The sequence below is a fragment of the Cryptomeria japonica genome, chromosome 1 (genome assembly GCF_030272615.1).
Source record: "Cryptomeria japonica chromosome 1, Sugi_1.0, whole genome shotgun sequence".
Classification (NCBI taxonomy): domain Eukaryota; kingdom Viridiplantae; phylum Streptophyta; class Pinopsida; order Cupressales; family Cupressaceae; genus Cryptomeria; species Cryptomeria japonica.
In genome coordinates, this window is record NC_081405.1 from 66,037,355 (window position 1) to 66,181,533 (window position 144,179).

Sequence of the window (144,179 nt, forward strand, 5' to 3'; positions counted from 1 at the left end):
ACTGATGTAGTAAATGGTGTGTTCCTTCCCTTGATCATCTATCTGTGCCAATAATGCCCCCAATGCTACGACAGTAGTGCATATATACAAAATAAGGGGTTTCCCAGGAGTAGGAGGCATCAATACCAGAGGTGATGCTAGATATTCTTTTAGTTTCTCAAAGGCCTTTTGGCATAAGCAGTCCCATTTGAATTTTGTGTCCTTACGCAGGAGGTGTGCAAATGGATGGCACTTATCTGCTAGTTGTGAAATGAAACATCGGATAGACTGGAGTTTTCCCTAGAGAGTGCATAGTTGTCTGAGAGTTTTTGGTGGAGGCATTTCCATAATAGCTTTTACCTTTACGGGATCAACCTCGATGTCTCTACGGGAAATAATGAATCCCAGTATTTTTCCTGATGTGACGCCAAACACACTTTTTGGGATTTAGGCGCATCTTGTATTTTTTGAATCTTTCGAAGATCTATTTTAGAATGGGGATGTGTTCTTGTCTTGTCTTGGATTTTCCTAGCAGATCATCCACGTAGTCCTCCATAATTTTGTGCAAGAGGTCATGAAAAATTGTTTTCATTGCCCATTGATACGTAGCTCCAACATTTTTAAGGCCAAAAGGCATGACCCGATAACAGAAGGTACCCCATGGTGTTGTAAATGCAGTTTTATGCTGATCCCCATCTGCTATCCTGATTTGGTTGTATCCAGAAAACCCATCCATTAGTGATAACATTTCATGTCTTGCTATAAGGTCCACAATCATGTCTATATTGGGGAGCGGGAAATCATCTTTAGGACAAGCTGTATTTAGATCTCAAAAATCTGTGCAGATGCGGATGCCCCCAGCATGTTTGCCGACAGGTACAATGTTGGAGACCCATTCAGCATAATCTATTGGTTTGATAAATTCTGCATCTAACAACTTTTGGAGTTCCGCCTTGACCAGGAGTGCAATATGTGGGTGCATTTTGTGCAATTTTTGTTTTACAGGTTTTGTATCTGGGCGAATGGAAAGATTGTGAACCACCAAGGCAGGGTCCAACCCTGGCATATTGGAATAGGACCATGCAAAATTGATTTTTACCTCTGTCAGGAAGTTTATGAAGTCTTGTTTCTCGATTTTTGTGAGGGATTTGGCAATGAGCACATTTTTCAGAATGACCTCAGTGCCCATGCTGATGTTGTCTGTTTCTTCTATCAACAAATTTGATTTGTCCTGTGGAAGGTAACCAATGGTAGGGAGGTCAAATCCCTCATCATCAAGTGCCTTTTCCAGGTTTTCACTTTCAAATATGCCCTTTGTTTTTATTTCTTGTTCATCCAAAGGCGCCTTAGGGAGGTTTTCACCTAGGGAATCATATCTTTTTCTTTTATTATCTTTTTCGTGGCTAAGGGCATTGACTTGACTACCAAAGTATCCCTTTTTGTGTAGTTAAATACCCTCGATTCTGCTACAATCTTCCATATTTTGCACTGTTAGGAGAGAAACGAGAGCATTATCATTGGCACAGATATCTAAAGTGGGTTTGTCTCATTGGCCCCAATCAATGAGTTCAGGATGGACAAGATGTAGCTCATGTGAAGTGGGAGGGGTTACGGGGGTGATGTTATTGATGTAAGCATCCAAGAAGATATCTTTCTCATATTCATAAGGCATTTCGTGGAATTCCTCTTCGTTAGCGCTTTTGATATCCGAAGGACTAGAAGGGGCACCAGCAATAGTAATCTTAGGCACCGGGGTGTACCCCAAGCCTTTGTTGTATCTGTAGGAGATAGGATTTATGGGTGTTTTTCTTCCTTTGTCCTCTGGTCCCAGGTCGTGTCCTTTGTAACCCATTTTTTCAACTATGGCAGATGCTTTTGGGTACATTTCTTTGAATATTCTTATTGGATCTTCATCTTCTTCCCAATATAGTCATGAAGAGATATCTGCTTCGAGGATCTCATTATCAAGTGGGGCCCATTGCTGGAAGGTAGTGTTTTGGTATTGCATGACTGGTTTTGGGTCCTTTTTTTATCTCTTTTGGTTTTCCAAATGACTTAGGAGAGAGAGAGAGAGGTTGCCTATTGATAAGACGTCCTCCAATTTGTATTCTCCACAGCCATTGTCCAAGATCTTGATTTGATTATCTGGTTGGGATGATGTAGAGGCAACATTTGATGTGATAGATGGAGGCGTTGGCGAGGGTCTATTTAGAGGGCAATGATATGGATGCTTCCCCTCTAATAGTTTACAATATTGAAAAGGTTGGGGATCACCTTTGATAGTGATCACTCTTCCATTATAGGGGAATTTGATGCATTGGTGATAGGTGGAGGGTACGGCCTGCAAGGAATGAATCCATGGCCTCCTGAGGAGAATGTTGTAGGGGAGATCAAGATCTAGTACTTGGTAAGGGGTTTCAATTGTAATGGGGCCTACTTGAAGAGGTAAGGTGATCATGCCCTTTGAAATTCTTTCTGCATCATCATATGCCTTTATTGTGATCCTTCCTGATGTGTCTATCAGATCCTTAGAAAGTTCCAATTGTTTTATTAATTTGTATGTACACAGATTAAGCCCGGATCCACCATCTATCAGAATACATTTGACCTTGTGCTTGTGGATGAGAGCTTTGATGTGCAAAGGTTTGTTATGGTCTTCATCTGTGGGAGCATCTTTGGAGTTAAATACAATGTGTTGTTGGGTAGAAAGGTTTCCAATGGGCGCTTGGAATTGGGTGGCATTGATGTTATCTAGAACGTGTGATTGGAGAAGGGCTTGTTCCAAAATTTCTTTATGGACCGGGGAGGTCTTGAGAAGTTCCAAAATGGAGATCTACGTGGGTGTCTTCCCAAGCTGATCAAGGAGGTCATATCGATAGGTGGAAGACATGGGTGGGGGGTTTGGTGGGGGAGGAACTCCTTGGATGGTGACTCTTCCTTGGCGTGTAGTTGCATTGCAGTCATTCTGGAAATGGGAGGTGGAAGGCATGGCGCATTGAATGACTATCCGAGCAGGATTTGGTCTGCTTTGGGAAGAAGGATGATTAACTCCTTGGATGGTTATGACATTGACATGATTGTCTGCAGGTTCAATGCGACCTACTAAAAAATCAAAACCAGTTATGTGATTAGCATAGTCATAACCCATTGCATTAGATGATGAGCCTTTTCCTTTATCATGATTCGAGAAGGGTTTCTGGTACATTTTGAGTTTGTCATTGTTATTACCAAGTTTTGCATTTGCTACTTCAATCTCACCTCTATCAATGAGATCTTGTATGTAGATCTTCAGTTTCATACACTTTCATGTATCATGTCCATTGATACGATGGTATTCACAATACTCATTTTCATTATACCATCTCAGTTTAGGTTGATTGGGGTCAAATGGGTGAGTGATTGGAAAAACCACTACACCTGCTTGGACAAGTTTTTGAAACACCACTTCAATAGGCTTAGCTAGAGGAGTGAAATCTCTTGGAGTCCTATTATTCGATCAAGGTGGTTGTCCCTAGATTGAGACATTGTTGTGAGGTTTTTTGGATTGATTTGTATTGTCTTGATTATTGAATTGATGATTATTGGTGGTGGATTTTGGGGGAGTGGCCATGGTTTGGACCTGCTTTGCATCAGTTATACCATCATTGACCACATTTTTGTTTTTGGACTAGAATTTTGGCTTGTCGTTATAATAAGAGGAAGAACTTTGTGTTGATTTCTGGTAATGTTTCAAGGTTCCTTCCTCCAACAAGACACGTTCAAGGGCGAGGCCCTTATCTGTCAATTTTTGGAAGGATTTGATACATTGAGATATTAAAGGTCTTGAAAGTTTAGACACCAATTTCTTTTGGAATAATTCAATTTGATGTTGTTCTAGCATGTCCCACTGAAATTTCTTAATAAGATGTCGCCATCTTTGTAGGAAATTGGTGAAGGTTTCTCTGGGCCTTTGTTTTGTATTACATAGGTCCATCATAGAAACATCATTACCCATGTTGTATGCATAGTGGGCCACAAATTTTTCTGCCAAGTCTGGAAAAGAGACAATAGAACCTCATGGTAGAGATGAAAACCATGCCAGGGCATCTCCTGTGAGACTCTTGGGAAAGAGTCTGTGAAGATAAAGGTCACTATAGGAGACTTCTTGGCATAAGATGTGGAATTCTCAGACATGATCGTGGGGGTCTCCTTTGCCTTCATACTTGGTGAATTTAGGGATCTCAAATCCTGAGGGATATGGTGCAACTGATATAGACGGATCGTAAGGACAAGGGCAAAACTCTTCAAATGAGTAAGTTTTTCTTTTGTTAATCCTTTGTTTCATGTCCTTGATGATATTTTTCATGTCTTGAATTTCCTTGATGAGGTCTTGTTGTGGGCTTTGATAATGGTGAAGTGTATTTGCCCCAAGAATTGGATGAGCCAAAGGAGGTGCACCACCACCAATATATTGATATGATGAGGAGGTGGGAATGTGGGATGTGATGACTGATGTCACTGAGGTTTGAGGGACAGTTGGTTGCGGTCTGCCAACTATTGTGATGGGATTGAATATGGCCCGGATAAAATTTGCGACATTGTTGGGAGGAAGGGAAGTTTGTGGAATAGAAATTTGTGGTTGAATAGAAGGAGGTGGTATAGAAGTTTGTTGGAGAATGGATGAGATTAGATTTGATAGTGGTATGGATGGTAAGGAGGAAGAAGGTGGGATGGAGACCACGGTGGGAGGTACCGCGGGTGGCATTGATTGAGCCTGGATGATTGATGGGGCTGCAATTGATTGAGTTTGAATAGTAGGTGCAAAACTTTATGTGGGAGTGAGGTTTCCTTGTGGTTGTTGGGTAAGAGCGGATCTATTAAATTCAGGTGGAAGTTGAGCTCTATGTTCAAGGAGAGTTTTCAGAAGTGCAATAGGATTGTGTTTAATAAACTTTTCCATCATTTCTTGGTTATAAGAATCCGCTAGGAAAGTTTGCACTTCCGAACAAAGTTCATCTTGGTTAACCATGTCAAGATTTTGACTTTGATCTTGATCGCTAGGTTGCCTACTTTGTGTATGATCTTGCATGGGATCTTCATATAGGACACCAATGTCTAGCATGCCATATTGTTGTTTAGCCATCTTTTTCTTTTGGGATTGAGTTGCAACCATACACGATATTTGTGATGAAAAGACTTAGGAAAAATGTGATGAAAGGATTTAAGAAATTTGTGATGAAAGGATTTAAGAAATTTGAGGATGAAAGGACTTAAGAAATTTGTGATGAAAGGATTTAAGAATTTTGAGGATGAAAAGACTTAAGAAATTTGTGATGAAAAGATTTGAGAAATTTCAGGATGAAAAGACTTGAGAAATTTGTGATGAAAGGATTTAAGAAATTTGTGATGAAAGGATTTGAGAAAATTTCAGGATGAAAAGACTTGAGAAATTTGTGATGAAAGGATTTAAGAAATTTGTGATGAAAGGATTTGAGAAATTTGTGATGAAAGGATTTGAGAAATTTCAAGATGAAAGGACTTGAGAAATTTGTGATGAAAGGACTTGAGAAATTTGTGATGAAAGGATTTAAGAAAATTGAGGATGAAAGGATTTAAGAAATTTGAGGATGATTGATGAAAAATGTATGGTAGTGATGGTTTAGAAGAAACTTGATAGCTAGATTGTTTTTGACATGAATACGACTTAATGGAGGATCGATTTGAATGGCAAGTTGTATGAAGGGATATGACCACCTTGATCTAGATGATAGTTGGTGTTTCAAAGGATAAACTTGAATGTTGATGGAGATGACGGACTCTTAGCTTCTCTTTTAGACTTATGAAATATGGGATGGACAAAGTTTTGACACAATTTTGGACTTTGTGTGGGTAATGACTTGGACAATTGTTTGTGTCTTGACAAGTGTTTTTGCAAAGTGTTTGGGGATAGTGATGTGTTTTTAGTCTACTCTTGGCAAGTATGTATCAAAAAAAGCAAACACAGTGATCAAATGCATAGTATATCAAAGACACTCATGCTCATATACAACATTCTTAAAGTTGGCAAGGACAATAGTCATTGAATCCCAATTGGTTTCCCATCTATGCTTACCTAGAGCAGACACTTAGATGCTTGACCCCACTGGCTCCCTTCCATGGCACTCACTTCTTGGGGTAGCCAAGTGTCAATTCCCATGAAAACTTCTCATGGTGAACTTTGTGTCTCTACTAAGGGCCGTAAAAATATGGGCCGCTTCAGAGGTCCGACCTCCTGCACCAATGACTAGAAGGTTTTTGGCCACTATGAACAAGGTGTTTAGTAAGTCTTCCCGTTAGGAACTACCCTTCGAAGTTGCGCAAGCGCAATTGAGGCCTATAGCCCAACGAAGCACCAAGAACTTAGTAGTCACACAAGCATGACTAAGATCTCTAGGATCCTACTAAGCACCCAATGTGAGAGTGAACTCTCATATAGCCCCAACTATTAACCCTTTCGTAGTCAATGGCCTATTTATTATAGTGAGTTAGGAACCCCAAGTCCGGGTGTACTCACTTGGGTCATTCCCCTCTTACCTTCTCAAAGAGCAAGTTGGGAGGGTAGGCCCGCTAGAGGTAAACACACAATCAAACAAGAAAAGGTTGGAGGGTCTGGATTTCTGATCGTCTAGTAAGACGAGAGCATACTTTCCTACCTTTACGCTTTTCTTAAAGACACATAAGACAATGGTTCATTCCATTTTAATTAATATCTAGGTGCCTACATTAAATAAATGCACAATATTTGGTTGAATCAGCTAGGCAACCTACAAAACCACTTGATTAGTAGTTTGAAAAATGGAGTCTTAAAAAAGCGTCCTGCAAAACAACTTGATTAGTAGTATGGAAAAACAGTCTTCAACAAGCATCCTACAAAAAACAACAAAATGACAAAAATATTAAATTTTTTTTATATTTTGGAAATGAATAGAAAAACATAAATAAAAACTTTTTTACTAATAATAAATGTGGATTTGAAGAAAGCTTTGATGGGTAAATGGGGTTTGACTAGGTTTTTGCCACTTTCCAAGAGATAGGCAAGCAAAAAATGGGGATTTTGGAGGAGAGATGAAGGAATGAGAAAATTTGTCCAAGAGGGACAAAGAAGCAAACGTTGGAGATGGATAATATGAGAAAAATTTAGAGGTGATTGGATAAAAGGGGAAGGAGTTATGAAAAACCCTAAAAATAGAGAAATATGGGATTTTGGGCTTCAAAAAGTGGATTTTTGGGATAAGGCCTCCAAGGAAGGAAATGTGGAAAATGGCAATGCGGAGAATCTGGTGAAGTTTGGAGGAAATAGAAACCCTAGATTTAACAGAGTAGAAACCTTAGATTTAACAGAGCGGACACCCTAGATTTAACAGAGCAGACAAAAACCCTAGATTTAACAGAGCAGAAACCTTAGATGTAATAGAGCAGAAAGAAAGCCTAGATTTAACAGAGCAGATAGAAACCCTAGATTTAACAAAGTAGAAACCCTAAATTTAACATAATAAAAAAAATGTCAAAGGTCCAGATTTTTGATTGTCTAGATAGACGAGCATAATCTCCTACTTTCACACTTTCCTACAGTCAGACATATTATCTTTAAGCAGAGCAGATAACAGGAAATGAAAAAAAAAAGAAATGCAGACTACAGTTAGCACCTAAAAATTTCAGACAGATTAACAGAGTAGATAGTAGCACTAAACAGATAGAAAAATGTCAAAGGTCCAGATTTCTGATTGTCTAGATAAACAAGAGCATACTCTCCTATTTTCACACTTTCTTGTGGTCAGAGCATACAGTTGCACTAAACAGAATAGAAAAGTGAAAGGGCTGGATTAATGATTGTCTATATAGACAAGAGCATACTCTACTACTTTCACATAGATTATAATTAAATAGAGTAGATAACAAAGCAAATAACAGATTGGATAACAGGAATTCAAATTCTCACAAAAATGCTTGCGCTAATCGCAGAGCTATCATTCTGAAACTGAAATAGAAACAAAAAAAGAACATAAACAAAAACGCAACAGAAACAGAAAAGAAGTTGTTGCACTGAAATATAGAGCCGCTATTGTGAAACCTGCAAAAATGATTTTTTTTTTTTTTGCAGTCGAGCTATTCTGGAACTTGCAAAAAAGATTTTTTTTTTTTCTACAGTCGCGCTATTCTGGAACCTGCGTCTCACAACTCATAAAAAACTAAAAAAAAAAAACATTAGTTCTTAGGGATGTGGGTCCCATCGGGCATGCCAAAATGAAGAGGGGAAAATAGATTTGAAGGTCAAATGATCAAAACATAATGAAATAAACATGCAGAATGCTAAAATATCATTAAAAGACCATTTCACCTTGCTATTTTACCTTCTCCTTCGGATTGAGTTTGATGAAGTGAAGGCGCCCCTTGATAATGCTCCACTTGGTGTGCTCCTTTGATTGCTTGATGTGGATGGCTCTCCAATGTTGTGCATAAATGGAATGAATTTGAAAAATGATAAGGATGAAATGATCAAGTTGCCAAGATGATTTCCTGGGCTCAAAAGGGCAGCATAAGCTTACTAGATTTCAAGATGTCTAGAATGAAGGGATGAAGCCCTATTTTAAAGGAAGAGGAGAGGAAAACAGATGGCTAAGATGGATTCGAGATGAAGGGCTAAGATTTACTTGTGAGCTCACACAAGCTCCAAGAGAGGGTGTGGAGACCAAGAAATATGCCTTAAAGGCATTTCGTATCTCCACACTCCACAAGATGTATTGGAGGAATTAAAAATTCTTCAAAAAAAGGATATCATGGGGATTGAAGGAATAAAAAAAAGAGTTAAAAATTCCTTAGGAGAGGGGATGCCTAGAGGAATGTGTGATTTCAAAAATCTTACATTCACCTAGGAAAAGAACATTTAAAGCTAGTGGGTGGATGAAAAGGACAAAGAGTTGACTTTGTGGCTAATCATGATGATTAACCATTAACGACTCATTAGGAGGGGGATTAGAGAAAATGTTAGGTGGGATTAATATTTGTAGGAGAATTTGACTAGGAGAGAGAATGAGTGGAGGGAATAAAAATTTAGAAGAATAATGTTAAGTGAGTTTAGGGAGTTTCTAGAAGAATGAATTAAGAAGATGATTTTTAGGAATCATGTAGGTTTACTAATTAATTGAAATTAATTAGCTAAGAGGAAGATTTGTGAGGATTTGATTTTTTTTAGAAGAATAAAGAAAGGGATTGATTTATTAAATAAATCAATCATATGCTATAGTGACAATATTAATTATATTTAATTAATATTGAAAGAAATTTGAATTAACATAATTAATTAATTAATTATGCGAGGAATTCAAAATAATTAAAATAATTATTTTTAAGTGTCTACACCAGTGACTGCACCAAGTGGTATCAGAGCGATATTTTGTTCTGGAGACTGCGTTGTCTTGAAGATTTTGTCGTAGGGTGGCGGATTGTGGACTTGGCCTACAACTGCAAAGGACTGGCATGAAGATGACACAAAGAGGAAATAGGGATCGTGGAGCACGTGGGAATGCAGACCCTTCTATGATGGAAATGTTGAGAGGAATTGCAGCCCGATTGGAAACCATTGAGACAGCCTAGAGAAGAGGCTGACATATTGAAGATGTGAGCTAAGATGAGGAAGAATTATCTCCAACAGAACAAGTAGAAAATCCACCAGCGATCGATCCGGATGAAGAGAAGTTCTTGAGGGTTTGAGTAGGGTGAACACTAAACCACATTTTACCCCACTGAAGTATGATGGAAAGTTGGATTCAGATGAATTGATGAATTGGATCTCGGAGATGGAGAAGTGTTTTGATTTTGAGAACACCATAGAAGAAAGGAAGGTGAAATATGTCTGTACTCAGTTGAAAGGTCATGCATCTCTTTGGTGGGAACATTTGCAGGTTGATAGATAGAGAAGAGGTAAACAGAAGATAAAATCATGGGAGTGGATGGTTGCTAAGTTAAAATCAAAATTTATGTCTGTTGATTACCAAGTAAATATGTTCTGAAAGTTACAGAACTTGAAGCAGAAAGAATCTAGTGTGAAGGAGTATATCGAAGCATTCTACAAATTGAATATCAGATCTAGACATGTCGATGATGAGATTGAATAGGTTGCAAGATATTTGAATGGATAGCAGATGTCTATAAAAGATCAACTCAGTTTGATCAAGTTGCAGAGTGTTGAAGAAGCTTACCAATATGCCCTGAAAGCAAAAGAGAAGTTGAACAAAAGATATGAGCAAAGACAGAGAGGTAGAGGTGGAAGGTTTTTCAGAGGAATATTTCAAGGAGGAAGAGGATATTCCAGAGAAAGAGGAACCTGTATAGATCAAAAAAAAGACAAGGAAGTAAGGAAAGAAGGTAATTCATACCAGAAGGATGACATAAATTTCTACTGGAGAAGAGAACCTGATGGCTAGTGGAATGAAAGTTTTGGAAAAGATGATAGAAGACAAGATAAGAGAGTGTTGAGAGGGACTTTCTATAAGTGTGGATGAGAAGGACATCATTCTTTTGAATGTAAGAGGATAGAGGATACTGGAAGAACAACCTTGGTAGAAGAAAGGCCCACCAGATCAGCTAAAAAATTGGAAGATGGAGAAGTGTTGATGATGAGAAGATATTTTTGTCATACTAGAGAGGACTAAGAGCCCTTGTAGAGGATAAATTTGTTCAAGGCCAGACATAGGGTATTTGGTAATTGTTGTAAATTAGTTATTGATAGTGGCAGTTCGAATAATGTTGTTTTAGTAGAGATGGTGAATAAATTGAGTTTGGAAATATTGAAACACCCTAAGCCTTATCAGATAGCTTGGATTCAGGATGATCATAAGTTGTTAGTAAGTGAGAAATGCTTGGTGAAATTAAAAAATTGGGAACTATCATGACAAAGTTTTATGCGATAATGCCTATGGATATTTGTCATATTTTGTTGGGTAGACCTTTGTAGTTTGATAGACAGGTAGTACATGATGGGAGAAAGAACATATACACTATTCTAGCAAATGGGATGATACAAACCTTGTTACCCTTGGAGGAGCCTTTGAAGAGTGAAGTTTGTATGAATGATATAATCTGTTTGGTGAATGGAAGGAAAATCCTAGATGGAATGAGACATGAGGATGTGTGTTTTTCCTTAGTTCCTAAGAAGACTAAGAACCCAAAATATGAAGAAGAAGAACCGAAGGAGATAAAGGAGTTGCTGACAGAATACAGAGACATCATTTCAAATAATATACTTGATGGATTACCACCTGTAAAGAGTATCAGTCATTGCATGGACCTGATTCTCGGAGCTAGTTTTCCTAACAAGCTAGACACCGGATGACACCAGCAGAGAATGAAGAGTTGAATAGACAAGTACAAGAATTGTTGAAGAAAGGTTTGATCAGAGAAATTTTGAGTCCTTGTGCAGTATGAATAGTTGTAGCACCTAAGAAGAATGGAGAATGAAGGATGTGTACCAATTTCAGAGCAATAAACAAGATCACAGTGAAATACCAGTTTCCTTTACCTAGGATGGATGACATAATGGATTGTTGGAGTGGAGCCAAATACTACACAAAGATAGAATTGACGAGTAGATATCATCAGATTAGAATCAAAGAAGGAGATGAGTGGAAGATAGCATTCAAGACAATTGAAGGATTGTATGAATAGTTGGTGATGCCTTTTGGACTAACTAATGCACCATGTACTTTCATGAGATTGATGAATGAGGTATTGAAGAAATTCTTGGGTAAGTTTGTTATTGTATATTTGGATGATATTATGATTTTTCAATAAGAAAAAAGAGGAGCATTTGTTGCATTTAAGATAAGTTTTGCAAAGGTTGGGAGAAGAGATGTTGTTGATAAACCTTAAGAAATGTAGTTTCATGAAAGAAGAGTTGGTCTATTTAGGATTTGTGATATCTGCAGATGGATTGAAGATGGACCCTAAGAAGGTAAGAGCAATTGTTGAATGGCCTATATCGGAAATAATTGGAGAGGTAAGATCATTTCATGGATTGGGGCGTTTCTACTGAAAGTTTATCAAAAGTTTTAATTTAGTTTGTAGCCCTATGACTGAGACAATGAGAGGAGATAGGAAAGAATTCAAGTGGACAATCGGAGAAAATAAGAGTTTTGAATTGTTGAAGCATAAAGTAACTGAGCATCCTATGTTAGCTTAACTAGATTTCAATAAAGTATTTCAAGTGGACTATGATGCAAGCGGGCATGCAATTGGAGCAGTATTGTGTCAGGAAGGGAGAACAATAGCTGATTTCAGTGAAAAGTTGAATGATGCCAGGAGGAGATATTCAGTGTATGATCAAAAGTTTTATGCCATAGTTCAATCCTTGAAGAAGTAGAAACATTACCTATTTCCTAAGGAGTTTTTGTTGTATACTGACCATCAATCCTTGCATTATTTGAATAGTCAAATTAAGTTGAATCAAAAACATATGAGATGGGTAGAAGTTTTGCAGAGTTAAACCTTTGTGTTGAAGCATAGGAGTGGAAAGTCAAACAAAGTTGGTGATGCATTAAGTAGAAGGAGGAATTTTCTGACAAAGATGAGAGTGATGGTATTAGGTTTTGAGCAGTTAGAGACCTTGTATGATGATGACCCAGATTTTGCAAAACCTTGGAAAGCATGTAGAGAACCAGTTATGGTAGATAGAAGAAAATGGTTGGATTATTTTATTTAGGATGAGATGTTATTTAGAGGAGTTTAGTTGTGTATACCTAAGATTTCTATGAGGGAGAACCTGATAACAGAGAAGCATAGTAGAGGATCAGTCATGACACTTTATCATTTACAAACCAGTAGCATTGGTGAGTGAACATTACTTTTGGCCTCATATTCATAACGATGTTAGGAAATTTGTGCAAAGGTGTAGAGTTTGTCAAGTTACAAAAGGTAGTAGTCAGAATGTGGGATTGCATAAGCCTTTGACAGTATCAGAGAGACAATGGGAAGACATAAGCATGGATTTAATACTTGGATTGCCTAAGACACAGAGAAGGAATGATTCTATATTTGTGGTGGTGGATAGATTCTCAAAGATGGCTCATTTCATACCTTGTAAGAAGACATCAGATGCAGGGCATGTAGCTAACTTGTTTTTCAAGGAAGTAGTGAGATTGCATGGATTACCTAAGATCATAGTTTTAGATAGAGACACTAAGTTTGTTGGTTATTTTTTTAGAACACTTTGGAAGAAGATGGAGATAGATTTATAGTTCAGTTCTACTTTTTACCCATAGACTGATGGAAAAACAAAACTAGTAAATAGGAGGTTGGGAAATTTGTTGATATTCTTAATTGGAGATAAAACCAGAAGTTGGGATTTGATTCTTGCACAAGAAGAGTTTGCTTACAATAATTTAGTGAATAGGAGTACCAGAAAAATACCTTTTGAGATTGTTACCAAAGCACACCCTAGAGGTATATCAGAATTGAGAGATATCAGTAATGAAGATAAGCAGAGTGGAGAGGCAGAAGAATTTGCAGATCATGTGAAGGTCTTGCATATTTAGGTTAAGCAACATTTGGAGGATATGAACAACAAGTATAAGCCAAAGGAAGATGAGAAGAGAAGACAAGGAATTGAATTTGGTGATGAAGTGATGATATATCTAAGAAAAGAAAGATTTCCAGTTGGAACCTATAAAAATTTGTAGATGAGGAAGTTTGGACCTTGCAAGATCTTGAGGAAATTCAGTTCTGGAAATGCATATGAAGTGGAGCTACTGGATAGTTTGAGTATTTCACCTATATTCAACATGGCAGACCTACATCAGTATCATGAATCAAAATTCAATTAAGATTGTATTGTAAACTTGGAGAAACAGTTTCCCTAGAAGGAACCCAATCAGATTGAACACATTTTGGACAGTAGGATTGGGTATAGTACCCAAAGCAGTCTGTACAAAGAGTATCTTGTGAAGTGAAAGGACAGACCAGTTGAAGATTCATCTTGGATTTCTCAGGAAGAGGTGGACTGCCTTATTTTTCCTTTGGCCCCAACAAAGTTAGGGACTCACTTTTTCAACAACTTTGTATGTCTAATGCAGGAGCATTCCCAGTTCTTGGCAATCTTGCATCAACCAAAAACATTTATTTTTAGTTTATTTTTTGTTTTGCAGTTTCAACATTTATTTCTATATTTTCTTGTATTGGCTCATTGGATCTTGCGAAGTTGGATATTTCTTAAGCACATGATCATCTTCCTTATTCCTAAACCACGAAGTATTTGGATCATTTTTTAGCAAGTTATCGATTCCCGATTCTGAGACAATTTTCTAGCTTTGGACATCGGAGCTGCCTGGACCTATTTTGATATTGGTGAATCTTGTGGATCATTTCCATAGCTTGCGGAGCCCCATTTTAGTGATTCCAATGTTCCTTGGCATGTGGTCGACCTGTAAGGAAACTTGTAGCTATCTTTATGACAATTTCCACATAACCCATTAAATATTTCAACCAAATCAACACATAGAATCCATATGCAAAGAAAAGAAAACATGCCCATGAAAATGTGACACAAGATATACCCTCAGAAAACCCTCACGAGGAAAAAACTTAGCCTCCAAAAGTATCGTCCACCATGTATTATCATCAATGCATCCATTATAATATAAATGTGGAAAGCCTTCAAAACCCTAGCCATAACAAGCCATCAACAAGAACTCCATGTGAACAAGCATGAATCCACACATCTCATACCATAATTCCTTCTTCACAAATGCTAACGTGGCTAACTGACCAACCCAAACAACTACCCTTGTGGTTGCTTGTATAAATACAAGCTCCCACAAAACCACCAAGTGGTATTACATCAAAAACCATGTGCCTAAAACCACGTGACAATAAAATATAATATTTTTCCTACCTACCCTTCAACCACATTTAATATTAGGTACTTCATCACAATTATATTATCCAATATTAAATAAATACAATATTATAATACTAATGTGTCAATACAACTCATTAAGTGGTTACAAGAATATTCCAAGGGAATATCTAGATGTTGCACGTCCATCTAGGTGCTCCTAGGTGCAACAATATAATATGATATTATAATATAATTCAATGTCCACCTCACAAAATAATAAAATAATACAACAATAAAATATTATTATGCAAGGTGTAAAACATTCCCCAACATTATCCCACTTGTTGTATACATTACATAAGGGCCAAGAAGTAATATGTCACACGAACAAGAGACTGATCTCTCCACACACATATACCATCATGGAATCCAAATACTCCATGTGCTCCATCAAGATCCCTACAAAAAGAAACAAAGTGACCACAATCTCATACATGAATTCTCCCACCCTTCACCATGGCACTATCACTGGACATGAAAAGGCAATCCAAAGAGAAAGCCACACAATTTGTTGTGACAAATAATAAGTCCTACACCAACTGATATCTGAACACAAACACTAATCCAAAGATATTTATGATAACTCAATGATGAACAGATAGTACCAAACTGGTACTGAGAGGGGGGGGTGAATCAGTATAGACAAAAACACAATCCTAAAATAGGTTTGTCAACATACACTATGTACAGGCAAACATAGTACAACCGGCAAAACCTAGAATAACTGAGACAAGCATAAACTGGTTGACACTTATCTTCTCACATGATATAATACTTCATTTCTATTTCACCCTAGTGCATGAACAAGTAATCCACCATCAAAGATATATATATAAACAACTAGGTCAACATGATTCACCGCTTGACGGGAAAACAACATAGCATCACATAAAAAAGACATCACATATGACACACATATTTTTCACGTGGAAACCCAAATGGGAAAAACCACGATGGGGATGAATACCCACAAGCTTGTTTTTGAACTCTTTAGAAGTCCGCTCTATTAGGAGCCTTGTCTGGTTAAAGATTGATACAATAGGTTCTATTAGGAACCGATCCTGTTAGGGATCACCTAGTTAAGGGATGGCTAAAATACTCGGTTAACGGTTAAACCCTGTTAAAGGTTACCTTGTTAGAGGATTTCAATAACTCAATGGTTTTGAGTCACCCTATTAAAGGATTTATAGCAAGCCCGTTAAAGCTACCCTATTAAGGGATTTCCCAACTATTGAATTGGTTAGAGATCAACAGGTATTACAATGATCTGGTAACAGCACTCAATGTTAATGCAGATCCACTTTAGCTCCTCTTCACCTTCTGCACTTACACTTTGCAGGTACCACTTCTCTCTTCTGGTTTGGCAAGAATCATGTATCTCTTTTCTTGGATACACACACACAACTTTTGCCAACAAACTCAGAAAGAAACCCAACATCAACCTTATAGGAAATAGATAGGTCAGTAGCATAAACCCTAAACCCTAAACCTATTAGGTTAAGCAATTCAAATGATTCAATCCTGACCGTTGAGCACATTGCATTAAATGCAACAGTCTTGAACCAATCTAAAGGCGTTCTCCATCATTTATTTTCCATCGATTTCATGGTGGCTGATAACCCATCACACGTTATCACCATTTATAGACTTTGCACATTCCCGAGGTAGATAGGGACAATATCCTTCATGCAAGATCCTTCACGCGCACAAAGCTGACATGGCAACATGATCTATTCTTCGTTACAATGGTAACTCATCACACAAAGTCACTGATTGAGTCACACAGGCTTGAGACACTTCAATCAGAAACCCTAAAGTTGAGACTACCAACCGGTAGTCATACAAAGCTTCCATGTACCAGTTCCCATAACCACATGCTGGTTCACCTTAAAGAAACACACCGCTTCACTTTGGCACAAATGGTAGTTCATAGTGTTATATCGGTTCTCACATATACCGGTTCTCTCCTCTTCAACATATTGACATCAATGACAATATACAATGTCATCATGTCCTCATACTGGTTCACATAATGCCAATAGTCTCCCCCTTTGGCATTGATGGCAATATACAAAGATATCTCTCCACTTCACATCTTCTCCCCCAACTTCTGTAGATATCTTCTTTGTTTCTCTTCTTCTCCCCCTTTGACAACAATGCCAAAGTGGAGGCACAAGCTTCCCTGTTCCATTATGCAGGTCCCCCTGAGGAGTAGCATCCTTCAATACATCAATCCAAAAAGAATTTGACTATGCAATACCTGACTGATGTGGAGCATATACCTTTATTTTACCTCCTAAAGGGGCAACACCCCTAATTTACCTCTTAAGTACATAAATGTAGCTTTTGGAAGAGGCTTGGTGAATATGTCTGCTAACTGCTCCTTATTGGAAACATGTTCCAATGCAATCTCTTTGTTCTGAACCTTTTCTCTCAAGAAATGATATTTAAGCTCAAAGTGCTTGGTTCTAGAATATAAAACTGGATTCTTGGAGTTGTTAACTGCACTAGTATTGTCACAAAATATACTTATTGGTTCAGATATAGGAACTTTGAAGCCATTTAATATATGCTTCATCCAAATTGTCTGAGTGCAGTTCATGAAAGCTGCAACATACTCTGCTTCTGCTGTATACTAAGAGATACAACTTTGATTCTTACTCATCCATGAGACCAGTCTACCATTGAGAAAGAATGCACCACCGGTCATCTATATTACTTGCCCAATCAACATCTATGAATACTTTCAAGTTGAAATCCTTGCTATATGGATACCACAATCCATAATCAATAGTTCCCTTCAGATACCTAAGAATCCGCTTGACTACAACCAAGTGGGATTCTCTTGGGTTTTTCTAAACCTTATAGTAATGCCAACTGCATGTGCAATATCTGGTCTACTATGCACTACATAATGCAACTTACCAATCATTGATCGGTATTCCTTCTCATCAACCAATGCTGAGTCATCCTCTTTGGATAGTTTACAACCGGTCACCATCGGTGTACCAACCGGTTTGCTATCTTCCATGCCAAAGGTCTTCAACACCTCTTTGACATACTTGGACTAAGTGATAAAAATTCCATCTTTTATCTGTTGGATCTGTAGTCCAATGAAGAACTTAATCTCCCCTATGAGTGACATCTCAAACTCTTTCTTCATCTCATCTGCAAACTTATGACTCATCTTATCATCTCCACCAAAGATAATGTCATCAAAAAATACCTCACAAATCAGGATCTGATCTCCTTCAGACTTCAAGTAGATATTGCTATCTTCGCTTGTTCTCTCAAATCCAATCTTCACAAGATGGGAGTGTAGGCATTCATACCATGCTCTAGGTGCCTGCTTTAGACCATATAAGGCTTTATGTAGCCTACACACCATGTCACTGTCTTCAAACAGGGCAAACCCATCTGGTTGCTCTATATACACTTGCTCTTCAAGTACACCATTTAGGAATGCAGATTTTACATCCATTTGATATACTTTGAATCCTTTAAAAGCTACATATGCAAGAAGCATATGAACTCCTTCCAATCTGGCTACAGGAGCAAAGGTTTCTCCATAGTCTTCTCCTTCTTCCTGGGCATACCCTTTGCATACTAGTTTGGCTTTGTTTCTAATCATTGTGCCATCCTCATCCAACTTATTTATGAAAACCCATTTGGTACCAATGACATTTTTATGCTTCGGTCTCGGTACCAAAGACCATGTACCATTTTTCTCTATCTGGTCAAGTTCCTCTTCCATTACCTTGATCCAGTCTTCATCTTTATGTGCCTCTTTGAATGATTTAGCCTCAAATTTAGAGATCATACATGAGTTTTCTCTGACCTTTCTTCTTGTAAGAATTCCTGCATCCTTATCTCCTATGATCTGCTTAGGATCATGATTCAGATTGACATACCGAGGAATGGTCTTGATAGATTCCTCTTTCTTTTCTTCTTCATCCTCATCTCCATCAGTATCAGCATCTACATCTACTGATATAGGAACACTATTACTAGTACTTGGTTGACTGACAACAAGTTCCCAAAAGGTTACAACCAGTTCATTTATTGCTTGCTCACTACCGGTTTCCTTAGTTTTCTCAGAGGTTTCATCAACTCTTACATTGATGATTTCCATAATTCTCTGAGTCCTATTATTGAAACACTCGAGAGCTTTGCTCTTGGTGGAATACCCTAGGAATATTCCCTCATCACATTTCACATCAAATTTGCTCTGGTGTTTGCTCCTCTTGATGTAACATTTGCTACCAAACACTCTAAAGTAGCTAACCACAGGTGTCTTACCTATCCAATACTCATAAGGAGTTTTATCCTTACCTTTCTTAATGATTACCCAGTTCATTGTGTAGACTGCAATGCACACCGCTTCTCTCCAAAAGGTGTTACTTACCTTTCCTTGAATCAACATAGTTCTAGCCACTTCAACCATAGTTCGGTTACTCCTCTCTGCTAGGCCACTCTACTGTGGAGTCCAGGGGGCAGACAGTTGCCTCTTGATGCTATTTTCTTCACAGTACTTGTTGAATTCATTGGAAGTGAATTCCCCTCCTTGATTAGTTCCCAGGCACTTGATCCTTTTACTACTTTCCCTCTCCACTAATGCTCCAAAAGCTTTGAACTTTACAAAAGCTTCAAACTTATCTTTCAAGAATGTGACCCACATCATTCTTGAGCAGTCATCATTAAGAATCATGAAGTACCCATCACCGTGCACACTCCTAGTTTTCATAGGACCACACAAATCAGTATGCACAAGATCAAGCAAATTGTCAACAATGAAAGGTTTACCTTTAAAGGTTGAGGAAGACATTTTCCCCAATTGACACTCTCTACACAAGGTATTATCTGGTTTGCTTAGCACCAACAACCCTCTAACTTCCTTGATCTTACTAGCCTTCACAATGTTATCAAATTTTACATGGCAGAGTCTCCTGCCATATCCAGCTATCATAAAATTTAGCCATAAGACATGTAATTATATTTGCATTCAACTGACATAGGTTACCTTTGGTCTACATGCCAGTGGCCACCAATTCACCATTCTTTCTTTTGATTCTGCACACTCCATTCTTGAATTCCAGAGTGAGACCACTGTCATTCAGCTGGGCAACACTCAGAAGGTTGTGTGTGAGACCATCAACCCAATACACATTGCCAACACTCCTCTTTCCATTCAAAGAGATGGACCCTCTTTCTTTGACCATACATGGTGCATCATTACCAAAGCGAACCACACCACCATCATACTCTTCCAATGATAGAAACTTGCTCTGGTCACCAGTCATATGATGAGAACAACCACTGTCAATAATCCACTCATTGGAATTATCAAAGTGGGAGACAAGAGCCTTCTTTTCTGACACATCTTCCTTGATAGAAACAAACACAATATCTTCATTTTCTTCATCCTCTGATTCCTCATCTGTGACACCTTCATCAACTGCCACAAAACACTTTCTCTAGTTTCCTCCTTTGAATTTCTTGAACCTTTCCGGTTTGTCCTTGTTGTTGCCATTAGGATAGTTTACAGCAATATGTCCTATCTGGTTACAAGAAAATCATTTCAAAGGGAGCTTACCTCTGTATTTGCTGGTTCCTTTAGGAAGTTTCTTGGCAAGAAGATCTTCAAATGCCATTAGAATCTCCTCATCATCCATTTCTCTACTCTGTCTTGGTTCACCACTAGTGCTAGCTTCTTTTCCTTTTCTGGATGGTATAGCAGAAGCTTTAAAGGCTGATTCAGTCTTTTGAACACTGTCATCAAAACTATTTAGCTCATAGGCTATCAAATTTGCAATGATGGAGTCTAGGGATACCTTAGTCTTGTCTATTGATCTCAACTCCTGAATAGCAGCAACCCTTATTGCATAGACCGATAATAAGGATCTCAGGACTTTTCTTACCATAGTGGAATCTTCCATTTTACCACCTGCACTCTTGATATCTCCAACAATAGTTTTGATTCTTATTCCATACTATTGAATGGTCTCACCTTCAACCATCCGCATGTCTTCAAACTTCCCTCTAAGGCTTTCTTCCTTAGCTTGTTTTACATGCTCATCACCACCATAGATATTTTCAAGAGTATCCCATACCTCTTTGGGATTTACCTTATCTTGGACATCAATAAACTCAATGTCAAATAAACTACTAATTAGGGCTTCCATGACTTGGCCATTCTCCCGCATCTCTCTCTTTTGGTCATCGGTGAGAGTACTGGTAGGGGCAACATAGGCATTCTCAACATAGCTCTAGTGTTGAGCACCCATTCTTCTGATGTATATCTTCATTCTGTCTTTCCATATACTGAAATTTTCTCTGCTGAACTTTGGACCTTCCCTCTTCATCATTAGATTGGGATCTTTACCTCAAGCGGTTAAGCTTATAACATAGAGGACCTGGAGGATGCTCTGATACCAATTGATAATTCAATGATGAATGGATAGTACCAAATTGGTACTGAGAGGGGGGGTGAATCAGTACAGACAAAAACACAATCCTAAAACCGGTTTGTCAACAGACACTATGCATAGGCAGATAGACAGTAACTCTGGTCTTAAACAGAGTACAATCGGGAAAACCTAGAATAACTGAGACAAGCATAAATTGGTTGACACTTATCTTCTCACACGATCTAATACTTCATTTCCATTTCACCCTAGTGCATGAACATGTAATCTACCATCAAAGATATATATAAACAGCTAGGTCAACATAATTCATTGCTTGACAGAAAACAACATAGCATCACATGAAAAAGACATCACATATGAATACCCAACTAGGAAAAACCACGATGGGGATGAATACCCACAAGATTGTTTTTGAACTCTTTAGAAGTCCACTCTGTTAGGAGCCTTGTCCGGTTAAAGACTGATACAACAGGTTCTGTTAGGAACTGATCCTGTTAGGGATCACCTGGTTAAGGGTTAAACCCTGTTAAAGGTTACCTTGTTAGAGGATTTCAAGAACTCAATGTTTTTGAGTCACCCTGTTAAAGGATTTATAGCAGGCCAGTTAGAGCTACCCTGTTAAGGGATTTCCCAACTGTTGAAGTGGTTAGAGATCAACAGGTATTACAATGATCTGGTAACAACACTTAATGCCAATGTAGATCCACTTTAGCTCCTCTTCACCTTCTTCACTTACACTCTACAGGTATCACTTCTCTCTTTTGGTTTGGCAAGAATCACGTATCTCTTTTCTTGGATACACACACACAACTTTTGCCAACAAACTCAGAAAGAAACCCAACATTGACCTTATAGGAAACAGATAGGTTGATAGCATAAACCCTAAAAACTAAACGTGTTAGGTTAAGAATTTCAAATGATTCAATCCTGACTGTTGAGTACATTGCATTAAATGCAACAGTCTTGAACCAATCTCAAGATGTTCTCCATCATTCGTTTTCCACCAATTTCATGGCGGCTGATAACCCATCACACGTTATCACCATTTACAGACTTTGCACATTCCCAAGGTAGATAGGGACAATCTCCTTCATGCAAGATCCTTCATGCACACAAGGCTGACATGGCAACATGATCTGTTCTTCATTACAATGCTAACTCATCAGACAAAGTCACTGGTTGAGTCACACAGGCTTGAGACAGTTCAACCAGAAACCCTGAAATTGAGACTACCAACCAGTAGTCATACAAAGCTTCCATGTGCCAGTTCCCATAAACACATGTCGGTTCACCTTAAACAAACACACCGCTTCACTTTGGCACAAATGCTGGTTCACAGTGTTATACCGGTTCTCTCCTCTTCAGCATATTGACATCAATGACAACATACAATGTCATCATGTCCTCATACCAGTTCACATAATACCAATAATTGAATGCAAAGGTGGCTATTTACATAGCTAAAATAACACCCACGGAATGTGCTAACACATCAACTATACATGCCTCCAAGGCATACAAACCAAGTGAATAATATCTCATCAACATATGCAACTTGTAACATGCAACCATAAGTCCCAAGTGAAATACTTACTACATATGCACACCAAGAAACTTCCACTACATAGGTAATGTCAATATCAGAAATTAATCCACTAACATCATATCATAGAAGTGTAACCATGTAGTATCAAGAACATCCACACCAATATAAACATCATGTAAACCGATAACCTGCAAGTACCACTCTCACACCATGTCTCCAACATTTTCCCATGGTCTCCACACCAACAAAATAAAGAGATAAAGAAACCTCTATGCCATCTCCCACATGACAACACATGAACAGAAAACCACTGAACACATAGCTCCAAACAATATCCAACCAATGTAATGTGAATACGAACATCCAAGAAGATAACCGTAACAAAGAGAGAAACAATGCAAATCAAAACCTATAGCATGTCCTTCTACACACACCTCTAAATGATATCTATGTCAGGTATGATCTCCTCCATAAAACCCCACATGAAAAATCATAACAACACCCAAACACCATTCAGTCCCTTGGAGCAAAGAAACATATATAGCAAAGAAACATATATAACATGTAGTCAACATGGATGCAAGCCTCTCATAACAAAGAATATCAAACTAAATATCCATTCCCAATCCCAATGGAATATGCCCAATAAACCATCTCCCAAACTAATATCAATGACTATTACCATCATAATAATAACCCAAATGCACAAGGAGATAACCAATGTCATACATCTCTCAAATGAGCCTTCTAGAACTAAACATCTCCATAGCTCAAGATCCATATCTATGAAAGATAAACATAAACATTATGCACCTGAAAGGAAACAATGGGTGATACCTCTCAAGTAGTAAACCGTCGAGTAGACCAAGAGTGGGGAATGAGAATGACCATCCAAGATATCCAAATCATCATGACTCATTTAAGAACAATCTCCTCTCAAGTCTATAACAGGTGAATGCTCCTCTGTCTTCCTACTGAAACCATCAACCATCCCAACACATGTCTCTAATCACAAGAGTATATCAGCATCACCTATGTCTCCATATATCCATGAGCACTCATAACCAATCAATCCATGCCAAACTCCAAATGCAATATAGCATCACCATGAAGTAATCAAGCAAATGATCATGTACCCAATACAAAGAGAACTACCAAGATCAATGCCAAAGCTCCAACCGCAGAATTAGGAACATACACATGGCAACATGATCTAACCATCTCCTCCAAAGAGATAACATGCTTCATATGAACATATCAAATAACAATATCATTCCAAAACTCTAAGATAGCCATCAAGAATATACCATGACATAATATCATCCATCCTATCAAGCAATGATAACATGTTAAATGAAAGCATAAACCACACCTCAAAAATGGACTCCTTGAGCCCTCACGATGTAAACATCCTCAAATATCATGAAGATCACAATCTCCTACAAGTGTACCCACAAATGTGAAAGACCTTTTTGCAGCAACATGATCTAACACATTCTCCAAACATCTGCACATTAAGAAGATCATCCACCATCCAATGGTCAATACACATCGTTGCTACAAGCTCCCACTAAATCATGATACCAAGCTCTCCATAGCATTGTGATAACCATCTCCTAAATTAAGATCATCCAAGTCTACACACATACAATTGAAATCTCAACAATATCAAGTAAACCATGAACTCCATCTCAAGAACATACAAAACTACCAACAAACAATCAGGATCAAATCCTACACCGCCACATCATACTGTCAAAATCTCCCACTAAAAGTGTATACAAGCTATCCATGACATCATGATAAAACCATCCTATAACATGAGAATCAACCAAAGCCATCTAGCAATTAAAGAACTCAGAGTATGCATTATGAGCTCCCAAAAGTCAAAGTAACCATGATCCTCAACACAAGAAGATACACTGCCATAATCAATTAGGAATCCAAATCAAAATATCATCAATCAAAACACTTGCAAATCCAATCATGTGATGCCAAGGTCCCTAAACAAAAGGAACAACCATGAGATCATGATCACACCCATGAAACAAGCATCTAACTCTTAATGTATCCAACCTGTCAGCATCACATAGTCAACACCATAGGTCCTCCACCATAGTTGTACCCAGTAACAACATCTCTCCTCCTCAACATGACAACAAAATCAGCAAACCATGTGACTAAACCAAGCCACCAAATCTAAATATGCATAAACAATGAAAGATCTATGGGCATAGACAACCCATATCCAAGCCATAGGTGCAATCCTGTAAGTAAAGATAGCTCACAAAACTGGACAACTTGTAGACCAACCAATACAACATACATTGCCAAATCAAATTGATATCCATGTCATGATAAGAGAAATATGAGATAGAACACTGAGTATACAATGACATCAAATCAAAATCTCCAATATGTAACATGACATAAACTCATAATGCCACCATAGTCAAAAGAAACCAATAAACAGCTCACATCAAAATATCAGCAAATAAATAATATCAACCCTACTCCAAATCTGAACCAAAGTGTAGTTCTCTTCAAAAGCTTTCTGTCGACTATTCAAAGTCCAAAATCTGACTCTGTATGCTCAAGTTATGACCTTTCAAAGCAATAAAGGTACCTGCCACTTCCAACTGGCATTTCACTATCCAAACCACAAAATCTGGATAAACTAATCATATCGTGATGAAGTGCACTGAACCACCTTTCTAACGACTATAAGAAGTTGAAAAATGACACCATATGCTCGAGTTATGCTTCGTAGAAGAAAATCGCCAATTAGGCTACATTTGCAAGCATGGACTCCAAAATAATTCACCAATATTCCATAAAAAATATTTTCCAATTTTCTCAATATGCCAATAAATGATTTTCAAATTTTTAATAATAGTCCCCAAGTGGGACCCACTGACTGGGCCCACCATCATATAACTAACATATAAAATTATACATGGCATATAAATAATTTAATTGGCAGACAATTTTTAATTTCAATGTTTTTATTTATAAAACTTTAAAAAACAATTTTTAATTTTTAATTTTTGAATAGGGGAGGAAATTTTTTATTGGTCCACATGGGGGGGACGAACTTGCACCCCACGGGTGGTCCCCATGGAGTTTACTCTGCTCAGGGATTTTCCCACAAGACGGGGGCCCCACAGGGCCTACCAGCTCTATCGGTTGGGGCCGACTGTGTGGTACCATTGTTGGTACCACCTGACAAGTCCTACATCACAACAGGTCTACGAAGTAGGGGATTGGGGATGTGGTGACCCTGCCCCCTGTCAAACAAAAAAAAAAAATTCATTTTTTCACTTACGTCTTTTCCACAATTTTTTTTTTTTGATTTTCAATAAATTTTTCAAAAAAGGCTGATAGGTTTAATCAGTAGGTAAATAATTTTTTATTTCTAATGACATCATTGTGCAGGCGGTATGGCCATACTGTCTAATTTTTTTTCAAACTCAGGCCAACATCATCAAACATAGGCATATTTTATATCAAAATTCGTCTCCCAGCCTCCCTGATCACAACCACGAGGTCCGTTTTGTCCTATGGGGTCAAATCTGAAACTCCTCCCCCAAAACCTCCAAAATACAAAATCATGGAAACCCATTTTGAAACAAATTTTTATAACAGAAGATTTACAACAAATGACCACAAATATGCAACCCACAACCTGCAACAAACCCTCATATCTTATCATTTCTTTAATTCTTACATGCATTCATGAATTCCAGCTAGGGTTATAAATACCATTAAACCAATATCTCTGATACCACTTGTAAGGAAACTTGTAGCCATCTTTATGACAATTTCAACATAACCCATTAAAGATTTCAACTAAATCAACACATAGAAGCCATATACAAAGAATAGACAACATACCCATGAAAATGTGACACAAGATATCCCCTAGGAAAAACCTATCCTCCAGAAGCATCATCCACCATGTATTATCAGCAATGCATCCATTCCAACACAAATATGGAAAGCCTTTGAAAACCCAGCCATAACAAGCCATCAACAAGCACTCCATGTGAACAAGCATGAATCCACACATCCCATGCCATGCTTCCTTCTTCATAAATAATAACCTAGCTAACTGACCAACCCAAACAACTACCCTTGTGGTTGCTTTTATAAACACAAGCTCACACAAAACCACCAAGTGGTATTACATCAAAAACCATGTGCCCAAAATTATGTGACAATAAAATGTAATATTTTTCCTACCTACCCTTAACCCACATTTAATATTAGGTACTTCATCACAATTACATTCCCCAATATTAATAAATATAATATAATAATACCAATGTGTCAATACAACTCATCAAGTGGTTACAAGAATATTCCTAGGGAATCTCTACATGTTGCACATCCATCTAGGTGCTCCTAGGTGCAATAATACAATATGATATTAAAATATAAATCTATGTCCACCTCACACAATAATAAAATAATATAACAATAAAACATTATTATGCAAGGTGTAAAACACCATTTTCCCAGCATGACCTTCCCTTTGATCCGCACATCATCATTTGGATTTTTCGAAGGAATCTCTTTGGCGGAGGTCTACTTGTTGGTTTTATGTGTTTAATCTTGTTCTTCGGCATTTGATCCCTTTTGGGATGATCTAATCTCCTTGGATCATATAAATCACTTTTATTGAGAATTAGAATTCAATCAGAAGAACATAGAAGACATATCTTAAGATTTAGAGGTCTGGAGTTGACCGATTCTGTAATTTGAGCATGTATGTAGCAGGCTAATGAGTCGAATCTTGTAACCCAAATGTTACCAGTTGTTTGTAATAAGTTTTTCATGATCTAATTCATTTATTTATACATTGCCTCCATCATATCCTCTTGTTTCCATTATGTTTACTCTTTCTGCCTGGTCCGCATTGATCTCTTTGAGGTCCCTCCTAACCGGTGATTGCACCAATTCAGGAAGCATTGTCTGAGGGAGGAAATATCTATAAGTCATATTTGAAGCTATCCAAGTTTACTCATGACATTAAGAGAAATATTAAAGAGCATGTGGATCAGCTTGATCAATTATCTTAGTCATTTGATCCCCTAACAATCTCCTTGAGTGATCATGAAGAACAAGTAGTATCTTTGGTTGAGAATATTAGGAATCTGAATAGTGAAAAGGTAAAGATAGTTGATAAAGTTTGTGAAATAAGGAGCCTTATCACTCCTGAGATGGATATTATTCTCGGTGGATTGGAAGATTCTCAAGCTACCATAAACTCCTTTGAGCCATCCGATCTCAGATTAGTAGAAGCACTTGCATACATTCTCAGTGGGCTCATAACTATTATGGAGAGTCTTAAGAAAAGCTAGCATAGTCACCTAAATTCCTTTGATAATTCTTATGTTGACATCTTCATTTTTTTGTGAGTATAAAAGGAATGTGTGTACATAGCATTTTTGGGTTTTGGTTTCTGACACTCTACCTTTATTGTTGATGTCAAAGGGGGTGAGTAGATGAGTCAAAAATATTTATCTTAGGGGGAGTTTTCACTATTTGGAATCCGGCAGAGAAATTTTTGGTTAAGTGTGTATATTTTGGTCTTGGTCCGACACTTAGTTATTTTTCACTAAGTGTTGCCATCATTTCCAAAGTGGGAGATTGTTGGAAAGAGACACTGGAGGTATGTTGTGATGTTGTCATTGATGACAACTCATATCAGTTATGGTATCCCTACTTCATGTTTTCATCATTCTGGTAGATTGAGTGAAAATTGTTTGAGATCGGTGAGGTTTGGTTACCAGAACAGGATATCTGATAGTGAACACTTTTGGTCAGAGAATTATCTTGGTTGTATATGTGGATTTTGAAGAGAGTTTGTTGTCATGTAATATGCCTAATTCTTATATTGTAGCCTCCGATGAATAGTTACGTACTAGTTAGAAGATCCGGTAATCATGTGTTTGGTATAAAAAGTGTATAACAGTTGTAGCATGTGGCAATTTTATTTTGCGGATTAATTTTGGCGATTGTTTGCATATTCGATATTGATGAGTTGTCATATGGGAAGCGTGTGGACATTTTTTTTGTGTCCACATATACTTTAAAGGTGGATTTGAGCTGACTCATTTACACATTTCATATTTTGTGGCATGTTATTGAAGCCAACATGAAATGGTTCTTAATCTATGATGTGGATATATAAGATTGATTGTAATGGGTATTTTTATATATTGTGGTAGTGTGTGAAGTGTGCATGAGTGATTGTGTACAGTTCCTCATCCCCAGGTGTTAGAATTGTGCTCGAGATTGAAGCAGAATATCAGAATGGAGCAGTATTGCAGAATTGAGTGAGATTCAGTATTTTGTTCTTAACCAAAACTATTCATAGGCATTTGTTGATGTTACTTCATAGTTCAAACTTCATTGTATCTCTTACAAACATTTTGTAAGGTAGTGAGCATTCTGGGGTTGTAGCCCTTATTTGCAATCTGAGCAGTGAGATCTAGGAAGTGTGCTTGAATGAATGTTAATTCCCCTTTGTAATAGTTTTATACTTCTAACAAAGTATACTAATATCGTGGGTTTGAGTCCCACCGTGGTTTTTCCCTTACCCAAGTTTCCACATATAAATATTGGTGTTATGGTGATGTTGTTCCTTGCTTTGAGTTACATTTTATTTCTCTTAATTTGCATTAAGTTGTTTTTAGATTTGGTTAACTAAGTTGAAATATAAGAACACTGAGTTACCCCCATCTCAGTGTTCTTTGGATCCTTGATTCCAACAATTTGTATGAGAGCCCTGTTCCTAGGAAAGAAGTCTACCAGCTTGAGGTGGATCGTGCAAGTGAATCAATGGATTCTAGTAGACTTAGAGAACAACTACTTGTTGCACTTGATGATCTATATCAGTCCAAAGCTAAGGTCAAATGATTGAAGAAAAATCTGGAAGATATGAAGAAATTTATTGAATCACTGAAAGATCAGTTGAACAAGTCAAGAGACAAAATAAAGGAGCTTGTTGATTAGCTTCAGGAGAAATAAAGTTAAAGCATTGATGAAGAAGTTCTAAGAAAGAAGACTAAAGAATGTGAGAAACTTTCTAGAGCTAATGCAATTGAGAAGAATGAGATGGAAGCTATTGTGATGAAACTGGCAAAGGAGATTGAAGAAAGGAATAATAAAGAAGAAAATCTTACTCAATCCCTGAAAGATAAAACTAAATAATGTTACGGACTTGAGAATGAGAATGGACAGTTGATAAGTGACCTTAAAAATGCTAGAGAACATGTGAAAGATCTTGGAAATTAGGTCCTACTTCTTAAATTTGATCTTGATGCTACAAATGAGTATAAGGAGGAGTTCGAAATTAGCTCAGCCCGACTTAATGAGATGATTTCTAGTCAGAAGAATCCTAATGACACTCAAGGTCTTTGTTTTGAGAAAGGAGAAAGTTCAAAATCAGCTCAGTAGAAGAACAGTTCAAAAAGACCTCCGGTAAGGCAACGTAATTCTCATAAATTCAATGGTAATTGCTTTGTTTACAATAAATTTGGTCATATGGCTAGTCAGTGCAAAAATAGGATGATTAATATTGCTTCATCTTTTATCGGTCGATGTTTCAAATGCAATAAACATGGCCATAAGATAAATATATGCAAAATTGTGATGAATAATTTTCAAAATAGAAGAAATTACAGATACTATGCATGTGGTATGTTTGGAAATGATGCTAATCAATGCAAATTAAGAAGAAATTAGATGAATGTTAGACCTATGCAAAGGAAATGTTGTTTTCTACTTGCAACAAATTTGGTCACATTGCAAAGTATTGTAGAAGCAGAAATGTGCATAGGAGAGGTCCATAAGACAAGAACAAGAATGTGAAGCCAAATGAGAAGGGTAAAGAAAAAGTTGAAGAGATCAGAGACCAAATGAAAAAGACTTGGGTAAAAAAGAGCAGTGATGATGAAGGAAGTGGGTTCGCACCTGATTCTGGTGCTAGAAATACTTCCGGTAACTAAGCATAGGTAGCAAGCCTTAGGGGGATATTTTCATGAAAAATATTTCAAACTCCCTATTAGAGATCTGTACTTGGTTTTGACAAGTTGTAGATGCTTGCTTGTTGATTTTTTGAAAGAGATTGATGATCTGGAGAAGATTTCCTAAAGAGTTGTCAATACGCAGAGTATTTGGAAGAGCTAGGGTTAAGTGCATTTATTATACCTAAAAGTTAGGTATGCGGTGGATAAAAGGCGAATAAACCTTTCATTACTCACTTTTCATTCAAAGTGAAAGAACAATAGAGAGGAGAAAAGTAAAATTTCTAGAGATCTAGAGTGAATTGAGGATTCATCATTCGATTTTGCATACGGTTGAAAGGTATTTACGGTAAACATTTGTCTCAACTTGAAACTTGAAATTCTGATATGGTATCCACTTGTATTATTTCCCCATTGGTAGTTGATGCCATTGAAAGGGATAGGACAAACTTTAAAAAGAATTCCTATTAATCTATGGTAGATGATCTCAATGGTGCTTTTTCATCTATCCCATTTGGAGTATTTCACGTGGAAGATATTAGGGTTTACATCCATTGTAATACTGAAGAGCTCGAAAGCACCCAAATGTTGAATTTGTACACAAAGCATATGATTGATGGAATGGGAATCTTGAAACCTGAATTCAAATCAATCAAGGAGAAGGGTTTCATGTAGTTTGTTCATTTTCTAGTGTTTGATGAGCTAGAGTGGGTTAGATACATTTTGAGAAGAATACATGATGAATTCATGTGGCTTGATAAACCTTACAAGATTACTTAGAGTGTAATTAAGGTGGTAACCTGCTTATGCTTAGTCAGTGAAGTACCTACCTTAAGAAATGTAAAGAATTAGATGGTAACTGAGGCAACCTGTTCAGAATTTGATAGAAGATGAATGACAATTCATGATATTGTTGAGTATGATGTCCGGTTCACATCAATGCTAATGGGTTACAAGTTATATCAGACCAACAGAGACAATACAGTATCTGGTACAACAATATATGCTGCCTATCAGATATTGAAGGAAGATAGGCAGTATGGTTTGTGTGAAGTACTCTGAAGAGATTTATTGAGCAATTTGAAGAAAATCAAGCGACAAGAAGGAATTGTTCAAATTTGGTACTTTAATTATCTATCTATACTTCTACTTCATGAATGAGATTATGGGAGTAGAAAAGGTTCAATAGGCTAGTGGCAGTGCAGATAAAAGAAACACTTTATGGTCTTGGAGATGCTATAGTCTGGATTAGAATTCTTTGGGGATACTTCAAAACCTTTCAAAGCGTGATGCAAAGAAGAGAAAGGATTCCTAAAGAGATAGTTGAGAATTATAAAGATACTATCTATTTTATGGTGCACACTGATCAATGTTTTATGGAATCTATTGAGCCAAGGACTTCATGGATAATGCCTATGGGGTATGAAGTCAAGGGGCATTTACTTGAGGCACACTCTCAAAATTTATTGATAAAAATGGTCGACAAGTCCGAGGAGAGGTTCGACACATATAAGGAAAAAAGCTTAGACTTGCATTGTAAGTTCAAGAAGCCTGAGATACAAAGAAAAGTCAGAAAAGAGGTTGAGCAGCTTGTCGAGAATATGGGAATCACCAAGGAGGTAGTCCGAAGAGAAAGAGAAAAGAACATTCTAAAAGAAGAAGACATGGTTAGGCCAAAGAAGGCCAAACCAGAAGCCTCTGTTCCCAAGCCTAAGCAGTCAAAGGGTTCTGCTCCCTCATCCAATGGTCAGAAACTTGTCAATTCACCCAAGCCCCAAGCTAAATCATCCAGTGAAGTGAAGAGGAAACAAGGACAAGCTAGAGTTCTTATTTCTAATGATGAAGAGGAAATAGAGTCAGATGATGCGGTGAAAGAAAAAAAGAAGATTGTCAAAGCAGCTAAAGTTGTCAAAGGCAAATCATCCAGTAAAGAGCAGTCCCACAAGAAGACCCAGTCATATGAGATTGTTATGACTATAAGAAAGGTTAAGGAAACCATTGTCAAGGAAGGTAACCTAAAACCTATTTCCAAATATTATGAGTTATTGGATGATGTTGGGAAGAGATCTATAAAGAAGACAACTATTGAATACTTGAATAAATATAATAGGCCTCTTATTGAAATAATGTCAGAAATTCGTTGGAGCTTATATGACATTATGGACATGAGGAAAGAAACTGCTAGGATAGAGGAAGAGAGAATAAGAGAATATATATTAGTTCAACTTTGTCCTATGATAGAAAAAGCAAAAATTGACAGGATTCTTGAAGAAAATGAGAAAAAATTCAGAAGCAAGAAGAGAGTGAATAAGATAATGATTGGTAGAAATGAAGGAGTTGGAAGAGAAACTAAACAAATTTTAAGAGCAATTTTGTCAAATAATAACTATGAGATGGTTCCGAAGAAATCATAAGAAGATGTTGAGAAGTTCGTTCTGAAAGGTCAGGATAAACCAATTCTAGAAGAAGATGAAGATGAAGGAGATAAGATTAATGTTGATGTTGGTGATGTAGATAAGGTTGATTCAGAGGAGTCTGAAGTTAAGGTTGCTACTGAGGCAAGAGACACTGAGGATCCAATAAAGGGGAAGGAGATCTATGTAGAGGATCCAGAATTTTCTCAAGGCCCCATTAGCCTAGCTTCTTTGTCCCCTATTAAGGTTCTCAAATTAGTTGTGCTTTCTCAAGCTAAAGCCAGTGAAGACGGAGAAAAATATTGCACAAATAGTGAGTTGGTCATTTTGACATCAGGTGTATTGGAGAAACTCATGCCTTCATTTTAGAAGGACTTATCAGACACTCCATCTGGTAATCTAAAAAGCTTCATCAACTCTGTGGACAACCACTTTCAATCATTTGGAAAACCTACTAAAGAGAAGGTCTACAATGAATTCCATGCCAAAAGGTTCTAGACACTGTAAAACATGATCGTGGATGATAGAATCACTTTGGATGATGGCATAAAAAGTGTTTAGAAAGCATTGTCTGAGTAAGAAAATATCTATAAGTCATTTTTGAAGCTATCCAATATTACTCGGGATATCGAGAGAAAGATTAAAGAGAATGTGGATCAGCTTGATCAGTTATCTCAGTCATTTGATCCCCTGTTAGTCTCCTTGAGTGGTCATGAAGCACAAGTAGTATCTTTTCTTGAGAATATTAGGAGTTTTAATTGTGAAAAGCTAAAGATAGTTGATAAATTTTGTGAACTCGGGAGCCTTATTACTCCTCAGATGGATATTATGCTTAGCGGATTGGAAGATACTCAAGCTACCATAAACTCCTTTGAGCCATCACATGTTAGATTAGTAGAGGAACTTGCATACTTTATGAGCGGGCTCATGACTATTATGGAGAGTCTGTTGGCATTTTGAGTTGCCATTTTGCATAGAGATTGCATTAATGATATGTTGTCATTGACGTCAATTGAACCGGTAATGGTATTCATGTTATTGCTGATATTGTTGTTTTTGATATTGGCTAGTAACCGGTAAGAAAAGCTTTGTGGAAGATGTTGTAAAATGGTATGTAAGGTTTGTAAGTTGAACCAGTAAACTGGTGTAAAGGGTTAAACCTTTCTATACAATATAACCGGTAAACCCTATCAGGTGTTAAACCCTAACCGATCAAGTTTGTTGGTTTATTAACTGATGAGCAGTAATGATGGAGACACGTGTGATCATTGTATGAGGATAAGTCCAAATTTTTTGGCATGTTTGTTTTGTCTAGGGAAAGAGCAAAGTGGATTGCATCTAATGCACATCGCATGATGAGTTACAAAGTTCGATGAAGCAGTGATCATGGAGCGGTTGGAATTTTCTTGAAGAATGTGAAGAGATTGTCATGATTTCTAATGGTCAAGATTGTACCGACTTGTTTGTAATATCAATGATGAGAATTAGGTTTTTGTTGTGTTACCGACCTAATTGATTTGTATTTAAGATCGATGAAGTTTTTTGTAAAGGTTGTTGGACAGACTAATAGAAACCTATTGAGTGTGTAGTTGCCTAACTAGTAAATCGATCTATACTCTGAGTAAAGGAAGATTGAAGCTTAGAAGAATCTGATCAAGAAAATGTAGTGCTACTCAGACAGATCAAGAAAACCTGTTGTTTTCTAACAATTACAACAAAAGTGAAATCCCTTAACCGGGTAAGCTCTAACAAGCTTGGTTACTCATTAAATCCTCTAATAAGGTGGTCCATTAGCTTGGATTCTTAAATCCTCCAGTGAGGTTACTCCTAACAGGGTATTGTGCTTTGCATCAAGGCATATTTGTAAATCCCTTAACCAGGTGATTCCTAACTAGAATTAGTTTTTAATAGGACTTATTGTAAAGCTTTAATAGGCTTGGCTCCTAACAAGGAAAACTTCAGAAGAGTCTAGATAGCTATCCTTGTGAGTCTCATCTCACCATGGTTTTTACCTATTTGGGTTTTCCACGTATAAACATTTGTGTCAAGTGGTGAATGTTTTTTGTGGTTATGATCTTATTTGTTGATTTGGTTAACTTCTGATAAGGCATAATAACTAGAAGCATTGAGAGATGAGTATGTTGAGTTATGATTAAGGATTGTTGATGTGTACAAGATTAAAGTTGTTTACTATTAGGTTGTCATAACAGTTAAACTGGTTGATGTCAAGTATTCTTATGAATATTGATCTTGACTGAGATATGTTTACTTTGTGTGATTGAATTTAGTTTGGGAACTTTGCATCATCTTTTTAATATACTGATTCACCCTCTTAGTATTCTACTGGATACTTATTCTTTCATCATACCATCAGAGTCTCAAGAAAAGTTGGGACAATCACCTAAATTCCTTGAAGAATTCTTATGTTGACATCTTCATTTTTTTGTGAGTATAAAAGGATTGTGTGTACATAGCATATTTGGTTTCTAGTTTCCGGCACTCTACCTTTGCCATTGATGTCAAAGGGGGAGAGTAGATGAGTGAAAAATGTTTATCTTAGGGGGGTTTTTGACTTTTTGGAATCCGATAGAGAAATATTTGGTTGCAGTGTGTATATTTTGGTCTTGGTTCGACACTCAGTCATTTTTCACTAAGTGTTGCCATCATTGCCAAAGGGGGAGATTATTGGCAAGGGACATTGGAGCTATGTTATTATGTTGTCATTGATGGCAACTCATATTAGTTCTAATATCCACACTTCATGTTTTCATCATTTCGGCAGATTGAGTGAAGATTGTTTGAGTTCTATGAGGTCTGGTTACCAGAGTAGGATATCCAGTAGTGAACACTTTTGGTCACCGAATTATATTGGTCGTATATTTTGCTATGCAAAATTTGGAGAAGGCTTGTGCTCAGGTAATATGCCTAATTCTTAGATTGTAGCCTCCGATGATGAGTTTCATGCTAGTTAGAAGATCTTGTAATCATGTGTTTGGTATAAACAGTGTATAACAGTCGTAGTGTGTGGTGATTCACTTTTGTAGATCTTGCAACTTGATTTTGGCAATTGTTTGCATATTTGAGGTTGATGAGCTGTCATGTGGGAAGCGTGTGGACATTTTTTTTGTGTCCTCATATGCTTTAAAGGGGGATTTGAGCTGACTCATTTACACATTTTATCTTTTATGGTGCATTATTGAAGCCGACATAAAATGGTTCTTAATTTGTGATGTGGATATATAGGATTGACTGTAATGGGTATTTTTATCTATGGTGGTATTGTGAAATGTTTTTATTAAATTTTTTGCACAATTCCTCATGCGTAGGTGTTAGAATTGTGCTTCAGATTGAAGCAGAATATCATAATAGAGCAGTGTTGCATAATTAAGTGAGATTCAGTATTTTGTGCTTAACAAGAAATATTCATAGGTATTTTTTGATTCTACTTCATAGTTCAAACTTCATTGTAATCTCTTACAAACATTTTGTAAGGTAGTGAGCCTTTCGAGGTTGTATCCCTTATTTGTAATCTGAGCAATGAGCTCTAGCCAGTGTGCTTGAATGCATGTGCATTGGCATTTTTAATATTTTTAGACTTCTAACAGAGTATACTAATATTGTGGGTTTGAATCCCATTGTTGTTTTTCCCTTAGTTTGGTTTCCACGTAAAAATCTTGGTGTTATGGTGTTGTTGTTCCTAGCTTTGTATTTCTGCATTTTATTTTTCTTAATTTCTACATTAAGTGGTTTTTAGATCTGGATAACTAAGTTGAAATTGCAGAACACTGATTCCCTCCCCCCTCTCACTGTTTCTTGGATCCTTGATTCCAAAAGCAGTAGTTTCCTTAAGAAAATATTTCAAAACATCAAGATTAAAAAATTTGTGAAAGGCACAAATGCATTGAATGAGATGTTAAGTTGTCAAAAAAGTCACACGGATTAGTTAGGTTTAGGATTTGAAAAAGGAAAAAGCTTTTGTGTTCAAGATGAGTCTAAACATGAAATAGTTTTTTTCAACAACAGATGGAAAGAGTTTCAATTTTAGACAGGCTCCAAGAAAGAAGATAGACCTGAATTATCATTCTACTACACCTGAAATAGAAAACAACCATACTGATAGAAGACAACACAAAGGCACCAACAGAATTGGAAAAAGAAACAACTGGTTCACAAGGTCTTCATCTACCAGAAAACACTATTCAATGAGGTATAACTATGTTCAGTTTGATGGTTATTTCTATGTTTGTCATAAATATGGTCATAGAGCTAGAGATTGTAGGTTGTCAAATCAAAACTACAATATTGTTTGCCATAACCACAATAAGATTGGGTACATGAAAAGAGACTATTGGAATTTTGATGGTTTATCAAAAAGTTATTATCCTGCTGGTCATCATGTTATATGTTTTAAATATAATGATATTAGACATAAAGTACAACAGTGCAAGTATAACAAAAGAACATGTACTTTGAATAAGAAAAGGAAGGCTTCTATGAAGATTTGGAAAAAGAAAGAGCCCTTGAAGATATGGAGAAGAAAATAAAGTCAAGAAGAAGAAAAAACTAATCTTGTGCATATCACTCAAGAGACATCACACAATGCTTGAAAGATCAACATGTGGTTTGGGGGAGCAGGTTAGCATTTTACCCTTTAGTCCCTAGAGAAAACAAGGAAGTTGAGAAAGACTATGCATAATTGATGGTCTTATGTGATGTTCCAATCGGTATCTTCATTCCACATTTGATAATACACTGTTGCTTAGCTCTCATTGATGCTCAGACAAAAGACAAGTTACCTTTGTAGTCTATCAAGAGGAGTCATTAAGTAACCAAACATGACTTGAATAAGATCAACTTTGAAAACTCTAGAAGTTATTCAAACAGGAGAAGACAAGAGAAATACCATGAAAGATAGTGATGCTTGTATGAGAGAGTTTCATGAGCTACAAGAATAATAGGCAATGGTCAAGTGTATTTGGTTGATTGACATATCAGTTTCTCCATGTACTTGTGTTTAGTAACCATGCTTATTTTGATTGGCTCTACTTGGCACACACTTACTCATCTCAGTTATTGTCCCTTCTTGACCTGTTCATCGATGTATAGAAGATTTGTCTTTGCTAGTCATTTAATAGTTTAGTGCTATGACTCAGGGGGAGGTTTTATGTTTAAACCACATCTCGGGCATATGATATTATGAATGGTTATTCTGTGTATTAGTATATATGATGACATTGCATAATGATTTCTCCATACACTTGGTTAATAATTATGTATATGAACAGTTGTTGAAACATAGGCAGTGATATACTTTGGTTCTTAAAGTTGCTTAAATTCGGAAGGCTTCTTTGTTCACCAGTCAGTTGTTTCTCTTTATGATGTACAATAGGGTCATATTCTCTGATGACTAGTGAATCACATATTGTCACGATTTTTATATGATGCAACATACAATAGTTGTCCTTCTTGAGTCTATCAAGGTTATTATCATATAACAGGGTTACATTTTTTTTATTATGTATTACAAGGTTTCTTGATAGATAAGACTTTATATATTGGCTGCTATTTTGACTAAGCCATTAACAAAAGCAACTTTTAAGTTCTTGAGAGATAGAGTCTACTCAGTCAGTTCAATTTTGTGGTGATTTTGATGGCATTTGATAATAATGCTTGATGATTTGATGTTCAGTGATTTTATTGAACTTTTATTGGTGACGGTGATTATAACTTTGGATAGGAATTCTCACTCACAGTAATACTATCAACCAAATATCACTTCATATGGTATTTTCTAAAATGATCTTTACATGCTTATATAATACATGTTTGATTTTTTTGTGGAAATATGCACTTGTCATATTATTGTTATCAGTTTTTGTTGACTATAAGGTCTTGATATATTATCCACCTTTGTATACATAAGAATTGATAACCTATCAATCTTGCATTGATATATTATCAATATCTTATTAATACAAGAAATATAGTATATTTGTGATCTATGACTATTCCTAATGAGTTAATATGACTTATTGCAAGGAAAGGTTTTGACAATGTTTTACAATTGATAGATATAGTTTTACATGCTTATCATGCTAGCTGCAACCAAGAACAAAAACTGAGAAGGGGGGGGGGATGAATCAGTTTTCACCAGATTAAACAATTTTAAAAAATAACAATAAAACCACAACACATAACACCAAGATTTTGACATGGAATACCCAGCTAAGGGAAAAGCCGCGATGGGAACCTACCCATAATAAGATGATACTCTGCAGTAGTATGTGTAAATATTACAATGGAGAATGCACATACATTCAGGAACATTACCTGGAACTTACTACTCAAAATAAGAAGACCCAGAAAACTACAACCCTTAGGGAAGGCTCACTACCTTACAATAATATTCAGACTACAATCTAGATTACATGAACTACAAGTATAACATCTCCTTATGCCTGATGATAGTTCCAGTTAAGCACATTTGTCTACCCTACAGCAATCTCTGCTCAATACACCACACTACAAGATAAATTTTCTTATGCATCACATACACCACTCTCTAATAATGTAGACATAACCCAATTAACTAAATTACATGACTATACCACCTATTTATGCAAATCATCAACCTTGACTACAAGGTCGACTAAACCCTCAACTCTCAATTACAAAATTACATCATACAATACATATGTGAACCACCAGACCAATATAATGATATACATGACATTACATGGACCTAAACCAAATTGCCAAACATGCATCACCACCAGGAATCTTGCAAAGATCAATCACAACACGCTACACCATCAAGAATATCGCATAACACAAAGAAAATTATGAGATCATCAAAATCACCAAGAATGCGCACAAGAATCAATGCAGACCACCAAGACAAATAGGATATGATCAAGAAATACCAACAAGAACATTAGAACCATCTACAATAGTTGTACCAACACCACTTATGCAAATCTTCATTGAGCAACATGTTAACTCTCAAGAACACCCAACAACAACAATTCGGACTAGAAAGATAACTTGCAGAGCACCAAATCACAAACCATCTAAACTGAAGATACACATGAACATTCAAAACATTCTCCCAAATCCATAGCCAAAGATATGATCATGCCAGAGCACACCAGAGAAAATACCAAACTTTGCCAACCACTGCATAGAAATACTGAACTACAAACCAGATCAAATAATATGATCAAGCAATCTCCTAGATCGCTGAAACCAATTATAAATAAAGTATTCCACCATCCCAAATAGATAAACCAACTATATCAGCTCAATGCAATCACCAGAACACCAAACTAATGAATAAATGATGAACAATTAGTACCAAACCGGTACTGAGAGGGGGGGTGAATCAGTACAGACAAAAACACTTTTCCTGAACTGGTTTGACTGCAAACACTACACTTTGACTGGCAAGCACTAACACTGGTCTAAACCAGATTACTACCGGTAAAACATAGTGAGAATGTGAAAGACATAAACCGGTAACCCTTAGCTTTCCATACACTCTAATACCTCATTTCCACTTCACCCTTATGCTTAAACAAGTAATCTATCATCAAAAATATAATGACTGCTAGTTCAACATATTTTACCAGTTTGACATAAAACATTAAACCATCACATGAAAGGCATCACACATAACACAATTATTTTTCATGTGGAAACCCAACTAGGAAAAACCATAGTGGGGATGAATACCCACAAGCTATTCTTGAACTCTTTTGAAGTCTACTCTGTTAGGAGCCTAGTCTGGTTATAGAATTTTACAATAGGTTCTGCTAGGAACCGATCCTGCTAGGGATCACCTGGTTAAGGGATGGCTAAATACCCCGTTAAAGGTTAGAACCCTGTTAAAGGTTAGCTCACAAGAGGATTTGAAGAACTCATTGAATTGATTCACCCTATTAAAGCTACCCGGTTAAGGTATTTTCCAACTGCTAAAATGGTTAGAAGTCAACAGGTAATATACTGATCTGATAACAACACTCAATGCCAAGGCAAATCCACTTTAGCTCCTTTTCTTCTGCAATCACACTTTGTAGGTATCACACACTTCTTTGGTCTGGCAAGAATCATGTATCACTCACTGGGACACACACATAACATTTGCCAACTGTTGGCATATGCACACTCCAATGAGATATTGTAGGTGATTGAAGGTTTTGTCCTTGATGGCAACCATACAATCCTATGACACCGGCAAGATCAGACTCTACACTAGCACTCACATCACTGGCACCAATAGTGAAAGGAAGCATATTGGCACAGAGGCTGACATGATTTTTATTGTTTATATATTTTGTTTATTATTGTAAAATCTTTGTAAGCAGACTTGGCAAGTTGTAAAATGACTCTTATATAAGAGAGATCATTGTAGAACATTTTGATATAGAAGGAGATTATATTTTAGGCGAAATAAGGCAGACCTATAATGCAAATTATAGGTTAAGGGTTTATGTAAGAAGCAAAGCAGAAACCAGTACTGGATCTAGCATTATAGATGCTATCTTGAAGTAGTACAAGACACTAGATTTATATAATCCATTTTTGTAAGTCAATGAGACTTCCTATTTTGTATTTGAGCAGTGAGCTCTAGGCAGTTGGCCTTCCTGCATGTGCAGGCCCCTCTTGTAGCAGTAATATTCTCTTATTGGCCAGTAAGTGAATATTGTGGGTCACAAATCCCATCGAGGTTTTTCCCACATTGGGTTTCCTCGTTAAATCCTTGTGTTATGGTGTGTTTTTCATGTGGTTGTTTTTATCTCTATTTATTGCATTACTTTCGTCTTACTGGTACACAGTATTAATATGCTCTACATGTTTTAAGTTAAGAAAATTCTATAACCGGTTAGATACTGATTCACCCCTGCCTCTCAGTATCTGTGGGAATCCTAACAATTGGTATCAGATCCTGGTTCTCTATTTTTAGAAGCCTAACAGCTTGAGGAAGATCTTGACACTAGTAGAGATGGAAAATCTGATGAAGCAACTAGAAGGAGCTCTCTCAAACTATGATGCAGAAAAATTGAAAAATATCAAACTTGAAGATGATCTAAAGGCTGCTCAAGATATCATTCAAGCACTTCAAGAGAATCTTACTATTTCAAGAAACAAGAGAAGAGAACTTTGTGAAAAGATGCAAAATGAGAATGATGAAAAAGAAACTCTTAATGATATGATAGAAAGAAAAATGAAGAAGATTTGACCAGAAGACTAAGTGATGCTACAAATGAGAACACAAGACTTAGCTATGAAAATGATTTGTTGAAGATAGATCTGATGCACACTCAGAATTACTCAAATGAATTGATGAGGCAAAAAGAAGTCTTAGAAAGAGAACTAGATACTGCAAATCAACATAAAGAAAAAATCACGAAAAGCTCAGAGGAACTTGGTAACTTGCTGAAGAATCATAAACCTAAAGGTGACACTTCTGGAATTGACTTTGAAGTTGGTGAAAGCTCCAGTACTGCAAACACATAGGATCATAGTAAACTGGTAAGACAACCTACTGCTTATAAATTCAATGACAAATGCTTTAACTATAATAAGTATGGTCATAGAGAAAATGAATGTAGATCTAGAAACTATCAGAATACCAATTCACCCACCGGTCAATGTTCAAAATGCAATAAAGTTGGTCATAACTTTGAGAATTGCAAAATGAATGTGAGATGTTATGTTTGTGGAAGATTTGGACACTTATCTAATCAATGCAAAACAAAAACTGGCATAGGTTATGGAAAGGCTATTTAGAAAAATAATGTGACTTGTTATGCATGTAACAAAATTGGGCATATTGCTAAATTCTGTAGAAGCAAGTCCTCACCGATAGACAACAAAGGTCCTAGTTTGAAAGGTAAAGAAAAAGTTGAAGAGGTTAAGCAAGAATTCCCAAAACAATGGATCAGGAAATCAGAACTGAATGTGGATAGGAATACTCCTCCACCGGAAGAACCAAGCAACAATCCACCAGTAGGACAGAGTAGCACTCCACTGGCAAAAGTCTCTTCATCAAATTGAATAAATTTCTTTGAGGGTTTGCCAATCAATGAGACATATGCTATTATTCCCTCGGTTGATGGTAAGAAGATTGAAATTACTTCTATACCAGCAGATATGTTAAGTAATTACTTAACCGACGAGCATTAAATGTGGTAGCTGGTAGATTGACATTATAAATTAATGTTTTTGGCTCCATTTCACTTCACCGAGCATTCAAACATTCGAAGAGCACGAAATTTCCAGAGCTAAGGCATTTCAAGCAAAGAGGCAAAGCATTTCAGCGATCAACCCTTCCAAAGGTAGAAAAAGGTATTTATAATCATGGCATCCTCTTCTATACCTGAATTCATAACAAACCCTACTGTGATGCCCTAGGCCTGTATTTCAGCTAGTTCCCGAGATAGCTAAAAAGGATGACAATGTAGGTGCTTTTTCCTAAATTCCCAAAGGAGTTGTTTATGCAGAAGACCCTAGAATTTATATCCATTGCCATATAGAAGAATTAGGATATGAATAAATAAAGAACATGCACAAATCTGTTATCTATGATGATTCTGGTAAAGTAAAACCTAAACACCAAATTATTGAAACCCTAGGATTCATAGAAATCCTCTGCATTTTGGAATTCCCCAAGGAAGTGATAAGGATAGTATTGAGTAGGGTACATGGTGAATTTTTCTGGCTAGATTCAATTCATAAAATTACCAAGGAAGCTATGAAAGCTGTAACAGGGTTACCTTCCACTTGTAGCAGACCAGACAAAACAAAGAAGGTCTCAAATGACCTGGTAATGAACCTAAATGGTGCAACATCCGACAGAAGGTCTCTAAGGGTTAATGATGTGACTGATATAAATGTGAAATTTGTTAGCATGATTTTAGGTTACAAAGCAACACATGCAAACCAACTTAACTCAGTTCCCAGTTTATGCATAAAAAGTTCACATGATATGGTAAAAGAAAATGTGAAAATTGATGTATGTGAATGGCTAAAGGATGAATTGATTGACAACTTAGGGAAAATCAAGAAGGATAAGAAAGGAGCTTTTAGATTTGGTAATTTACTTGTATGCTTAATGCTTCACATAACCAAATAGGTGCCTGGTATAGGTATCAAGAACCTTGGATTTGACATATCGGTAGGTAAACAATTATCAGAATTATTCAACAACATGGGTGAAAACAAGGAAAATAATATCAATGAGTATTTTCAAGCACTAAAGGCCAGAATGAACAAAAGAATCAAACTGTCACAGGAAATTGTTAACAAATATAAGGATGATATGTGTTTTTTGATTAAAAAGGATGAGATTTGGATGGAAGCAGTTGTCCCAAGAACAATTTGGGTTACTAAGATGGGTTATGAGACTGATGACCACATCATTGAAACATATGCTAAAGCACTTCTGGAAGCACCAAATGAACCTAAGGAAGAAATATTTGGTAGTGCTGAGACCATTGAAAGCCAAATTCAATCTAGGAAGAGAGTAAAGAAAGTAGAAGCAACAGTGAGGAGAGGTTCAAGGTAGGCTAAGACTATAAAAGAAGATGTACTGAAACAAACCGATATCACTGAAGATGAGTTACAGGCATAACAACCAAAAACTCACCTTTCACCAATAGAAACTTCTTCAGAGAGTGACATGCTAGCTGAATTTAAAAGAGTTGTAAGGAAAAGACAACCTTCACTGGTATCCACACCCTCACCTAGAAGAACTAGACAAAAACAATAGGCAGTGAGGTCTCCGGTAAAGAAGACAACCCCAAAGAAAAAGCTAACACCTAAGAAGAAAAGGACTCAACAGAATATTTCTCTGTTTGACAAACTATTGGATGAAATCACAGAAGAAGGAAAACTCAAGAACATAGAAAAACTATATGATACGCTATCAGTAGATGAGAAAGAGCAAGTTGAAAATAGTGTCATTTTACACCTGGATATCTATAAGAAGTTTTTGATGGAATTTGTAGATGAACTACCAGATGAATTATTCAAGAGACTAGAAGCAAGAAGACAATCTATTGTAGAACTTGACAAGAAAATCAAAATTGAAAAATTACTTGCTGTCTACCCAGTCAACTCTCCAAAAGAAATAGATAATCTAATTGTAAAAGCTAACCAGTCAGTATTCTCTACTACACACCGGCATATTGCACTAATGGCAGGAAGAGTAAAAGAGGTAACCGAAGAAATAGAAAATGGATGGGATATATTCCTTATGGAGAAGGAAAAGTAGGAAGAGTATAGGAACCCCAAGCGTATCAAAGTCTATCAAAAGGACAAAGACAAGGGTAAAGGAAAGGTTGGTGGACCTCCCAGTATCAAAGTAAAAGATAACTTATCCCCACCGCCTCTGATTACTACACTGGTAACAACAACAGAAGACCAACCGGCAGATGACAATATGAATGTATCACAAAAGGATACTAATCCTAAACCTGAGGTACTATACACAGTGGATGTTGATACTCAAAAGGTCAACATTGTGATAGACAAGGACACAACTAGTAAGACTGACATGGCTAGTGAGCCACCAACAGCTGACAAAATTGATAACACTGAAGGAAAAGTGAAAGATGATAGCACAGGGAAACAACCACAGACTGGAACAGATCAACAAATAGAGAGACAAGCAGAGAAATAGGCTCTAGAATAGGAATAGGTTCATGTGGAAATAGTGCCACCAGCAATAGGAGAGAAACAAAAACCCTTGCTTAAGGAAATGGAAACATAGACTGACCTACCAGAGGTCACTACAAGAATGGTTACTTCCTCCACCAATGGAATTCAGAATGTTGGTTCATCCTCAGCAAATTACAAATCAACCAATGTAACTGAAGTTCTTTTAGATTCCTTGAAGAAAATAACTGATTGTAGTTCACAAGCTTATAAAGCTATAGATGACACAATCCCAATTTTGAGGATGATAGCTCCTAAATGCAACATAGATAATAAGGATTCCTTGACTCAGCTCAACACTTTTTCAAAGTATATTACTGGCAACAAAGTGACTATTGAACAGATAAAGGAATAGGCATTCAAAGATAGGTTGGAAATTGAAAAATAGAAATTATTTGAGGATCAAATAAAGAAGTGTTCTAGGGAATTTGACACACTTCTACCATAACTCTGTAACATAATGAAGGAATGCAGAACTCTATACAAAGATACTTGCAAGACAAACTTTTTGATAGTGGACATAGATAAGAAGATGAGCAAAGTACAAGAAGAAATTAATAAACTTGCTGACAATTTTGTTAATTAACCTAATACATTATCAGTTTTTTAGAAAAAGATAACAAGCTTTGAGGAGGAGTTACTGAAGCTAGAGAGAGTAAAGGAAAGAATAATAAACAAGGCTAAAAATCTGAGACTAAGACTAAGGCCAAGAGTAGACTATCTAGCACCTTGAGGAAGGAAATATTTGAGGCATTAGTTTAAGGACAGAAAACACCGGCAGAGCATATGCAGCAACTCACCGGTACACTTGAAAGAATAGAGGCAGCAATAAAAGACAGTAAGAAATTTATGGAAAGCATAAATTTGGTTTTGGCGGATCTCTTTCAAATTGTAACCACCCAATTACTAGGTTGAGGCATAAAACTACAACTCTATTGACACCTTGACAACCTTTATCATTAATGCCAAAGGGGGAGTAGTAGTATGAGAAAATAATCAGAAAAAGACTTATCTGCTCAGAGGGAGCTCACATATTTTTGGTAATATTTTTGGTACACAATTTTTGGATTACAAGTTTTGGAATTTTCTCATGAGTGTTGCCATCAATGCCAAAGGGGGAGATTGTTGGCATATGCACACTCCAATGAGACATTGTAGGTGATTGAAGGTTTCGTCATTGATGGTAACCTTACAATCCTATGACACTGGCAAGGCATTCCACCGGCACTAGCAAGATCAAACTCTACACCGACACTCACATCATCGACACTGGCAGTGAAAGGAAGCATACCGACACAAAGGCCGACACAATTTTTATTGTTTATATATTTTGTTTATTATTGTAAAATCTTTGTAAGCCGACTTGGCAAGTTGTAAAATGACTCTTATATAAGAGAGATCATTGTAGAACATTTTGATATAGAAGGAGATTATATTTTAGGCAAAATAAGGCAGACCTATTATGCGAATTATAGGTTGAGGGTTTATGTAAGAAGTAGAGCAGAAACCGGTACTAGATCTAGCATTATAGATGCTATCTTGAAGCAGTACAAGACACTGGATTTATATAATCCATTTTTGTAAGTCAGTAAGACTTCCTATTTTGTATTTGAGTAGTGAGCTCTAGGCAGTTGGCCTTCCTGCATGTGCATGCCCCTCTTGTAGCAGTAATATTCTCTTATTGGCTAGTAAGTGAATATTGTCGGTCACAAATCCCGCCGAGGTTTTTCCCACACCGGGTTTCCTCGTTAAATCCTTGTGCTATGTGTTAGGTCCCGGAGACAACTCAGAGGGGGGGATGAATCAGTTGTCTAATAAATTCAAACAAAAAACAACTCAACCAACTTAATGCTTAATACCGGTAAACTAGTTAAGTATGTCGGTAGACAATGTTAATAGTTAATTGCTATACCGGTAAAGATTAATGCATGAAACATAAGCACAAAGTCATCCACAACACATAACACCAATATTTGCACGTGGAAACCCTATAAGGGAAAAAACCACGGTGGGAAACCTTACCCACAATCAAATGATACTACTGCAGATAGTAAGTGTACATAAATGGGGTCTGCACATGCATAAAGGCCAACAACCTAGAGCTCACTGCTCAATCACAAAATAGGAGTCACACTGACTACAGTTGGATGGTTAAATCCAATAAGAATGTACTCTACAAAATAACATCTTCATATGTTGGATTCAGTACCGATGTAATGCTGATATGCTTCCACAAAAACCTAGCTTCACCTTCAAATGATGTCTTCGTGTATAGCTCTGCTTAATCTCGCATACACCTTCACTTAATTCTTTTTTGCATTCCACATTCGATCTTACATTTATGCCATAACCTAAGACCAATTTTAGTAGGTCAGCTTTACAAGATATTACAATAAAAACATTTTACAAACAATATGTTTCTTTCTCTGAGTACACAGCTCTCATCTCATCCAATGCAATAACCGATTAAACTTGTCAGCTTAATTCATTTACAACAATAATAAATCATCTCCATAGCATGCCATGCTGATTTGGAAAAGATAAACCTGCCAGTGTAACCCTAGGTAACCCTGGACCTATTTGTCGGTAAAAGAAAATATGCAAATATGATTATACCAATGATTAATTCTTCAAAACAAAGTGTCCACATGATGTCTTCGACATTACCAAGTGTTTTCCATATCATTCCAAGTGTCGGTGAACCATATACGAGTAACTGTGCAATAGTTACTTGCTTGTCGGTGAATGTTGCTAGATCTCCAGAGTGCTAGTGTTTTAGTAGGTGTTGACATCAATGCAAAAACCATACCAAAATACCAACAATCTCCCCCTTTGGCATTGATGGCAACACAAGATGGAAAAACCATCAAAGTGCCAAAACAAAAATGTTAAAAACCAAAAACCAACAATCTCTCCAGAATACAGAGAGTAATAGTCTCTTTCAAACAACAATCTCCCCCCCTGGGAGCAACATGTGTTATCCAAATTTCTCTTCAAAGATAATGTGTTTTTCCATAGATATCTCTCCCCCTTTGACATCAAATGCCAAAGTTATAATAATAAAACCAAGTTCATATACAAAATACCAATCAATTCAATATACCAACTACTCCCCCTGAGAAGTAGCTTCCTCATCAAAGACCAGAGTAAAAGATTTGTCTTTTAATTCTGCCGGTTGATGACAATCATCAACTGTCTAAGTCTCTACCGGTGGTGGTATGACTCCAAGATGATCTCTGAGATATTCAAAAGTCTCCTTAGGCAAAGGTTTTGTGAAAATATCTGCAAGCTATTCTTTAGTATTCACATAAACTAGTTTTATCTCTTTTTCTTCAACTTTTTCCCTTAGAAAATTCAGTTTGATAGATACATGTTTTGTTTTAGAATGTAATACTGGATTCTTAGATATATCAATTGTTGCAGTGTTATCACAATATATAATAATAGGTTCCTTGCATTTTACCTTTATGTCTTTCAACATTTGCTTAAGCCATAGTACCTATGTATAGTTAGTTGCTGCTACAAGATATTCTGATTCTGTTCTTGATAAAGATGTACAACTCTGTTTTTTACCTAACCAAGAAACTAATCTCTTTCCAAGAAAGAATGCTCTATCGGTGGTGCTTTTTCTATCATCCACATCTCCTACCCAATTTGCATCTGTGTATGCACATAGATCAAAATTTTCATCTCTAGGATACCATAATCCAAGATTTGTAGTGCCTTGTAAGTACCAAAAAATCCTTTTTACTGCTGATTCATGATTTTCTCTAGGATTACTTTGAAATCTAGAAACAATACATACTGCATTCATAATATCAGGCTTGGTTTGTGTCAAATACAGTAAACCTCCTATCATAGATTTGTATCTAGTTGGATTAATAGGTGTAGATTCATCCCTTTGAGATAATTTGTCATTTGTAGTCATAGGTGTGCTTACCGGTTTAGAGTTCTCCATCCCAAATTTCTTTAGTAACTCTTTCAAGTACTTGGATTGACTCAAAAATATACCTTTGTCAATCTATGAAATCTGCAATCCTAAAAAGAATTTTATTTCTCCAATCATAGACATTTCAAATTCTTGCTTCATTTTAATAGAAAATTCTTTACATAATCCATCTTCTCCTCCAAATATTATATCATCAACAAATACTTCTATAATCTAGATATCATCATTAGTTATTTTGTAATATAAATTGTTGTCTGCATTTCCTTTAGCAAAACCAATCTTTAAAAGATACTTATCCAACCTTCCATACCAAGCTCTTGGGGCTTGTTTCAATCTATACAGAGCTTTTCTTAACTTGCAAACCATATCATTGTCATCGGTCAAAGAAAATCCACCAGGTTGTTCAATATAGACTTCCTCTTCAAGATCTCCATTCAAGAATGGACATTTAATATCCATTTGATAAACTTTGTAGTTCTTGTGAGCTGCAAAAGCCAAGAATAATCTGACTACCTTAATTCTAGCTACCGGTGCAAAGGTTTCATTGTAATCAACTCCTTCTTTCTTAGAATATCCCTTACACACTAGTCTTGCTTTATTTCTAACAACCTTACCATCTTCATTAAATTTGTTTCTAAATACCCATTTGGTTCCAATTACATTTTTATCTTTAGGTCGGGGAACTAATGTCCAACTATTATTTTTCTCAATTTGTTCTAATTAACAAATGCCTCATTAACAAATGATGGTTCAATTTGAGAAATAAGACATACCTCTTCATTTCCCAATCTTCCTCTTGTCATAACTCCTTTAAATTTGCTTCCAATTATCTGATTTTCAGAATGATTCAATTTTACATACCGGGGTGTCTTAGTTTGCTACTGTTCTTCAATTACTGTGGAATCCTCTGATGGTACCGGGGTAACTGGATCTTCATTTTGTACTGGTGGATTTAGTGTAGGTTCATTTGTCACAATTTAAGTTGTCGGTTCAAAGTCTATATACCTTGAAGTTCCTCTGAATTGTTCATCAATCTTTACATTTGTACTCTCAACAATTTTTTGCAATCTCTTATTAAAACATCTATATGCCTTTCTCTTAGATGAATAACCAAGAAATATTCCTTCATCACTTCTAAGATCAAATTTTCCAATATACTCGTCTCTTCTAATATAACATTTACTTCCAAAAATTTTGAAATACTTAAGAGTAGGAGTATTACCAAACCATAGTTCATGAGGGGTCTTACCAGTTTCACCTTTGATGTGAAATTTGTTGAATGTATAGATAGTTGTGCTGACTAATTCTCTCCAATATACATGTGGTATAATTGCTTTAGATAACATACTTCTTGCTGCATCCAAGATAGTTCTATTTTTCCTTTCAACAACTCCATTCTGTTGTGGTGTCTGAGGTGCTGATAGCTGTCTTCTGATTCCATTCACTTCACAGAATGTATTAAAGTCCTTAGATGTGAATTCTCCTCCTTGATTTGATCTTAAACATTTGATTTTCTTACCGGTTTCATTTTCAACCATTTCTTTGAATAGTTTGAACTTTCCATGTGCTTCTGATTTTTCTCTGAGAAAAGTAACCCAACACATTCTAGAATAATCATCAATAATTAGCATGAAATATCTATCACCTTGTAAGCTTTTAGTTCTAGCTGGACCACATAAATTAGTGTGAATCAAATCAAGAGAATTATTAGATTTTTCTGGAATACTTTTGAAATGAGCTCTAACTTGTTTTCCAAATCGACATTCCTTACATATTGTATTCTGAGGTTTCACAATTCTAGGTAGATCTCTAACTGCCTTAGAAGTACTAATCTTTACCATGCAATCAAAGTTTACATGACAGAGTCTCTTATGCCATAACCAACTTTCATCTATATGTGCAATCAAGCATGCCTTTTCACTCTTATTCAAATGAAAGATATTCACTCTAGTCTGATTACCGATTGCAATTTCTAAACCAGTTCTATTCATGATTTTGCATTTTCCATTTTTAAATTGTAACTGAAATCCTTTCTCAACTAATTGAGAAACACTTAAAAGATTATGCTTTAATCCTTCAACATAGTAGACATTGTCAGTGTTATGCTTACCATCAAGAGATATTGTACCCTTACCTTTGATTGAACAAGCTTTGTCATCTCCAAATCTTACTAAACCTCCATTGTATTCTTGAAAGTTTGAGAATTTACCTTGGTCTCCTATCATATGATGTGAGCATCCTGAGTCAATGATCCATTCATTCTTTACTTCAACTTTAGCTGCTAGGGCTTGTTCTACCAGTTGAGAAGTAGGTGCTAGTTGATCTTCTATTATAGAAACAAAAACCCATCCATTGTCTGCTAGATCCTCATCAGAATCATCAGTCACACCTTCATCAACAATGTAACAAGATTTGTCTTTGTTCTTCTTAAATCTGTATCTCTGATATTCAGGATTAGGCTTGTATGTTCTTCTAGCTTCTTCTCTTAGTCTAGCATGTCTATCAGGGCATCTAGAAGCCATATGACCAATCTTATTGTAGTTAAAACATTTAAAGGGTGCTTTACCTTCATACTTACTTCCAACTGGACCTTTAGGCATTTTCCTTGCAAATAGTGCTTCAAGTTCTTCAAGTTCTTCATTCTCCTTCCTAGTTTCTTCAAGTTCTCTTGCATAAAAGGCTTTCCAATCTAATTTGTCAAATGATGGAGCAGATGATGTTGATGCTTTAAAGGCCAAATCTATCTTTATAGTACAACAAGACCAAATTCCTCAATTTCAAAAGCTGAAAGTTTTCCAATCAATGTATCCCTAGTTACTGATGTATTAGGCATTGTTCTCAACTCATTTATAGTAGTAACCTTCATTTTATATGCCGGTGGCAAACCTCTTAAGATTTTTGAAACAATTTCATCCTCACTCAATGTTCCTCCGCAACGTTTAATACCCAAAACAATTTCATTTACTCTTTCCATAAAAAAAGAAATCCTTTCATCTTCTTCCATTTTCAAATGTTCATACCTAACATGGAAGCTTTCAAGTTTTGCAATCTTGACTATGGAATCTCCTTCATTCAGTGTTTCCAAATGATCCCAAATAGCTTTAGCAGTAGACCTATCTGATAATCCCATGATTTGTTGATTTGAAAAAGCGCTCAGAAGTGCTTCTCTTGCTTTGCAATCAGTCTCCTCATCTTTAGCTAAGGTAGTTGGAGCAGTCTGACCAGCTACAGAAGCAGTATAACAATTCTTTGTAACTTCCCAGATGTCTTTACCAATGCAATTCAGATGTGTCTCCATTCTGATCTTCCATATCCCATAGTTGGTTCCATCAAGTTTAGGATTGTCCTTCCTGAAATAATTAATAGTCATTGGATCTCCTCAAGTTGTTAAACTTCTGCAAAAGAGGACTAAGCTCTGATACCAATTGTTAGGTCCTGGAGACAACTGAGAGGGGGGGGGGGTGAATTGGTTGTCTAATAAATTCAAACCAAAAACAACTCAACCAACTTAATGCTTAATACCAGTAAACTAGTTAAGTATGCTGGTAGACAGTGTTAACAGTTAATTACTATACCAGTAAAGATTAATCCATGAAACATAAACACAAAGTCATCCACAACACATAACACTAATATTTGTACGTGGAAACCCTGTAAGGGGAAAAACCATGGTGGGAAACCTTACCCACAATTAGATGATACTACTGCAGATAGTAAGTGTACATAAATGGGGTCTGCACATGCAGAAAGGCCAACAACCTAGAGCTCACTGCTCAATCACAAAATGGGAGTCACACTAACTACAGTTGGATGGTTAAATCCAATAAGAATGTACTGTACAAAATAACATCTTCATATGTTAGATTCAGTACTGGTGTAATGCTGATATGCTTCCACAAAAACCTAGCTTCACCTTCAAATGATGTCTTCGTGTATAGCTTTGCTTAATCTCGCATATACCTTCACTTAATTCTTCTTTGCATTCGACATTCGATCTTACAAATAAGATCTTACATTTATACCATAACCTAAGACCAATTTTAGTAGGTCAGCTCTACAAGATATTACAATAAAAACATTTTACAAACAATATAATATCTATTGCAATAACTGATTAAACATGTCGGCTTAATGCATTTACAACAATAATAAATCATCTCCATAGCATGCCATGCTGATCTAGAAAAGATAAACCTATCGGTGTAACCCTAGGTAATCCTGGACCTATTTGCCGGTAAAAGAAAATATGTAAATATGTTTATACCAATGATTAATTCTTCAAAACAAAGTGTCTTCCATATCATTCCAAGTGTCGGTGATCATTATATCCTACTGGTGAACCATATACCAGTAACTGTGCAATAGTTACTTGCTTGCCGGTGAGTGTTGCTGGATCTCCAGAGTGCTAGTGTTTTAGTAGGTGTTGACATCGATGACAAAACCATACCAAAATACCAACATTATGGTGTGTTTTTCATGTGGTTGTTTTTATCTCTATTTATTGCATTACTTTCTGCTTACCGATATACAGTATTAATATACTCTACATGTTTTAAGTTAAGAAAATTCTATAACCGGTTAGATACTGATTCACCCCCCCCCTCTCAGTATCTGTGGGAATCCTAACACCAACAACTTCAAGATGAAAAAAATCATCGACCTTATAGAAAACAGATAGGTCGGTAGCATAAACCCTAAACCCTAAACATTTAGATTTTACAATCTAGTCGGTTCAATCCTGACCATTAATCACACTACATCAAATACAACAGTCTTGAACATATCTCAAGACATTCTCCAATGTCATTCTTTGCCACTTCAGGAAGCTGATAACTCATCACACGCTCTCCACCGTTTACAAAGACTTAGCACATTCCCGAGGTAGATAGGATCAATCTCCACGCAAGATCCTCAAGGAAATCCTTCATGCGCACAAGGCTGACATGGCAACACTTATCTGGTCTTCATTATGATGCTAACTCATCACAAGATGTCATTGGTTGAATTGCACAATCTTGGAATGCATCAACTGGAAACCCTGAAGCTAAGACTACCAACCGGTAGTCATGCCAAATGAAACCCCGATACAAAACTTCCATTTACCGGTTCACCTTGAACAAACATACCGCTTCACTTTTTCACAAATACCAATTTACATCATCATAGCGGTTCTCTTGCCAGTTTTCTTACTACAACATACCAGTTCATACTTCAGAATATTGACATCAATGACAACATACAACATCATTTCATCATGCTCTGCACATATGCCAACAATCTCCCCCTTTGGCATTGATGGCATTATACAAAGATATCTTTCTGCTTCTGCTTCACATCTTCTCCCCACTATGGTAGATATCTTTTCCGCTTCACATCTTCTCCCCCTTTGACAACAATGCCAAAGTGGAGGCATACACATCTATGTTCCACTATGTTGCTCCCCCTAAGGAGTAGCATCCTTCAACACACCAATCCTGAAAAAGATATGTCAATGTAAGATCTGACTCATGTGGAGCACACACCTTTAGTTCACCTCTTGAAGGGGCAGCACCCCTAATTCACCTCTCAAATAGGTAAATGTAGCCTTCGATAGAGGCTTGGTGAATATGTCTGCTAACTGCTCCTTACTAAAAACATGTTCCAGTACAACCTCTTTGTTCTGAACCTTCTCCCTCAAGAAATGATACTTGAGCTCGAAATGCTTGGTTCTAGCATGTAAAACCGGATTCTTGGAGATGTTAATTGCACTTGTGTTGTCACAAAATATACTTACCGATTCAAATAGAGGAACTTTGAAGCCATTTAATACATGCTTCATCCAAATTGTCTAGGTGTAGTTCATAAATGCTACAACATACTCTGCTTCTTACTCATCCATGAGACTAGTCTACCACCAAGAAATAATGCACCACCGGTTGTGCTCTTCTAGTCATCCACATTACCAACCCAATCAACATCTGTAAACACTTTCTAGTTGAAATCGGTACTATATGGATACCATAATCCATAGTCAATATATCCCTTCATACATCTCAAAATCCACTTGACTTCCACCAAGTGGGATTCTCTTGGGCTTTTCTGGAACCATTCAGTAATGCCCACTGCATGTGCAATGTCTGGTCTGCTATGTACTACATAGTGCAATTTACCAATCATTGATCGATATTCCTTCTAATTTACCAATGCTGAGTCATCCTCCTTTGATAGTTTACAACCGGTCACCATCGGTGTACCAACCGGCTTGATGTCTTCCATGCCAAAGTTCTTCAACACCTCTTTGACATACTTGGACTGAGTGATAAAGATTCCATCTTTCATTTGTTGAATCTGTAGTCCAATGAAGAACTTAATCTCCCCTATAAGTGACATCTCAAATTCCTTTTTCATCTCATCTGCAAAATCATGACTCATCTTGTCATCTCCTCCAAAAATTATGTCATCAACAAATACCTCACAGATTAGAATCTGATCTCCTTTTGACTTCAGATAGATATTGCTATCTTCACTTGTTCTCTCAAATCCAATCTTCACAAGATGGGAGTGCAAGCATTCATACCATGCTCTAGGTGCCTGCTTTAGTCCATACAAGGCTTTATGTAGCCTACACACCATGTCACCATCTTCTGATAGGGAAAACCCATCTGGTTGCTCTATATACACCTCCTCTTCTAGTATTCCATTTAGGAATGCAAATTTTACATCCATTTGGTATACTTTGAATCCCTTGAAGGATGCATATGCAAGAAGCATACGAACTCCTTTCAAACTGGCTACTAGAGAAATGGTTTCTCCATAGTATTCTCCTTCTTCTTGAGCATATCCTTTGCACACCAGTCTGGCTTTGTTTCTTACCACTATACCATCTTCATTCAGCTTATTTCTGAAAACCCATTTGGTGCCTATGACATTTTTATGCTCAGGTCTGGGTACTAAAGACCATGTACCATTCTTTTCTATCTGGTCAAGTTCCTCTTCCATTTCCTTGATCCATTCTTCATCTTTATGTGTCTCTTTGAATGTTTTAGGCTCAAATTTAGAGATCATGCAAGAGTTTTCTCAGACCTTTCTTCTTATAAGAATTCCTGCATCCTTATCTCCTATGATCTACTTTGGATTATGATTTAGCTTTACATACCTAGGAATGATCTTAGTCGTTTCCTCTTGCTTTACTTCTTCATTCTCATCTTCATCAGCATCAACATCTACCGGTGTAGGAGCACTGTTACTGGTGCTAGACTATTTTGCAATCGGTTCCCAGAAGGTTACTACCAGTTCCTCTCCTACTTGATCACTGTCGGTTTCCTCAGGCTTCTCAGAGGTTTCATCAACTCTAACATTGATACTTTCAACAATTCTCTACATCTTATTGTTGAAACACTTAAGAGCTTTACTCTTGGTGGAATATCTTAAGAATATTCCTTCATCACATTTTGCATGAAACTTGCTCTGATGTTCACTCCTCTTGATATAACATTTTCTACCAAACACTCTAAAGTAGCTTACCACAGAGGTTTTACCAATCCTATACTCATAAGGTGTTTTATCCTTACCCTTCTTGATGAGTACCCGGTTCATAGTGTAGACTGCAATGCTCAATGCTTCTCTCCAAAAAGTGTGAGAAACTTTTCTTTGGATCAGCATTGTTCTGGCTGCTTCAACTATAGTCTGGTTGTTTCTCTCTACTAGGCCATTCTATTGTGGAGTCTAGGGGCAGACAGTTGCCTCTTGATGTCATTCTCTTCACAGTACTTGTTGAATTCACCAGAAGTGAATTATCCTCCTTGATCAGTTCTAGGCACATAATCCTCTTACCGCTTTCTTTTTCAACCACTGCTCTGAAGGCTTTGAACTTTCCAAAGGCTTCAGACTTGTCCTTCAAGAATGTGACCCACATCATTCTTGAGCAATCATCAGTAAGAATCATAAAATGCGTATCTCCCTGGACACTCCTAGTTTTCATAGGATCACACAAATCAATATGCACAAGATCAAGTAAATTGTCTGCAATGAAAGATTTACCTTTGAAGGTTGAGGAAGATATTTTCCCCAGTTGACACTCTCTGCACAAAGGATTCTCTGGTTTGCTCAGCATAGGCAATCCTCTAACTACCTTGATCTTACTGGCCTTCACAATATTCTCAAATTTTACATGGCAGAGTCTCCTATGCCATATCCAGCTATCATCAAACTTAGCCATTAGACATGTACTGATGTTTGCATTTAGCTTAAATAGGTTACCTTTGGTCTACATACTGGTGGTCATCAGTTCACCACTCTTACCTTTTATTTTACACACTCCATCTTTGAATTCCATAGTGAGTCCATTATCATTCAGCTGAACAACACTCAAAAGGTTGTGTCTGAGACCTTCTACCCAATACACATTATCAGCACTGCTTTTTCCATTTAGAGAGATGGACCCTCTGCCTTTTACCATACATGGTGCATCATTACCAAATCAAACCACACCACCATCATACTCTTCCAGAGATAGAAACTTACTCTGGTCACCAGTCATATGGTGAGAACAACCACTGTCAATGATCCACTCATTGGAATTATCAAAGTAGGAGACAAGAGCCTTCTTGTCTGACACATCTTCCTTACCTACTACAAACACAATGTCTTCACTTTCTTCATCTTCTAATTCCTCATCAGTGACACCTTCATCAACTGCTACAAAATAGTTTCTCCTGTTTCATCCTTTGAACTTCTTGAACTTCTCTGGTTTGTCCTTGTTATCACCATTAGGACAATTTACAACGTGTCCTATCCTATTGCAAGAAAAGCATTTCAAAGGGAGCTTACCTCTGTATTTACCAGTTCCCTGAGGAAGTCTCTTGGCAAGAAGAGCTTCAAATTCCATCAGTATCTCCTCATCATCCATTTCTCTACTTTGTCTTGTTGTTCACCACTCGTACTAGCTTCTTTGCCCTTTGTAGATGGTGCAGTAGATGCTCTAAAGGCTGATTTAGACTTCTGAATACTTCCATCATAATTATTTAGCTCATAAGCTATCAACTTAGCAATGATGGAGTATAGGGGTACCTTTGTCTTGTCTATAGACCTCAACTCCTAAATAGAAGCAACCCTTATTGCATATACCGGTAATACGGATCTCAAGACTTTGCTAACGATAGTGGAATCATCTATTATACCACCTGGACTCTTGATGTCTCCAACAACAGTTTTGATTCTTATTCCATATTGTTGAATGGTCTCTCCTTCAACCATTGGCATGTCTTCAAACTTTCCCCTAAGGCTCACTTCCTTAGCTTGTTTCCATGCTCATCACCACCATAGATATTCTCAAGACCATCCCATACTTCTTTGGGATTGTCTTTATCCTAAACATCAATAAACTCAATGTCAAATAGACTGCTAATTAGGGCTTCCATGACTTGCCCATTCTCCTGAATCTCTCTCTTTTGATCATCGATGACAATACTAGTAGGGATAACATAAACATTCTCAACATAGCTCCGGTGTTGAGCACCCATGCTTTTGATGTATATCTTCATTCTATCCTTCCATATTTTAAAGTTGTCTCCGTTGAACTTTGGACCTTCCCTCTTCATCATTAGAGTAGGATCTTTTCCTCAAGCGGTTAATCTTACAACACAGAGGACCTGGAGGATGCTCTGATACCAATTGATGAATAAATTATGAATACTTAGTACCAAACCGGTACTGAGAGGGGGTGTAAATCAGTACAAGCAAAAACACTTTTCCTAAACTAGTTTGACTGCAAACACTGCACTTTGACTAGCAAGCACTAACACCAGTCTAAACCAGATTACTACCGGTAAAACACAATGAGAATGTGAAAGACATAAATCGGTAACCCTTAGCTTTCCATACACTCTAATACCTCATTTCCACTTCACCCTTATGCATAAACAAGTAATCTATCATCAAAAATATAATGACTGCTAGTTCAACATATTTTACCAGTTTGACATAAAACACTAAACCATCACATGAAAGGCATCACACATGACACACTTATTTTTCACGTGTAAACCCAACTAGAAAAAACCACGGTGGGGATGAATACCCACAAGTTGTTGTTAAAATCTTTTGAAGTCTGCTCTGTTAGGAGCCTAGTCCGGTTAGAAACTCTTACAATAGGTTCTGCTAGGAATTGATCCTATTAGGGATCACCCGGTTAAGGGTTAGAACCCTGTTAAAGGTTACCACGCAAGAGGATTTGAAGAACTCATTGAATTGAGTCACCTTGTTAAAGGATCTACACAAAATCCTGTTCAAGCTACCCGGTTAAGGGATTTCCCAACTGCTAAAATGGTTAGAAGTCAACAAGTAATACACTAATCTGATAATAGCACTCAATTCCAAGGTAGATCCACTTTAGCTCCTTTTCTTCTGCAATCACACTTTGTAGGTATCAACACACTTCTCCAGTCTGGTAAGAATCAAGTATCACTCACTAGGATACACACATAACATTTGCCAACAACTTCAAGATGAAAAACATCATCGACCTTATAGAAAATAGATAGGTTAGTAGCATAAACCCTAAACCCTAAACATTTAGGTTTTACAATCCAGTCAGTTCAATCCTGACCGTTAATCACATTGCATCGAATACAACAGTCTTGAACAGATCTGAAGACATTCTCCAATGTTCATTCTTTGCCGCTTCATGAAGTTGATAACTCATCATGCACACTCCACCATTTATAGAGACTTCACACATTCCCAAGGTAGATAGGATCAATCTCCATGCAAGATCCTCAAGGAAATCCTTCATGCACACAAGGCTGATGTGGCAACACTCATCTGGTCTTCATTACAATGCTAACTCATCACAAGATATCATTGGTTGAATCGCACAATCTTGAAATGCATCAACTGGAAACCTTGAAGCTGAGACTACCAACTAGTAGTCATGCCAAATGAAACCCCGATACAAATCTTCCATTTACCGGTTCTCATTCCAACATACTGGTTCACCTTGAACAAACATACCGCTTCACTTTTTCACAAATACCGGTTTACATCATCATACCGATTCTCTTGCCAATTTGCTTACTATAACATATCAGTTCATACTTCAGCATATGACATCAATGACAATGTACAATATCATCATGTCATCATGCTCTGCACATATGCCAACACAAACAACTCTCTGCAATGCTGTAATATGTTGACATAAATGACAACAACATATCCTAGCAGCAACAATATCCAACAATCTCCCCCTTTGGCATTGATGGCAACATATGAATGTGAAAAATAATCAATGCAAACACCAGCAAACTGCAAAAAACTCCCCCTAATATCTTGCACACAAAGCTCCAAAGATAAAGTAGTTTTTCATATGACTCTCTCCCCCTTTGACAACAATGCCAAAGACAGAATAAAAAATATGCACTCTCTCTCCCAAAACTCATCTTCTAAGAAGGACAATATCCTCCTTAGGATAGACCCACAACTAAAAATATGAACCACACATTGACTCTCTAGCTGAGTAGAAGCACCAACTCATCAACCCAGAGAGAGAGATAAGGCTCTAAAATCCACCAGATTGATGCAACTCCATGCATCTAGTTCCCAAAAGGAGGGACAGAGACCCCTAACTTGTCTCTTAAATAGACAAATGTATCTACAGGCAAAATCTTAGTAAAAATATCTACAATTTGATCCATTGTAGATACATATTCCAATCTGACTTATTCATCACTGACCTTTTTGAAGAAGTCATCGGTGAGGAGGGACCTCAAAGAGATCAATCTGGACTAGCCTGGAAGAGTAAACACAATAGAAACTCAAGATATGATGGAGGCAATGAAGAATAGATTGGTTAATTGCATGAAATTTGACTACATCCAACTGGTTACAATCGAGTTACAACATACTGACTCTCAGACCTGGTAGAATAGGTCACACTGGAACCTTGAATCGAAAGATATATCTTCTATGTACAGTCTAGCTATCTGATTCTCTGATTGATTGCATTCTAAAACATAATTAAAAATATATATATTGATCCAGATAATCTAGTCGGCCCAAAAGGGATCAAAACCCGAAGAACAAGACCTAACATGAAAATAACAAGGTCAGCCTCCGCCAAGAGATTCCAAAGGATGAAATGTAGATCGCGAGAAAAGGTTAGCCACACGCCAAGGAACTTTGAGATCAACATCCAAGGCTTCACAAGCTTCATAATGGGTTCTGGTAGGTCACCAAAATAGGTCTCATGCAACCGACAACAAAGGAACAACTGGTAACAAGAAATTGTCATGGAAACTAGTAGCGATATCTTGTCAGAAAGTGATCCAAATGCGATGCGGTCTGAAAGCAAGAAAGATGATCAAGTCTTCAAGTAGAATCCAACTCCACAGGATCCGGTGAGCCAAAACTAGGATACACAGAAAGGAAAACTAAAACTACAAACAGAAAGCACAACAGAAATGAAAATGTTTTTGGTTGATGCAAGATTGTTGTGAACTGGGGATGCTCCTGCATCAATTCTCCCTCAAGAAATGATACTTTATAGACACATGCTTAGTTTTATAATGCAACACCATATTATTTGAAATATTGATATCACTTGAATTGTCACAATATATAACAATAGGCTCATCATAAATCACCCTAAAATCTTTCAACATCTACTTCATCTAAACTACTTGAGTATAGTTACTAGCAACAACAATGTATTCAACTTCAATAGTAGATAAAGATACAACATCTTATTTCTTATTGGACCATGAAATCAACTTCTTTTGCAAAAAGAATGCTCCACCAGTAGTTCTCTTCCAGTCATGAATATCACCAGCCCAATTAGCATTAGTGTAAGAACACAATAGGAAATCATCATTCTTCAGATACCATAGGCCATAGTCAACAATCCCCTTCAAGTATCTAAAAATCCTCTTCATAGAAGTGACATGAGTTTCTTTAGGATCTGCTTGAAATCTAACATAAAAGAAAACATCATGCATAATATTTGGTCTAGTCTGAGTTGAGTACAATAGTCCACCAAACATAGATCTATACAAAGTTTAATTGACTTTATGAGATTCATTATTTTTAGACAACTTGCATCCAGTCACCATAGGAGTTCAAATAGGCTTAGAATCACCTAATCCAAACTTCTTCAACAATTTCTTCACATACTTAGATTGAGAAATGAAAATACCTTTACCGGTCTGAGTAATTTGTAGTCCTAAATTTTTTTTATCTCACCTATCATAGACATCTCAAATTCTTTTTGGATATCATCAGCAAACTTCATACTCAAATCATCATCTCCTTAAAAAATGATATCATCAGCAAAGACTTCAACAATCAAAATGTTATCTTTCTCAAATTTGAAATACAAATTACTATCAATAATACCTTTATAGAATCCCAACTTCAATAAATCCTTATCCAATCTATCATACTAGGCTCTAGGGGCTTGCTTCAATCCATACAAATCTTTCCTCAATTTCCATACCATGTCTCGTTCACTAGATAGAGAAAATCCACCTGGTTGCTCAATGTAGTTTTCCTCCTCAAGATCACCATTCAAAAAGTTATCTGATATACCTTAAACAACATATGAAAGCAAAAATCTAATAGCTTCAACTCTATCTATAGGAGCAAAAGTTTATTCATAGTCAATACCTTTCATTTGAGAGCATCCTTTACATATCAATCTTGTTTTGTTTATTATAACTTCACCAACTTCATTCGGTTTATTCTGGAACACCCATTTAGTGCCAATCACATTCTTATCTTTAGGCCTCAGAACAAGCTCCCAAGTGTTATTATTTTCAATTTGGTTTAGCTCTTCTTCCATTGCTATTATCTAATTTTCATCCTTACATGCTTCTGCAACATCCTTAGGCTCAATCTTTAAAATCAAACATATCTCTTCAGTAAAAATCCTTCTCCTAGTCATCACACCTTTATTCTTGTCACCAATAATCTGATTTTTTGAATGATTGAACTTCACATACCTCAGTGTCTTCTGATTGTTCTAATTTTTAGGTTCTTGCACTTCTTCACTGACAGCAACAATATCTAGATTAATTATCTCCACCAGATCAATATGCTTCAAGATCTATGTCTGAACAGGCTTAGGAACAACCTATTCATCATCAAGATCATATTCGCATGCTTGGATATGCTTTCCAAGATATTCATCCACCTTCACATTTGCACTTTCAACCATCTTATTCAATTTCTTATTGTAGCATCGGTAGGCCTTTCTCTTAGTAGAATATCTTAAGAAGATTCCTTCATCACATCTTGCATCAAACCTACCTATATCCTCATCTCTCTTGATATAACATTTACTTCCAAAGATTCTGAAATATCTAACTATAGGAACATGACCAAACCATAGCTCATAAGGAGTCTTACCGGAATCACCTTTAATATGCACCTAGTTGAATGTGTAAACAACAGTGCTAAAAAATTCTCTCCAAATGTTCTGTGCAACAAATCCCTCAATCAGCATGGTCCTTGCAACATCTAAGATAGTTATGTTCTTCCTTTCAACAACTCCATTCTGCTGAGGGGTTCTAGGAGTAGATAATTGTCTTCTAATTCCATTCCTCTCACAGAATGTATCAAAATCTCTTGATGTAAATTCTCCTCCTCTATCAAATTTCAGGCATTTCAACTTCAATCTTGTCTTAGTCTCCACTCTGGCTTTGAATATCATGAATTTCTCCAACACTTTTGATTTCTCTCTTAGAAAGGTCACCCACATCATCCTTGAATAGTCATCAATCAACAACATGAAATATCTCTCTCCCTGTATGCTTCTCACTCTAGTAGGACCACATAAGTTAGTATGAACTAGATCTAGCAATCCATTAAATGAATACAACTTACTCTTAAATGAATTTTTTGTTTGATTTGCAATCTATAATTCCTTACATACTGGATTAGCAGCCCTCACAATCTTAGGCATATCTCTAACAGCTTGAGTAGAACTGATAAAATGATGAAACTATAATGATCCAATCAACTACTAAGATGGGGGGGTGGTGAATCAGTAGATAGAAAACAAACTAAACTTTCACCAAACTTAATCCCAACTCAGAAACAACTTGCTAAACTAACTGGTTTCGTCACTATATCAAAAACTGCAACTACACTGTCAAACTTTACTGGTTGACCAAAACATCAATGATACAATGCAACAAATCTGAAACTCATCTACCATTTAACCAAAACATTAAACCACTTAACTAACATAAAAAATATCTCATTTCAGATCACTTTTGCTCACCTAAACATATCTAAGTGGATTTACAAGTTATTCAAATTAACCATATCAAAACATATCCACAAAATCATTCACCACTTGACACAATAATTTTTCAAATGGAAACCCAAGTGGGAAAAACCACAGTGGGGATGAATACCCACAAGTATTTTGAACCCTTTTGAAGTTTGCCATATTAACAGCCAAGCCTTGTTAGAAGCTTATACAATAATGTCTTGTTAATAACAGATCTGGTTAGGGACCACCCAGTTAAGGGATTGACTACAATACCCTGTTAGGAGTAACCTCGGTGGAGGATTTCAAATCCAAGCTAATCGATCACCTGGTTAAAGGATTTAAACAACACCAAGCTTGTTAAAGCTTACCTAGTTAAGGGATTTAACTATTGTAATGGTTAGAGAACAACAGGTTCTTTGCTGATCTGGTAATAGAATTTCTCTGCTTAATCAAATCCATTTATGCTCCTATCTGCCTTCACAACATTTTGTAGACACTCCTTCTGGTTCGGCAACAGTCACACTACCACACTTAACCAAATTTGCCAACACAATTACAAACAACTCATCGACCTTAAATACAAATACAGTATGTCAGTAACACATCACAAAACCTACAAATCTCATAGAGATTACAAACATATCGATTCAATCATAACTGTTAGATTACATAGCAATCAACTACACATTGTTCTAGACAACTTCAACTGCTCCTGGATCACCGCACATTGGTTCTTGTAGCTCATCACACGTTTTCCACTTCATGCTATGCATTTTATCATTCCCAAGATAAACGGTTACCTTCACGTGCCAAAACCACTTTGAACCTCATCACGCACATCATGCTTACATGGCATCTTCATCTCCGATCGTCTTTCGGTCATAGATCATCACAATAGATTTTCCAAGCTCCATTGGTTAGGGTTCTACATATCAACTGGTTATGATTATCGATTGATCACTCAACTTCAATAATAATACTAATACCGGTTTCCTTTATTGCTTTGCTACTAGTTGCATTATTGCATCACTACCGGTTGCAATACAACTCCAATACCGATTTCTATTGATATCAATGACAACACTATACTTCATGAATGCAATCTCCATGCAATGCCAATAATCTCCCCCTTTGGCATTGATGGAAATAAAAATATCAATACCCTTTGATTGTGATGATTGAGAGTAAAGTATATACATAGGTATAAGAATCCTAGTTTGCATTTTTCCATATACTCTCCTTTAACGGTATCTCCATGTCTTCATCTCATAACTAGCTATCAATCATATACAATTCATCTTCCCCTTTGACAACAATGCCAAAGTGAAGGGTAACCATTCCATGCTTCACTTATCTACAACAAGTTGCTCCCCCTATGGAGTAGCTCTACTCTACACCAATCCTGCTTCAAGATTTTCAATAAGCTTTGGGACTGATGTCTTCCACATCTTCTTAATTGACTTCATGTAGGGGTGCAACCCCTAACTTACCTCTAAGATACTCAAATGTAGACTTAGGTAGAAGTTTAGTAATGATATCTGCTAGTTGTTCCTTAGTAGATATATGCTCCAATGGCACATATTTACTTTGCACTTTCTCTCTCAGGAAATGATACTTCAGCTCAATATGCTAAGTCTTAGCATGCAACATCGGGTTCTTAGAAATGTTTATCATATAGGTGTTATAATAAAAAATCGTTACCGGTTCTGATAGCTTCAACTTGAAACCTTCCAAAATGTGTTTCATCCAGATTGCTTGGGTACAATTCATATATTTTGTAACATATTCAGCTTTTACTATTGATTGAGAGATACAACTCTGTTTCCTGTTGCTCCAAGACACTAGTCTTCCTCCAAGAAAGAATGCTCTTTCGGTTGTACTCTTCCTATCATCAACATTGTCTACCCAGTCTGCATCTGTATAGAATTTTAAATCAAAGTCTCCTACATATAGATACCATAATCCATAATCAATTGTGCCTTTCAGATACCTAACAATTCTTTTAGTTGCTACCATGTGTGCCTCCTTCAGGCTCTTCTGAAATATGGCGACCAATCCTACTGCATGAGCAATGTTTGGTCTATTGTGGACAACATAATGTATTTTACCTATCATTGACATGTACTCCTTCTCATCCACTGAAGCAGAATCATCCTCCTTAGACAATTTATAGCCTGTAACTATTGGTGTTCTAACTGGCTTACAATATCCCATTCCAAAAGTCTTCAATACATTTTTTACATATTTGGACTGTGTGATAAAAATACCTTCCTTCATCTATTGGATTTGCAAACCTATGAATTTTTCTATCTAACCTACCAGTGACATCTCAAAATCATTCTTCATCTCATTAGCAAAATCATGACACATCATCATTTCCTCCAAAAATGATACTGTCCATAAATACCTCACTAGTATCTTATCTCCTTCTGACTTGAGATATATGTTATTCTCTTCACTGGTTCTCTGAAAACCTATCTTCACCAAGTGAGAGTGCAATATTTCATACCATGCTCTAGGTGCTTACTTCAATCCATATAATGCCTTATGTAATTTGCACACCATGTCCTTTTCAACAGTTAAAGCATAACCATCTGGTTGTTCAATGTAGACTTCCTCTTCCAATATTCCATTTAGAAATGTTAACTTCACATCCACCTGATATACTTTGAATGCTCTGTATGCTACAAATGCAAGTAGAGTCCTTACTCCTTCCAATCTTGCAATTGGTGCAAATGTTTCACCATAGTCTTCACCTTCTTCTTGTGCATATCCTTTGCATGTTAGTCTGGCTTTATTTCTGACCACTACTCCATCTTCATTTAGTTTATTTCTGAATACCCATTTTGTACCTATTACATTCATGTTCTTTGATTTGGATACCAATGACCAGGTATTGTTCCTCTCTATCTAGTCAAGTTTTTCTTCCATTGCTTTGATCTAGTCTTCATCTGCAAATGCTTCTTTTGTAGTTCTAGGCTCAATGGTGGAAATCATTATTGGTATTATGGATGTGTTGCATTAGTTTTGTCATTCATGTCAACACTTATCCTTCTGGAGATCTTTGGTTATGTTGAGTTGGCACATTGTGTTCACCGAAAAGTTCAGTGACTTATGCACAGTCACCAGTATATTGTTCACCGGCAAGTTATATGGTTCACTGGCACTAATGATGACTTGTTATCATCTAGAGATCACTTGTTTATGTTGAAGACATGGTTTGGATACTTTGTTTTGGTTTGTTGGTTATTGGTCTTATCGGGTTGACATATTTGTTGTTATCAACAAATTGGTCTAAGTTATGGACCGACATGCATTATCTATTCCAGATCAGCATGACATGTTATGGAGATGACTTATTGATTGGATATTATTGTAAATGTATTGAGTTGACATGATGCATCACATCTTGATTCATTTTTAATTGATTTAATTGCAATATTCTTAGTGAGCCGACCTACACATTTGGTCTTAGGTTTTGGTATATATGTAAGATCTCATTTGTGAGATAATGTAATAAGGAATATAATGGTATTGTAACATGGTATGTGCGAATACTAAAGATCATAAGAGCAGACCATAGAAAAGGTTCAAGGATGGTTTGAAGGTAATTATTAGAGATTAACTGGTACTGAATCCAACATTGAAGATGCTACTTTGAGTAGTACATTATCATTGGATTTAACCATCCAATTGTAGTCAGTGTGACTCCTATTTTGTGATTGAGCAATGAACTCTAGGCAGTTGGCCTTTCAGCATGTGCAGACCCCATTTGTATACATACTATCTGCTGTAGTATCATCTGATTGTGGGTAAGGTTTTCAACCATGGTTTTTCCCTTTACCTGGTTTCCACGTATAAATATTTGTATTATGTTTTGCGGATGTTGTTTCTCTTTCTATTTCATGCATTAAGTTTCACTGGTATTGATATTAACTGTTAATCTGTTAACCAGCATTAAGTTTGGTTTACCAGTATTAAGTATCAAGTTTGATTAAGATATAATTGGGTGGAAATTCATTGACAACTGATTCACCCCCCCACCCCCCCTCTCAGTTGCCTTCCGGGTCCTAAAAATTGGTATTAGAGCTAAGTCCTCTTTTTGCAGAAGCCTAACAGCTTAAGGAGATCCTATGGCATCTAACATTTTCAGGAAGGATAGTCTAAAACTTGATGGAACTAATTATGGTATATGGAAGATTAGAATGGAGACACATCTAAATTCCATTGGAAGAGACATATGGGAAGTTACAAAGAATGCCTATGTTGGTCCTACTCCGAATCAACCTAATCCACCAACCTTGGGTAAAGATCAAGAGAATGATTACAAAGCAAGAGAAGCACTTTTGAGCGCATTATCAGATCAGAAAATCATGGGATTATCAGACTGATCTACTGCTAAAGCTATTTGGAATAAATTTGGAAACACTAAATGAAGGAGATACCACTATCAAAATTGCAAAACTGGAATGCTTCTGGGTCAGGTATGAAAATTTGAAAATAGAAGAAGATGAAGGAATTTATGCTTTTATGGAAAGAGTTAATGAAATTTTTTTAGGTATACAATGTTGTGGAGGATCCTTAAGTGAAGATGAGATTGTTTCTAAAGTTTTAAGAGATTTGCCAACAACATACAAAATGTATTAATGAGCTGATAACAATGCCTAATACATCAGTATCTAGAGATACTTTGGTTGGAAAACTTTCAGCATTTGAGCTTGAGGAATTTGGTCATGTTACTGCAATTAAGACAAATTTAGCTTTCAAAGCATCATCATCTGTAGCATCATCATCATCATCATCTGAGAAATCTGATTGGAAATCACTTTATGCAAAAGAACTTGAAGATATCAGGAGGGAAAATGAAGAACTGGAAGAACTTGAAGCACTATTTGCAAGGAAAATGTCTAAAGGTCCAGTTGGAAGTAAGTATGAAGGTAAAGCACCATTTTAATGTTTTAACTACAATAAAGTTGGTCATATAGCATCTAGATGTCCTGACAGACATGCAAGATTGAGAGAGGAAGCTAGAAGAACATATAAGCCTAACCTCGAATATCAGAGATACAAATGTAAGAAGAACAAAGATAAATCATGTTACTATGTTGATGAAGGAGTTACTAATGATTCTAATGAAGAACCGAAAAATAATGGATGGGATTTTGTTGCAATAAAAGAAGATCAATCGACACCTAATGTTCCACCGATAGAGCAAGCCCTGGCAGCTAACATTGAGGAAAAAGATGAATGGATCTTTGATTCTAGATGTTCACATCATATGACTGGTGATAAAAGTAAATTCTTATCTTTTCAAGAATATAATGGAGGTCTAATAATATTTGGCAATGATAAAGCTTGTTTTATCAAAGGAAAAGGCACTATATCTTTGGATGGTAAGCACAATACTGACAATGTTTACTATGTCGAAGGCTTGAAGCATAATCTTTTGAGCATTGGTCAATTAGTTGAAAAGGGATTTCAATTACAATTCAAGAATGGTAAATGCAAAATCATGAACAGAACTAGCTTGGAGATTGCAACTGGTAATCAGACTAGAGGTAATATCTTTCATTTAAATAACAATGATAAGACATGCTTGATTTCACATATTGATGAAAGTTGGTTATGGCATAAGAGACTCTGTCATGTGAATTTTGATTGCATTGTAAAGATCAATTCAACTAAGGTAGTAATTGATTTACCTAAGATTGTGAAACCTCATAATCCGATATGTAAGGAATGTCAAATGGGAAAGCAAGTTAGAACAACTTTTAAGAGTATTTCTGAGAAATCCACTAATGTCCTTGATTTAATTCATATTGGTTTGTGTGGTCCGGAAAGAATAAGAAGTCTATAGGGAGATAGATATTTATGATAATTATTGATGATTATTATAGAATGTGTTGGGTTAATTTTCTCAAGGAGAAATCTAAAGCTTTTGGAAAATTCAAGTTATACAAGGCAATGGTAGAGAATGAAATCGGTAAGAAAATCAAATGTTTGAGATTTGATCAAGGAGGAAAATTTACATCTAAGGAATTTAATGCATTCTATGAAGTGAATGGAATCAAAAGACAACCATCAGCACCTCAGACACCTCAACAAAATGGAGTTGTGGAAAGGAAGAACAAAATTATTCTAGAAGAAGCTAGAAGCATGATATTGGAAGCAAATCTACCTCATGTGTATTGGAGAGAAGCAATGAATATAGTGGATTATAATTTCAATAGAGTTCACATCAAAGGTGAAACCAGTAAGACCCCTCATGAACTATGGTTTTGTAATACTCCTACTCTTAAATACTTCAGAATATTTGGAAGAAAATGTTATATTAGGAGAAATGAGTATGTTGGTAAATTTGATACTAGAAGTGATGAAGGAATATTTCTTGGTTATTCATCTAAGCGCAAGTCATATAAATGTTTTAATAAAAGATTGCAGAAGATCATTGAAAGTGCAAATGTGAAGACAGATGAATAATTTAGAGGAAATTCAAGGTTTGTAGATTTTGAACCAATAGTTGAAATAATCATAAATGAACCAATATAGAGTGTACCGGTACAGATTGTGGATCTAGTCACACTGACATCATCAGGGAATTCCGCAGTGACTGAAGAACAACAGCAAGTGAATAAACCCAGGTATGTAAGACTAAATCACTCATAAAATCAAATAATTGGGAATAAGTATTAAGGTGTTATGACAAGAGGAAGACTAGAAAATGAAGAGGTATGTTTAATTTCTCAAATTGAACTGACATCTATTATTGAGGCATATGAAGATAAATTTTGGATAAAAGCTATGGAAGATGAATTGGAACAAATTGAAAAGAACAATACATGGACATTGGTTCCCCAGCCTAAAGATAAAAATGTAATTAGAAATAAATGGGTATTTAGAAATAAACTTAATGAAGATGGTAAGGTAATCGAGAATAAAGCAAGATTAGTGTGTAAAGGATATTCACAGAAAGAGGGATTTGATTATAATGAAACCTTTGCACCGGTAGCTAGAATTGAGGTAGTCAGATTATTTCTTGCATTTGCAGCTCATAAGAACTATAAAGTATATTAGATGGATGTAAAATGTGCATTTCTGAATGGTGACCTTGAAGAGGAAGTTTACATTGAACAGCCTGATGGATTTTATTTGACAAATGATAAAGATATGGCTTGCAGATTAAGGAAAGCTTTATATGGATTGAAGCAAGCTCCTAGAGCTTGGTATGCTAGATTGGACAAATGTCTTTTGAAGCTTGGTTACACTAAAGGTAATGCTGAAAACAATTTATATTTTGAAGTGACTAATGATGACATCTTGGTTATTGAATTTTTTGTTAATGATATCATTTTCGGAGGAGAAGATGGATTGTGTAAGGATTTTGCTAACAAGATGCAACAAGAATTTGAAATGTCTATGATTGGGGAGATAAAATTCCTTTTAGGATTGCATATTTCACAAATTGAAAAAGGTATATTCATATGTCAAGCAAAGTACTTGAAGGAACTACTGAAGAAATTTGGTATGGAAAACTCTAAACTGGTAAGTACTCCTATGACTACAACTGACAAATTGACATTGAAGGATGATTCAACTCCTTTTAACCCGACAAGGTACAAATCTATGATTGGAGGTTTACTGTATTTGACACAAACAAGACCTGATATTATGAATGTAGTATGTATTGTTTCAAGATTTTAGAGTAATCCTAAAGAAAATCTTGAATCAACAGTAAAAAGGATTTTCCAGTATCTACAAGGCACAACAAATCTTGGTTTATGGTATCCTAAAGATGAAAATTTTGATTTATGTGCATACACTGATGCAAATTGGGCAAGAGATTTAGATGATAGAAAGAGCATCACTGGTGGCTCATTCTTTCTTCGTAGAAGATTGATTTCATGGTTGAGCAAGAAATAGAGTTGTACATCATTATCAATAGTAGAATCAGAATATGTTGCAACAACAACTAATTGTACACAGGTATTATGGATTAAGAAAATGTTGAAGGACATAAAGTTAAATCCAAAGAACCTATAATCATTTATTGTGATAATTCAGTAGCAATTGATATATCAAAGAATCCAGTATTTCACTCTAAGACTAAACATGTTTCTATCAAATACAAATTTCTGAAAGAGAATCTTGAAGAAAAAGAAGTAAGATTTGTTTATATGAATACTAAAGAGCAGATTGTAGATATATTTACAAAGCCAATGCCTAAGGAAACCTTTGAATATCTCAGAGAGCAGCTTGGGGTAATACCCTCATCGACAAAGACTTAGATGATTGGAGATTGGCATCAAACCGACAGAACCTAACAGAGAAATTCTTTTTCCGGCTTTGATGGATGAGAGCTACTTCTTAGGAGGAGTAGTTGGTATCATTTGGTTGTATGTTCTGGTATTTTTATTGATTTGGCATTTGATGTCAAAGGGGGAGAGATATATATGGAAAAACATTATTCCTAGGGAGAGATATTATTCATTAGGGGAGAGATATTTACTCTCTGTAATTTTGGTTTTAATTTCTGGTAATTGATCTCTTTTGGAGATTGTTGCTTTTTGGTTTTTGGCATTTCTGCTTTGGCACTTAGATGTTTTTCCATCTAGTGTTGCCATCAATGCCAAAGGGGGAGATTGTTGGTATTATGGATTTGTTGCATTAGTTTTGTCATTCATGTCAACACTTATCCTTCTGGAGATCTTTGGTTATGTTGAACTGACACATTGTGTTCACCGGCAAGTTCAGTGACTTATGCACAGTCATTGGTATATTGTTCACCGGTAGGTTATATGGTTCACTGGCACTGATGATGACTTGTTATCATCTAGAGATCACTTGGTTATGTCAGAGACATGGTTTGGATACTTTGTTTTGGTTTTTTGGTTATTGGTCTAATCGGGTTGACATATTTGTTGTTACTGGCAAATTGGTCTAAGTTATGGACCGGCATCATTATCTATTCCAGATCAGCATGACATGTTATGGAGATTATTGAGCCGACATGATGCATCACATCTTGATTCATTTGTAATTGTTTTAATTGTAATATTCGTAGTGGGCCGACCTACACATTTGGTCTCAGGTTTTGGTATATATGTAAGATCTCATTTGTGAGATAATGTAATAAGGAATGTAATGGTATATGGTATATGGTATTATAACATGGTATGTGCGAATATTGAAGATCATATGAGCAGACCATAGAGAAGGTTCAAGAAAGGTTTGAAGGTGATTATCAGAGCTTAACTAGTACTGAATACAGCATCGAAGATGCTACTTTGAGCAGTACATTATCATTGGATTTAACCATTCAACTGTAGTCAGTGTGACTCCTATTTTGTGATTGAGTAGTGAGCTCTAGGCGGTTGGCCTTTCTGCATGTGCATACCCCATTTGTATACACATACTATCTATAGTAGTATCATCTGATTGTGGGTAAGGTTTCCCACCAAGGTTTTTCCCTTTACCAGGTTTCCACGTACAAATCTCTATGTTATGTGTTGTGGATGTTGTTTCTCTTTCTATTTCATGCATTAAGTTTCATCAGTATTGATATTAAATGTTAATTTGTTAACCAGCATTAATTTTGGTTTACCGGTATTAAGTATCAAGTTTGATTAGGTTATAATTGGGTTGAAATTCATTAACAAATGATTCAACCCCCCCCCCCCCCACTTACTTGCCGTCCCGGTCCTAACAATAATACATGAGTTCTCTCTAAGCCTTATTCTTGTTAGCACACCTACATTCATGTCTCTAGTAATTTGATCAGGGCTATGTTTGAGTCTAACATACCTTGGAATGGCATGATCTTGATTTCCATGTTCTTGTTCTTCTGCTACACCTCCCTCTACCAGTTGAACTAGGGCTTCTCTGATCTATTCTCCAACTTCTGGCTTCATAGGTTCTAGTTCCAAAAACAATGTGTAAGGTTCTTCTTCCTCCTTCTCCTCACTGGTTTCTCCTGATTTCTCAGGAAACTCATCAACTTGAACATTAACACTTTCAATGATCTTCTTGGTCTGGTTGTCATAACACTTGTAAGCTTTGCTCTTGGTGGGGTAACCAAGAAATATGCCTTCATCACTCTTGGCATCAAACTTACCAACATAATCACCTATTTTGATAAAGCATTTTATACCAAAAATCTTAAAGTAACTAACATTAGGTGATCTACCATACCTGACTCATAGGGAGTTTTATCCTTACCTCTTTTAACAAGTATATGGTTCATTGTGTAAATAGTTGTGCTAACAGATTCTCTCTAGAATATCTTAGCTACACCTCCTTGAATTACCATAGTCCTTACAGCTTCAACAGCTAACCAGTTGTTCCTTTTTGCAATACCATTCTACTGTGGTGTTTTAGGTACACAAAGTTGCCTCTTAATTCCATTTTCTTCACAGTATCTAGTGAATTCCTCTGAAGTAAATTCACCACCTTGATCAGTTCTTAAGCACTTTATCTTCTTTCCACTTTCATTTTCAACTGAGGCTTTGAATGCCTTAAACTTTCTACATGCTTATGTCTTGTCTTTCAAGAATGTGACCCACATCATCCTTGAGAAATCAGCAGTAAAAATCATGAAATATCGATAACCCTGAATACTCCTAGTCCTCATTAGTCCACAAAAGTTGGTATGAACCAAATCTAGCAAATGTTCAACTGAGAAAGATTTTCTCTTGAAGTTAGAGGATGTCATTTTCCCTAACTGACATTCCTTGCACAAAGTATTCACCGGTTTGTCCAATTATGGTAAACCTCTTACAGATTTGGACTTACTGACTCTTACAATTTTATCAAAATTTACATAACAGAATCTTTGATGCCAAAGCCAACTATCTTCTACTTTTACAATTAAACAATTGTTGACTTTAGAGCTCAAATGAAACAAGTTACCTCTGATCTACTTTCTGGTTGCAATCAGTTCATCTTTGCTTCCATAAATCTTGCAGACTCCATTCTTGAATTCTAGTGGGTAACCTTTGTCATTGAGTTGAGAAATACTCAAAAGATTGTGTTTCAGTCCTTCAACCAAGTAGACATTATCTGCATGCTCTTACCATTCAAAGAGATGGATCCTTTTCATTTCACCATGCAGGGTGAGCCATTCCCAAATCTCACAACATCTCCATTAAACTCTCTCAAAGTAAGAAAGTTACTCCAGTCACCGGTCATGTGGTGTGAACAACCATTGTCTAGATAATCCAATCATCTGAACTATCCCTGCGAGAGACTAATGCCTTCTAATTTGGTGTCTCTTTCTTTAATAGCAACAAAGACAATGTCCTCATTTTCATCTTCCTTAGATTCCTCATTTGTAATTCCACCATCCACTGCAATGAGAAAATCTCTTTTACCTTTTCCTTTATAATTCTTATAATTCTCATGTTTTTGCTCATTATCTCCATTAGGACAGTTAGAAACAATATGTCCAATCTGGTTACATGCAAAAATACTTCAAAGGTAATTTACCTTTGTACTTACCGGTACCTTTGGGTAAATGCTTGGCCAACAATGCTTCAAGCTCAATCAGACTCTCTTCATCATCTACCTCTCTGCTGGATCTGGACTCATGATTGTGGCTTACTTCTCTGCTTTTCCTTACCGGTGGAGTTGAAACTGAGGCTCTAAATGCATATTCGGATCTCTGAATACTTCCATCAAAACCATCTGATTCAAATGCAGTTAATTTACCAATGATGGAGTCAAGAGTTACCTTTGTTTATCAATAGACTTGAGTTCATGAATGGCTGCAACTCGGATAACGTAGACCGATAGAAGGGTTCTCAACACCTTGCTAACCACTAAGGTATCCTCCACTATACCTCCAGCACTTTTGATCTCTTCGACAATCTCCTTGATCCTCTGACCATACTGTTGAATTTTTCCTCCTTCAACCATCTGCATATCATCAAATTTACCTCTCAGACTCTCTTCTTTGGAAATATTAACATGCTCATCACTGCTATAGATATCTTCTAGTTTCTTACACACTTCATATGTAGTCTCCAATCCATGAACATCAACATACTCTGAATCGGACAAGGAACTGATAATGGCCTCCAATGCTTGATTGTTCTCCTGTTGCTCCTTCTTTTGATCATCTGACAGAATCCCACTACGCAATTTATATTTAGTAACAACATGTTATCTATATTGACTTCCTAATGTTTTGATATAGATGTTCATCCTATCAGTCCATATTTTGTAGTTTTCCCTATTGAACTTCGGACCTTCTTTCTTCATCATGTTCTCCTAGATCTTTTCCTCAAGCTGTTAGGCTTAAACACAAGAGGACCTAAAATGCTCTGATACCAATTGATAATATGATGAAACTATAATGATCCGATCAACTACTAAGAGGGGGGTGAATTAGTAGATAGAAAAAAAAACTAAACTTTCACCAAACTTAATCCAAACTCAGAAATAACATGCCAAACTAACCGGTCTAGTCACTATATCAAAAACTGCAACTGCACTGTCAAACTTTACTGGTTGACCAAAATATCAATGATACAATGCAACAAATCTGAAACTCACATACCATCTAACCAAAAAATTAAACCGCTTTACTAACATCAGAAATAGCTCATTTCAGATCACTTCCAGTCATCTAAACATATCTAAGTGGATTTACTAGTTATTCAAATTAACCATATCAAAACATGTCCACAAAATCATTCACCACTTGACACAATGATTTTTCATGTGGAAACCCAAATGGGAAAAACCACAGTGGGGATGAATACCCACAAGTATTTTGAACCCTTCTTAATTTCACCCTATTAGGAGCGAAGCCTTGTTAGAAGCTTATACAATAATATCCTGTTAAGAACAGATCTGGTTAAGGACCACCTGATTAAGGGATTGACTACAATACCCTGTTAAAGGCAATACCTTGTTAGAAGTAACCTCGATGGAGGATTTCAAATTCAAGCTAATGGATCACCTTGTTAGTGGATTTAAACAACACCAAGCATGTTAAAGCTTATCTGGTTAAGGAATGTAATTGTTGTAATGGTTAAAGAACAAAAAGTTCTTTGCTGATCTAGTAATAGCACTTCTCTTCTTAATCAAATCCTTTTATGCTCATATCTGCCTTCATAACATTCTACAGACACTCTTTCTAGTTTGGCAACACAATTACAAACAACTCATCGACACTAAATACAAATACAATAGGTCAGTAACACATCACAAAACCTATAAATGTCTTAGAGATTACAAACATATCGGTTCAATCATAACCATTAGATTACATAGAAATCAACTACACATTATTCTAGACAACTTCAACCGCTCCTGGATCACCGCACATTGGATTCTATAGCTCATCACACATTTTCCACTTCATGCTATGCATTTTCTCATTTCCAAGAAAAATAGTTACCTTCACATGCCAAAACCACTTTGAACCTCATCACATGCATCATGCTTATGTGGCATCTTCATCTCCGATCATCGTTCGGTCTAGATCATCACAACCGATTCTCCAAGCTCCATCGGTTAGGGTTCTCCATATCAACTAGTTAGGGTTACTGGTTGATCACGCTGCTTCAATAATAATACCAATACCAATTTCCTTTACTGCTTTACTACCACTTGCATTATTGCATCACTACCGATTGCAATACAACTCCATTATCGGTTGCTATTGACATCAATGGCAACACTATACTTCATCAATGCAATCTTCATGCAATTCCAACAAGAACTTATCCTTACCATGTAATCAAAGTTAACATGACATATTCTCCTATGGCATAACCAAATTTCATCAATCTAGGCAATCAAGAAACTCTTTTCACCAGTATTCAAGTGAAAGATATTACCTTTAGTTCTAGTACCTGATGTAATCTCTATAACAGAGGCATTGAGGATGTTACATTTATCATTCCTAAATTGCAAATCATATCCCGTGTCAACCATGTATCCAACACTAAAAATATTATGCTTCAAACCTTCAACATACAAGACATCATTAGTATTATTATTACCATTGAAATATATAGAACCTCTACCATGAACCACACAAGCTTTGTCATCTCCAAATATCACTATACCGCCATCATACCTTTCCATACTTACAAATTTACTTTTATCACCCGTCATGTGATGTGAACAACTACTGTCAATCACCCATTCATCTTTCTCTTTAATCTTAGCATCTAAAGCTTTCTCCTCAACAATGCATCTTGTAGGATTCACTGATACCAGATCATCTTCCTTGATATCAAGAAAAACAAACTCATCTTCTAAATTCCCATTCTCTAATTCCTCATCTATCATACCTTCACCAACAACATAGTAGCATCTCTTCTTATTTCTATACTTCTAGTAGGGCTTATAGGGATAATCATACTTATCATGCTTCTCATATATATCATTCTTCCCAGATCTATCATGCCTTTCAAATTTATCATGCTTATCATATCTAGACACCCTCTCAGGGCACCTAGAAGAAAAATGTCATATCTTATTACAAGAGAAACATTTCAATGGTAACTTTCCATCATATTTACCGGATCCTTTAGGCAATCTCCGAGCAATAAGGGCTTCAAGATCATCCAATTCTCTTTCTTGCTCTTCCATCTCACTCTTCTCTCTTTCAAATCTGAATACCCAATAAGAACTTTCTCCTGGATCATACTTTTGCTTCCCAGATATAGAGGCTCTGAATGCAATTTCAGATTTACCATGTGATTCTCCAAATTTTCTCAACTCAAATGCAGTAAGCTTTCCAACAAACATGTCTCTAGTCATATTAGTTACACTTCGGATCTCATCAATAGCAGCTACTTTGAGTTTGTAAGCAGGAGGTAATAATCACACCTTAGCAACAATTGCATCTTCTTAAAGGGCTCCACTGGCACATCTGATATTCATGACAAGATCATTCACCTTAGCCATAAAGGTTGATATATTTTCATCTTCTGCCATCATCAATTCTTCATACTTCCCTTTCAAGCTCTACAACTTAGCAACTTTAACTTGCTCATCTTCTTTATATAAGGTCTCCAGCTTCTTCCAAATCTCATGTGCAGTCTGCAAACCCATCACATTAGTCATCTCTAAATCAATCAAGGCACTTAGAAATGCTTCCTTAGCTCTTATAATATGTTCAACATAGTTGATCTTAGCAGTAGTAATCGGTCCATTCTAAGGAACATTATAAACATTATTTGTGATCTTCCAATACTCTTCTCCAAGAAATTTCAAGTGAACTTCCATCTAATCCTTCCAAACAATGTAATTGCTTCCATCAAATCTAGGACTCTCCTTCTTGAACACATTGTAGAAGACAAGATATCATGAAGAGGGGGGTGAATCAATGATTATAAATAATTTTAAATAGTGTGTGCAACCAGTAGAATAATGAAACACTAACAAGCAATCACACACAAGAGCACATCACGTAACACTGAATATAAGAGGAAAACCCAATGTAGGAAAAACCTTGGTGATAAATGTTGCTAGAGATCTATTGTTCCGATCCAACCTCATAATGAAATAACAATTTTACAATGTTTAGGGCACCAACCAAAGGAGCACCAACCCCTAACAGTATATGGGCACCTACCCAAAGGAGCACCAACCTGATAATATGATGAAACAATAAGGAGCCGGTCAACTACTACGAGGGGGGGTGAATCAGTAGATAGAAAACAAACTAAACTTTCACCAAACTTAATCCCAACTCAAAACAACTTACTAAACTAACTGGTTTAGTCACTACATCAAAAACTATAAGTACACTGTCAACCTTTACCAGTTGACCAAAACATCAATGATACAATGTAATAGATCTAAAACTCAAATACCATTGAACCAAAACATTAAACCACTTAACTAACATCAATAATAGATCATTTTAGATCACTTCTGATTATCTAAACATATCTAAGTGGCTCTATCAGTTAATAATATCAACCATATCAAAACACATCCACAAAATCATTCACCACTTGACACAATGATTTTTCACGTAGAAACCCAAAGGGGAAAAACCACAGTGGAGATGAATACCTACAATTATTTTGAACTCTTCTGAGTTAGAATCCTATACAATAATGTCATGTTAAGAACATATCCGTTTAGGGACCACTCAATTAAGGGATTGACTACAATACCCTGCTAGGAGTAACCTCGGTAGAGGATTTCAAATCCAAGCTAATGGATCACCTAGTTATAGGATTTAAACAACACCAAGCTTGTTAAAGCTTACCCGGTTAAGGGATTTAACTATTGCAATGGTTAGAGAACAACGGGTTCTTTGTTGATCTGGTAATATCACTATCTTGCTTAGTCAGATCCTTTTCTGCTCCTATATGCCATCATAACATTTTGCAGACACTACTTCTAGTTTGGCAACAATCACATTACCACACTGAACCAAATTTCCAACACAATTACAAACAACTCATCAACGTTAAATACAAATACAATAGGTTGGTAACACATCACAAAACCTAAAAATCTCATAGAGATTACAAACATATCTATTCAATCATAACTGTTGGATTACATAACAATCAACTACACATTGTTCTAGACAACTTCAACATCTCTTGGATCACCGCACATAGGATCCTGTAGCTCATCACACATTTTCCACTTCATGCTATACATTTTCTCATTCCCAAGATAAATGATTATCTTCACACATGAAAACCACTTTGAAACTCTTCATGTGGATCATGCATACGTGGCATCTTCATCTATGATCATGATTCGATCATAGATCATCACAACCGAGTCAGCAAGCTTTATCGGTTAGGGTTATGCATATCAACTAGTTAGGGTTACCGATTGATCACTCTTCTTGAAATACCAATACCAATACCAGTTTCCATCACTTCTCTACTACAAGTTGCATTACTACATCACTACTGATCACAATAAAACTTCATTACTGGTTACTATTGACAACATCAGTGCAATCTTCATGCAATGCCAACAATCTCTCCCTTTGGCATTGATGGCAATACAAATATCAATACCCTTTGAATGTCATTATTGAGAGTAAACACATATATAGGTATAGGAATCCTGGATTACATTTTTCCATATACTCTCCTTCAACTATATCTCCATGTCTTCAGCTGGTAACTAGCTATTCAATCATATATAGTTCCTCCCCCTTTGACAACAATGCCAAAGTGAAGGTTAACCATTCCATGCTTCACCGATCTCCAACAAGTTGCTCCCCTTATGGACTAGCTCCACTCTTCACCAATCCTACTTCAATATTTTCAATAGGCTTCAGGATTGATGGCATCCACATCTGCTTAATTGAACTCATGTAGGCATACAACCCCTAACTTACCTCTAAGATACTCAAACGTAGCCTTAGGAAGAGGTTTAGTAAAGATATCCGCTAGTTGTTCCTTTGTAGATACATGCTCTATTGACATATCTTTACTTTGCACTTTCTCTCTCAAGAAATAATACTTCAGCTCAATATGCTTTGTCCTAGCATGCAACAACAGGTTCTTAGAAATGTTTATTGCTCTAGTATTATCACAGAAAATCCTTACCGGTTCAAATATCTTCAACTTGAAACCTTGTAGAATGTGTTTCATCCAGATTGCTTGGGTACAATTCATATATGCCGCAACATGTTCAACTTTTGCAGTTGATTGTGAGATACAATTTTGTTTCTTGTTGCTACAAGACACTAATCTTCCTCCAAGAAAAAATGTGTCTCCGGTTGTACTCTTCCTATCATCAACATTGCCTTCCTAGTCTACATCTGTATAGACTTTTAAATCAAACTCTTGTGCATATGGATACCATAATCCATAATCAATTGTGATTTTCAGATATCTAAAAATTCTTTTGGTCACTACCATGTGTGTCTCCTTCGGGCTCTTCTGAAATTAGGCAACCAATCCTACTGCATGAGCAATGTCCAGTCTGCTATGGACAACATAATGTAGTTTACCTATCATTGACCTATACTCCTTTTCATCCACTAATCGAGAACCATCCTCCTTAGACAGTTTACAGTCTATAACCATTGGTGTTCCAACTGTATTACAGTCACCCATTCCAAAAGTCTTCAATACTTCTTCAATATATTTGGACTGTGTGATGAAAATACCTTCCTTCATTTGTTGGATTTGCAGACCTATGAATTTTTTTATCTCACCTACCAATGACATCTCAAACTCATTCTTCATTTCATTAGCAAAATCATGACACATGTCATCATTTCCTCCAAAAATGATATCATCAACAAATACCTCACTTACCAGTATCTTATCTCCTTCTAACTTGAGATATATGTTACTGTCTTCACTGGTTCTCTAAAAAACCTATCTTCACCAAGTGAGAGTGTAATATTTCATATCATGTTCTAGGTGCTTTCTTCAATGCATATAATGCCTTAAGTAATTTGCACACCATGTCCTTTTCTACAGTTAAAGCATAACCATCTGGCTATTCAATGTAGACTTCCTCTTCCAATATTCCATTTAGGAATGTTGACTTAACATCCATATGATATAATTTGAATCCTCTGTATGCTACAAATACAAGTAGAGTCCTTACTCCTTCCAATCTTGCAACTGGTGCAAATGTCTCACCATAGTCTTGACCTTATTCTTGTGCATATCCTTTGCATACCAGTCTGGCTTTATTTCTGACCACTACTCTATCTTCATTTACTTTATTACTGAATATCCATTTTGTACCTATTACATTCTTGTTCTTTGGTCTGGGTATCAATGACCAAGTATTGTTCTTCTCTATCTAGTCAAGTTGTTCTTCCATTGCCTTAATCCAATCTTTATTTGCAAATGCTTCTTTTTCAGTTCTAGGCTCAATGGTGGAAATCATACATGAGTTCTCTCTAATCCTTGTTCTTGTTAGTACACTTGCATTCATGTCTCCAATAATCTGATCGAGCCTATGATTGAGTCTAACATACCTTGGAATGACATGATCTTGATTTACGGGTTCTTCTTCTTCTTCTACTGGACCTCCCTGTTCCAGTTGAATTGGGGCTTCTCTGTTCGTTTTCTTCAACCTCTGGCTTCACTAGTTTTGGTTCCAAAAATAGTGTGTAAGGTTCTTCTTCTTCCTTCTCTTTACTAGTTTCTCCTAATTTCTCAGGAAATTCATCAACTCGGACATTAACACTTTCAATGATTTTCTTGGTTCGGTTGTTGTAACACTTGTAAGCTTTTCTCTTGGTGGAGTAACCAAGAAATATGCCTTCATCACTCTTCGCATCAAACTTACCAACATAATCACCTCTCTTGATAAAACATCTTCTACCAATTTTTTTAAAGTAACTAACATTAGGTGATCTACCATACCAATACTCATAGGGATTTTTACCCTTACCTCTTTTAACCAGTATCCAGTTCATTGTGTAAACAGTTGTGTTGATAAGTTATCTCCAAAAAAATTTTGCTACACCTACTTGAATTAGCATAGTCCTAGCAACTTCAACAATTGACTGGTTGTTCCTTTCTACAATACCATTATGTTGTGGTGTCTTAGGTCCAGAAAGTTGCCTCTTAATTCAATTTTCTTCATAGTGTCTAGTGAATTTCTTTGAAGTAAATTCACCACCTTGATCAGTCCTTAAGTACTTTATCTTCTTTCTACTTTCATTTTCAGCTAAGACTCTGAATGCCTTAAACTTGATAAAATCTTTTTTCTTGGCTTTCAAGAATGTGACCCACATCATCCTTGAGAAATAATTAATAAAAATCATGAAATACCAATCACTTTGAATACTCATAGTCCTCATTGGTCCTCAAAGGTCGGTATGAACCAAATCTAGCAAATGTTCTGCTGAGAAAGATTTTCGCTTGAAGGTTGAGGATGTCATCTTCCCTAACTAACATTCCTTGCACAAAGCATTCACCAGTTTGTCCAACTATGGAAAATGTCTTATTGATTTGGACTTACTAACTTTTACAAAGTTATCAAATTTTACATGACAAAATCTCCAATGCCAAAGCCAACTATCTTCTACTTTTGCAATTAAACAATTGTTGACTTTAGAACTTAAATGAAACAAGTTACCTCTAGTCTATTTGCCGGTTGCAATTGGCTTGCCTTTGATTCCATAAATCTTGCAGACTCCATTATTGAATTCCAGTGGGTAACCTTTGTCATTGAGTTGAGCAACACTCAAAAGATTGTGTTTTAGTCCTTCAACCCAGTAGACATCATCTGCACTGCTTTCACCATTCAAAGAGATGGATCCTTTTCCTTTCACCATGTAGGGTGAGTCATTCCCAAATCTCACAACATCTCCATTAAACTCTCTCAAAGTAAGAAACATACTCCGGTCACTGGTCATGTGGTGTGAACAACCACTGTCTATAATCTAGTCATCTGAACTATCCATGCGAGAGACTAATGCCTTATGATTTGATATCTCTTCTTTAATAGCAACAAAGACAATATCCTCATTTGCATCTTTCTCAGATCCCTCATCTGTAATTCATCCATCCACTCCAATGAGACAATCTCTTTTACCTTTTCCTTTATTCTTCTTATAATTCTCACGTTTTTTATCATTATCTCCATTAGGATAGTTAGCAACAATATGTCCAATTCGGTTACATGCAAAACACTTCAAAGGTAATTTACCTCTGTACTTACTAGTACCTCTGGGTAGCCGCTTGGCCAACAATGCATCAAGCTCAATTAGACTATCTTCATCATCTACCTCTCTTTCAGATCTAGACTCATGATTGTAACTCACTTCTCTTTTTTTCCTTATCGGTGGGGTTGAAACTGAGGCTCTAAATGCAAATTCTGATCTCTGAACACTTCCATCAAAACCATTTAATTCAAATGCAGTTAATTTAGCAATGATGGAGTCAAGAGTTACCTTTGTTTTATCAATAGACTCAAGTTCTTGAATGGTTGCAACTTGGATAGCGTAGACCAGTAGAAGGGTTCTCAACACCTTGTTAACCACTATGGTATCCTCTAGTGTACCACCAACACTTTTGATCTCTTTGACTATCTCCTTGATCCTCTGACCATACTATTGAATGTTTTATCCTTCAGCCATCCACATATCATAAAATTTACCTCTCAGACTCACCTATTTGGCAATATTAACATGCTCATCACTGCTATCGATATCTTCTAGTTTATTCCATACTTCATAGGCAGTCTCCAATCCATGAACCTGAACATGGCCTCCAATGCTTGATTGTTCTCATGTTGCTCCTTCTTTTGATCATCTGACAAAATCCCAATAGGAAAGTTATATTTAGTGACAACATGTTCCTAATATTGACTTCCTAAGCTCTTGATATAGATCTTCATCCTATCACACTCCAGATTCTATAGTTTTCCCTATTGAACTTCAGACCTTCTTTCTTCATCATGTTCTCCTAGATCTTTTCCTCAAGCTATTAGGCTTACACATAAGAGGACTTGAAACGCTCTAATACCAATTGATAATATGATAAAATAATAAGGATCTGGTCAACTACCGAGAGGGGGGTGGGGTGAATCAGTAGATAGAAAACAAACTAAACTTTCACCAAACTTAATCCAAAATCAAAACAACTTGCTAAACTAACTCGTTTAGTCACTGCAACAAAAACTACAACTGCACTATCAAACTTTACCGGTTGACCAGAAGATCAATGATACAATGTAACAGATCTAAAACTCTCATACAATTTAACCAAAACATTAAACCACTTTATTAACATCAGTAATAGCTCATTTTAGATCACTTCTAGTGATCTAAACATATCTAAGTGGTTTTACTAGTTAATCATATCAACCATATCAAAACACATCCAAAAAATCATTCACCACTTGACACAATAATTTTTCATGTGGAAACCCAAATGGGAAAAACCACGATGGGGATGAATACCTACAAGTATTTTGAACTATTCTGAAGTTAGCCCTATTAGGAGCCAAGGCTTTTTAGAAGCTTATACAATAATGTCCTGTTAAGAATAGATCTGGTTAGGGACCACCTGGTTAAGGGATTGACTACAATACCCTATTAAAGGCAATACCCTATTAGGAGTAACCTCAGTAGATGATTTCAAATCCAAGATAATGGATCACCTGGCTAGAGGATTTAGACAACACCAAGCCTCTTAAAGCTTACTCAGTTAAGGGATTTAACTATTGTAATGGTTAGAGAACAATAGGTTCTTTGTTGATCTTGAAATAAAACTATCTTGCTTAGTGAGATCCTTTTTTGCTCCTATCTACCTTCACAACATTCTGCAGACACTCCTTCTGGTTCAACAATAATTACACTACCACACTTAACCAAATTGGAAACACAATTACAAACAACTCATCAACATTAAATACAAATACAATAGGTTGGTAACACATCACAAAATCTACAAATGTCATAGAGATTACAAACATATCAGTTCAATCATAACCATTGGATTACATAGCAATCAACTACACATTGTTCTAATGATGAGTCTGACGATGATTCATCTAACATTATTATTCATAAGGAAGGGAGGGTTGATGATGTAGATAAAGAGGACATGGATGTGGAAACTGGTTCAGAGGATGAAAAGGAGAAGGTGGCTAATGATGAAATGGAGATTGAGAAGAAAGAGGTTGTAGGAGAAGAGGAGGAGGTGCAGAGAAAAGTGTATGTTGAAAAGCCTGATTCAAACCCTTCTGTCTCGGATAGCAAGAATTTTTCTCAGAATACCATAGAGGATGTTAACCCTAAGTCTATGAGCTCTGCATAGGGTAGGGAAATAGAGGAATCCATTTTGAACGCTGCCAGAAATATCACTCTAGAATTTTTCAATTTCCAGAAATAGGTAATTGAAAATATATCTACTATTCAGAACAAATAGAGAGATTTGGAATATAAGATTTAGAATTTGATTAAGGATACCAATACTAGGAAAGAGGATGTGGAGGTGGACACTAGTGAGGCAGATGATGAAAATGAAATGCAAGACTGGCCAGAAAAATAAATGATTAAGGGAGACTTGAAGAATCTTGAAGATGTGATCAAAATTGTCAAAGATAAGGCTGAGGTTGATAATGATATTATTATCAACTGAATTACTAAAACCGAGAAAGCCTTGAAGAAATTTATGAATCACAAACTTGAGGTTTTGAAGATCTCATCTCAAAATATGAATGCCCTGGTGTTTCTATTTACTAAGTTGTCATTAGTTTTATGCCCAAAATCATCCTATATACAATAGTCAGTTTATACTACCGAAAAGTCCAGTCGGTAAATACCAAGGTTATCGGTGTCAGTTATAGAATAGAGACAAGTCACCGAGATGATATACACCGAGCTATGAACCGAGACAAATATAGAATGTCTATCGAGTAAAGTTAATATGTCTATCAAGTAGCAAAGAAGGTATACCGAGTTAATGTGAACCGAGTGGAAACGTGTTACCAGATTCAATGAACCTGGACACACATGTGAAACATGTTACAAGATTTGAGAAGATGAAACTGTTATTACATAGGAAATTCCATTTAAAGATTTTGTATAATTTTGAGGAAGAATATCCAATGAAATAATTTCTATGTTTATTCATTCAATAAAACATGTTTGTATGATCGAAGCATGAATATATCACCATCTTAGAGATGTATATAAATAGAATGATTTGAGTATTTGAGATATGACATGACAATCAAGAGAGAAGATATGGAGTGATGATATAGTTAAGTGTGAAGAAAGAAGATTGATAGAGATATTCAGAGGTTACCGAGAAGGTTTCAGAGAACAGTTTAAGGGACAAAGTATACAGAAGTGGTTATCGAGTTTATTTATCAATTATCAAGGAATTCTATGAGCAAGGTAATTTTATATTGAGCACATAGAGTCTGCTATAACATTTCAGATGTGAAGTTGCAGATATTTTGTAAAGATTTTGATTGAATTATTAAGTTGTGTTAGAAACCTTTAACAGGGTAAAAGACTCTAATAAAGTGTATAAATTGTAAAGCCTTTAACTAAGTACAACATTTTGTTAAAGTGTTTGAAAAATCCTTTAGTAAGGTAGATCTAAAGATCTTTATACTCCTAATAGGGTAAGCTATCAGAAATAGCTAAACATGTAGCTCTAATCGAGCAATCTTGATTACTGCAGTAGTGAAGTTGTGGGTGCCATCCCCACCGCAGTTTTTCTCTCTAGCTGAGAGTTTCTGCATGACCAAAAATATTTGTGTTATGGAGTGAAATTTTGATGGATGTTATTTCTATGATTATGTTTCTGTATTATATATTTATGAGATCAGCAATACTTAGTTTGTGTTTATCAGTAAAATTGTTTTTCAAGAAAAGTTTTGAAGTACTAATTCACCCCTCCCCTCTCAGTACATTAGCTTTCCAACTCAGACCTAAAAATTGGTATCAGAGCTTAATTATTGGTAAAGGGACTAACAGCCTAAAGAGAAAGATCCTATCAATGGAAGGTTATAAACAATCACGCAGGATTGTGAATCTTCAAGAAGAATTGGATCATGCTAATCAAGTGATTGCAGATATGTAGAGGCAAATGCAAAGATCACTAAAAGTCAGAAGAAGGTTGTCTGATGATTTACAAGACTCACAAGAGTTGGTGGAACAAATTGAGACATCATCTGAGAATAGCATATCAGAAGAATCTGAAGAAATGATTGCAAAATTGAAAGAAAAGAACAAAGCACTTAATGAATAGCTAAAAGCAATGAGAAGGGAACATGAGTATTTTAGCACACAGATGACTAAAAATCTTGAAGCATTGAGAATAGCTAAAGATAATAAGTGAAATATAGAAGGAGAAAAACAACAGCTAGAAGCAATGGTGTCTGCAAAGAATGACAAAATATCAAGGATGACTGAAGTTCAACATAATCTGTCTGATCAATTGGATTATGCACATCATGAAGCTACTCTAAAGGAAAATGAGAACCAAGCATTGAAACTTGAATTATCAAGATTGACCGATGAACTAGAAGCAGAAAAGAAGTCAAAAGAAACACTGAGGAAAAGCCATGAATCGTCAAGAATGTTGGATGAGCAATTAAATATGAGAACACCCAACAAAACTGAAGGACTCGGTTACAAAGGAAACAACTCTACCAAGAAAGGGATCAACACCACCGAGAAAGGAGAATCATCAAAGCAAGCTAGAAACAAAGAAAACATCAATAACATGAAGGACAAGAATCCTATTTGCAACTACTATGGAAAATGAGGACATACTGCCAACGTTTGCCAGAGCAGAAAAGGTAAGAAACCAAATGTTACTAGGTTTGATGGTTATTCTTACAATTGCAAAAGTATAGTCACACATTTAAGCAATGTAGGAAAAAGTCTGTTAACAATTATCAGAAGGCAAAGTTCAGGTGGTTTTGCAAAAATTGCAATAGATATGGACACAGTACCGAGAAATGTTGGTTTAAGCTGAAATACTATATGTGGACTCCACACGGAGCAAACACTAGAAGCTACCGAACTCACACAAATCTCAATCGACAATATACTTCAGTACCATGGGATTACAATACAAGAATATGGTGTGAATGTTGTGGAAGATACAGACATATAAGTGCAAACTGTATGACAAGGTTTGGAATGACAACTAGAGATCATGGAGAAATCCTCGAATGGCATGTTTTCATTGTCACAAAGTTGGACACGTGCCTAAAGATTGCAAAGACCAACCTAGAGGAGATACTGAGGAGATAAGAAGCAAATTATAGAAATTTTGGAAAAAGAAGGAAAATGTGTCAACTAATGAACGAAGCACCTTACCTACCGAGTTAAGTGCATCTACTTTGAATTAATCAATAAAGGTATGGAGGGACTACATTCTCACAAGGTTAGATCTTAACAGTTCCTATATAATCATGCACTTAATTCCAAAATCTGCATAGCTAAGATGCAATAGCCAGTTTGAAATATTATCTAGTCTTTTGAATTACCAGAGAAGTTGGCAAATTTATTAAACCTATCTAGTTGGTAAAAGATTATAAGAGAGATAGTTGGTATAGTGGAACCAAGTGCATTTAATGCCTATTTTACCTAACCGCACGAAGCGCGATAAGGTCAAAAGGAGGTATTTAAAGTATTTTGCGTGGTCATTCTTCACTTACCAGTTTTCAAAGTGCAGAGAAAAGTGAATCAAAAGGCGATCAAAAATTTCCAAGAGCGAAATGAAGGTATTTAGCATAATATAAACCACATTTTTAGTAGTTAACCGATCAAAGTCAAGTTGTGAATATTTGTGAAGTATTTACTAAGTTGAAAGCATTTTTTGTCTATTTGAAACCCTAAGCTATTTCATAAGTAGAATTTCAAGTTTGAAATAGCTCCCAAGGTACAGAAACCCATTGTAGTAGAGAGCATTGAGAAGCCTACACTGAAATACACCTTACCTCCCAAAGTGGCATCTGGACCTGATGAGAAAACTGCATTCTCTCTTATTTTGGATAGGTTTATGTTGATCGAAGATGTTAGATTTTATACCAAGTGTTGAGTTGATGAGCTAGGTCATACTGAGATTAAGGATATGTATGACAAACTATGCACCGATGGAAACCTAGATAGCAAGTTTGAGCATATCAAAGTTAAGGGATTGACTGAAGCCCTAACCTATCCTGGAGTCTTCAAACCCCAATGGGTCAAATTTGTCTTGAGTCGAGTGCATGATGATTTTATGTGGTTAGAGGATCAACCTTTCAAGATCACCAAGGAGATTATTCACATGATAACCGGATACCCTATATTTGACCATGCCTGCACACAGAAGATGATTTCATAGAAGGAATTGATAACATTAATAGGTGTTGAGTTTGATAGCAGAGGTCTTAAGTTGAACAATGTGACTGAGGCAGAACTCAATTTTTCTATTAGAGTTATTGGTTATTGTTTCTTCCAGTCTACAGGAGAAAACAATGTACCATGTGCAGCTGTAGATTTGGCTTATAAAATTCTAAAAAAGGGTATGAAAATTGATTTATGTGAAGTTTTATTGAAGAATCTTTTTGAAAATATCAATACAATAAGGAAACCGAAGAAGAATAATACTGCAAACAAACTAAAGTTTGGGTCACTCTTAGTGTGTATGTTCTTCTATTTTCAGAAACTCTTTCCTTCAGTCGGTAACATTGTTTGGGAATTACACCGACCTATCACCCATCAAATAAATGATTTCATCAATCAGCTAGGTGATAATTTTAATATGATAATGAACAATTACTTCAACAGATTCCAGGAAAAGATGCATATCAGGTACAGGATTCCACCTCAGCTAGTGGAAAAGTACAAGGATACTATATGTTTTGAACTGGATACCAACTACTATTATTGTTAGGATTCCCACAGATACTGAGAGGGGGGATGAATCAGTATCTAACCGGTTAAATATTTTCTTAACTTAAAACATGTAAAGCATATCAATACTGTATACCAGTAAACAAGAAATAATGCAATAAACAAAGATAACAACAACCACATGAAAAACACACCATAACACAGTAGTTTAACGGGGAAACCCGGTGTGGAAAAAACTCAGTGGGGTTTGTGACCCACAATATTCACTTACTAGCCAATAAGAGAATATTACTTCTACAAGAGGGGCCTGCACATGCAGGAAGGCCAAGTGCCTAGAGCTCACTGCTCAATTACAAAATGGGAAGTCTCACTGAATTAAAAAATGGATTATATAAATCCAATATCTTGTACTGCTTCAAAATAACATCTACTATGCCAGACTCAGTATCGGTTTATAGCTCTGCTTCATACATAAACCCTTAATCTATAATTCGCATAATAGGTCTGCCTTATTTCACCTATATCTTTTCTTTTATCTCTTCCAAAATGTTCTACAATGATCTCTTATATATATGAGTCATTTTACAACTTTCCAAGTTGGCTTACAATGATTTTACAATAATTAACAAAATATATTACAAACAAAATTCCTATCGGCTTCTATGCCGGTATGCTTCCATTTACTGTCGGTGGTCTCTGTGCTGGTGTAGAGTCTTTCTTTGCTGGTGCCAGTAAATTGTCTTGCCGGTGTCATAGGATTGTAAGGTTGCCATAAATGACAAAACCTTTAATCACCTACAATATCTCATTGGAGTGTGCATTTTCCAACAATCTCCCCCTTTGGCATTGATGGCAACACTCATGAGAAAAATTCAAAAATTGTTATCCAAAAAAAGTCTACTGGAATTGTTTTACCAAAAATTTGTGTACCAAAAGAATATGTGCTCCCCTTGAGCTGATGAGTCATTTGTTGGTTATTTTTCTCATTCCACTACTCCCCCTTTGGCATCAATGACAAAGGTTGTCAAAGTATCAATTGAGTGTGGTTTCCTACTTCATCCTTGTAACCAGTTGGTTACAATTTGAAAAAGATCTTCCAAAACTAGATTCAGGCTCTCAATGAAATTTTTGCTATCTTTTATTGCAGCCTTAGTCCTCTGAACTATACCGATGAGGTGTTGCATTTTCTCTGTCGGTGTTTTTTGTCCTTGAATCAAAGCATCAGATATTTCTTTTCTTAAGGAGGTGAGGTAATCCAATTTTGGACTAAGTCTCCATTGTAAATATTTAGCCTTTCCTTTTATTCTTTCCTTCTCTCTTTCCAACTTTAGTAGTTCTTCCTCAAAACCTATTATTTTCTGCTCAAAAATTGATAATGAATCAGATGAATTAATGAAATTATCAGCTAGTTGATTCATTTCCTCCTGTATCTTGTTGATTTTCTTGTCTATATCAACTATTAAAAAGTTAGTTTTACATGTATCCATGTACAAAGTTTTAAATTCCTTTAGTGTACTACACAATTCCGGTAAAAGTGTGTCAAATTGCCTTGTACACTTCTTTATTTCCTCCTCAAAGAATTTGTGTTTTTCTTTCTCTAGTCTCTCCTTGAATGCTTCCTCTTTTATTTGTTCAACTGTCACAGTGTTTTCAGTAATATATTTAGACAAAGTGTCAAGTTGACTCAAGGAATCTTTATTATCTACATTACATTTAGGTGCTATCATTTTCAAAATTGGAATGGTATCATATATTGCCTTGTATGCTTATGAGCTACAATCTGTTATCTTCTTAGTGGAATCCAAAAGAACTTCTATTACATTAGTTGATTTGAATTCTGTATTTGAAGAGCCAACACTCTGTATCCCACTAGTGGGAGCAATTTCCTTGCTTGTGGTGACCTCTGGTAGATCAATTTGTGTTTACATTTCTTTAAGCAAAGGTTTGGTTTTCTCAGTTGTTGCCAGTGGCACTGTCTCTGTATGAACCTGTTGCCGTGATGGAGTTTGTTGCTCTGTGTTGTCATCTGCCGGTTTACCTTTTGTACCATTTGTTACCGGTGGCTCATTAGCCATATCTGGTTTCCTAGTTGTATCCTTATCTACCATAATATTGACCTTTTGTGTGTCAATTTCCATTGTATATAACACCTCAGAATTGGGATTGGTGTCCTCTTGTGGTATGTCCATACTCTCACTAGCCGGTTGTTTGTCAATGGTAACTACCGATGGAGTATCTAGAGGCAGTGGGGATAAGTTATCTTTTATTTTTATGCTAGGTGGTCCACCAACCTTGCCTTTTCCCTTATCCTTATCCTTCTAATATACTTTGATGGGTTTAGGGTTTCTATATTCTTCCTACTTTTCCTTCTCTACAAGGAATATGTCGCATGCATTAGCAGTTTCCTCTGCTACCTCATTCACTCTACCAACCATAAGTGCTACATGTCAGTGTACAGTTGAAAATACTGACTGGTTAGCCTCAGAGATCAGATCATCTATCTCTTTTGGTAATTTGACTGGATAAACAACAAGCAATTTTTCAATTTTCATTTTTTCTATCAAGCTCTACAACAACTTGCCTTCTAGCTTCAAGTCTTTTAAATAGTTCTATCGGTAATTCATCTACAACTTGCATTAGAAATTTCTTGTAAATGTCCAAGTGTAGAATTACACTATTTTCAACTTTCTCCTTGTCATCAACTGATAATGAATCATATAATTTATTGATGTTTTTCAGCTTTCCATCCTCTGTAATTTCATTTAGAAGTTTGTCAATTGGAGCAATGGTTTGTTGAGTCTTCTTCTTGGGTGTTAACTTCTTCTTTGAAGTTACTTTTCTAGCTGAGGGCCTTACTGCCTATTGTTTCTATCTGGTTCTTCTAGGAGAAGGTGTAGATACTGGTGAAGGTTCCCTTTTTCTCACAACTCTTTTAAAATCAGCTAGCATATCATTTTCTGAAGAGGTTGCAACCGGTGAAAGGTGAGTCTCTGGCTGAAGTGTTTCTAAATCATCTTCAGTAATACCAATTTGTTTAAGTACATCTTCTTTGATAGCTTTAGCTTGTCTAGATCCTCTTCTAACTGTTGCTTCGACCTTCTTTACCCTTTGCTATGATTGGATTTGATTTTCAATAGTCTTAGCACTACCAAATACCTCTTCTTTAGGTTCCTTAGGTGCTTCCAGGAGGGCTTTTGCATATGTTTCAATTATGTGGTCATCAGTTTCATAACCCAATTCAGTAACCCAAATGGTTCTTGGGACAACTGCCTCCATCCAAATCTCATCCTTCTTAATAACAAAGCATATTTCATCCTTATAATTATTTACAATTGCTTGTGATAGTCTAACTCTGGTATTCATCTGGGCCTTTAATGCCTGAAAGTACTCATTTATATTCTTTTCTCTGTTTTCACCCATGTTATTTAGTAAATCAGACAATTGTTTCCCTACCGGTATATCAAAACCAAGATTTTTGTTACTGATACCGAGAACTTGTTTTTTTATGTGTAGCATTAAATAGACAAGTAGGTTTCCAAATCTGAATGTCCCCTTTTTGTCTTTCTTTATCTTTCCAAGATTGTTGATAAGTTCATCTTTCAATCATTCACATACATGTATTTTTGCATTATCTTTAATCATATCATAGGCACTCTTTATGCATAGGCTAGAGACTGAATTTAACCTATTTGCATGTGTGGTTTTGTAGCCTAAAATCATGCTAATGAATCTGACATTGATGTCGGCTACATCATTTACTCTTAAGGATCTCTTATTAGATGTTGCACCTGTTAGGTTAATCACTAGGTCATTTGAGACCTTCTTTGTCTTATCAGGCCTATTACCGATGGAAGGTAGCCCTATCACAACCTTTACTCCCTCTTTAGTGATTTTGTGAACTGAGTCCAACCAGAAGAATTCACCATGAACCCTGCTTAGAACTATCCTTATAACATCCTTAGGAAAATATGGAATACTGAGAATTTCAGTGAATCCTAGGGTTTCAACTATTTTGTGTTCAGGTTTCACATTACCAGAATCATCACAAATTATAGTGTTATACATGCTCTTGATTTCCTCATCACCTAATTCTTCTATGTGACAATGAATGTACATTCTAGGGTCTCCTACAAAAACTACTCCTTTGGGGATTTGAGAAAAAGCACCAACATTATCATCCTTCTTAGCAATTTTGGGAAGTAACTGGAATACGGGTCTAGGGCGTTTAATCACTTCGACTACAGTAGGGTTTGCTATGAATTCAGGAACAGATGAAGAAGCCATGATTATAAATACCTTTATCTACCTTAGGAATGATTGCTTGCTGAATTGCTTCACTTCTTAGCTCGAAATGCCTTTTCTCTGGAATTTTCACACTCTTGAAGGTTTGAATGCTTGGTGAAATGAAATTGGAGCCAAAACACTTGATTTATAATGTTAATTTTGCCAGCCACCACATTTAATGCTTTCCGGTTAAGTAATGACTTAACTTATCTTCCGGTATAGAAGTAATTTCAACTTCTCACCATCAATCGAGGGAATAATAGCATGTTTCACATTTGATTGCTAAACCTTCAAGGAAATTTTCTTTAGTTAGATGAAGAGTCTCCTGTCGGTGGAGTATTACTCTCTTTTGCTGGTGAACTGTTACTCTGTCCTGCTGGTGGAGGAGTGTTCCTATCACCATTTTGTTCTTGTCAACCAAAGCACTGTTTTTGCTTTTGCAAAATTTTGCAATATGACTGGTTTTGTTGCATGCTCTGCAAACAACATTATTTTTCATAGGTCTGAAGTTCATTTGATTTGGTCTTGTCCTGCATTGATTAGAGATATGTCCAAACATTCCACAAGCATAGCATCTCTTGTTCTGAAGGTTATTTATTACTACTCTACACATATTTGACTTGTGTCCAAAGTTATTGCATATGAAACATTGACCAGTAAAGGTAGTAACATTATTCATGTTGTTCATCATATTGTTATTGTTCATCATTTCATTATTCATCCTACTTCTAAACTGACTTGCCATATGACCAAACCTATTGCAAGTAAAACATATACCATTGAATTTATGAGCATTAGGCTATCTTACCTGAGGATTCTTGCTCTTCTTTTGATCAGGTTTGAATTTTTTATCATTAGGTTGTCTTACCAGAGGATTCTTGCTCTTCTTCTGATCAAGTTTTTCATTGCCTTGTCTAGATCTGGAGGACTCGCCTTTCTCAAATCCTAGGCCTCGCATATCATTTCCATGTCTCTGACTTTCTAGCATCTCATCAAGCCTTTCTGAACTAGCTTTGAATTGATCTTTGTATTCATTGGCAGTAGCAAGTTCATCCCTCAAGGTAGTAATTTGTCTTTCAAGTTCTTGACCATTATTCCTTGGTTGAGTCAACTCAAGCTTCAACTGATCATTCTCATAGGTAAGCCTGAAGCATTCATCGGCTCTTTCCTTCAGTGATTATGCCAGATTCTCTTCATTCTTCTTCCGGTCCTCAATTTCCTTAGTCAGTCTCATTACAAAGGATTGCATCTCATTCTTCAAAGAAGAATTCTCTCTCTCAAGCTTGTCATCCTCATCAACTTTGTCCTAGTATTCCATGATCTCATCTTCTTTCTCCTTCAACTTGTCCATTAATTCCTTCCTCTTTTCTCTACAAATACTTGCTTGATCCTCTAGCTCACTAATGAATTTATCAGTACTATTCAGGTTCTTCTTCAAGGTATAGACCTCATTTCTAGTTGCATCAAGATCCTCAAGTGCCACATTGAGTTGTCTCTAAAAATCAGAATCCATTGAATCAATCTCCTAGAGCTTTCTCAAGTGGTTAAGCTTCCTTAGAGGAACTAGGCTCTCATACCAATTGTTAGAATTAGGGATCACTAAGGAGGGGAGAGGGGGCGGTGGGGGTGAATCAGTGATCTATTGGAATCCAAATCCACAAAATTATTCTTTATCTACTAGTTAGCAATGCATAACATAAACGAACATCAACATGCAGTAAATAAACCACAGATATACAACACCAAATTTTTTATGTAGAAACCCAAAAAGGGAAAAACCACGGTGGGAATCATGTCAGAAAATGCACACTCCAATGAGATATTGTAGGTGATTGAAGGTTTTGTCATTGATGGCAACCTTACAATCCTATGACACCGGCAAGACAATTTACTGGCACCGGCAAAGACAGACTCTACATCGGCACAGAGACCACCGACAGTAAAAGGAAGCATATCGGCATAGAAGCCGACAATAATTTTGTTAATTATTGTAAAATAATTGTAAGCCAACTTGGAAAGTTGTAAAATGACTCATATATATAAGAGATCATTGTAGAACATTTTGAAAAAGATGGAAGAAAATATATATGTGAAATAAGGCAGACCTATTATGCGAATTATAGGTTAAGGGTTTAAGTATGAAGCAGAGCTATAAACCGATACTGGATCTAGCATAGTAGATGCTATTGTGAAGCAGGACAAGACATTGGATTTATATAATCCATTTTGTAATTGAGCAGTGAGCTCTAGGCACTTGGCCTTCCTGCATGTGCAGGCCCCTCTTGTAGTAGTAATATTCTCTTATTGGCCAGTAAGTGAATATTGTGGGTCACAAATCCCACCGAGGTTTTTCCCACACTGGGTTTCCTCATTAAACTACTGTGTTATGGTGTGTTTTTCATGTGGTTTTTATTATCTTTGTTTATTGCATTATTTCTTGTTTATCAGTATACAAGATTGATATGTTTTACATGTTTTAAGTTAAGAAAATCTTATAACCGGTTAGATACTGATTCACCCCCCCTCTCAGTATCTATGGGAATCCTAACAATTGGTATCAGAGCTTTGTCCTCTATATTTAGAAGCCTAACAACTTGAGGAAGATCTTGACACTGGTAGAGATGGAAAACTTGATGAAGCAATTAGAAGCAGCTCTCTCAGACTATGATGCAGAAAAATTGAAAAATATCAAACTTGAAGATGATCTAAAAGCTGCACAAGATATTATTCAAGAACTTCAAGAAAATTTTACCATTGCAAGGAACAAGAGAAGAGAATTTTGTGAAAAGATGCAAAATGAGAATGATGAAAAGGAAACTCTTAGTGATATGATGAATAAGTTGAAACAGGAAAACATGACAACAAAGAATGAGATGTAGGATATGACTATGAGATTTTGTAAAGAAATTGAAGATAGAAAGAAGAATGAGGAAGACTTGACTAGAAGACTGAATGATGCTACAAATGAAAACACAAGACTTAGTTATGAAAATGATATGTTGAAGATAGATCTAATGCATGCACATAATGACTCAAATGAACTCATGAGACAAAAAAGTATCTTGGAAGGAGAACTGGCTGCTGCAAATCAACATAAAGAAAAATTCAAGAAAAGCTCAGAAGAACCTGGTGAATTGTTGAAGAATCAGAAACCTAACGGTGACACTAATGGTCTTAGCTTTGAAGCTAGTGAAAGCTCTAGTACTGCAAACACACAGGACCAAGGCAAACTAGTAAGATAATCTACTGCTTATAAATTTAAAGGGAAATGCTTTAACTGTAACAAGTATGGTCATAGAGAAAATCAATGTAGATCTAGAAATTATCAGAATACCAATACACCCACCGGTCAATGTTCAAAATGCAACAAAGTTGGTCACAATTCAGAGAATTGCAGAATGAATGTAAGATGTTATGTTTGTGGAAGATTTGGACACTTATCTAATCAATGCAGAACACAAACTGGCATAGGATATGGAAAAGCTATTCAGAAAAATAATGTGACTTGTTATGCCTGTAACAAGATTGGACATATTGCAAAATTTTGTAGAAGCAAGTCCTCACAGGTAAATAACAAAGGTCCTATTTTGAAAGGTAAAGAAAAGGTTGAAGAAGTAAAGCAGTAATTCTCAAAACAATGGATTAGGAAATCAAATCTAAATGGTGATAGGAAGACTCCTCCATCGGAAGAAGAGAGTTCCCTTGAGGTTTTAGCAATCAAATGTGAAACATGCTATTATTCCCTCGGTTGATGGTGAGAAGTTGAAATTACTTCTATACCGGTAGATAAGTTAAGTCATTACTTAACTGGCAAGCATTAAATGTGGTGGTTTGGCAAAATTAACATTATAAATCAAGTGTTTTGGCTCTAATTTCATTTCACCGAGCATTCAAACATTCGAAGAGCACAAAAATTCCAGAGAAAAGGCACTCCGAGTAAAGAAGTGAAGCAATTCAGCAAGCAATCATTCCTAAGGAAGATAAAGGTATTTATAATCATGGCTTCTTCATCTATTCCTGAATTCATAGCAAACTCTACTGTAGTCAAAGTGATTAAATGCCCTAGACCCGTATTCTAGTTAGTTCTCGAGATTGCCAAGAAAGATGATAATGTTGGTTCATTTTCTCAAATCCCCAAAGGAGTAGTTTTTGCTGAAGACACTAGAATGTACATACATTGTCACATAGAAGAATTAGGTGATGAGGAAATCAAGAGCATGTATAAGAATGTAATATGTGATGATTCCAGTAATGTTAAACCTGAACACAAGATAGTGGAAACCCTAGGTTTCACTGAAATTCTCAGTATTCTGGATTTCCCTAAGGATGTTATAAGGATAGTTCTAAGTAGGGTTCATGGTGAATTCTTCTAGTTGGACTCAGTTCACAAAATTACAAAAGAGGTAGTAAAAGCTATGACAGGGTTACCTTCCACTGGTAATAGGCCTGATAAAACAAAGAAGGTCTCAAATGACCTAGTGATTAACCTAACAGGTGCAACATCTGATAAGAGATCTTTAAGAGTAAATGATGTAACCGACATCAATGTCAGATTCATTAGCATGATTTTAGGCTACAAAACCACACGTGCAAATAGGTTAAACTCGGTCTCTAGCCTATGCATAAAGAGTGCTTATGACATGATTAATGATAATGCAAAAATAGATGTGTGTGAATGGTTGAAAGATGAACTTATTGACAATCTTGGAAAGATAAAGAAAGACAAAAAGGGGACATTTAGATTTGGAAACCTACTTGTCTGTTTAATGCTACACATAACAAAACAAGTGCCCAGTATCGGTAATAAAAATCTTGGCTTTGATATACCAATAGGAAAACAATTGTTTGATTTACTAAATAACATGGGTGAAAATAGAGAAAAGAATATAAATGAGTACTTTCAGGCATTGAAGGCCCGGATGAATACCAGAGTCAGACTATCACAAGCAATTGTAAATAAGTATAAGGATGAAATATGCTTTTTTATTAAGAAGGATGAGATTTGGATGGAGGAAATTATCCCAAGAACCATTTGGGTTACTGAAATGGGTTATGAAACTGATGACCACATAATTGAAACATATGCAAAAGCCCTCCTGGAAGCACCCAAGGAACCTAAAGAAGAGGTATTTGGTAGTGCTGAGACTATTGAAAATCAAATCCAATCAAAGAAAAGGGTAAAGAAGGTGGAAGAAACAGTTAGAAGAGGATCTAGACAAGCTAAAGCTATCAAAGAAGATGTACTCAAACAAACTTGTATTACTGAAGATGAGTTAGAAACACTTTAGCCAGAAACTCACCTTTCACCAGTTGCAACCTCTTCGAAAAGTGATATGCCACCTGAATTTAAAAGAGTTGTGAGAAAAAGGGAACCTTCACCGGTATATACACCTTCTCCTAGAAGAACCAGACAGAAACAACAGGTAGTAAGGCCCCCGGCTAGAAAAGTAACTCCAAAGAAGAAGTTAACACCCAAGAAGAAGACTCAACAAACCATTGCTCCAATTGACAAACTTCTAAATGAAATTATAGAGGATGGAAAGCTGAAAAACATCAATCAATTGTATGATTCATTATTAGTTGATGATAAGGAGAAAGTTGAAAATAGTGTAATTCTACACTTGGACATTTACAAGAAATTTCTAATGCAAGTTGTAGATGAATTACTGGTAGAACTGTTTAAAAGACTTGAAGCTAGAAGGCAAGCTGTTGTAGAGCTTGATAAGAAAATAAAAATTGAAAAACTACTTGTTGTTTATCCTTTCAACTCACCAAAAGAGATAGATGATCTGATCTCTGAGGCTAACTGGCCAGTATTTTCAACTGCACACCGACATGTATCACTTATGGTTGGTAGAGTGAATGAGGTAGCAAAGGAAACTACTAATGCATGGGACATATTCCTTGTAGAGAAGGAAAAGTAGGAAGAATATAGAAACCCTAAACCCATCAAAGTATATCAGAAGGATAAGGATAAGGGAAAAGGAAAGGTTGGTGGACAACCTAGCATAAAAATAAAAGATAACTTATCTCCACCGCTTTTGGATACTCCATCAGTAGTTACCACTGACAATCAACTAGCTATTGAGAGTATGGACATACCACAAGAGGACACCAATCCCAATTATGAGGTGTTATATATAGTGGACATTGACATACAAAAAGTCAATATTGTGGTAGATAAGGATACAACTGGGAAAACAGATATGGCTAATTAGCCACTAGTAACAAATGGTACTGAAGGTAAATCGATAGATGACAACACAAAGCAACAAGCTCCATCACAGCAACAGGTTCATATAGAGACAGTGCCACTGGCATCAGCTGAGCAATCCAAACCTTTTCTTAAAGAAATGGAAACACAAACTGACCTACCAGAGGTCACCACAAGCAAGGAAATTGCTCCCACCAGCGGGATACATAGTATTGGCTCTTCAAATGCAGAATTCAAATCAACTAATGTAACAAAAGTTCTTTTGGATTCCATTAAGAAGATAATAGATTGTAGCTCACAAGCATACAAGGTAATATATGATACCATTCCAATTTTGAAAATGATAGCACCTAAATGTAATGTAGATAATAAAGATTCCTTGAGTCAACTTGACACTTTGTCTAAGTATATTACTGACAACACTATGATTGTTGAACAAATAAAAGAGGAAGCATTCAAGGAGAGACTAGAGAAAGAAAAACACAAATTCTTTGAGGAGGAAATAAAGAAGTGTACAAAGCAATTTGAAACACTTTTACTGGAATTGTGTAGTACACTGAAGGAATTTAAAACTTTGTACATGGATACATGTAAAACTAACTTTTTGACAGTTGATATAGACAAGAAAATCATAAAGATACAGGAGGAAATAAATCAACTAGCTCATAATTTCATTAATTCATCTAATCCATTATCAGTTTTTGAGCAGAAAATAACAGGTTTTGAGGAAGAACTACTAAAGTTGGAAAGAGAGAAGGAAAGAATAAAAGGAAAGGCTAAAGATCTACAATGGAGATAGTCCAAAATTGGGCCACCTCACCTCCTTAAGAAAAGAAATATCTGATGCTTTGATTCAAGGATAGAAAACACCGGCAAAGCAAATGCAACACCTCACCAGTATAGTTCAGAGGACTGAGGCCACAATAAAAGACAGCAAAAAGTTCATTGAGAGCCTGAATCTAATTTTGGCAGATCTTTTTCAGATTGTAACCAACTGATTACAAGGATGAAACATGAAACCACACTCAATTGACACTTTGACAACCTTTGTCATTGATGCCAAAGGGGGAGTAGTGGAATGAGAAAAATAACCAGCAAATGACTCATCAGCTCAGGGGGAGCACATACTCTTTTGGTACACAAATTTTTGGTAAGACAATTCCAACAGACTCTTTTAGATAACAATTTTTGGATTTTTCTCATGAGTGTTGCCATCAATGCCAAAGGGGGAGATTGTTGGCAAATGCACACTCCAATGAGATATTGTAGGTGATTGAAGGTTTTGTCATTGATGGCAACCTTACAATCCTATGACACTAGCAAGACAATTTACCGGCACCGACAAAGACAGAATCTACACCGGCATAGAGACCACCGGTAGTAAAAGGAAGCATACCGGCACAGAAGCTAACAAGAATTTTGTTTCTAATATATTTTTTTAATTATTGTAAAATCATTGTAAGCCGACTTGGAAAGTTGTAAAATGACTCATATATATAAGAGATCATTGTAGAACATTTTGAAAAAGATGGAAGAAAATATGTATGCGAAATAAGGCAGACCTATTATGTGAATTATAGGTTAAGGGTTTATGTATGAAGCAGAGCTATAAACCGGTACTGTATCTGGCATAGTAGATGCTATTTTGAAGTAGTACAAGACATTGGATTTATATAATTTATTTTGTAAGTCAGTGAGACTTCCCATTTTGTAATTGAGCAGTGAGCTCTAGGCACTTGGCCTTCCTGCATGTGCAGGCCCCTCTTGTAGCATTAATATTCTCTTATTGTCCAGTAAGTGAATATTGTGGGTCACAAATCCCACCGAGGTTTTTCCCACATGGGGTTTCCTTGTTAAACTACTATGTTATGGTGTGTTTTTCATGTGGTTGTTGTTATCTCTGTTTATTGCATTATTTCTTGTTTATCGGTATATAGTATTGGTATTGTTTACATGTTTTAAGTTAAGAAAATCTTATAACCGGTTAGATACTGATTCACCCCCCCTCTCAATATCTATGGGAATCCTAACAAATCAAACCCAAAATGTTCATATACTATGGCCAGGAGTACATAAATATTGCATAGATGGGGAATTGACTTCCAGTAAATCTCACTACCTAGAACTCACTGCTCAATTACAATTGCCTGGAAGGCTACAACCTTCAGGGAAGTAACACTGACTTACAATTTGATTACAATGAGAAAATACAATGAAATGAACTCTCAAGTATCATCTGACTATGCAAGAATGAGTTCTGGCTAAGCATTGAATCTCTGACTGTCTTCAATATGCTAAATACTCTATTACTGTCTTAGTCAGCTATGGGATTGTCTGTGAATCAAATGCACACATGAAACTGCGCTCAATCACACTAGAACTGATCACCAAAATTATACTTCTACCAAAAACCAATTTCCAAATCGATCTTATATATCCGGTCTTAACATAAAATCAATCTCCTTCAAGTCGGCTTCAAGAAGTATAATGTGTACCTTCAAGTCGGCTTCAATCTCAAACAAAACATAGCACCAGATCAAAAGATTATAATCGCATGCTTCCTAAGGATCTCTCCATTCATCGAGATCACAAAAACAATCACCAAAACCACTGCAATCATCGGAAATCATTCTGGATCAAAACATTATCGAAATACCCTATTTTACCAGTTAACAACATATCGGTTAACTTTAGCTTCCGGATAAGATGAATTACAACTGTGAGATCAAGTCTCCAAGAAGATTTTCCATCAATGACAACCCTAAACCATAAATCAAACATCAAATATCACTTAATGAGTGTCAATTTCCAACAAGAATTAGCAACCAAACAAGCTAAAACCCAAAATGTGACCCTCCTTTAGTCACTGTTGCCCACTTTGCAGGATCAATATACCCTATTGAAACTAGAAATGTTGATCCTAGATATGGATAAAATATCCCTTGAACACCTTACATTTGTGACTTTCTGACCATCTCAAAGGTCAAATTTAAAAGAAATATTTATAAACATATTGAATAAAAGAACCCTTTTCTCAAAACCTACAGTACCAACACATTACCATTGGTTTTATGTAATGCTTTAACATAGTTTTGAGCTATAGAATATGACAAGAATCATCAAGACTATTCATTGCAAGAAACTATATTGAATAATTAATTTATAGTAGTTGTTAGTTAAAATTATAAGTTCAACATTTCTATATGCCAAGAGTACTCATCACTAGCAACATAAGAATACAAATTTATATCTTAGAACCATACAGATACCAAATACATTTAACTATATTTGGTGGACCTCTCTTCTGGAAAACTTGATAATTACTCAGTATCTCCTAGGATTCCAATACTTAAATATACAATTAGAGTAATTTCAATTAAATAAATTTATAGCATCAAAATATAGTACCCCATAATGTAATTATGGTAGTACATTGACCAAAAAAGAGAAAACTAAAATTTTGATCTTTCTGAGCCAATACTCTTATAATGTAGCATGTTGAGAATGTAAAACACATCCAGAATGTCCACCTAATTATTCCATGCCTACACTTTATTTATGCTACATTGAAATCCAAGCTCAATTCACTTGGATTTGACCTCTAATTCAAGGTTGTTGACCACAAACATGGATAAATCTATTGCCAGATCTACCCACATCCATGCTTTTCACTGAACCTTAACACATGCAAAAGAAATTTGTTTTCTTATATGTTGCTAATGTTGGCATATTGGCATAACTAATAGAGATGATGATATACCGATAAAAGATGATGTTGATATGATGATATATTGATGGACTATTGGTGATGATATAATTTCTCTATGATCAGTTATTTATGTTGTCATTGATAGAAACCATGTTTGTTTATGTTTTGTATATCATCTATGTTATCTAAGTTATCTAAGCCTTCTCAGTAATGGAATGTTTGCTAAGTTGATAGTCAACCGGTAAGCAGGAACAGTGAAGGAGAAGATTGCGGTAGAGATCCATGTTGAGTTAGGCATTGCAATCTAGAATGTATGCTTATGACATTATAATGAGTCTATGACTAGAACCACATCATCTTTGGTGAACCGAAAGTCATGTTTATAATTGACTTTTGTATATTCAGTGCAAGGTTTGAGAAACAATGTCACAATCTTTAACCAGTGATGTTTTATGGTTTGGCAGTAAATCTTATCATGTTCATTACTTAGTGGTGACATGTCAGAAACTGTGTGTGTTGATAAGACTACATTTAAGTGCATACAAGGATTGTATTTCTTGTGAAATAGTGAGGTGCTTTGCAAAATGTGTTAAGGGTTTGACATCTTAACAGATCAATGTGTGGTGATGTGTTATGATCATTCAACGATTGTAATTGTCTTGAAATTTGTTGTAATGATCTGTATGATAATCTGCAATGATTTGTAATGGTCTGATATCATGTATGATGTAAATTCAATGTATTTTGAAATTTTCTAGGGTTTTTTAACCGACCTAATTGTAAAGTGTATTTACGTTGAGAAGGTTTAGTGTGTCGATGACTAGTGAAGGAGAGTGTGCCAAACCAAATTGAGATGTATGCATGTGTGAAGCAGATTGGAGTTGAAATGGATATATAATAGCAAGAAGATAGTGCATTGATCAGATCATTTACCTGTTGTTTCCTAATAGTTGCACTAGTATTAAAATCCCTTAACCGGGTAGCTCATTAATTTGGGTTTAAATTATTTAGCTAGGTTACTCCTAACAGGGTAGAGCTCCTAACAGAGATGAGGTTAAAATACCTTCATCGGGTTACTCCTAACAGGGCCTTCTCTTAATCGGGCATTATTGTAAAGTTCCTAACTGGGCTAGGCCTTTAACAGGGTGCATTCTGAAAGAGTGCAAATTTTGTGCATACCAATTCCCACCATGGTTTTTCCCATTTGGGTTTCCATGTGAAAAATCTATGTTTTCATATGGTGGTTGATTTGTTTATGTGTGGATTCAATATCTTTACATTTCTTACATGTTGATGAACACATGAATGAGTAGTTTGGTGAATCATCTTTAAGTGATTGATTGAGTAGTTACCGGTATTGGTTATGAACTATTTTTGAGAAGTGTTTTTTCAGATTGGTGAAATATTGCAGTCTATTGTTATCACTGATTCACCCCCCCCCCCTCTCAGTAATAACAAGATCCTCACAATAACAATTGGTATCAGAGCATTAGGTCCTCTTTGTGAAGAAGCTTAATCGGTTGAGGTAAAGATCCGAGAAGATGATGAAGAAGGAGGGTCCCAAATTCACTAAGGACAACTACATAATATGGAGTGATAGAATGAAGATTTACATCAAAGGTATGGGTGCTTAGTTCTGGTATCATGTTATTACTAAGTATGTACCTCCTACTGGTCCTCTGACTATAGATTATCTTAAGGAGCAACAAGAAAGAATTCAAGCATTGGAAGCCATTGTAAGTACACTTTCTGATACTAAATATATTGATGTCCACGATTTAGAAACTTCTTTTGAAGTTTGGGAGAAGTTATAATTAATCTATGGTGGTGATAAGAATGTTCAAAAGGCTAAAGAAGAAATCCTTAAAGGAAAGTTTGATGATATGAGAATGATGGAAGGAGAAAATATCACTCAGTATGGACAGAGGATAAAAGAAGTTGTCGGTGGAATCAAAAGTGCTCGTGGTACTGTAGCATAGGAAATAGGAATCATCAAAGCAATATATAAAAGGACATATTATTCATTATTTAGCTCAATCCAAAACACACATTGCAATGATCTAATCCTAAGCACACTCAATAGAGACATGAAAACAAAGCATTCAAAAATGAAAGATTATGCAAACCAAATGCAGACTTGAATTCTCCTTCCATGCGGCTCCATTGTTCTTCTTTCCTCTTCAAATGGTTGGATTGTGGATCTCACATACAAGTGCACACACACAATTGAAAGCAAGATGGATATTGATGATTGATCAAGAGTACTAGAAGCATAAATTCGATAGCATAATTATCATCTCAAGGGTTATTAGCCAAGATTGAAGAAATTCATCCAATTTATAGAGAAATTGGAGAAATGAACAAATTAGCATGATAGTGATTCGAATGGAAATTCAAATCAAGAATAGCAAAACTATGACATGTTGCTATGCAAAGATTTATGACAATTTTATGACAAATTCTATGACAAATTGCTATGTCAAGACAAATTCTATGACAAATTTCTATGTCATTTCCATAAATTTTGGAGAGAAATAGGAGGAAATTGAAATTAAGAATTAGAAAATTAAGAAATTAGGAAATGAGGAAATAATGAAATTAGAAATTAGGTAAATTAATTAATAATTTGTCATTTATTAATTAATTCACAAAGAGGAATAATTAGCCAATTAAATAAACATTTAATTGTGACAAGAAGACTTAGGATAAATAAATAAATTATTTAACCTAGAGGGAAAATGCCAAACAAGATTAAATGAATAAATCATAAAACCTTGGAAGATGAATTAGAAATACAAGGACGACAATTAGGTCTTGACAAAGGATCGTTGATATTGATTCGATCATGATTTTGAATTGATAAATGACCAGTGTTGATAAATGATTTGATTGAGATTGGTTGACAAAAATTAATGACAAATTGACCAAATTGACATGATTGGAAAGGACAAGGATCGATGACGAATCGATCACAATATGACAAGATTGACAAGGACAAAGATCGACCAAAATCATGACTGAAGGTTGTTGTCAACAAGACCAAAATTCGAGAGCGAGATGAATGAAGAATGTAGAAGAATGACTCGATGTTCGCAAATGATAAAAACCAAGTACGAATCATAGGAGAAATGTTAATGCGACGCAAAAACCTAAAATGAGGCAATGCGCAAATGTTAAAGTATGACTCCGCAAGCGTTGACCATTTTTAGGTGTCTACATTTTGCCCCTCTTTGAGACAATGCGATTTTAAGCATTGTTTCAAAGAACAATAATGAAAATGCCCCAAACAATGACAATGACATATGCATGCCCCCTCGAGGAATTGGCCAGAAATAGGCAGAGAAGAGGCCAATTGATCGATAAAAATGATAGAAAATGATAGGAGCAAACAGACTGACAAGACTGACTGAAGAAATGTTAGTAAGAAGAAATGAGATAGAGGATAGTTAGAGATGAAGAAAAACTTGAGTTCAGTAATGCACTTTGTAGGTGAGAACCTTTATTTTAATGTAGCAAAATGGATGCTTAGCATAATGGCATTGAAGGCCAGAGCTGAAATGTAACCCTTTTTTGCAAAAGACAGACACATTGCAGACAAACAACAATCACAACAAAAAAGAAAAGAACCATGAACCATCCGGGTCACTCTAAATCACTCAGTGACATCATCGAGCAACATAGGAACATGATTGAAGATAAATCAATAAAAAAGATAAGATGCACAAATTCCAACAAATCAAACAAACATCTTGATCTTCATTGTCAAAAGTTGAAAGCGTTGATAGGACAATCATGCTGTCTGGTTTTAGGACATGCGGTACCCCGTCTAAGATAGGACACAGTCTGGTTTCGAGTATACCACACCCTGTATAAGACCCATGATAGTAGAGACAAGGACAAATGATTTTTAGGTTGATTGATATGACAATTTTGATCAGTTTGAATGTCTAGTTTGATTGAAAAGTTCATCTGTTTACGCATGATATCATTAAAGCATAGTGTGTGATTACGTGTCGTTGGATGTATGCTCAGTGAGCTGTCTTATGCAGAGAGGGGATCATTTATTGCAAAATGCTTGTTTTTGGATTTTTACAATTTTTTTGTGTTTTTATTTTTTCAGGACTTTATAAGATATTTTTTTTAGGGATTTTTTCAGGACATTATTCGATTTTTTTTGGATTTTTTTCAGGACATTTTCCAATTTTTATGACTTTTTTCAAGACAGTATTTGATTTTTTTGAAGATTTTTTTAGGACATTTTTAAATGTTTTTGAGATTTTTTCAGGACATTTTTAAAATGTTTTTTTGCGATTTTTTCAGGACATTTTTCAATTTTTAAGATCTTTTTTCAGGACATTTTTAAATTTTTAAGATCTTTTTTCAGGACATTTTTAAATTTTTAAGATTTTGCCCCCAGTGTCTAGCAAGGCAAGGAATATGATAGGTGAATAAATAGGCTTGCTGAAATGATGGTGGATAGAGGGAAGACAAAGGCCTTTGATTATGGAGACAACGCGGATGCAATTTTCAAGGGCTATTGCGCGATGGGACAAGAGACTGGATATGACAATGTATGGCAGGAACATGGCATCAGGGACATGTCAAGAGGTTTTTGAAACCATATTTAAATTTTGCGTCCTTATGTCAGATCAAGATCAAGGAATGAAAAAGAGTGTATGGATAGTGATAAGATATGGATAGGATAAGCAAGACCAAGAATGGATAAGGGACATGGATTGAAGGTCGGGATTGGCTAAGGGACAGTGGCAGAAAGTTGCAATAAGCCAGGAATATGGATGAAAGGTTGAAATAAGCAAATGGGCAAATGACCAAAAGCTATGATAGACTAAAAGCTGCAAACAAGATGCATGATGCTCATGATGATCCTCAGCCTTGTCAAGATCAAAGGTGGAAAGGGAAACTGGACATGAGGGACAATAGGATATGAAGGGTAATGACAGGGGTTCGATAGGATAATGGAAGGGCAATAGGATATGAAGGAGGAAATCTGCCCCCAAGTGTGGTGTGCAAGAAGTTCATAAATTATGCATGACGCCTGTTTGCCAGGTTTTCATCACGGTACTTGCCCAAGGCGCCTGTTTGCCAGGTTTTCACTAGTGGACGAATTATTTTTCTTTTGTCTTTTTTTTTCACTTTTTTTTTTTTTGTCTTTTGACTTTTTCAATAGAAGATGGACACATGATAGGGGATGGAAGAAGGACTCAAGCATCTTTTTGTTTGGATAGTAGCCTTGAAAAAAAAATGGACCATGACCTTTAAAAGTATGCTCAAAGACGTTGGTAGGATAAGGACATGGAAAATGAGATGAAACTAAGGCAAGGATTTATGCAAAGGATTGGATCAAAGGGATGGAAGGATGGAAAATACGCATTGGATAATGGATAGGGTATTGGAAGAATTGGGCTTTAGTGGATGGAAATGAAGGCAGGATCGACATTGGCACACACCTTGAGGGGTGATGGACTGATGGAGGACAAATGTATTTTGGATATTGAGATTTTGACGGAGGAATAGCTTGGGATTTTGGGACATAAGTGCCCAAAATGGATGAAGGAGGTGATGGAGAAATAGACTTAGAAGGTTTGGATGGAGGAACAACAATTTTGGATGTCAAGTTGGATGTTTCTTTTTGTGCTTCAAGGAGCTTCTTAGGGATCCACATGGTTTTTGATTTTTCATGCTTTTGTGGTTCCTTGGAGTGCATTTCTTGCACAGGGGATTTAGGAACCCATATATATTTTGACTTTGCTTTATTTTGCTCACTGGGCCTTTGTGGCCTTTTGGATATTTCTTTTTTTTTATAGATCATATTGTTCTTTGTTTTGACATGTCGATTATATTGGACATGTTGATCCTTGAATACATGTGGATTGCTAGACTTATGATGTTTATGCTTGGCATCCAAATTGCTTGGAAGAGGGAATGAATGTTGGTGTGGATGGGAATGATATGGAGGCATGTGGGATGGATGGAAGGTTCTCCAAGATGTGTGCCTTTGCTGATGTTGCATAGGAGACGGAGGGATATAGGGACCTAGAATGGATGGAAGCGATGATGGGGAAGGTGGACATTTGGATTTTGACTTTGAAGGGATACCAATGCCTTGAGTGTGAGCTCTATAGCCATGACCATTAGTATACTCTTTCACATGAAGGGATGCTTGCTTATGGAGATCTACTCCTTTTCCTTTATCAATATTTTGACTAATAGGATACTCTTTTCTTTGGGAAGAAGACGCAAGTCCATTATGAGGTGGATATGATATGAGAGAAATAATGAGATCTTGAAGTGGATCGGATTGCACCAAAGTGGAAGAACCCATTGTGCATGTCAAGGGTTCATGAACATCTTGCACTGACACGTTAGAATCATGAGGGGCATCGGGATCATGAGGGGGACTAGGATTGTGTAGTGGACATGGTTCAATGATAGGCTCTTAAAGAGATGGAATGGGAGAAATAATGGGATCATCAAAAGAAATGTGATCTTGGAGTGGATATGCTGGATTAGGACGTGGAAATGGAGGAACAAGTGGATCTTGTGGAGGATCTGAAGGAAGAATTTGATCTTGACAAGGAGGAAGATCATTGGAATCCTCTTTAAAGTTGCTTTTCTCTTGAATTTCAATGGGATCATCGGAAAGGATGGAAGGGATATTTGGAATGTCAATGGGATCTAAAAAGACATTTTTTTCATGAAATGGAAGGGGATTGTTTGGGATTGGATGGACTGGGATATCCTGATCTTGCTCGAGGAAGGGAGTGTCAATAGGACTTTGGATAGGATGGACAAGAATAGGGGAATCATCATGAGTGTCTGGGAAGATGAGATCTTGGTCAACAATTAGATGGGATGATAAGGTTTTAGGATCTTGATCTTGATTTTCTTTAGGACTCATTTCTTCACACTCTAAGTTATCCTCTTGACATGAGGTTGGACTTTGGATATGCATGGGGGATTCTGACAATGGCTCAGTGGTTTGGCATGAAGGAAACACACTTTGAACATTTGTGATGGATTCTGGCAAGGACTCAATGCTTGAACATGAGGAAGAGGGACTTCGAATGGGGTCCTCTAAAATAGGTAATGGCAATAAAGTGCATGGTGGCATTGGGTCTTGTATTTTTGAAACATGACAAAGATGTGCATCATGAATTGGATTATCATTGCAATCAATTATGGATAGCTCTTGGATAATTGTATCCTTGGGTGTATTGTTTGATGAGGACAATATGGAAGGTTCTTGTGAAACTTCTAGAGGTGTAGGGATAGATGCCACTGGAGAGTCAATTTGTTTGCGAGGTGATGAGGCATTGCTAGACATAAGTGTATTATTTTGATCTTCCTCAAAGAACTCACTTGGTCGTTTCCTTAAGATCATTGCAATAAAGCCACCTTTCTTTCGAGGTTTTGACATGATTGGATTTGGAATTTGAACTTGTTTTTGGTTTGATGTCATGTTTTGATATTGGACTTGGTTCAATTGTTCTGACATGTTTGAAACTTGAGTTGGTGTGTGTTGCAACCTTTGTTTTTGAATGTTTGGTTGTTGTTGTTGACATTGTATGGTTGGTTGGACATATTGTTGAAATTGGACCATTGGTTGTGTTGGTTGCATATGTTGAACAATTGGTTGTGATGGTTGAAAATTTGATTGATAGTAAACACCTTCTTTTTCTTGTTGTGGAGGCACATAATGTTGAAATTGATGTTGTCTCTTTTCTTGAAATTGTTTCATCATCTCTATTTGGGAGAGGAGAGCTGGTATGTCTGATCGTTCAAGAAGAGATTTGACATCAATTGGCTCAATATTTGGATTTCGACCTGGAAGTTTTCGAAACATTTTGGACATTTGTGATCTATTCTTTTGAATGTTTTTCAATCTTTGTTCCAATATCTCATTTTCTTGAGCTAGTTTCTCCTCTAGTTTTTGTATTTGGACATTTACATCATCATGATAAGTTTGACCAATGTTGCCTTGTTGTTGGGTTTGATATAATTGTGATTGCATTGTTGGTTGATATGTCAAACTTTGTTGCATCATTGGTGCTTGGAACCTTGTTTCAATAGACACGTCACTATGCAAATGCAATTTTTTTGGAATTTTTCAAGGATAATGTATGATATGCAACTAAATGCAAACTAAATGGATGAAAATGCAATATATGGCAAGAATGCAACCTATGTTTTTGGTTGGTTTGGAGATTTTGACAAACTTAATGAATGCAAATCTAAGAGAGGACCCTTAGGAAATTGGAATGATGTCTAGACCTCAAAGGACAAAAGGACTTAAGTGACAAAAGGACAAATGACAAAGTCTCCCCTATATGCTTGGATACTAAGCTAGGTTTGACCAAATGACAATAATGACATAAAGAGAAAAGGTTTGATAAGGTCTAGACTTCTTAACAATGACTTAGGGTTTATCAAAGATTTGGATTACTCAAGTATGACAAAGCCTAGTTTTTGAGACTATATGCAAAGGGACAATTACTATGCAAGTGACCTTAATATGATATGATAATGACCTAAACTTAATGAAGAGACCTAGGGTATGCAAATATGAATGTATGACAATGGTATGACTTTAATGCAAAAGGACACATGCAAATGGATGACTTTTATTGATATGCAAAGGAGTATGACTTAGGTGACACCTAACCTTGGTACTTGACAATGAATTTTTGCAAAATGCAACCTAGGATGAACCTAAATGCAAGTGACATGAATGTTGAGACAAGATTTTGAACAATGTTTGACAACCATGTTTGAAGATGTTTTGAACTTTGTTGGATGAAATTCTCTTGTGTTTAGCCTTGTTTTGAATCAATTTGTCTTGTTCTTGAAATGAGATACAATTCAACTTTTGACAAGCAAAGAAGACAAGATGTTTTAACATAGACTCAAGACAATCATGCTCATTTCCACATTTCTTATGGTAGGCAAAGACATTAGGTACTTGAGAGGTAGACTCATTATGGGATTCAAGGAGAATACATAGATGCTTGACCCCACGGGCTCCCCTCCACGGCACTCACTTCTCAGGGTAGCCAAGCATCAGTCCCCATGGAAATCTCCCCATGGCGAACTTAGTATCTTTTCCAAGTATCCGAACTTGTCCTTCTCAAGCAACTAGAAGGGTTTTTGGCCTCTAAAAACAAGGTGTTTAGTCAAGATTTCTGTTAAGCGTTACTCCTTGATGTCACACAAGCGTGATTGAGACATTAAGCCCATCAAGATACCAAACAAATGTAGTCACGCAAGCATGATTTAGACCAAGAGGCCCTACTTAGATGTTGATATGAGAAAGAGTCCAAGGGTCATCACTTCCCAAGTAACTACAATTCCCACGTAACGCTTCCTTCAAAGCTTTCGCCCATCAGGTATTTGTTTATAGTGAGTTAGAATGCCAAGGTATTCTAGCCGTACTCACTTTGGTTCATTCCCTTCTCACGATTATCACTTGCTCGCAAAAGCAAAGTGGTCGGGAAGGCAGGCCCTCTAAAGGTGACACTCAATCAAAGACATGAGCATGGTATCGAAGATCTGGATTTCTGATCACCCTAAGAAGGATGAGAGCATACTCTCTTACTCCAATGTCACACTCAACAATCAAAGAAAAAACATGTTCATTCCAACCTATTTAGAAATCACTAGGTGCCTAAAACATTAAAGACAAACACCAAGTTTAGTTGTTTCTCCAAGGCAACCTGCAAAAACCCAAGTTAGAAGTTTGATTTGTTGTCTTTGACTATCGATTCTGCATAAAACATGTTAGTAGTTTGATTTGTTGTCTTTGTCATGCGTATGCCATGGTGCTACACAGACAATCAGTACCAAAAACCAGAATGCAAAAAAAAACAAAATGAAAACCACAAAAAAAAAAAAAAAAATTTTTTTTTTTTTTTTTACACAAGCGCAGAATGCATTTACACAGGCGCAGAATGCATAACACAGGCACAAGTTGTCTTACACAGGCGTAGAAGTCTCTAGAAAACCCTGCACGACCCTGTTTTTGGGTTTTTGGCCTGCAAATCAACTCAAAAACACAATAAAGGGATTAGAAGGTTAGTGTTCACGTCAGGTTCACCAATTAATGTAGCATAGGAAATAGGAATCATCAAAGAAATATATAAAAGGACATATTATTCATTATTTAGCTCAATCCAAAACACACATTGCAATGATCTAATCCTAAGCACACTCAATAGAGACATGAAAACAAAGCATTCAAAAATGAAAGATTATGCAAACCAAATGCAGACTTGAATGCTCCTTCCATGCGGCTCCATTGTTCTTCTTTCCTCTTCAAATGGTTGGATTGTGGATCTCACATACAAGTGCACACACACAATTGAAAGCAAGATGGATATTGACGATTGATCAAGAGTACTAGAAGCATAAATTCGATAGCATAATTATCATCTCAAGGGTTATTAGCCAAGATTGAAGAAATTCATCCAATTTATAGAGAAATTGGAGAAATGAACAAATTAACATGATAGTGATTCGAATGGAAATTCAAATCAAGAATAGCAAAATTATGACATGTTGCTATGCAAAGATTTATGACAATTTTATGACAAATTCTATGACAAATTGCTATGTCAAGACAAATTCTATGACAAATTTCTATGTCATTTCCATAAATTTTGGAGAGAAATAGGAGGAAATTGAAATTAAGAATTAGAAAATTAAGAAGTTAGGAAATGAGGAAATAATGAAATTAGAAATTAGGTAAATTAATTAATAATTTGTCATTTATTAATTAATTCACAAAGAGGAATAATTAGCCAATTAAATAAACATTTAATTGTGACAAGAAGACTTAGGATAAATAAATAAATTATTTAACCTAGAGGGAAAATGCCAAACAAGATTAAATGAATAAATCATAAAACCTTGGAAGATGAATTAGAAATACAAGGACGACAATTAGGTCTTGACAAAGGATCGTTGATATTGATTCGATCATGATTTTGAATTGATAAATGACCAGTGTTGATAAATGATTTGATTGAGATTGGTTGACAAAAATTAATGACAAATTGACCAAATTGACATGATTGGAAAGGACAAGGATCGATGACGAATCGATCACAATATGACAAGATTGACAAGGACAAAGATCGACCAAAATCATGACTGAAGGTTGTTGTCGACAAGACCAAAATTCGAGAGCGAGATGAATGAAGAATGTAGAAGAATGACTCGATGTTCGCAAATGATAAAAACCAAGTACGAATCATAGGAGAAATGTTAATGCGACGCAAAAACCTAAAATGAGGCAATGCGCAAATGTTAAAGTATGACTCCGCAAGCGTTGACCATTTTTAGGTGTCTACAGGTACTATAGATGAAAACACCATGGTGAGTAAAATGCTTAGAACCCTATTTCCTGCCTATGCCATTAGAGTGTCTTCTATTCAAGAGTTGAGGTCAATCAGTAATGATAAGGTTACTATTAATTCTTTGATTGGTGAGCTCACTATCATAGTCATGAATTTAGGTCAAGTCATCATGGTGGTAGAAAATCTGATGTGGATGATGAAGATAATCTGATGGAATTTGAAGCTCTATTAGAAAAAAGACTTCCTAGAGGCACTGGTAAGTACAAAGGCAAGCTTCGTCTTAAGTTTCTCTCTTGTAACAAGATAGGACATATAGTTGCAAATTGTCCTAATGGTGATCAAAAGGAAAAGATTAGAAAATATAAGGGAAAAGGAAAGAAACAGTGTTATGTTGCAGTGGATGAAGGTGTTACTAATTAGGAATCTGAGGATAAAGACAATGAGGAGATTATTTTTGTTGTTTTTAAGGAAGATCTGTCCGATAAGAAGGATTTACTATCTCACATTGACAATAATGGTGAATGGATTATTGATAGTGGTTGCTCACACCACATGACTGGTGATAAGAACAAGTTTATTTCTCTTGAAGAATTTGATGGTGGTGTAGTAAGATTTGGGAACAATTCACCTTGTATGGTAAAAGGTAAAGGTTTTATCTCTTTGAATGGTAAAAGTAATGTTGATGATATATATTGGGTTGAAGGTTTGAAATATAACTTGTTAAGTGTTGGTTAGTTGAATGATAAAGGTTATCATCTTGAGTTTAAGAATGGAGTGTGCAGGATCTTAGGATGCAAAGGAGAATTAATTGCTACTGGTAAACAAACTAAAGGTAACTTATTCCATCTGAATGCTCATGTAAGTAGTTGTTTGGTTGCTAAGGTTGAAGATAGTTGGTTATGGCATAGAAGGTTTTGTCATTTGAACTTTGATAATGTGGTTAAGGTCAACAAGTCAAATATGGTGAGAGGTATGCCACAACTTGTTAAACTAGACAATGTCATGTGTAAAGAATGTCTGTTGGGTAAGATGACTACATCTTCTTTTAAGAGAAATTCTTTTTCTTTTGAGCATATTCTAGATTTGGTGCACACTGACTTATGTGGTCCTATGAGGACTAGAAGTTTTTATGATTTTTCTTGAATCATGTGGGCTACTTTTCTGAAGGAAAATTCAGAAGCTTTCAGCAAGTTCAAGGCATTCAAGGCCTTAGTAGAAAAGGAAACCGGTAAGAATCTTATGTGCCTGAGATCTGGCCGAGGTAGAGAGTTTACGTCAGATGAGTATGTGAGATATTGTGATGAAAATAGTATAAAGAGGCAATTATCTTCTCCAATGACACCACAACAGAATGGAATTGTAGAAAGGAGAAATAGAACCATTGTTTAAGCACGAAGGACCATGCTGCTATAGGGAGATGTACCTAAGATGTTTTGGAGAGAAGCAGTCAACACTGTAGTATACACATTGAACCAGGTACTTGTGAAGAAAGGTAATGACAAGACACCCTATGAGTTATGGTATGGTAAAACTCCTAATGTTAGTTACTTCAAAGTCTTTGGTAGCAGGTGTTTTATAAAAAGAGATGATTATACTGGTAAATTTGATCCTAAAAGTGATGAAGGAACATTCCTTGGCTACTATACTAAGAGAAAATATTTCAAGTGTTTTAAGAAAAGGACAAAGAATATTGTGGAGAGTGTGAATGTAAAATTTGATAAGTTCTCTAATAAACCTGATGATACAAGCAAATCTAATATAGCAGATGATGAAAAAAAACTTGTGATTATTGAACCAAAAGTGTAGAAATATGTTGAGCAGAACAATGCAGATGAAGATGCTCAATTAGTAGATGAAGAAGATCAAGATCAAGAACAAGAAGAGGTTATTGCACCAGAATAGGTTATACCTAGGTATGTAAGGTTAAATCATTTTGAAGACCAGATTATAGGTGACAAGAATGCTGGAGTGCAGACTAGAAGAAAAATCAGAGAAAGTGCAAGTCTGATTTCCATAGTTGAACCAAAGACAGTGAGAGAAGCTCTTAAGGATAATGATTGGTTAAAGTCAATGAATAAAGAGCTTGATAAAATTGAGAAAAAAAACACTTGGTCACTTTTTCCTAGATCTAATGATAAAAATGTGATTGGTACAAAGTGGGTATTTAGAAACAAGCTGAATGAAGAAGGAGAAGTTGTTAGAAACAAGGCAAGACTAGTTTGCAAAGGGTATGCACAAGAAGGTGAAGATTATGGAGAGACATTTGCACCAGTTGCTAGGCTTGAAGGAGTTAGGATGGTACATGCATTTACAAATTTTAAAGGTTTTAAAGTTTACCAAATGGATGTAAAGTCAGCATTTCTAAATGGTATTCTTGAAGAAGAGGTGTATATTGAACAACCAGATGGGTTTGCATTGACTGAAGACAATGATATGGTATGCAAATTGCATAAAGATTTATATGGATTAAAGAAAGTACCAAGGGCATGGTTTTAGAGACTTCATACACATCCGATAAAGATAGGATTTCAGAGAACCAGTGAGGACAACAATATTTATTTGAAGACTAAAGGAGACAAATTTTGATTGCAGAAGTATTTGTTGATGATATCATATTTGGAGGAAATGATGATATGAGTATGAATTTTGCAGATGAGATGAAGGAAGAGTTTCAAATGTCTTTGATAGGTGAGCTAAAAAAAAATTCATTGGTTTGCAAGTCCAACAAATGGAAGGTGGAATTTTTATCAGTCAGTCTAAGTATGTTAAGGAAGTGTTAAAGACTTTTGGAATAGAAGACTGTAAACCAGTTAGAACACCTATGGTTACGGGTTGCACATTATCAAAAGAAGATGATTTACCCTCAGTGGATGAGAAGGAATATAGATCTATGATTTAAAATTTGCAGTATGTAGTTCATAGTAGACCGGATATTGCCCATGCAGTTGGTTTAGTAGCAAGATTTCAGAAGAGCCCTAAGGAGACACATATGACAACAGTGAAAAGAATATTCAGATATCTTAGAGGGACAGTTAACTATGGATTATGGTATCCGTACAGAGGGAATTTTTCTCTGGAGGTATTCACTGATGCAGATTGGGCAGGTAATGTAGATGACTGGAAGAGCACAACCAGTGGTGCATTCTTTCTAGGAGGAAGAATGGTATCTTGGACCAGTAAGAAACAAACTTGTATTTCACAGTTTACAATAGAAGAAGAGTATTTAGTTGCATCCATGCATTGTATACAAGCTATATGGATGATACATGTCTCGGAAGGATTCAATCGGGATATGACAGAACTAGTGATCATACATTGTGATAAGACTAGTGTTGTAGACACTTCAAAGAACCTGGTACTACATGCTAGGACTAAATATATTGAATTGAAGTATCACTTTCTGAGCAAAAGAGTACAGGAAAAGAAAGTGATATTGGAGCATGTGTCAAGTAAGGAGAAGTTGGTAGATACATTTACTAATTCATTACCTAAGGCTACCTTTGAATATCTCAGAGGTAAGTTAGGCATTATACCCCTACCTACGGTCAACTAAGAAGATGTGGAAGCATAAATCCAGTGGATTTCTTGAATATATTTCATCGTGTATTGATGAGAAGAGGGATACTCCTCAGGGGGAGCAACAGAGATGAAGCAATAGAAATGAGGACAAAAGATGCCTTTGCACCTTTGGCATTGTTGTCAAAGGGGGAGAAGAACAATGACAGGGAGAAGTAATGCAAAGGAGGAGAAGATCAAGTGACACACAGATCAATACAACATGGTATGAAGAATTCCTGATATTTGTCATCAGTTGATTGTATTGGTGTTGTATTCTTTTAGTGTTTCCATCAATGCCAAAGGGGAAGAATGTTGGCATATTTACATAACTAATAGAGATGATGATGTACCGGTAAAGGATGATGTTGATATGATGATATATTGATGGACTGTTGGTGATGATATATTGATGTAATCTTGTTGATGATACAATTTCTCTATGATCAGTTATTTATGTTGTCATTGATGGCAACCATGTTTGTTTATGTTTGGTATACATCTAAGTTATCTAAGCCTAACTGGTAATGGAATGTTTTCTATGTTGACAGTTAACTGGTAAGCACAGATAGTGAAGGAGATGATTACAGTAGAGATCGATGTTGAGTTAGGTGTTGCAGTTTGGAATGTATGCTTATGACATTATAATAGGTCTATGACTAGAACCACATCATGTCTAGTTAACCGGAAGTCATGTTTTTAATTTATTGTTGTATATTCATTGCAGGGTTTGAGAACCGGTGTCAAGATCTTTAACTGGTGATGTTTAGTGGTTTGGCAGTGAATCTTATCATGTTCACTAATTAGTGGTGACATGTCAAAAATTGTGTGTGTTGATAAGATTGCATTTAAGAATGTAGAAGGATCAGATTTCTTGGGAAACAACAAAGTGCTTAGAAGAATGTGTTAAGGGTTTGACAACTTATTAGATCAATGTGCAGTGATGTGTTATGATCATTCAACGACTATAATTGTCTTGAAATTTGTTGTAATGATTTGTATGATGATCTGTAATGATTTATAATAATCTGATATGATCTGTGATGTAAATTCAATGTATTTTGAATGTTGTTAGGGTTTTGTAACCGACCTAATTGTAAAGTGTATTTAGGTCAAGTTTTAGAAGGTTTAGTGTGTCGGTGATCAGAGAAGGAGAGTGTGTCAAACTAGATTGAGATGTCTACATGTCTACATGTGTGAAGTAGATTGGAGATGAAATGGACCTATACTAGCAAGTAGAGAGTGCATTGATCTGATTATTTACATGTTGTTTCCTAATAGTTGCAGCAGTATTAAAATCGCTTAACCGAGTAGGTCCTAACAAGACTGATGTTGTAAATCCCTTAACTAGGTGGCTCATTAATTTGGGTTTAAATCCTTTAGCAAGGTTACTCCTAATAGGGTAGATCTCCTAATAGAGCTAAGGTTAAAATCTCTTCACCGGGTGACTCCTAATAAGGTATGCTCTTAACTGGCCATTATTATAAAGCTCCTAACCGGGCTATGCCTTTAACAGGGTGCATTCCAAAAGAGTGAAAAGTTTGTGGGTACCAATTTCCATCGTGGTTTTGTTGGCATTTTTGATGATTATGTTGTAATTGTCATTGATGGACACACACTTGCTATGAGATCACTTTTTGTATGTATGAGTTATGCTCAACCGGTATTTGTTTCAAACCGGTGTTATGTTATAGTCTTTAGACTATCGGTGTCTTGCAGAAAGTGTTTACTGATCTCAAGAAGCATGAGGACCTCAAGTGGTTTGAGGATCTCAAGCGGAATGGAGCAAAGGAACTAGAAGCGGCAGTTATCATTTTCCAAGTCTTCATTTCTGTCAACCGGTAATCTGTTAAACCGGTATCACTCCGAGTTACCAACTGGCAATCGGTAAAGTTGTATAAACCAATAATACTCTGTTATGAGTTACCAACCAGTATACCTTTCTGATGAGTTACCATCCACCAACATTTTGACAGTGATTTTGTGTTGTGTTACCAAATGTGTCTAGATATAATGAACCTAGGAAATTGCAATGTAATCCTATTGGACCGACATGAAATTAGATTCCTTTTAAGGACATCATGTCTAGGGTTTCAAGATGTGTGAGTAGTTGTTAGGGTTTGAAGTGGTTGATGAGTTCATGTGTGTGCGATCTTAACAAAGAGATCAAGTCTGTGTACTGTAACAGAGTGTGGATTTACTGAAGACTGAAGCAATGCTGAGATGCATTAGCAATGAGATATCATGGATCTAACCAAGAAGGCTATGCTATTTGCTAGATCATTCACTTGTTGATTACTCACATCTTTGACAAGTTAGAAGCCCTTAACCGGGTAGGCCCAGAAAAGCCTTTGTAAATCCTCTAACAAGGTGGTTCACATCTGTGGATCTAAAATCTTCTCACAAGGTAGTCTTTAATTGGACTTATCTCCTAACAGAGATTGAGATTCCTAACAGGATCTGTTCTGGTAAAAAACATTGTATGACCTTAACCGGTCTGGTTACTATTTTGCAGATATTTTTGTGAGTTTCATTTCACTGTGGTTTTCCCCATTTGGGTTTCCACATCAAAATATCTTGTGTTATGGTGATTGTGCTTCTGTGGGTGAATGCCTTACTTGCTATTTGGTTTGCATTTGTGTTAACTGATTTGTTAGTTAAACTATTTTACTGATTTACCACTATACTGATAAAGTGTTTGAGTACAAAAAAATTTTGTATAATAATTCACCCCCCCTCTTAGTATTCATCAATTGGTATCAGAGCCAACCTTTCTATAAGTCTAACCACTTGGAAAGAGATATGGGGGAATACACTGTGAGGGAACTTACTCATCAGCTCACTCAGACTGAGCAAGCCTATGATGAACTTAAAGTCAAATATAAGGCCTCTCAGGCAAAAAGAAGAGAGCATGCTAAAAAAAATGATGGAGCTAACTAAAAACAGTTCTTTTGATGAAGCGAACATGGAAGCTCTAGTCCAAGAAGTTGAAAATTTGAATGAGTCCAATGCTAACCTAAGAAAGGAACTTGAAGGACTAACTATCAGAATGTGTTAAGAGCTTGAGAACTGGAGAAAAGCTAAAGATCTAGTAAAAGACAAAGATCATGAGATCTCCAAGCTGAAGCAAGAGATCAGTGCACTTACCACTCATCTTCTTGAAAATAAAATGGAAAAGGAAGGAATTCAAAGTGAACTGCACATGGTTGTTTCTGAGAATGCAACCTTGAAGGAATCCAATGCTACTATTACCAAAGAACTTACTGAGTCAAAGTAAATACTTGCCAAATTCAATAAGAGCACTATCAAGCTAGAGCAGAAGCTTGAGTCAGCTAAACTAGTAAAGAATACCAATGGACTTGGTTTCTCTAAATATGAGGAAGGTGAGACCTCTGGAATAAAAGGTGGAGTATCAAAGAAACAATTGGCACCAAAGGATAAAGGTAAGCAAAAGTTCAAACTTGTTTTCTTTAATTGTCTCAAGGAAGGACACACTGCTAGTGTATGTAGAAGTAAGGCTTACAATAACTTTCTGTGAGGCCCTACCCCGACCCATCCTATCTCTTCAGTTATTTTCATTTTGGAACTATTTTGGATGCTAGTTTTGACACACTATGGATATAGAACTTTTCATGATTCCACGATTTTTGGTAACATTGATATATATGGATGCTTCATTTCTATGCCTTGTGGATTATAGAATATTATATGATTCTAGATTAGGGTAATATTGTGATGATGCAGGTTATTATCTGAATTTCAGGATTTGATATAATGTTTGGAAAAATGTTTGCATATATTGTAGATGGATCAAATTTTGAGGATTATGAGGAAATTGCTTTGAATTGTGACAAATTATATTTCATAATGTCAAGTCTTTGTAGAATGAATGTATTGTATTCTGATTTTGTGATTTTATATATTATATGAGGCTATTTGGGAAGTACTAATGTTTAAATTGAGATGTGCAGGAAAATATCCATGTGACCATGGAAATATTAGGGAGAATCAAGCCTAGGCCAATGTGCGTTAGTAAAACCAGGGGTTGTCTATTTGGAGAGACAACACCCCGTATGTACTGTATTTTATTCGTAAATGTAAAATGTTGCATGAGTGTAATTTGTATTTATTGGATTGATTAAATTGTTTAAGGGACAATTGCCATGTGGTTATTGTGATGTGGAATTATTTTGTAGTGTCACTTGACACCTAGGTAGTATGTTGTGTTGGCAATTGTCATGTCACCTTTTTTGAAAGTTTTATTTTTGTTAATGGATATATCCCCTAATTATCCTTGAAGGAACCAAGAAACCTAGGTTAGAGAGCCACAAGGAAGGTCAACTCAGAGTTGACCCGTAGGTTAACTTCAGGTGGACTTTCTGAAGGTCAAATCAACTCCTAGAGTCAATTTTAGAGCTTTTCTATTAGGCCTCATGGGGTACCTATGGGTGAAGGCCAAAATTGGCCATGTGTCTTTCCCTTAGGACTTGTTTAACCACCCAAAAAAGTGGTTTTCCCAAGATGGACGAATTCCATCTATAGGAGTGCCATCCTTGGAAGGAGAACCTTATTGGAGATAGTAATCCCTCTTCCCCATTCCATTTCCCTTCTCTAGGCACCTAGGTTAGGGAGTGTGTAAGACCTAGGGAAGACCAACCCAATGGGAGATCTCTCACACTATCCAAGAGGTTGGAAGGAGTGAGAGAGGCCTTCTTAGGCTAAGAATGGAAGCTTAGTGAGGTAATCACCCACTCTCCACTTTTGGAGATTTTTGGAAAAATTTGGAAAGAAAAACCAGTTTTAGAAATTTAGAGGAATTTTTGGTGGCCAAGGATTGCAGAAAGTTGTGTGGATTGGGCAGCTCATCTCCAACTAAGTTTAGCATACCTATTGGCAGAATAAGGTTGGTTGTTATCTCCTCTTGGTTTTGTTGTCTATGTTAGTTATGTTGTTTTGTTGAAGGAAAGAAATGCTTGTAAAGAAAGTGTGTATGTAAATTGTTGTTGAAGAAAATAATGTGTAGTTTCATTTCTATGTTTTTCTGTTTTGTGTTCTTTTTTTGGGAGTGTCCAAGATCTTCTACTCTTGGGAGAGTAGGATGATCTTGGGGTGGAAGAAGCATGACAGCCTTGGGTGAGAGGCTCTCCTTAAGGAGAGTGATCTCAAGGGTGTCCTTTGTGACCCTTGCTGCATAGCCTTGTGTATGCATTTGGGGGTCATAAGGGGAGAGAAATGGCTTTGAGCCTTTGGGGGGCATAAGGTGGTTGGGATGAATTCTGTTGAGTATTTTGAGTTGCCATGAGGTGGCTTGTGTTATATTTTTTTGGCTGCAGTCTCCCCAATGGTACTTGGTCCACTTCCACCCGTAGATTGATCGCCCCAAGTGTGGTGAAAGTGTAGCTTGGGATGGGAAAGTGTATGTGTTGTGTGCTTGCCCTATTGTTGTGTTGTATTGCCTGATTGTAACCCGTCTAGGTCTTGATTCTCCTAGCTCAGGGGTGGCTTCTGGTAAGCCTAGGCTGGGAGGTGAGCATCCCATGGTCACAGTCCTAAAACTTTACTTGCAGGTGGCTTGGGGAAAAAGACTAGGAGTTGCAGATTTTGTGTTGCAGACTTCTATTTCAGATTCCTGATTTTTATTTAAATGCAGAAAAGAAGAAAGAAATGTAACCTTATGATTTGTAGCAAAAGAAAAAGGAAGAGAAAGTGCATATGTAAATATAAGGCTTAAAATGATTCTGTTTCTATTTAAATAAATGTAATTTTTATTTTCTGTGTAAAAATTAGAGAAAGATGACTGTTTAGATCTCCTACCCATTTTCTTATTTGGGCTATTGTAACTATCATTCTGGAAAAACAATGTAAATGTAATTCTTTTTATTATATTTTTATGTCTATTGTGTTTGCTGTAGTCTACATTTAAATCTGGTCTGTAACATGTTTATTTACTGCATTAGTAAGGAAAAGAAAAAGAAATGTAGTAGGGTTATTAATTACTTGCATAGCTTAAATTCTGTTAGTTTTATGACTGTTTTAAAAAAAAAAAGAGAACTAGTATTGTTTTTTTTTTATTTCTCACTATTTACTTGCATAGTTTAGATTTTGTTATTTTATGACTGTAAAAAAAAAAAAGAGAAAACCAGAACAATTTTATTTCTGTAGCAAGTTTAAATAAAAGAAAGAAATAAATAGATCTATTCTAAGTGCTGTTAGAAGACTAAAAACGGAATGTAGATGGTTATAAACCTCAGATCAATATAAGGGTTTTTAACCCTATTACTTCAACATTTAGTCATATATATCTCTATATGTATATAAGTATATATATTGAAAATATATACCTATATAGATATAAAGTATATATACATATAAGCTTCCTGTAATGTGCATACCCCTGTAACAACAAAATAAAGGATGCATTTTGAACTTGTGCATCTCTGTTTCAAACATATAAAATATAATGCAGAATAAACCCTTTAATCATATATATATATATATATATATATATATATATATATATATATATATATATATATATATATATATATATATTCTGCAATCTAAAGTCATGCTCTGTGGATGCCTGTAGAAGAAAATATCTTCATATTTATAAATGATACTATGCATATTATATATATATATATATAATATACATAATATAAATTTGAAATTCAAAAAAAACTACATCTTATACCATTTTTATCAACCCACGAAATTTATTGAAAATATTGCAAAAAAAAAAAAAAGCAAAGTCACGCGGGCCACTGTGTGCAACACAGTGGACGGCCACGGCCGAACCACTGTGCTACACACAGTGGGCGGTCGCGGCCGCCACTGTGCTACGCACAGTGAACGGCGCCCGCCACTGTGTGTATACACAGTGGGCGGCGGCTATGCCGTCCGCCACTGTGTGTACACACAGTGGGCGGCGCTGCCGCCACTGTGCATATGCACAGCGGCGCCCGAAACCATGCGAAAAAAAAACCTCCGCCTCTCCCCGCATGTAACCCTCCGCCTCCGTACCTGCAGTTACATTTCAAAACAAAAAAAAAGAAAAAAGCAAAACAAAGAAAAAGGGGTAATATAAAACCCTAACCCATTCGGGTTAGGGTATAAAATGGTAAAGAGGAAATAAGGTAAGAGGTAAAATATAAAAAAAAGCAACCCTAACCCAATTTCGGGTTAGGGTTAGCATTTTAGGTAATTTTATATATATATATATATATATATATATATATATATATAGGAGATTTAGATTTGAAACATTAAAATTGATTTTTAATTTATAATGAGGGTTAGAATTTAAGAATTTATAATGTGATTTTATATATATATATATATATATATATAAAAGGGAATTTAAATTGGAAATTTAAAGTTAGATTTTAGTATATAATTTGGGGTTAAGTTTATAATTGAAATATTATGGAATTTTGAACCCTGATTTTAATGTATATATTTGGGGACAAATTTAATAATTGGATTATTATGGGATTTTAGACTTTTGATAATAGGGGTTAATTTAATATTTGAATTATTATATGTCCTCATTCTTTAGAAATTTAATTTTAATTAATTCAAGGGGGTTAATAATAAAGGATTACTTTAGTTGGATAAACTATACGTTTAACCCAGCAATATATTTAATTAATCAATGGACTTACCCCCCCCATATCAATGGACGTTAGGAAAATTTATTTTAGGAACCTTAAGCCCTTGAGATCAATTTTTGGTCGGATTGAAAATTAATTGACAAAATCAAGGGGTTTAGGGAAAATCAGAATTGGCCTTAGCTTATTGTCGGTTTTAGTGGGCAAATGACATTGTAGTAAATTGAAACCCTCATCGGGTGGATGTGTATAATAAATTTTATATAAGCATCAAATAATCATTAGCAATATCATTATATGACCTGGAATGATTTAATACGTTAAGATAGCCAATTATCCCTTGGTTTAATTAGCGACAACTTGTCTTAGGTAATTGAGCTAGCTAACTAATCGGCAATGCAAATTAATCTTCACCAATCAAGTCACTCGCTCGAGTTGGTTATTTAAATTAACCTTAGTAAGTAAGTTAATTACATCCTAGATAAGACAAAACTTTAAATACAGTCGTTATGTATTAGGATTTATAGCGAGTTCATGACGTCAAAAAAAATTTTGTTGTTCCGTTTTTGTGCCCTAAAGTTTGGGCATGACATTTTGGTATCAGAGCCAAGTTTCCAACACTAGGAACCTTTCTCCATTACGTTTCACTTTAATTATCTAAATTAATTAAATATTTTCTTAAACGGAAAAAAAAAAAAAAAAAAAATATAAATATATGAAAATTAAATTATTTAATTAATTGTTTATTTATTTTATTTCTTGTTTCCTCATAGGATGCCTCCGACTACGCGACAAGCTCGCAAGCGCGGAAGGGGTCCTAGGCGTACACGTATGGCACGCGAGGATGTTGCTAGGGAGGAACCGGTTCCAGAAGGGAACCCGGAAGCACCTCCCGAACCACCGATTGACCCTAACCGAGACATCTTGCTAGCTCTTCAGAACTTGATCGGGATCGTGCAGGATAGGCTTCGAGCAGTGGACCGTCATGCAGACAATCAGAACTCAGGGAGTCATAGATCAGTGGATAGGGAACGGAGTAGGAGTCCACCTCCTAATTTCGTAGAGGGTGAGGCAGAGCATGAACCGGAGTCCGTTCACCTGCCCGAACCCCCTCCAGTAGCAGCACCTATGTACTTTGAGAGAGCACGTCAGGAACCAGGAGACCTGATTAGAGAGGTTTTACGCCTCCAGCCGCCATCTTTTGGAGGCACTACTGACGGAGTAGAGGCTGAGGCATGGCTTTTAAGCCTAGATCGGTGCTTCGCATTGCGATCTTATGAAAGCAATCTGAAGGCACGCATTGCAGTCCACCTTCTGAGATCGACAGCCTCCACATGGTGGAAGCAAGAGGAATTCAAGTGCGGACTCACTGCAGATACCATCACATGGGAAATCTTCACAGAGAGGTTCAGAGAGAGGTACTTGTCAGAGCATTTCCGGCAGCGTAGGATCGATGAGTTCCATGACCTCCAGCAGAAGGGTCTCACAGTGACCCAGTACGAGAGTAAGTTTATTGAGCTCCTACCTTATGTAGATTACCTGAAGGACGAGAAGCTACTCGTCAACCGTTTTGTTAGGGGGCTTAATGCTGGGATAGCAGGACCAGTGAGGATGGCCACTCCAGGGAGCCTTCGGGTTGCCGTAGAGAAGGCCCTTATAGCCGAGGAGATTCAGATCAGGCCACAGGAGACGAGGGATCGGTTCCAGAACCGAAACCCAGCTCCCCAGCCTTTCGGGTTTCAGAAACCCCATTGGAAAGGCAACCACAGAAATGTTTCGGGGTCCCATAAACCCCCTCCTCCACAGCAGTCACAGCAGAGTCAGAGACATAGACCACCTCAGGGACAGCAGGGCTCCAGGCCCAAACAGTGGCAGTCACAGGGTCCTAGGCGTGACCAGAGAGTACAGGGTACATACACACCCCCGGCACGGGCTCAGCAGTCCTCCAGGGGTGGGTACAGTGGTTCTAGCCGGACAGGTGGGCATCCTTTTACTAGGCCTCAGGGTGCACAGTTTCAGGCACGCGGTGCTTGCTTCACGTGTGGAGCCATGGGGCACATGGCGAGAGAGTGTCCACAGGGACAGATGACAGGGAATCAGAGGATGGCAACATCAGAGCCTATAGTTGGGGACATGGGCAAGGCCCATAGAGTCTTCGCAGCGGTTGACAACCGCCAGGCAGAGCACCAGGCCATAGTCATCGAGGCTGCAGGTAAGGTCAGAGGTAGTAGTATTTCTATATTATTTGACTCAGGAGCGACTGACTCCTTTATATCTCCATTGGTTGTGGAGCATTGCGGGCTAGTGGCAGTAAGGCAAAGTGTCAGCTGGGAAGTGGAGTTAGCTTCAGGGGCTAGAGTGTTAGTGGATTCAGAGGTTAGGGGATGTCCGCTCCAGATTGGTAATACCACCACCTTAGTAGACCTTAGAGTTACACCACTCGGATCTTATGGCGTCGTACTTGGCATGGATTGGCTTTACGCCCACAGAGCCAAGATGGATTTTCGCTTGAAAAAGGTCGAGTGTGAGGATGATCATGGTGCTCCCATAGTAATCACTAGGATTCAGAGACCCGTGTCTCTTCGTATGATATCCGCTATGCAGCTTAAGCGGAGCATGCGAAAGGGATGCCAGTTGTTTGCTATCACAATCAGTGACCGAGAGGAAGAAAATGAGAAGGATCCATCCATAGATGATCACCCCATCCTCGAGGCATTTGCAGATGTGTTTCCTGATGAGCTACCTGGTATGCCGCCCAGCAGGGAGATTGACTTCCACATAGATTTGGTACCAGGAGCCGAGCCAGTTTCGAGAGCACCTTATAGGATGACCACTCATGAGCTTAATGAGCTCAAGATGCAGCTAGAGGAACTCTTAGAGAAGGGTCACATTCGTCCTAGCGTCTCTCCTTGGGGCGCACCAGTCATCTTCGTGAAGAAGAAAGATGGATCCCTTCGGTTATGCATGGATTACAGGCAACTGAATAAAGTAACCATCAAGAACCGCTATCCCTTACCGAGGATCGATGATTTGTTTGATCAGCTTCAGGGTGCCAAAGTGTTTTCCAAAATAGACCTGAAGTCAGGATATCACCAGTTGAGATTTGTGGAAAGTGATATCCACAAGACTGCGTTTCGCACCAGATATGGCCACTATGAGTTCACTGTGGTCCCATTCGATCTTACGAATGCTCCAGCTGTATTCATGAGTCTCATGAATGGGGTATTCCGCACCTTCCTTGATCGATTTGTGATAGTGTTCCTCGATGACATATTGATCTATTCCCGAAATGAGCAGGAGCATGAGGAGCATTTGAGACAGGTTTTACAGTGTTTGAGGGACAACCAGTTGTTCGGCAGTTTGTCGAAGTGTGCTTTCTTTAGATCAGAGGTCAAGTACCTAGGGCATGTTATATCCGGTGATGGGATCTCAGTCGACCCATCAAAGATTAGAGCCATCATGGATTGGCCGGCACCTACCAGTGTGACAGAAGTCAGGAGCTTCATGGGTTTAGCAGGATACTATAGGCATTTTGTGGAGGGATTTTCCAGAGTTGCACACCCCATCACATCCCTCCAGCGAAAAGGGAAGAAATTTGAGTGGACAGAGAAGTGTGAGAGGGCTTTTCAGGATCTAAAAAGGGCACTTACTAGTGCACCTATTCTTATTGTGCCAGACCCCACGGCCGACTTCATGGTATGCACGGATGCTTCCTTAGATGGATTGGGAGCAGTTCTTATGCAGGAGGGTAGGGTTATAGCATACGAGTCTAGGAAACTTAAGACTCACGAGCTTAACTACCCTACGCACGACCTAGAGCTTGCGGTAGTTGTACATGCACTTGTGAGGTGGAGACACTTCCTTTTAGGTCATCACTTCGAGCTTCATTCGGACCATCAAAGTCTGCAGTATATCTTCACCCAGCCTAACCTTAATGCACGTCAGAGGAGATGGATGGAGTTCCTTTGTGAGTATGATTTTGATGTTCATTACATCAAAGGAAAGGAGAATGTGGTCGCAGATGCCCTAAGTAGGAGATGACATGAGGTTTACACCATATCCATGAGCACTGATTTGAGAGACCGTATTTTGCAGCGATTGCCAGAGGATGATTGGTATCTAGAGGTTTGTCAGAGGATCCGTAATCAGGAGAACCTGGAGGGGAAGTTTGTGGACTACTCTTTGGAGTCCGATGGTTTATTACGCCATAGAGGGCGCATTTATGTACCCTCTCCTGGGGGTTTGCGAGATTTCATTATCATGGAGGCTCATAAAGCTCCTTATGCAGCACATCCCGGGGTTAAGAAGATGCATGCTGACTTGAGGCAGTTATATCATTGGCCAGGAATGCGGCAGCTTATCGCCGAGTTAGTAGCCCGATGCCTTGAGTGTCAGAGAGTCAAGGCAGAGCACCGCCATCCAGGTGGGTTACTCCAGTCCCATGCTATACCAGAGTGGAAGTGGGATACTATATCCATGGACTTCATTATTGGTCTTCCTATGTCATCTCGTCGCCATGATGCTATCTTGGTGACAGTTGACAAATTGACCAAAGTAGCCCACTTCTCACCAGTCCGGACTACCTTCACAGCTCCAGCAGTGGCACAGGTGTTCTTACGGGACATTGTTAGGCTTCATGGTGTCCCACGCAAGATTATCTCTGATAGGGATTCTCTCTTTACATCTTCCTTTTGGAAGGCATTACAGACAGCGTTGGGCACCAAGCTCAACTTTAGCACACCCTATCATCCAGAGACAGATGGACAGACAGAGCGGGTTAACTAGGTGTTAGAGGATATGCTCCGCATGTACGTCATGGATCATCAGACCCAATGGGAGGAGTACCTGCATTTAGTAGAATTTGCCTATAATAATGGGCATCACACTTCTTTGGGGATGCCACCCTTTCAGGCTTTGTACGGCAGACCATGCAGGACACCTTTGAGTTGGGATCGTATTGAGGACAGAGTGGCCATAGGCCCTGAGTTGGTCCGGGATATGGAGCAGCAGGTAATTTTGATTAGACAACGCCTTAGAGAGGCACAGGATAGGCAGAAGAAATATGCAGATGCAAAGAGGATAGACCGGAGTTACATGGTTGGGGACAGAGTTTTCCTGAGAGTGCGACCGCATAAGAGTCCAATCCGCTATGGAAAGGGTTCTAAGCTCACACCTCGCTTTTTCGGACCCTTTGAGATCCTTGAGAGGATAGGACCAGTTGCTTATCGCCTAGCTTTGCCACCTAGCCTGTCACGCATCCACGATGTGTTTCATGTGTCAGTTTTGAGAAAATATATCTATGATGAGTCTCATATTTTAGATTGGGATGCCTTGCAAGTGGAGTCGGACGGGTAGTTAGCCTTGGAGCCCATTCGCATTTTGGCTCGCCGGACGTTGGCCCTTTGAGGTCGAGAGCTGGACCAGGTTAGGGTCTAGTGGGATTGCTATGATGAGGTTACAGCTTCATGGGAGGATGCAGCACGTATGAGATCACAGTACCCTCATCTTTTTGATGAACTCCAGGAGGATGTTCATGCCTAGAGGGGGAGGGTGTGAGGCCCTACCCCGACCCATCCTATCTCTTCAGTTATTTTCATTTTGGAACTATTTTGGATGCTAGTTTTGACACACTATGGATATAGAACTTTTCATGATTCCACGATTTTTGGTAACATTGATATATATGGATGCTTCATTTCTATGCCTTGTGGATTATAGAATATTATATGATTCTAGATTAGGGTAATATTGTGATGATGCAGGTTATTATCTGAATTTCAGGATTTGATATAATGTTTGGAAAAATGTTTGCATATATTGTAGATGGATCAAATTTTGAGGATTATGAGGAAATTGCTTTGAATTGTGACAAATTATATTTCATAATGTCAAGTCTTTGTAGAATGAATGTATTGTATTCTGATTTTGTGATTTTATATATTATATGAGGCTATTTGGGAAGTACTAATGTTTAAATTGAGATGTGCAGGAAAATATCCATGTGACCATGGAAATATTAGGGAGAATCAAGCCTAGGCCAATGTGCGTTAGTAAAACCAGGGGTTGTCTATTTGGAGAGACAACACCCCGTATGTACTGTATTTTATTCGTAAATGTAAAATGTTGCATGAGTGTAATTTGTATTTATTGGATTGATTAAATTGTTTAAGGGACAATTGCCATGTGGTTATTGTGATGTGGAATTATTTTGTAGTGTCACTTGACACCTAGGTAGTATGTTGTGTTGGCAATTGTCATGTCACCTTTTTTGAAAGTTTTATTTTTGTTAATGGATATATCCCCTAATTATCCTTGAAGGAACCAAGAAACCTAGGTTAGAGAGCCACAAGGAAGGTCAACTCAGAGTTGACCCGTAGGTTAACTTCAGGTGGACTTTCTGAAGGTCAAATCAACTCCTAGAGTCAATTTTAGAGCTTTTCTATTAGGCCTCATGGGGTACCTATGGGTGAAGGCCAAAATTGGCCATGTGTCTTTCCCTTAGGACTTGTTTAACCACCCAAAAAAGTGGTTTTCCCAAGATGGACGAATTCCATCTATAGGAGTGCCATCCTTGGAAGGAGAACCTTCTTGGAGATAGTAATCCCTCTTCCCCATTCCATTTCCCTTCTCTAGGCACCTAGGTTAGGGAGTGTGTAAGACCTAGGGAAGACCAACCCAATGGGAGATCTCTCACACTATCCAAGAGGTTGGAAGGAGTGAGAGAGGCCTTCTTAGGCTAAGAATGGAAGCTTAGTGAGGTAATCACCCACTCTCCACTTTTGGAGATTTTTGGAAAAATTTGGAAAGAAAAACCAGTTTTAGAAATTTAGAGGAATTTTTGGTGGCCAAGGATTGCAGAAAGTTGTGTGGATTGGGCAGCTCATCTCCAACTAAGTTTAGCATACCTATTGGCAGAATAAGGTTGGTTGTTATCTCCTCTTGGTTTTGTTGTCTATGTTAGTTATGTTGTTTTGTTGAAGGAAAGAAATGCTTGTAAAGAAAGTGTGTATGTAAATTGTTGTTGAAGAAAATAATGTGTAGTTTCATTTCTATGTTTTTCTGTTTTGTGTTCTTTTTTTGGGAGTGTCCAAGATCTTCTACTCTTGGGAGAGTAGGATGATCTTGGGGTGGAAGAAGCATGACAGCCTTGGGTGAGAGGCTCTCCTTAAGGAGAGTGATCTCAAGGGTGTCCTTTGTGACCCTTGCTGCATAGCCTTGTGTATGCATTTGGGAGTCATAAGGGGAGAGAAATGGCTTTGAGCCTTTTGGGGGCATAAGGTGGTTGGGATGAATTCTGTTGAGTATTTTGAGTTGCCATGAGGTGGCTTGTGTTATATTTTTTTGGCTGCAGTCTCCCCAATGGTACTTGGTCCACTTCCACCCGTAGATTGATCGCCCCAAGTGTGGTGAAAGTGTAGCTTGGGATGGGAAAGTGTATGTGTTGTGTGCTTGCCCTATTGTTGTGTTGTATTGCCTGATTGTAACCCGTCTAGGTCTTGATTCTCCTAGCTCGGGGGTGGCTTCTGGTAAGCCTAGGCTGGGAGGTGAGCATCCCATGGTCACAGTCCTAAAACTTTACTTGCAGGTGGTTTGGGGAAAAAGACTAGGAGTTGCAGATTTTGTGTTGCAGACTTCTATTTCAGATTCCTGATTTTTATTTAAATGCAGAAAAGAAGAAAGAAATGTAACCTTATGATTTGTAGCAAAAGAAAAAGGAAGAGAAAGTGCATATGTAAATATAGGGCTTAAAATGATTCTGTTTCTATTTAAATAAATGTAATTTTTATTTTCTGTGTAAAAATTAGAGAAAGATGACTGTTTAGATCTCCTACCCATTTTCTTATTTGGGCTATTGTAACTATCATTCTGGAAAAACAATGTAAATGTAATTCTTTTTATTATATTTTTATGTCTATTGTGTTTGTTGTAGTCTACATTTAAATCTGGTCTGTAACATGTTTATTTACTGCATTAGTAAGGAAAAGAAAAAGAAATGTAGTAGGGTTATTAATTACTTGCATAGCTTAAATTCTGTTAGTTTTATGACTGTTTTAAAAAAAAAGAGAGAACTAGTATTGTTTTTTTTTTATTTCTCACTATTTACTTGCATAGTTTAGATTTTGTTATTTTATGACTGTAAAAAAAAAAAAAGAGAAAACCAGAACTATTTTATTTCTGTAGCAAGTTTAAATAAAAGAAAGAAATAAATAGATCTATTCTAAGTGCTGTTAGAAGACTAAAAACGGAATGTAGATGGTTATAAACCTCAGATCAATATAAGGGTTTTTAACCCTATTACTTCAACATTTAGTCATATATATCTCTATATGTATATAAGTATATATATTGAAAATATATACCTATATAGATATAAAGTATATATACATATAAGCTTCCTGTAATGTGCATACCCCTGTAACAACAAAATAAAGGATGCATTTTGAACTTGTGCATCTCTGTTTCAAACATATAAAATATAATGCAGAATAAACCCTTTAATCATACATATATATATATATATATATATATATATATATATATATATATATATTCTGCAATCTAAAGTCATGCTCTGTGGATGCCTGTAGAAGAAAATATCTTCATATTTATAAATGATACTATGCATATTATATATATATATATATATATAATATACATAATATACATTTGAAATTCAAAAAAAACTACATCTTATACCATTTTTATCAACCCACGAAATTTATTGAAAATATTGCAAAAAAAAAAAAAAGCAAAGTCACGCGGGCCACTGTGTGCAACACAGTGGACGGCCACGGCCGAACCACTGTGCTAGACACAGTGGGCGGCGCCAAAGGGCACCACACTGTGTGTAACACAGTGGGCGGTCGCGGCCGCCACTGTGCTACGCACAGTGAACGGCGCCCGCCACTGTGCTACGCACAGTGAACGGCGCCCGCCACTGTGTGTATACACAGTGGGCGGCGGCTATGCTGTCCGCCACTGTGTGTACACACAGTGGGAGGCGCTGCCGCCACTGTGCGTATGCACAACGGCGCCCGAAACCATGCGAAAAAAAAACCTCCGCCTCTCCCCGCATGAAACCCTCCGCCTCCGTACCTGCAGTTACATTTCAAAACAAAAAAAAAGAAAGAAAGCAAAACAAAGAAAAAGGGGTAATATAAAACCCTAACCCATTCGGGTTAGGGTATAAAATGGTAAAGAGGAAATAAGGTAAGAGGTAAAATATAAAAAAAAGCAACCCTAACCCAATTTCGGGTTAGGGTTAGCATTTTAGGTAATTAGATATATATATATATAGGAGATTTAGATTTGAAACATTAAAATTGATTTTTAATTTATAATGAGGGTTAGAATTTAAGAATTTATAATGTGATTATATATATATATATATATATATATATATATATATATATATATATATATATATATATATATATATATATATATATATATATATATATATATATATATATATATATATATATATATATATATAAATAAAAGGGAATTTAAATTGGAAATTTAAAGTTAGATTTTAGTATATAATTTGGGGTTAAGTTTATAATTGAAATATTATGGAATTTTGAACCCTGATTTTAATGTATATATTTGGGGACAAATTTAATAATTGGATTATTATGGGATTTTAGACTTTTGATAATAGGGGTTAATTTAATATTTGAATTATTATATGTCCTCATTCTTTAGAAATTTAATTTTAATTAATTCAAGGGGGTTAATAATAAAGGATTACTTTAGTTGGATAAACTATACGTTTAACCCAGCAATATATTTAATTAATCAATGGACTTACCCCCCCCATATCAATGGACGTTAGGAAAATTTATTTTAGGAACCTTAAGCCCTTGAGATCGATTTTTGGTCGGATTGAAAATTAATTGACAAAATCAAGGGGTTTAGGGAAAATCAGAATTGGCCTTAGCTTATTGTCGGTTTTAGTGGGCAAATGACATTGTAGTAAATTGAAACCCTCATCGGGTGGATGCGTATAATAAATTTTATATAAGCATCAAATAATCATTAGCAATATCATTATATGACCTGGAATGATTTAATACGTTAAGATAGCCAATTATCCCTTGGTTTAATTAGCGACAACTTGTCTTAGGTAATTGAGCTAGCTAACTAATCGGCAATGCAAATTAATCTTCACCAATCAAGTCACTCGCTCGAGTTGGTTATTTAACTTAACCTTAGTAAGTAAGTTAATTACATCCTAGATAAGACAAAACTTTAAATACAGTCATTATGTATTAGGATTTATAGCGAGTTCATGACGTCAAAAAAATTTTTGTTGTTCCGTTTTTGTGCCCTAAAGTTTGGGCATGACACTTTCCTTATTTTCTGAATGATAAGCCTAGACCCAATAGATTCAACGGTAATTGTTATGCATGCAACAAGTTTGGGCATAGAGCATTTGAATGCAGGTCTCTCATGCACAACACTAGAAGGTATCCTCAAAGGAATAAAGGAGCTTTTTCTGAACCCTCTAGGAATCGAAACCCAAACTGGTTTAATACCTATAATTATCAGTCATGTTGCAGTGGCTATCAAGCAGTAACTAGATGGAGAGCAACCTATTTGATCTATCATGGTAATGGTCACACTACTGCAACATGCAAAAGGAAGGATGGAAACATGAACAGTGGACCTTGGAGAGCACCTGGAATGATTTGCTATCATTGCAACAAACCGGGTCATACAACAAGATTCTGCAGAATGAGAAAGAATATAATGGATGATATACCTGTAACTTTGGAAGGAAAGATAGATGTTGAAACTGTTCAAATAGATATGAAGAAAACCTAGAAGAAGAAGCCAAAAGAAGTGATTCAAGAAGAACCGGTTTCTGCACCTAGTGTGGAAGTCACTGAACCGACAAACTAAGCATCAGAAAAGCTTAGGGGGAGCAAACAGTGAAACATCTCGAACCCCTAGTCTAAACCAGTAAAAGACCTTAATCGGTAAGTGATACCTGTCAACTAGCAGAAGACCAGAAATTGTAAGAGGCAAATTAGGGTTTATGCCCTAATAGTGGAGCATTTATTATGGTAGGTGGAGAACTTGTTTAAAAGGATTTTCCAAGTCATTTTTCACTTACTAGTTCTCGAGCAAAGAAGTTTGTTTTGCACTAAGCGATGAAAAGTGATTTGGATTGCGATTTGAAGAATTCTCAAAATCTTAAAGAAGAATTAGAAGCGAATATCAATCGGTCAAGTGTAGAGCACAAAGTAGTATTTTAGCAACTGAAGGAGTGAGTGGCATAGTGTAATTTTCAAGCCCTAAATTTTGAATTACGAAGGTATTTCTCAAAATATTTCTTTTTATCATGGCTTCCGTATCACACTCTAGCCCTAGTGCACCCATTGATCCAGTAGACTTCATTCAATGGAAGACAAAATACAATGCCCTATCTCAGATACCCATTGGTGTTATAGTGGAGGAAGGCATTTCCGATTACATTGACTGCAAGATTGAAGACTTAGGATCTCTTGTAATTCATTCCTAGTTGAGTTTGTTCTGCGGGAAGGACAAGAAGATTAAACTGGAATTTAGCATCCTGGAAAAGAAGAAGCTTCATAATGCAGTCTATTTCCTTGAAGATTTTTTAAATGATCACATCCGCATCATTTTGAGCAGAGTGCATGGTGATAAAATGTACTTAGAGCGAACGCATGATATCACATTGGAACCGATTCATGTCATCACCAGTTTCTGTAACGTCGGTGAAGTGCCAGCCCTAAGGAAGATCAGCAAGATGGAAATGACCAAGCTCACCGGTTCTGTGAGCGACTCACGGGGAATGACTATCAATTCCCTCAAGGACAATCTGGTCAAATATGTGTGTATGGCGATAGGATACTGGATGTTTCATGCGAGGAGAATCAACTCTGTCTCTGCTGCAGCGGTAAATGCTACCTACCAGATGATCATAGAAGATGCATCATTTGACTTATGCACCTGTATGCAAAGGCAACTTCTGCTGAACCTAAATTTGATTAAACAGGACAATGCCTTGAGATTTAAGTTTGGACAACTATTGGTTGGGTTGTTCTTCTACTTCCAAGGTTACTTCCCAGGAGTTGGAGATATTCAGTGGTCTACCGACCAACCGGTTACAAAGCAAATCATGGAAAGCCTTCAAGTGGTTGGAACCGGTTATCCAGAAGTTCTGAACAAATACTTTGATGAGTTTAGACACAAAATGAGCCAAAGAGTGAGAATATCAGGTGATATTGTCAAGAAATATGAAGATGACATCTGCTTCACCACCGGCGTTGATGAGTGCATAATGGAGGCAGTTGAGCCTAGATAGGAAGAAGTAGAACTGATTGGATATAAGGTAATGTATGACATGCTAGATGGGTATGCCTCTACCCTAATCGCCTTGCCCCTTGATTCAAGGGCAAAGAGAACTGACACCTATTTGGAAAGGGTTACACAGGTTGAAGAACTGTCAGTAAAGAAGGGAAAGGCAATGCCTTCAATATCGGCACCGGTTACCACAACAAGTCCCAAAGTGACCAAGCAGTCACCAGCAAAGAAGAAACTTGAAGCTGTACCCACCAAAGTATTTGAGAGAAAACGGAAGACAAAAGACACCACACCAGACCCAGAGGACACTGTGTCTGAAGAACAACCTAAGAAGACTAGGCAAACTAAGAAAAAGAGAAAAGAGGAAGAAAAGAAAAAGGAGGAGGAGAAGAGGAAACTAGAAGAGGAAAATAAAATAAAGGAAGAGGAGAAGAAGAAACAAGAGGAAGAGAAGAAGAAGAAAGAATAAGAAGAGAAATGACAGGAAGAAAATAGGAGAAAGGAAGAGGAGAAGAGGAAGCAAGAAGAGGAGAAAAAGAAGCAGGAAGAAGAGAAGAAGAAGAAGGATGAAGAAGAAAAGGATTGGAAAGAAGAAGAGAAGAAGGAAGAAGAGAAAAGAAAGCAAGAAATAGAGGAGCAAAAGAAGGTAGAAGAAGATAAGTTAAGAGCCAAAGAGAAGGAGGAAGCGGCATAGAGCACATAGGTGGAGACCCCAAAGGCAACTGGTAGTCAAGCCAAATCGGCTGAAATTACCAGTCCCATTGACCTCCAATCTGCTAACGAATCAGAGCTGCTACAAAGCATTAGGCTTGCTCAAGAATGCCTAGAGGTGATAAGGAGGAAGAAGGAGCAATATGTTATCCAAGCTGCAGTGGACACTCTAACCGGTTTGATACCTGGTACCAACCTCCCTAGTACCGATTCCTCACTGGCCCAACTGAAACTCCTATGCATAGTTGTGGAGGACCAGGTACAAATCCTAGAAGACGTTGCTGAAGCACATGCTAAGAAGGAGCATCAAAAGGCTTTAAACACTGCCTTGGTGAAAAAGTTACATGAGCTCCGGTCTGATCTGCAAAAGGCACAAAAGGCCATCAAAGATGTAATGGATGAGGGGAATTTCTCCTTAATAAGATATGTCTGCCCCATCTATTCTATGATGATGTGCTTGACCAGAAAGAGAAAGTGTAAACTGATTTGCAGACATTCATAAGCACCTTCAAGACCCCATATGATTCCTTTACCGCTTTTGGGCAAACCATTCACTGATTTCATCTTCAGGCTGTGAGAATTGATTTGGAGATCAGCAACCAGACCAAGGATTTGTAGGAACTTCAACTGGTTCTACTACCCAGATTGCAAATACTTTAGAAGTGCTATCTCAATCTTGATGCCTTGACAGTTACTCAAGAGATGAGTACTTTGGATGCCATGGAGGAACAGGTATCCCAGATGCAAACGGAGAATGAGGTTGCTACTTCATTACTTGATTCATGGTCCTTATCCATGAAGAAATTTATGCAGGACTCTAAATTAGTTTTTGACAAGTTTCACTCTTTATTGTCATAAAAAGTTATTCAGCTAATAGAAACAGGGGTTATTTAGCTGTATTTTGTCATTGTTGGCAAAGGGGGAGAATTATTTTGGTATTTAAAATTTTGATGCATGCTATGTATACTCATGTTTATCTCTGTAAGGAAGTATTATACATTTTCTTTTCTACAAAGGGATAGTGTATATGCTTAGGGGGAGTATTTTTTATTATGGAATATTTTTTTGTAAAAACACTTAGACGTCAAAATTTTCCTAAGTGTTGCCATCAATGCTAAAGGGGGAGAGTTGGCATTTTTGATGATAATTTTGTAATTGTTATTGATGGACAGACACTTGCTATGAGATCACTTTTTGTATGTATGAGTTATGCTCAACCGGTATTTGTTTCAAACTGGTGTTATGTTATAGTCTTTAGACTATCAGTATCTTGCAGAAAGTGTTTACCGATCTCAAGCGGCATGAGGACCTCAAGCAGTTCGAGGATCTCAAGCAGAATGGAGAAAAGGAACTAGAAGCGACAGTTATCATTTTCCCAGTCTTCATTTCTATCAACCAGTAATCTGTTAAACCAGTATTACTCCGAGTTACCAAACGGCAATCGGTAAAGTTGTATAAACTGGTAATACTCTATGATGAGTTACCAACCGGTATATCTTTGTGATGAGTTACCATCCACTGACACTTTGATGGTGATTTTGTGTCATGTTACCAAATGTGTCTAGATACAATGAACCTAGGAACTTGCAAAGTAATCCTATTCGACCAACATGAAATCAGATTCCTTTTAAGGACATCATGTCTAGGGTTTCAAGATGTGTGAGTAGCTGTTAGGGTTTGAAGTGGTTGATGAGTTCATGTGTGTGCGATCTTAACAAAGAGATCACGTCTGTGTACTGTAACAGAGTGTGGATTTACTAAAGACTGAAGAAATGTTGAAATGCATTAGCAATGAGCTATCATGGATCTAACCAAGCAGGTTGTGCTATTTGCTAGATCATTCACTTGTTGATTACTTGCATCTTTGACAAGTTAGAAACC

The 144,179-nt window shown here is 36.6% G+C and overlaps 1 protein-coding gene across 1 annotated transcript; it reads left to right on the forward strand.

Annotated features, from left to right (window-relative positions):
• The first annotated feature begins 32,369 nt into the window (after positions 1-32,369).
• On the forward strand, positions 32,370-87,960 carry LOC131065282 (uncharacterized). Its single transcript, XM_057999746.2, has 3 exons — positions 32,370-33,290; positions 33,342-33,621; positions 87,719-87,960. The coding sequence occupies exons 1-3, from the start codon at positions 32,370-32,372 to the stop codon at positions 87,958-87,960; spliced, it is 1,443 nt and encodes a 480-aa protein (XP_057855729.2).
• The last annotated feature ends 56,219 nt before the right edge of the window (positions 87,961-144,179 follow it).

Excerpts from the sequence above, each read along its gene's own strand:
- LOC131065282 (XM_057999746.2), top strand. The coding sequence starts at position 32,370 with ATGGTCGACAAGTCCGAGGAGAGGTTCGACACATATAAGGAAAAAAGC. Across the intron at positions 33,291-33,341 it reads CAAATAATAACTATGAGATG|GATAAACCAATTCTAGAAGA; the intron begins GTTCCGAAGAAA and ends CTGAAAGGTCAG. Across the intron at positions 33,622-87,718 it reads AGAAAAATATTGCACAAATA|GGAGGGTTGATGATGTAGAT; the intron begins GTGAGTTGGTCA and ends TTCATAAGGAAG.